Source organism: Plodia interpunctella, chromosome 3, assembly GCF_027563975.2.
Source record: "Plodia interpunctella isolate USDA-ARS_2022_Savannah chromosome 3, ilPloInte3.2, whole genome shotgun sequence".
NCBI lineage: Eukaryota > Metazoa > Arthropoda > Insecta > Lepidoptera > Pyralidae > Plodia > Plodia interpunctella.
Window position 1 is genome coordinate 5226837 of NC_071296.1, and position 121896 is coordinate 5348732.

The window sequence follows — 121896 nt, forward strand, 5'->3', positions numbered from 1 at the left end:
AATCAGCTGATCCATACATTTTCCACAACTTAAGTATTTAATTTTATATAGAACAGCTGATTTTTTTTTCGCGATTTAGGAGTTAAAGTCACCCACAAATTTGATTAAATAAGAATTTTCGTTTTACTAATTCGTTTAGTCATAAAATTGTGAAATACGTGGTAGCTTTGTTCTGTCACGTTTTGATAAATTAAGGCTATAAATAATTGGGCCACAATTAATATTCAGGACCAGGTCTCGTTTTGTGACGTTTTACCACAATTCAGTTTGTTGTTTCAGACAATTAATCGATAGCATATGTCATTGGGATGTTGCGCCCACCTAAGGTTTACCAAATCCAAATCGTGCAGAATGTATGTTACGTGTCTTAACGTCGCTGGGTATTTTATGAGCCAATTTCCTTTTATAGGTTCTTTAAATCAGATAAAACTAAGTCGCTTGAAGTAACTCTAGCCGGTCAACAGTAGCGCGCCCGGGTGGCCGGAGCTCTAAAACGTGAAAAATGTTGTCAATATCTGTCGCGGCGACTGAAGCACTCGATCGGGAATACAGTGCCGGCCATATAAATCCACCTTTATACCCGACCCCTCCACCTGGGAAATTTGTTTTTATTTAACAGGTATTTCCAGTGACCGAGGCGTAGAATTCATGTCCCCCATTCCAACATAATATCTGCAATTTATGATCTGGATCTCTTACATTACATTTCACCCTATTGCAAAATTCGTTTGACTTTATACAAACATCAAATTAAAAGATATAAGATAATAATATTTTATAACCTAATTTTTTCCTTCCATTGCTTGTAAAACGACGAAGGGAAATGTTACCGTTCTCAATTTACAAGCCGATATAAAATGTTGAAATATTAAATGTATACCCACATGAAAACGTAATTTATGAAATTATAAATCACAAGTCAGTTTATAGAAATAAAAGTACAAAAATTGGCATGGAAGATCTGGAACACCTTAAGAAGAATCATAATAGTCCAGCTAAACATATGCAATAGGAAATATATATTTTAGTATTTCGCTTTGTCTATACAGTTAAATTTCTCTAATAATTTTGACTGCGTACTTACCAATGCATAGTTATAATGGGAGTAACTATACTTATTTGTTTACTTTATGCAGCAATCCTTATTCAGTATTGACATCTATTAAACGAAGGCTCAAATATTTAAGGGTTTCCTTTTAAGGCTCTATTGACTAAGGGAATCCTGAAAATTCTCCGCACTAAAGATCTTAGCATAATGGACTTCCGTTTGTGTAAAGATTTCTAAATGTATGTGCTATTGCGCTCTGAATGTAAATTGCAGTAGCTTTATTATAAGTGCCAAGATGTACTTGGATTTAATGACTTGATGTGTTTTATAAAATTACACAATTAGTATTTATCTATACCTATATAACAAGTCTACAGACGTAGGTTAACAAATATATGTACCTATAGTATAATGTAAATATGTCTTTATTTATGTAACCTATGTTTGTGTCTAATTACATGTTAAATAATATGTAGGTATGTGATGTAATTAATCCAAATGAAGGTCTAATTAAGTACCCTATGTCAATTCCCTCATCAAGGTGCTTTTGCTACGAAAGCTAATAACATTACGTGTGTAGGTATGTATATGAAAAGAATTAATTAGTGAGCATGTGACGGCTGTCGATCGATCTTCCAACCGTCTTAAAGGAAGTATCCCGAATTAAAATTCTATAATGGATAGGTATTAGTACTCAAATGTGCTTAGGATGGATTACTTACACCAGTCTACTTTGACGTTAACTTATTTTGACCCACTGTTTATTTGTTATTTAAAAAATAATAATTTAATTATGTATAGTTCATTAAATATCAATAAGTATATAGGTATTCTGAGTGTCGTCATTAATTTTGACTGCTATGGTATTGTGCATCCATCCATCACCGCAAATATTAACTTTTTGAGATGATTGCGTGTTTGTTTGCTGTTGATTGACACATATAACATTTTATAATAACTAATAATATATATATATATATATATATATATATATATATATATATATATATATATATATATATATATATATATATATATATATATATATATATAATTATTAGTTATTACATTTAATTTTGTTAAAACTTGTTTAAAATTATAGAACTAAGTATTTACTACAATTAGCAAAACACTAAATTAGGAACTAGTGCTCAATTTGCAGGAAATTCAGAACTTCCACTCCCATCCACCATTGGTATTCTGAGGAACTTCTCATCGAGCTCCAGTCAAACCTTTGATCTTCGTTGAGATACACATAAAACACAGGTCACAGGCGAGGAAACTCTGCTCCAAGAAACTCAGACGAGGCCGCGTGCTGGTTTTTGCTTTTGTCTGCTTTGATCAAGCGTGTAACAAAAAGTATCAACAGCATTTCATATCATCCCACTGAATGCGATAATAAGGAAAAATTAGGGACAGGGACCGTGCGTGCGTATATATATATATATATATATATATATATATATATATATATATACTACTCAAACTATATATATATATATATATATATATATATATATATATATATATATATATATATATATATATATATACTACTCAAACTATATATATATATATATATATATATATATATATATATATATATATATATATATATATATATATATATATATATATATATATATATATATATATATATATATATATACTACTCAAACTATATATATATATATATATAGTTTGAGTAGTACCTTTAATTTCAGTAGTTTGCCCATGTAGCCCGTCAAGAGTGTCGATAACCTACTGAGCGGAATCCTCGTGTCTTGACAGGGACAACTGGGCGCCTCACTCACGCTCGACCGCATCAGGGTTCTTTATAAGAAACGCAGGTCCTGAAGCGTGAGATAAACGATGCTGCGATTGTTTTATGCCCTACCTACTTATTCGGCAAAGATCGTAGCGCATGGATAATGGCGAAAGGGAAAAATGAGGAATGCGCTTCCTCGTTTTTTTTTTCCTGTTCCTTGCATACAAAGCTTTTCTTTGAACAATTGCTGACACTTATTCATATCCGTAGTACCAGGGGCGTGGCTACAACCGTATCAGCCATATCAATCATACGGGGCCGCCGGGCTACAGGGGCACCTAAACCTAGCGGTATTACCTGTCAAACAAAAATTTGGAAAATGTTGTCTATAATGTCACATTACTTATACCTTACTTTACCTTACTTACTTTATAAGTCTCATAACCTCGTTCTTACCGTGTAAAAAGCATAAAAGAATATATTAAACGATTACAGTTTTCATTTTAGAAAAAAAAGTAAAGTAAATATAAAAAAGAAAAAATAATATAAGAAAATGATAATGTAATGTAAATGTAATATTTAAGAAAAAAAAAAGTAAATATTCAAATCTTGCAGCAGGACTGCAAGATTTCAGAAAGTGCACGATAGTGAATGGGAGGCTTTATAATTCCGACATTTTGTATCTTTACATTTGTTTTTCTGACATAAGTTTTATATGCTATAGTATAGCTATAGTTATATATAATCATAGATTTAGTAACGGATTGGTAACTGAGTTTAAAGGTAGGTAGGTGTGTTGCAGTTAGAAGTCTTAGAAGTGACGTTTGGTTTTCAATATTTTAAAAACGAAGAACAAAAGTTTAATAGAGAGTATTACATCACATTTATCCCGCCAGAGTACAGCACGGTATGTTAGGTACACAAAAGCTTTGCCGCCTTTTGCTATGTCGATTAAAATGTTTATTTTAGAGTACTTTATTAATCCTTTCATTATATAACCATTCGTTTGTGAAAATATATAACAATGTAGCAAATTCGGGTGCCGATATATTGGAAAAAATCGTTTTCCATAAGATAAAAAAACTTCGAAAACTATGGGATACGCCTCACGCTGTAAAATTTTCAAGCCAGTAAACGGTCGAAAAGAAGCTTCACACTTCACACGTGAAGACTTATTAAAATATGGACTTCAGTCAAAATAGAGTTTATATCAGTTTATGACCACAGTTGACCAAATAATGCAGAACATAACCTAAAATAGTGTTATTATTTTCAGGATAATCCACTAAATCCTTCTTTTTTCCATTAAACTAGCACCTCGATTGCGTAGAAGGTATTTTTGGTCGTAAATCTACAACAATATTGAAAATTGGCGCTTTTTGCCTGCATTGGCTATGTTTGTGTACCTTAGTTGTATTAGTAGCGCCATCTGCGCTGAGCTTTGCGTAATATGCCCTATTCTACCTCGTTGATAAGTTCTCAGGTGTATGAACACCAACCAGTTAGTCAGAAAATTATACGGCGTGCGGACGTAATCCCGTCCCGTTGAATCATTGCATTAAACACACTTTTATGAAAACTATCGTTAAATCGTACACGTAGTTAAATCCCACCAGTAGTTTTTGAGTTTATAGAGGAAGATACAAGGTGAAGTTCAATCTTTTTTTTCTATGCTAAATTTATGTATTAGAAGATAAGTTTTCTTGTCACATTATTGATCCTGGCAACATAGATTTAACAATTGACAGCGTATCGTAGCAATAAAGAAGCACATTTGACAGAAATGTTTGACTCGACGTGGGGACTTGATGCAGTAGAATACCAAATTGATTTTGTTCGTATGCCGGTTCAATATTGAAATATCGTAAATTATTTTTACAATTAACCTAGTGGTTACACCGTTACTAAATTATTGACACAAGTGTATTTGTTACCTATGAACAAATAGTGGTATTAGAGTGTGCTACCAGTGAATAAGCTTAAAATGACTTTAGTACTACTAAATGCCCTCTTTTATACTTTTTTACTCAAAAGTACTACGGGTTTGGGTGAAATAATTTATGCCATTAATGCAGGGGGTCCTGCTCATACAGATATATATGGAATTCATTACGAAAAAGATCCTTTACAAGGAAGAATCGGCACCGCATCAAATTATGGAAAACAATTGGTTATGATTGGACGTGTAAACCCTAAGGACGAAATACTCTACCAAACTGAAAGGTACCACCATAGTACTTTTGGTTACGACATTCCCGCAAATAATGACGGAGATTATGTTTTGGTATTAAAATTCAGTGAAGTGTATTTCAATGCACCTAACATGAAAGTATTTGATGTAGTATTAAATGGTGATCATACCATAGTAGCAGATTTAGATATTTATGACAAGGTTGGCCGTGGTGTGGCTCATGATGAATACATACCGTATTCAATCAAAAATGGTAAACTGTATTATAATGAAGAGGAGTCAGACATTAGAGGGGGTAAAATTAAAGTGGAATTTATAAAAGGTTACAGAGATAATCCAAAAATTAATGCTTTATATGTGATGAGAGGTACAATAGATGAAGTGCCTAAACTTCCACCATTGGTATGGCCTGATAATGATTCAGAGGAACAGAGAGAAGAGATAGAAGAACAAAGCACAAAGTCCCGGAGAGCAAGTGGGCCTAAACAGCCTGACCCATATTCCATGGATGACACATCTGTGCTCATCCCTGTGTTTATTACTATTGGTGCTTTCATACCTCTGCTGTTCTGTCTATGTAGACTATAAGATTAAAAGATGCTTTCCATGATTTATTTGTATATGTGTGTTTGTATGCTAAATAGTATATTCTTATTTATTGTGGGTATTGAATCTGAGAAATTTTATTGTACATTCAATAAAAAATCCTGAATAGAAATAATTCTATAATTCCTTATTGTTATAATATAGCATAGTACAAAATTTAAAAGTGAAATAATCTTGAGCCCGTCCCATATTGCACATTAACACATATTGTGTATTCATGCCCTTTCCTCAGGCAAATTTGTTGCTACAAATAAATAATTTAAGTTGATTAAACTTTTTTATTTAATTACAATATATATTTAAGTTTCAGTTATAAATATCAGAGCTAGGTTAAAAGTTGCAATGTGTAACTTTCAGAGTTTAAGTTCCTTAATGTTTCCCTAATGTTTATAATGCAATATTTTGAACTAGCCGCTTCTCCTGACTGGCTTAAGTAAAAACAAAAATTATACATGTTAACCTTCCTCGGGAATCACACTATGGTGAAAACCTCATGAAAATACATGCAGTAGTTTTTGAGTTTGTCACAAACAGACATATGTGACAGAGGACTTTGTTATAATATGTAAGGATACCTATAGATTTCAAAGAGTAAGTTGTTATTAGTCATGAAAATGTAGTTTAATGATCTTTTTGTAGGTAACTGACGATATGCAATTTTATGCAATATCAAAGTGTTGCCTAAGCTATCTTTTTGTTGTTTTGGATTCACTAACACTGCAGTTTTGCAGTTGATGTAATTTGCTCTATTTGTCCTGTGATTTAAAATCTAATATTGATTTAGTAAAAATAAGCCTTTATCTACATAAATAAAAGGATTCTATTTTTTTTTTATAATATATTTAGGTGGTCAAAAATAAATGTCAAACTAAAATCAGTTTGATTTGGCAAAAAAAAATTAAGCAACCCTAAAAAGAGAATATTATATGATTCTTTACTTATTATAAAACAAAGTCCTCTGTCGCATTTGACTGTTTTCGATAAACTCAAAAAGTACTGGACGGATTTTAATGCGTATTGCGGAATTATGCGACTTTTAGTCCCAGGACGGGTCGCTAGTACTAAATGATTATTTTATTTAAGTACTTATATAGTATACTAGCTTTTGCCCGCGGCAGCGCATGCGTGAATTTCATTTCTTAAAAGGAATCTAAGTAAAATTTCAGTTCTTTTTTCGGGTATTCTAAGACTGGTAAAATTTATTTATGAGTCAAATTCGTATTTCTTGTCATCTTTAGTTCAATTTTTCGTTTCCCGCTACGTGTCTCGTTCCGAAAGTTGTATTGTCCCGTTTCCTGCATATTGTCTCATGTCGTTTACCGCAAGGTCCCCATCCCATTTCCCGCTACGTGTGCCACTCCCGCTTCCCGTGAAGAGAGATCTCTTCAAAAACAATAAAATTTCGTATAAATTTCCACCCCTACATCCTTCCCCTAGAGATGCAATTCTCAAATTTTAATTAATGCATTATTATTTTTTATCAACTACAAATTTAAATAAAAAAATTCATGTGTCTCACTTCAAAAATGACAAAGTTTCGTACAAACTTGCAACCCCTACTTCACCCCCTTAGGGATGGAATTTCGAAATATCCTTAACGCATGTCTCCTAGTCACAATCTACCTTCCTGCCAAATTTCCTCTTCATGGGCTCAGTAGTTTCGAGTTTTCGTGATACGTGAGTAAGTGTTTTTCGCTTTTATATATATAGATAGATGGATAATTGTCGCTCAAATAAATAACTGGGCGCAGTTTAATGTGTATGTAGTAGGTCCGTTTTTCCTGGTTGGGCGGGCACGCTAGCGCAAGCACAAGCCGGGTTATTGGTCCCTCACACTGGGACCATTTCACCGATGTAGTAATCTTGATATAAAATAACATGCAGCTCCCATACAACGTAGGTGGTAGCACATAGACTTACTAAATCGATCATTATAATCTAAATATAAAGAAAACTATTGGCTCTTAGTACTTTAAAAATCGTTTATTACATTGCAGTCTTAAATCTTATGAATACAATGTTGACGGTAAGTAATGAAAATATCATCATTCTAGCATTCATATTCAGCCTAAGCTTGAGTTTTATACACTTTAATCGTACGCTCAACTGCTTGCTAATAGCTAATTCGAAATTATCATTTGCTGGTAGGTACGTTCGTTCACCTTATCGACGCGTGTTATCAAAATGGGTCCTGGCGGTTTCTATATCTTTTTAGGTTTCAATTTTTGGGAGAGTTGTACTATTTTCAGCAATCTGGAACTAAATTAAATTTGATTAGTACCTACCTAGCGAGTTTATTTGAGACTTTTTTTCATTTAATTTTCCATACAGTCGGGATAGAGAGCGACTCTTGACCTGAAGCTTACGAGTCAGCAATCAATTTAAGGAAAACATCGAGAAGAAACCGGCTATAATTGACTGTTTAGTACAGAGAGTACTTTTGGTATTGTAAATAGGCGCTTCCTATTAGATAGGTTGAATATCTTAAACATACAAATTATATCCACTAGCTTTTGTACGCGGCTTCGTCCCGTGTTTTTTTTTTTTTCACGGGAACGGTAGTAGGTATTTCCGGACGTGGCTTATTTCCTTCTTCATACACCTATTAGCACAGTCACAAACTACTCAGCATAGTTTAATGAGACTCATAATACAGTTGTTCGACGGCCTTTCAAAAAGTGAGACAGCGTTTACAATGTAGTCAGGGTCCATAATATAAACAACCTGATACTGTATCTGTAATAATTAATAATTTATTCCAAAAGATAATGTTAGCTCCCAGCGTTATATATGACGCGTTCTGCTTGCTCTCCCCGCACTTCTCAGCCAAAAAGTAGTCTAGATTGTGTCACTCTCACCGACGAATAAATAAACATGTTTACTTATTCGTATCCGTTTTGACGTGAAAGACAAGCAAATACAATTTTACATTTGTAATATTAGTATGTAGTAGGATTATATTTCGACGTATTTTTATATCCCTTATAGATACGCAAAAAACTTGAAGACTATACTCACGAGTTGGACATGGTTTCTATCTTCACCTCGCAGCCTCCTCTTTGGTTTAGAATAAATCCTTTCTTGCATTTAGTGTAATTTGATCCAATAGTATTTGTAATTTTTGGCGTATGCTCTATTTCAGTTTTATTTAGGGAAATATTGCTCAAACGAGGATTAGGTTCTCGCGTTACAAGGTCCGATGTGTTCGTGTGTCTTGTTATTGTCTCCATGCTCCCCTTGGCGGCTGCCATATTTATACTCATCGCAGTTACACCCTCATGCTCTCGAGGCTGCGGCTCCAGCAGCCTTGATTGTGTATTCGATGTTGTTGAAGTATAGGGATTGAACCACATAGAAAAAAAGTTCAAGAAACCGTCATCTTCTGTATTATTTTTGAATGTTTCAAGAGAACTATCGGTTGTCGATACTATGTATTCCGTAGAAGTGCTACTAGTAATATTTAAATTCACCGACGTTTTTAAAGTGCTCATCTGCGATTTGGTCGTCACTTCTGTAACGTTGTCCGTCGAGGTGTCAGAAAATACACTTGATGGTTTTTGTGTCGAGTTCATCGCCGATTTGTCGAGTTCATCGTTGATAAACATTTCTGTTACTTTGACTGATGGTGTATCAGTAGTGACATCCAATAGTGCCTGTGATGTACTTATCGGTTTGATAGTCATTTCTGTTATGTGTTCCGTGGAAGTGCCAGTAGTGCCGTTCAGTGGCGTTGGCGATGTGCTTATCTCCGGTTTGATTATCATTTCAGTTACGTTCGCTAAGCTACCGGTAGTATTCATTGGTTTTTTTGATGTATTCATCTGCGGTTTGATCGTCATTTCGGAGTAATCGTAGGCGTAATCGATGTCCTGCAATATCATAAAATTATGTCCATCGTTAAAAGTTTTTTTTATATTCGAAATTTACATAAAAATATTGATGACCGGTACGGGGGTAAAAAGGCGTAGGTAAGTACTTTGCGTTGTTCTGTGCAAGTTAAAGTTAACGTCAACGTTAACTGGTGCATCCCACCAGTGATGTGCACCAGTGCAGTGATGGATTTATTGACATTTATAGCTTATCTACAGGGGAAAAATCTTCTCTGCAATTCACAAAAGGAATCACAGACGACACAGATTTTTATAGAAATTCACGTACCGCACTTTGAATTCATTTTCTATATCTAAGTACATCACTTTTAAGGGAGAGTTCGATGTATATGAACTATTATATTTAGTTATTGCACATAATCTACCCAAAATTCTGAAATTCGAATCGAATACGTAGCGGATAGTAGGAGCCTAATAGTATATTAAGTAATTAAGAATAAAAACAAAAACTTACCTAAGTTTCGGGTTAAATCGTTCACAGATAAACTATCAAGGGAAGGAAATATACCTAAGTAGGTACTTACTAATTCAATTATTTAAATACACACCTCATAATATTCTTCATGTTGACCTTTTAATAGCGCGAAAATTTGAAGATCTTTCAAATCCACTTGTACATTTAATTGTCCGTTTTGAGACTGGTCATACACGTTAGGAGCCGCGTCAACTAATAAAAATGAAAATAAAAGAAATACTTTTGAATACATTATTAATATGTAAGTATGTGTGAAAACAGCAGAACAGTTTGGAGTTCCAGAGAGTTGATCTGATGCGTCTGCGCAACTGAACTACGGGCTTCTCAACGCGCTTCTTACCATTAAGTTATTTCCAACAACTTAACAGTTATTCCAAGTAACCGCGGCCAGGTCGATAGCCCCAGGCACCCAGTCAGTGCAGTGCGTCCTCACATTACGTAAGGACCGCGGACAATTTGCCTGATCAACCGTTAAATTCATGATTGCTTGTAATCGCGCCCAATAAATTAAGAACTTTACATTTCCTTAAATATGCCTTATGGTACCTATTTCATGGGTAGCTTCTACCACTTCTAGGTTCATAATTACTTCCTGCCGTTTGCTTTGATCTCAAAAACTACTTGCTAAACGGATTTCCATGTGATTTTTGCCAATGTACAGGGTGGTGAAATCAATACATATAAAGGTATATTATTAGACAATAGATTCTTTCAGTTCCCGTACGAGACACCTTTTTAGATGCTTGAACACAAATTAGGATCTACTTTTCGATTCGAGTTTTTGATAAATCATATACCTACTTACTACTTTCCAAAAAATCTATGGTAAAAACTTTCCGGGGAAAAGCTACTTTGGGCGAAAACATGGCCAAATGCAAGTCGGAGTATGTTATGATAACAATGATACAATACATAATAACAATGGTATAATACATTATGAAAAAGTGTTGCAAATTTTAATGTAACGGCCGAAAACTAATCCTCGATCTTATTTAAAAGTGTTTAGGTAAACTTAAGTGCTTAGACAATATCCATTATGTTTTTATTTTTTATACACTGTACTCTTCGATATACGTTTAAGACAGCATAAGTAATTAAATAGGTACTTCTTTAACATTACAATTTCCGCATAGAAATTCTCATTAAAAGTTTTATTTTTCACCGCTAAAAGTGTTTAATATAAATTTCAACTTGATCTAAGTTAAAGCTCTCTTCGCTTCCAGCGTTCCTGAGACAAGGGATCCTACAAGACAGACGACGACGGACAGCGACCTGACAGAGAGGCAAAGAGATCGTCTAAGGGTTCCGTTTTTACCCTTAGTAGTAGTTAGTACAGACCCTAAGAATGGTTACAGAAACCTCAAAATTTGATAAAAATAATAGTTTCAATTCCATGTACGGAAAGAAAGATTATTTGATTCATTTACAAAAAACCAAGATGTTTGGCATCGGAACACTAGTTCATTTACCTACCTATTCGAAAACAATTAGGTACATTCCTCGCGGCTTCATCAGTAATCATGATTTTCCAGCTTACATACCTTGCTAGTAAACCAGTTAGCTAAGTATAGCGAACTAGTTTAGTACCTTAGATTGCAGGATCGGTAACCTTAGATTACACTCATACAAATCTGTAAATACTCATACACTTCTTATATAACTAGAGGTAGATTGTGTTGTGTTATGTTTACCCTTTTGTTGTTTTCATAGCAAATAATGGAGATAGCATAGCAATAATTTGTCGAAGCTGTAAACAAAAAATGAATCGTAGTCACAGCCACCTATTTAATAATTATTATAATAAAGGTATTGTGTTTTACAATGGACTTGAATCATTTAGCAAATACGTCATGTATTTAACACTTTGTGTTCTGAAGCCTATTCAATAATCCACTAAATCCTTCTTTTAAACTCGCACCACGATTGTGAAGAAAGTAATTTAGTCGTAATCTTCAATGACATTGAAAATTGGCGCTTTTGGCCTCCATTGGCAATGTTTGTTAACCCTAGTTATACCAGAAGCGCCTGAGCTTTGCGTTATATGCCCTTTATAACTTGTTTTTTTTTTTACCCAGTAAAGTTTTTCTTTCTTTCTCATTTGGTTCCCCTCGCTCGTCCGTCCGTCGCGTCGTGTATAGTTTTCTTGGTCTTTGCCCGAAACGAACCAAAAATAACATGCTTGTCAAAATATATCAATGTGACATATGTCAACAAGTTGATATATTTGGACGGGCGGACGTACATTTAACTCTATCAAGTTGAAAGCTGAGTGTACAAAAATAATTGTTTTTGTTATTATTGTTTACATTCATGGCTGCAAATCTCACATATGTGGAATACACGTAGCTTACCATCGACGTTATCAGAAATTCTTTTGATTTCGGGTCGTCAATCAATTACAGGAAAATGATAAAGTTTTGGAAAAGCGCAGGTGAAATTATTAAACTTGTATCATCGCGAACTTGTATTGTTCGTGTTTGATTGTAAAACTACTTAGGCATTAGTAGGTAGGACACACAATAATATTGAGTTTTTATTGTTACAGCAAAAGGTAAAACTGGTTGCCCAGTCCGTCCACCGGAAGTTTGCACAAGTTCTTTGAACAACGATAATTTCAAGCCTCCATTAGACACGCTATTAGAAGAGGAAAATGAAGGTAATTTTATATCCATACACAATTTTTTTATGATTCTCTGATAATGTCTTAATAAATCTTTGCTTTCAGATTACAGGAACATATTTGAGAAAAAAACTAAATTATCATTTAGTTTACATGATATTCTTATGGAGAAACATGCAATGAAACATTTTATACAATTCATGGAAAATATAGGCAAACATACATTAATCAAGTGTTGGCTGGAATTGGATAATTTTAAGCAACTGGTCTCTAACTCAATTAATTTTAATAATCCAGATAATCACTCAAAAATTGGCAGGACTAAAAGTTTTGATTACCAGTGCAATTGTGAACTCCATGAAAAAGCAGACATTGAGTTGCCGAGACACAGCTGGAAAGAAAAGAAAGTCAATTTAAGTGGTAATAGTGGTTCAAGAAAATCAAATGAAAAGAATTCAACAAGTTCATGCTTAAACTTATCTGAGTATGCAAACTCAATTAGAAACTGCCAAGAATGTGAACATATAAAAAGTACCACTAATATAACAGAAGTGGCAATAGACTTATTTAAGAAATATGTGGCTTTAGAAGCTCCATATCACTTAGACCTACCAGATAATTTAAGGAAATCAGTTATTTCCAATATTTGCAATCCGGATGGCATGATAAAAGAAGATTGCTTTTCTCCAGTACAAGATATTCTCTTCAATCAAATTGACAATAATTATTTTCAAGATTTTACAAACAGTCCTTACTATATGAAAGCTCAAATTGATATATTAACAAGTGGCTCTCTAAACCTCCAAGACATTCTGTATAATGATACTATTTTATTCTATTTTACTGAATATTTGGAACAAGAGTCCTGTAGGATATTATTGGAGTTTTTAATGGCAATCTCACATTTTAGAGACAATTTGCTAAATTGTGAAAATCTAAATGCAGAACAAGCACAAGCAGATGCTATTGTTTTGTATGATAAATATTTTTCACTTCAAGCTACAAGTCCAGTTGGATTTGCCACTGATGTTAGATTACTCATTGAAAGTGAAATATGTAGAGAAGGAGGACCACTAGCAACTTGCTTTGATCTACCTTATAAAATTGTATTTAAAACACTATCAAAATATGTAAAAACATTTTTAGATTCTGAATTGTATTATAAATATCTTTCAGAAATGATTCACTCAGTTGATCAAATGTGGTCCTCCAATAACAGATCTCTGTCAGATTGTAGCAGCGAGTTTAGTATCAGCACTCAAAACACATTGCTAGCTATGGGAGATCCTGTTTTTCGGAAAAAGAAACGAAATCACTCTGTACCTGATATGACAATAGATTCAAACCAACTGTATAATGCGGATGCATTGTGGCAAAGAAAAAGACAAGATGGTCTAAGCCTTGGAAGAGTGAACAGTTTAGGTCGATTTGAATCAAAATTTGAACCTGATCCTGATAAAAAGGACAAGTCAGTTCTAAAAAAAATGGTTACTAGATTTGTGTCATCTACCACATCGAAAGTTGAAGAAGAAATGGCATGGCAAATTGCACACATGATTGTAAAAGATGTTACAGATTTAACTATGGCCCCACCAGAAAATGATCAGAATGGAGTATAAGCATGTGATAGTTATGTTTAAAATTTAATATATATTTTGTAAATGATCTATAACTGTATAAAATAATAAATCAATGTAACATGATAATATACCTGTTTTATTATACTGTCATACATTCATATAAGTACAGGGCTGAGGTCAATATATGTCTGTGGTACAGGGTTATTTTTGAAACATCAGCAACCTGGTAGGACTAGATAGACATAATAAACAATTATTATGTTTATTATGGAGTTTTGATAATTTGTTAAATTTTCTTTCATATAAAAATAAACATTTGTTTAATTATTCATTCCAAGTGCAATTGGTCTCAATTGGCTACATCTATCTAGGTGTATAATTTACTGATATTTATATACATGTATTTAAAAAATGTGGCTGGTTTTTCATTCGTGATTTCTGTTAGCTACCTGCAGCTGTAGCCAATTATATAACTGCATGAAATTATATTGTGTATTGTATATAATGTGTTATAAATAAATACAACCAATTAAAACAAAAACTATATTTATTGAAAAAGTTACAAAAATAATATTTTCTTGTTTTCCTTACAATATTTGGCATTTTACACGTCACATTTGAGCAACATACACACGCACACGTGCTAAAATCACTTATTCATAATAATAATGTTTAAAAATAAAAATATCACAAGGTAGCATAATTATTGATGCTAGGTGGTATTGCGGATAGTTGGAGACGTGGGGGTTCGGAACCTAACAATGGCGACTGTTCGTCATAAAAATTTAATTCCTTGAGAGTTCCCTTCGCAGTTGTCTGAGAATAGGTTCGGTTGCTTGAATTCCATTTTCTATAAACTAGAGCATTAAGCAAAGCTTGCATTGGATTCAATAGAGCCTGTGGAATAAAAATAACTATAATGTAAATTAAATGTATAAATACACCCAGTAGGGGGAACGTACAATCTGATATCCAAGTGGATAATAAGTCCCGTTAATCACCTCTAACTCTCCTTTAGTAACCAATGACGGACGAGAATTTTTTACGCTGAAATTTTCAGGATACACAATATACTCTTATACGGAACTAATGGTGTTCATTTTAATTTAATAAAATTATTGTTAGGTAAAAATCCCCGCTGAATCTACCTGTATCTTTGTAGAACCTTAAAACTAGCTTTTACCCGCAGCGTCGCCCGCATGAGTTTCCTACCTATAATGGGGGGTCCATTATAGTCATTTGGGGTATGAATTTTGAAAGAAAAAGTACCCTATGTTTGAACAGGAACCTTCAACTATTATTATATATTATTATTATTAGACTTATTATTTAAATATTTATTAAGTATGTAATTTAATTAACTTATTATAACGTATTTTTTATCTTTTTATTATAATATTATTATAACATGACATAAATTATTAATAATAGAAATTGCATCCATATAAGTAACTATCGAAATTTAAATTTTATAATAAATCCGCCTCCTGTTCCATATTCTTGTTTATAAACACCCGACAGCAGTTCATATTGTACCTATTATGTAAACAGTGTTAGCTAGCATCAGCTTGTACTGATGTACAATATGAATGGCAATAAACGAATTTAATTGAATTGAACTATAAGCATAACAAATTTCATCAAAATCAGACCAGCGATATAGCCGTGAAAACGAAACAGACAGATATACAGACATATAATATTACTATAGATTTATTCTTTCTCATATTTGCGAGTAGTTTCACATTAAATATGACGTAACTCAAGATTACTTATCTAGAAATGCTCACCATTATATACCATATGGTGATTATTGCTTTCACTGGTATATTAAACCACATTGTCCAGATCAATATACCATTTATAAGATTTGGCATCCAGCAAACATAAAAAACTACATTAATAAGCAAAAATTTTAGTCTCAAAGTGTCAACCACTCTTCTTTCTCGACTTGTGAACTGAAACGATAAAAATATAACTTATTATAAAACAGTCACCCATGTTGCATATGCCTGTCTGTATGAAACTCAAAAACTACTAAAGGGATTTGAATGTTTGCATCAATAGATAGTGTGATTCCTAAGCAAGGTTTAGGTGGATAATTTATAATGGTTTCACCCAGTGAGGCCGGGACAGGACTCTAAATATGGATAGGATGATAAACAAAACAAATTTAAAATTATTTCCTCAGTTTAAACGCAAGAAGTGCTGTCAACTGTAATATAATGCATTCAAAGTGTATTAATTATAAATGAATTTACCACTTTACCTGAGCTAGGGGAAAAGCAACAGCCATCTCTACATCTTTGCTTGCTAATACATAAATGATAGGATTGACTACCATCACAATTGCTATTGGCACATAGGTGGCACAGTAGTTGGGTAAAATCCTGTATAGAGCACTTGATACAGATGACAAATTGTGGCAGCTGAAATATTTGAATGGATTTGTTATACATGTCACAGATGCTTTTTAACTTATTTTTGAAAATAATAATTAATATATAATAATAATAAATTGAGTGGGAATTGACCTGAAATATTAACATTATCAATTTCTTTCTTCCACTTAGCACAGTCTTCAGCATCCTTAGTGGGCAGGCACACATACCATCTTTGACCACATGATGTCAGCACTACTTGGGTTTAGGCTCACTATACATATATAGCAGTAGCAACTTCAGATAAGTAAAAATACAACTTACGTGGCATTTGGGATGTATAAGATTGATAATCCAAAGGTAGTAGTTGCTGCAGGCAACCCCCAAGCAAAGGAATGATAAAGTAGAAGGTGTGAATCACGCCCACGAATAGTGTCCCATGTGTCTATGGCATAAAATAGTGTCCAAAACCAAGTTGCAGTATAAAAGTATTGTGTCCAAGCCTGAAATAATATTATCTTCATAATTTTTTCTGATCTGACAATGTTTAAGAATGATATAAATAGGGCAGTTTGGAAAAGAATAAGAATAAGAATATTTAAATTATATTACATGGAATGCAAAAAATTTATTTATGACATTATTTAAACTGATTACACAGAAAGATTTTTTACTTATACTTAATCAAATCTAGCAGTACTTAACTCTCCCAATTAATTTTAACTTAACTCTCTCAATAAATTAAAAAAATATATTCTCTTAATCTAGTGGTTCCAGAATTAATATGAGATAAATTTCTAATATAAATAAGTAATTTAAACAAAGTACTTACTGATATAATACTGCAGAATAATACACTGACATCATCATCTGGCATTGGCATTATGTTTTTATATTTTAACCAAAGGGAAGAACGAACTAACACACCTAGAACCAAACATATCAAACAAAACATAAGTAGAAATTTTCTTTAATCTTCATTTACATTTTAAATTATAATATGCTAGTATCCTAAAATGTTCAAATGTGTAAAGTCATGGGCCGAGGCTGTGACTTTACATATGTGTATTTTAGGATACTAGGTAACCTTATGAAAATTTTCAAATTCACGTAGTAAGTAGTTTTAGTGCAATAAATGTTATTTTTTTAAATATATTTCTATATATATACAGATTTTTTTAAAATACTATTACTTATTAAAAAAATATAGAGCAATGATTAAACCAAGCTGCTCTACTGCTAAATGTTTCCGATTTATCTAAGACATTATTATTCGCTATAAGTGTGAAATAAATGGTCAGAGAAATATTCTACTATCTATTACCAAAAGAAGCGAATAAATCCGCAACAGCCAGCCAGAATATTATGCATCGACCACGAATTGAAGCTGAAGTATTCCATCTGAGTGGTTCTTTGGCTTGGCGTGGATATATCTGAATCATAAACATAACGTTATTATCGTCATCTATAGATGGTGTCATACAAAAAACAACAAACAAATACCTGATAAAAAGATCCAAATATTCCAATAATAGACGAAACAAGACAGACTGTGTTGTATGAATCCGTATTAAACTCGTTCATAATTCTCATAGCTACATCTTCCGCATTGCCTGTATGATGGCAGCAAAATGTTTGAATAGTTGGATCAGACATTTTAATTTGATTCACAATGGATTCACATAAAACTTTTCATATTTTGAAAAATAAATATTTGTATTTAGTAAGATTGGTACCAACAATGTGGGGACGAACGTCAATGTCATGTCAAATCAAAGTCAAATGTTGTTTTTTTTTTTCTTTGTGTTGGCGATATGATGTTATTGCATTCGCTATCCTGCATACCACTTAGCAATCCGCCGCATCATCATATGCCACGCCACCCCGTGCTGATTTGCGAAACAGCAGTAATGGTCACGTCATATAACTCAGAACTCTATAGACTTCGTCTTCATTTCGCTCATGCAAGAAAAGAAACTTGATGAAAACGGGTCAGAGCGTTAATATTATATATTTTGTCCTTCAAGGTGTAGCCTGGATTTATGTCTTTGAAACTAACCCTGATAATAAAGTTACAGGACACTTTAAGCTAAAGTATGTTTTGTCTTGTTCTTGTTAATGTTAAATATTATAAAGTGCGAAAATAATTTAGCTGAGAGATACTTTAACTTTATTTATGAACTAGCCCGCGACTTCGTTCGCGCGGCCGAACAATTTTTGGTAAGGAGTCAAAATTATTAAAGAAATTTAATTGTACAGACAAAGCGTAGAGATACCTATACATACAGAAGGTGCCTTTCAGACTGAAAAACTACATTTCCTATAGTTTAGCTCGACCATTGTGACTCTTCTTCAAGTATTCCAGATCTTCGATTTTTATACATCAACAGGAAATGCTCATCAGGCTGAACCACTTTTGTTAAGGCGTCATTTCTATATTTCCTATAGTTCAGCTGTAACATCATGGGCCTGCATTAAGTGTTCCAGATTTTCGATTTTTATATCTCAACAGAAAATGCTCATCAGACTGAACAACTTTTGTTAGGGCGTCATTTCTATATTTCCTATAGTTCAGCAGTACCATCATAGGTTTACATCAGATGTTCCAGATCTTCGATATTTATATCTCAACAGAAAATGCTCATCAGGCTGAACAACTTCTGTTAAAGCGTAATTTCTTTATTTCCTATAGTTTATCTGTACCATCATTGTTCTCCATCAGGTGTTCCAGTTTTCAAAATAATTTATACCCTATATATTGCCCAGGCTTAATAGCTAGATAACAAAAAAAAACATTCAAATCCGTCCAGTAGTTCCGAAGATTAGTGTACAAACAGACATACAGATATACAGACATACAGTCAGATTTATACTATGATTTTTGTTTTTATGTAAATTTATGTACAGTTTTCTGTAATTTTTTCTAGTGTTTTATTATATGTATTGATTGATTGATCAAAGCATCATGGAATCAGTAGGTACTGTTGTACTAAGTACTTAATAAATCCATGCATAACACAGACATAATAATAAGCTTATGATGTGTTACATATAGAAATAGATGCTCTCTCTCGCCAATAGATAGTCCTTTCTATAAATAGTAAACAATTATTAAATCTAGTAAACAATTATTTATTTACGTATTAAATCTAAGAAATAAATAAATAAAACTCACGTTTGGTGGGATGATTGCATTTATTTAAAATAAATGTTTGGTTATACATTTTAAAACAATTATGTTAAATACCTTTAAGGTCTTCAAAACAGCATTTGCAAAATAACTATACTTAGATAGGTACCTAATTATTATTGATTGAGTAGATAGTTATTTTTATAAATTGCACTAATATAATAATTGTCACGTTTATAGTATTATTTATAATATTAGTTGAATTCGTGCGATTTATGTAATACTTATAGGTACCTTAATAATTATAGATTATTCTATAATATATTAAATCTAGTACCAAATTCTTGTTACTTAGTAGAAGACTTGTAAATTACATTAATGGGAATTACCTAACATTGCTTGTGTCGGTTTATAAAATCCAGTCTATTATAAATCAAACTGTTGTGTTTTTAGACAAAGATAATAATTTAGTTACAAAGATAACTAGGTCATGATTATTTTTCACCATCGTTAGGTTTACGTGTCGTTGGTAATGGAATAACTGTTAAATCAGTTGTCACAGCAAAACATGGATTAATAGGATCTCGAACACTTCCAGGTTCGGAGGTACAATTGAAGGCAGACGAAATTGTACTCATATCAGGTCCATTATTAGAGAAACTTTGAACTAGTGGTTGATTGGCATTTGGGATATTTCCATCAGAGTTTTGTGTACCTTCCATAATTTCTGTTCCATTATTAGTTAAAGGCGGCTCGGTAACATTGTTTTCAGCCGCCGTATTCAGGAGAGTTGCACAAGGAATTGTGGTCATATACTCCTTACCAGTTTTGGTTAAAACTGTCACAGTACATTTGGTGTTGTCTGATTTACCATCACCCGTACTGACGTCTTTTACGTTAGCATCCGGTGAGAACGATGAAGCTATTGCACAAGGTATTGCCAACACTTCTGTCGCATTATCATTTGAGATTGTCAGACTACAATTGACTAAATCCTTTAAAAATGAATCCTCTACAGGTTCCGTATCATTTGCAGGTGCCACAGCTACTGGTTGTCCTCTATTATCATAAATAACTGTATGGTGGTGTTGTCCAGTTGAACGTGCCAGATTCCATAATGCTAGTCCAGTCAGTAATGTGCCCACACCAGCGCCTGCAATTCCAACACCTTTTAAGGCGCTACTCGTACGACTGACTCCCCCAAATCCATTATGACCATAGTTTCCAAAATATCCAGGGGTTTGCGGTCCGGGATTATAAAATCCATGGCCTCCATAGCCGCCATAATTGGATCCATAATTTGAATAAGCTGGAGGTGGAGGTGGATGATGATAATTATTGCCATAATTTTGTGAAGGATAGCTGCCACCGTTATAAGGTCTATTATTGCCAGGATAGGGTGGAGGTGCTACACCTCCACTAGAATACGCAGTTCCTTGTGCACCATGTGAATATCCTGGGCCAGCAGCTGATGGATTACCATTCCCTGTTCCTGATGTACCACTGCCATGGGGATATCCAGTACCTGAACTGGCCGGCCGTGATGCTGCAGATCCTGATAACCCACTTCCCTGTGGATATCCTGCTCCTGAATGACCACTACCAGATAAGCCATTTGACGATGGATATGAATGTGCAGCTTGGTTACTGCTTTGCGATTGCGAAGCATGACTTCTTTGAATACTTTCCTGATTTGGTGCCGACGGTTTAGCCTTACTTCCAGATAACCCTGTTTGACTTGAAGGGTACGAATGGCTCTGTCCAGTTTGCGTCTTCGCTTGCCATGTGGACACGCTTTTTTGGGCGGATTTTTCTTGCCATCCAGACAAAGAGGGCTTTTGAGCTGGTTGTGGATAACTGAATGAAGTTGGCGCTGGTTGAGGATTGCTGCTGGTTTTCCTACTTGAGCCACGGCCAGAACTTGATGAGCGACTCCTCGATGTTTTTCTACCTTCTACGTAAAATAGAGCGTAGGCCACAAATAATGTCAATAATATTTTTTTATTCATATTCACAGTTTTTTTATTTCACATGTAATGCAACGTACCTACTCACTGTAATAACTGACACTATACCTACAATGAATTTTATGACTGAATTGGTTTGCTTATGTGCCGTAAGCCGTATTAGTCTGGAACCGTCGGCTTCTCGAATGTCGAGCGAGTGGTTATGATGAGGTCGATTGTGTTGTGGTCGCCCACCCTACAATGCGCACAAACGTCGTAAGTACTGGCTACAACTACATAGAATTCTGACCTCGACTGTTACTGTACCAACTAAAACGAAGCATTTTCGTGCGATCAATACTTAGGTACTAGTTGCTACAGGTAACCTTACGCATGTAAACGCGTATGGTTACCTGTAGCAACTAGCACATGACATGACCCTGATACTTTTCTAAACATCATTAGTCAAGTCAGCACATATTTGGGTAGGTAGGTACCTATGTCTTTATGTAAATAAAAGCAGAACATCTGAGAGTCCAGTAGCTATATTACTAGCAAAGAGCGCAGCTTTACTACTAATGCCAAGAGACATTTTTTAGCCCTTTTTGGTAATAATAACTACTAATAGCGACTAATAAATCTATATTCATTCATCGTTACATTATATGTACCTAAGTATATGGTTTCTGAACCCTAAGGTCAAAATTCTATGACACTACGCCTCTACAGATACTCGTATGAACTCTACGTGAGTAGATACCTACAACATATACATTGTAGTAGGGTCAGCTTTCAATTGAATAATCGTCTATTCCACGTACCGTGGTGATTGATGACAAATAGCATCTACTTAGATAGGTATTTAGCAGACTCGTACTCTATCTTGTCAGTTGTCTTGTCAGTTGTCTTGTTAGTTGTCACTCCGGAAATATCTATGTCGAAATTTCTTCGTAGGTACAAGTATAATATAAGTATAATATAATAAAGATGTGTGGATCGAAACAAAAGATATTGATTGTATTTATATCGGATACTTCCGTCATAGTTGTCAATGATACCAGTGTCTATTTATCTGTATAGATAGGTAGGCACTGATACACTATACTACTTATGATATCCATCCATACTAATATAAGAAATGTGTTATTTTATCTTTGCTTGTCCTTCTTTCGCGTCAAAATCGGATCATGTGGATGAACCAATTTTGACATAGGTATACCTAATTGAGGAAATTTTTGGTGTGAACTAAGTTGGAATGACATAGGCTACTTTTTGTCGCGGACGAAGTAGCGGGCAATAGCTAAGTAGTCTATCTATCCCACATACCGTATAATAAATTAAACATACTTAGTATTTATTTGAATATTGAATACTAGCTGACGCCCGCGACTTGTAAGCGTGACTGAACAATTTTTGATAAGGAGTCAAATTTATTAGAAAGATTAAAATATTTCTCTATATACTTATTTACTATATTGGGGTTCTCTCCTTCGGGCGCCATTATGGAAAGACCTAAAGAGTTGTTCACCCTGGAGAAAGCCACATAGAGTCGCAATAAGTGATATACGCGGGATAAATACAGTTTCACCGGCACCACTCCCAGGGAGAATTTCGGCTTCCATTAAATTAATATACAGGAAATGCTCATCAGCCTGAACAACTTTTGTTAAGGCGTCATTTCTTTATTTTATATAGTTTAGCTGGACCATCATGGGTCTGCATCAGGTGTTCCAGATCCTCGATTTTTATGCCTCAACAGAAAATGCTCATCAGACTGAACAATTTTTGTTATGTTGTCATTTCTATATTTCCATATTTCCTATTGTTTAGCTGGACCATCGCGAGTCTACATCAGGTGTTCTAGATCTTCGATTTTTATACCTCAGCGGAAAATGCTCATCAGACTGAACAATTTTTGTTAAGTCGTCATTTCTGTATTTCCATATTTCCTATTATTTAGCTAGACCATCACGAGTCTACATCATGTGTTCCAGATCCTCGATTTTTATACATCAACAGAAAATGCTCATCAGACTGAACAACTTTTGTTAACGCGTCCATTTTTATATTTCCTTCATAGTTCCATCATTGTTCTCCATCTGGTGTTCCAGTTTTCAAAACATCCTATAGTATGTTGCACAAGCTTAATACCTATATTAAAAAAAAGTTTCATTCGAATCCGTCCAGTACTTTCGAAGATTAGCGTGATCATACATACAGACAGACAAACAGACAGACAAGAAATTCGAAAAAAATATTTTTTGTTTTTTTTTCATTTCAGTCAAAAATACTAAATGTACACAGACAAAATATTAGTACTGTTTTATTATTTGTATATATAACAAATATTGCTGTCTATTAATAGCCCCAATTATGATAAAAACTATATACAGTCTATCGAGAAACCGAAATTTGCTAGTAGCCGCCGAACACGAATATGCTATATATACATATGTAGGTTAATTGTGAGCAGATATAACATAAAATAGAAACGAAAGCACTCAAAACATTTTATATAAAAAAAAATATGTTCAACATATCTAAAAAATACCCAGGTAAGTTTAAATAATCGCACCTTTGTGTAGTAAATTTGGTAAATAACATTGCAATTGCCCAGTTTACCTTGATAAAAGACATCAAATAATATCAATTACGTTGGTAGCTATGTATAATTAAGTATTTCTAATCAATTAAAACTATATAGGTACATTTAAGTATCTTTATTAATTTATCAGTGATAATTTGAAGAAATTGCTCATTCAGTCGCAATCTATCCGTGGTGAAATAGACTCATATATTACTAGCAGCGAAGAGACTTGCAAAATGATTTTAATGTTATCAGTATCTGCTTTACTGGTATGTTCTAGTGCTTTACCAAGAGGCATTGGACCAGAAACGTTGGTCGACACTATAACGGCTGGCACGGCTGCAATCAGGTTCGTTTCTTTTATAATAAACTTTGTTAAGTGTTCATTCGTTGGGAAGACAATAAATTAAGTAGTTACCTAAGTAGTTATTATATGTATACTTAAACGGTGGCGTTTCACGGGTGATTGACGTTTCACGAAATGGTTACTTCCACTTAATAGAAACATAGTAATTTCAAATCTATGATAGAGAACCTAACACAATAAATGTACCTAAGAATTTATTTAATTTTTGAAACAGGGAAAATAGCGCAGATACTCAGAACGTTGTAGTTGTACCACCAAACTGCCCCGTTGGCCAAACACTGGTTAATGGAGTTTGCCGTGAAATCTGGAGAATGTAAGTAATCTAATAATCTTGAAGAGATATAGATAAAAGTTCAACTGAGGTAGACTTTGAAACTCCTATAATAATTTCTTATATTATACCACTACTCTTTATTATTAATTTTTCGAAACTAATATAACTACCTAACTATATATATATATATAATATAATACAGGAAAATCGATGGCGCTGACACACAGAATGTTGTTATTGTACCACCAAACTGCCCCCCTGGCCAAACACTAGTCAACGGAGTCTGTCGTGATATTTGGAAAACGTAAGTAGACAATTTTTTGTAGGTAATATTTTTATGAACGAGTTTCTTTAAAACCTACTTATTTAACGTTATCGTTATTTTCAGACCAATCGTGAAACTAGAATGTCCAATAGGATATACGCTTGTTGGCGGAGAATGTATTGACTGGTTCAGAAACGTAGTAACTGTCCCCAACAATTGTCCGGAAGGCCAAGTTTGGGTTAATGGGGCATGTCGTGAAGTATGGCCAACTCAAGTGTAAGTAGTATTGTAGGTAGTAAGGATTTTTCCTTTAAAACTAAAAGCTTTTTGCGCATTTGTAAAATTATCAGTTTTTATATATTTTTTTTAGATTTCCAACAGTAGCATTTGAATGTCCATTTGGCTATAAACTTATCGCTGGTCAATGCATCGACTGGTTGAGGAACGTCGTAACTGTTCCTAGCAATTGCCCCGAGGCCCAAGTGTGGCTGAATGGAGCATGTCGAGACGTTTGGAGAGCACTTCATTTGGATGTGAAGTACGTCAATACCATATTTTTTACGCTTCTGTGCACCCAAAGAACTTTGTGTAATTTCTGATTATTAATATTAAACCTACTTTATTTTCCCAAGCGATATAAGTATTTATTTATGGTAAGTAATTATTCTAAAAAACTTTTGTACTTTGTGAAATATCTGCGATTTAAGAATGTATTCCACTCTTCGAATTTCTTTGTCGTATATTATTGTATCTTTCATCTTACTTAACATTGTGAAAGGGACATTAATATATTGGACAAAGAAATTCAATAAGTGGATAATCAGGTAGGTAGTTCCCTTATTAGCGTACCTGATGCACAAAGTATGTGGATTGTGATTGTAAGGTTGTTTTATCTTTACATACTTATTTGTATAAAATCCTGACGCTATTTTATGCAATTATATCTAGGTTCTCGACAATATATGATAAGATTTGACTGATAATAAAAATATAAACAAAATCTCTCTACCTATAGCTGGTGCTTACGTGCAACATAGGCACTTATTTTCCAATTTTTTTTTGTTTTCAGCGAGTGTAGGATAGACGCGTTGCACTAGATTTGATCGTTTATGAGATGTATATTTACCTAAAGTATGTTTACCTAAATTGTTGACTGAGACGTGATGGAAGCGGCTTCTTAACACGTTCATCGCCAAGCATAAATTCGGAAAATTTTCAAAATTGATTTTTGTTCATATCGTCCAAAATGGTGTAAAACGTATGGGTACATGTGTATTTATTTATTTTATTTTATTTTTTAATGGGTTCATGATGTTTTTCTAGCGCCGGTCATTTTGACCCGGCGCGGCCTAAACGTAATAATTATTACAAACAGGCCGCGCCGGTCATAACGCCGGTCACGTTTTCACGCGGTTATGAGCGTGTTCTGTTGACATACGTCCGGTACGCGTGAGTGCGTCACTCGCAATGCTAGCGGTCGGGGGCGCAAGCGCTCCCTGTTAGCCTCCCCGCTGGGATCCTTCACCCCCTCGTATTGACCAATCATTGTCGATGTACACTCTTTCGTTTCTGGTGTCAAGTTGCAGTTTTTGTTTTTTAGTTGTGTTTGTTACGTGTTTGATTGCAAAGTACAGCGCTAGAATTTTAGTGATTTATTAGATAATGGAAGTTTTTGAGGACTTTGAACTTACCCAAGAGCAAATACTTCACTTACAAAGTTTAGAAACACTGCATCAAAGCGAAAATGCTACGTTCGACGAGCCAGAAGAAGTTTTTCAAATTCCGCAATCAAGAAAACGTCGTCGAATTTTATCGGATGAAGAAGAAGATGAGCCTGTATCACCCTCTTTATCAGGACATACGCCACCGTCTGCAAAATGGTTCAGACCAAGAGGTAAGCAGCCACGTATAATACCTTTCACGGAAATACCTGGGCTGAAACCATACGCACTGAGGCAAGAACTGTCCAGCGGCGAACCAGGGGATTTCTATTCTCTTTTAGTGAATGAGCAGATGTTTCAACATATTGCCGACCAAACCAATATTTTTGCACAGCAAACTATTGATAAAGCTAGCACAAAAGCAAAGTCAAGAGTAAAATTGTGGGTACCAACGGATAAGGAAGAAATAAAACGATTTTTCGGTTTGATTATTTGGATGGGCATTGTAAAATTACCTAAAGTAGTAGATTATTGGTCTGTTGACGAAATGTTGGGTCAAGATTTTGCAAAAAAAACTATGAGTCGCAACAGATTTGAGTTGCTTTTGAGAATGCTCCATTTTTCTGACAACACAGTGGCAGTCAAAAATGACCGCCTAAGTAAAATAAGGACCGTCGTAGATAATTTGAACCATACTTTTGCGTTCCATTTCACCCCCAACGAATATTTGTGTGTCGACGAAAGCATGATACCGTTTCGGGGTCGAATTATATTTCGACAATACAACAAATCAAAGAGACACAAATATGGTATCAAATTATTTAAGTTGTGTACTACACCCGGGTATACAACAAAGCTAGAGGTATATGCAGGGAAGACGGTAGATTCGGACTGCAACACACCAACAAATGTCGTGCTCAATCTAGCACACAACTTACTAGGAAAAGGTCACACGATGTTCGTAGACAATTGGTACACGAGTTTGGAATTAGCCGAGAAACTTATTCAGCAGGACACTCATCTGGTGGGTACACTAAGGAAGAATAGGAGGAATTTACCAAAAGACGTTATGAATGCCAATCTAAAACCTGGAGAATTTATTGCTAAAGAAAATGAAAGTGGCGTGACAGTTATGAAATGGAAGGATAAACGCGATGTCTATTTGCTATCAACCAAACATTCTATTGGATTTATCAAAAAAAATAATAAACGAGGAGAAGAAAAAATTAAACCGAAAATCGTAATCGATTACAATAAAGCAAAAGCGGCAGTAGACTTATCTGACCAGATGACTGCCTATTCAAGCCCACTTAGAAAAACTTTGAAATGGTATAAGAAACTGGGCATTGAATTATTGCTCAACACTGCTGTCGTAAATGCCAGAGTTCTTTTTCAGAGTACTACCAAAAAAAAGATGCCAGTCGTAGATTTTCGGAAATCCCTGTCAAAATACCTAATATGTAGTACTAAAGAAAATATCACACAATCTGCACCCAGACCAAAAAGACAAAAGCATGTGCTAAAGAAAAATGAAGGTTCGGCTGTCAAGACAAGAAAATTTTGTCGCGATTGTTACAAAAAAAATGTGGCATTGCATGGGAGAAAAGTCGCCAAGAATAAGACAAAAAAAGTGACTTGGTTCTGTCCTATTTGTCCTGACAATCCTTATTTATGTCGTGAATGTTTTGACCAATGCCACTAAATTTAAATTGTAAGGAATCCTTACATAATTATTGTATTTTTATAATTATAGTTAATTTCTTACTTGATAGAAATTTTTGTCATTGTTTTCCTGAATTGTTGATTATTTTTTTATAATTGTTTTTTACTTAAATAATAATTAAGGCTATGGCAATAATTATTTGATTCAATTAAACTAATACACAAACTTTTATAGACATTCTAATAAGAAATTAAAAATTTTGTATTGAACATTTTTGATTTTTTTTTCTAAGTCCCAAAAGTTTGACAAACTTTCATAAAATTCAAAAACCAAGGTGTTATAGATGTCCATTGGGGCCGCGCCGGTCATGTTAAATGGATAAATCCATTGTGTTTCGCGTTTGCGGCCTAAACGGGCGCAGTGAATTTGGGTATGTAGTGCCGGTCATTTTAACCCCCCATGGCCCGAATGGAAACTCTAGGTGCCGGTCATTTTGACCCACCATGGCGATGAACGTGTTAAAACATTTCTTTGTAATTCTTATTTATTATTCATTTGAGATAAATGTTTTGAAAATTGAAGATAAATTAAGAGGACGTTCGACGAAGAGGAAAGCATCCGATTATCCGATCACTGATTATGATCGTTGATGATTTGTTCGAGACTCAGCTGCGACGTAGCTGAAATTATTAGCACGATTAAGGGCTCTCCATTGTCGCAGGCAGTCTTTAATTTTATAATTATTGTTTGTTGCAGAGGAAAAACTATTGTGGAACCCGTAGATCATAAGAACACCGTCATAGTACCTGAAAACTGCAAGCCAAACCAACAGTTTATAAATGGACAATGTCGAGACATATGGCGCAATTAAGTACCTACCTACATTAACAACAACTTTTAAAATTAAATTTTGCTTGCCCGTAATATGTAAATTATTTTAATTAGGTTACCTATCTACAAATACTATATCTACGTACTTAGGTACAAAGCTATCTTAAAATGATTAAAAAACAAAATGTAGATTGGAATTGGTTTACGATGTAGGTACAGCATATTATCATACACAATATTATGACTCCTGAATAAAAAGTTATTACCTAAACTTGTCATAAATATAGTGCATTTTTTAAATTATTTAGATAAGTAATTTAAAGAATAGTAAACAAATAATATTATAATGATTTCAAGTTATGTATTGTAGGGCAATTTATTATTAAGGGCGATCTTTTCTGGATTCATGTTTAAAGCAAATTAGTAATAAGGTATTTTATTGAAAAAAAAAATACGCTAGTAAGTTTATTACAATCCAGTGCATGTACTTATTAGGTATCTTAACAATAGGTATCTTAATTATGTAACATATCTTTTCATATAATAAATATTTTGCATATTTAATCATAAATACGGAAATGCTTCTACGCACTGAATATAATATGCTTTTCAAAATATATAAAGTAACTAAGTACCTAGTCATTTTAATTTTATTACTTCCTTTCCTAACTAGCATTCAAAATCCAACAGCTGCGCCCAGTGGCTTTTCGTTTTTTGATACCCAATATTTGTTATATATAAAACTAGCTGATGCCTGCGACTTAGTACGCGTGGCCGAACAATTTTTGGTAAGGATGACTCCTTACCAAAAATTGTTAGTTTCTCTAATAGTTTTAACAAACTTATATATCTACCTCTACCTCTACCGAAAATGCTCATCAGACTGAACAATTTTTGTTAAGTCGTCATTTCTATATTCCCTATAGTTTAGCTGGCCCATCATTATTCTCCATCAGGTGTTCCAGTTTTCAAAATATATGTTTCCCAGGCTTAATAGCTATATAACAAAAAAAGTTTCATTCAAATCCATCTAGTAGTTCCGAAGATTAGCGTGTACAAACAGACAAACAGACAGATATACAGACAAAAAGACAGAGTTTATTTTTTTAAATTCTTACTCTGTTGCTGTAACTCTATCGCCTAATTTAGTTTTTATGTAAATATATTCAATGTACAGGATTTTTTTTCTACTGTTTTATTATATGTATTGATTTATATAGGTAATTACCCTACTTTAATTCAGGTCCTTTAACTAGACACATCAAATTCCGTTATTCTATAAGAAAGAAAAGTAAATAGGATAGGACAGTGAATAAAACAAGAGTGTAGGTACCTACGCGTTCTTTATTGTCAGTGAGTCAGGATAACCCCCGGAGCGCGAGTCTCTATACAGACTTATTTTAGAAAAAAAAACCCTTGAAAAATAAAAGAAAAGGTATAGACAGAGAAAGCTATAGACTCCATGAAATCGTTCGTTTCTCCATGGAATTAGTACGAAGTACTTACTAAATCCATGCGTTTCTCTCTTAGAGAATTGAGACAGAGTGCGAGAAACGAGATATTTCTTCCCTCATCATGTGTCCATGTTTCCGGCCCAATCTGCAACTTTGTAACTTTAACTTACTTTGTACTTTCTACTAGCTGCGCCCAGGGGGCTTCGCTACTGTGGGAATATCGGCATGTGTTGTTTTAGGTTATAAGTATTCTGTGTACCAAATTTTATAACAATCCGTCCAGTAGTTATTGCCTGAAAGGTAGCAAACATACACACATACAACATTATACATATATCCTCACTCCTCACGAACTATTGCATTTATAATATTAGTATAGGAATGTACTTTATTTCGTTGCCTTCGTTTGTCGACGTTATAGGTTTTTTGGTCGTTTTCTATTTATCTACCTAACGTCCACTGTTGGTAGACGTCATGATATGACAAACAGGATTGCCGTGAATAGGTTCTGTTAAAGGTTAAAGTGTCCCATTCACTATCCTACAAGCTACTATATATTTAAATGTTGCCTCTTACTTCAATAGAGTGATTGCTGGCAACATTGATCCCAGATGCCAACTAAATTTAACCAAGAAAAAGATCCGTGAAAACTTTTTTGAAGTGAAATCAATTTCATCTCCAAATGGGTTCATAACTAATGACTAAATATAATCAAACTGTTACCTTTTTCAGTTTATATAAACCAAATATAAATATGGGTACATGAAACGTTTATTTTACAAGTTTAATATGACTCATACTTCGTACATCTTCGTTATGATGATTGTTTCCTAACTTATCGTGCCCCAAAGTTAATATTCACCAAAATGTCTGAGAGAAAAGGTACTAAAGCTCTAGAGCTATGGTGTAAACGACTTGTGAAAGATTGTCCTAATGTTCACATTGATAACATGACGACTTCTTGGCGAGATGGCATAGCGTTTTGTGCCTTGGTCCACCATTTCAGACCTGACCTAATGTAAGTATATCTTGTACGCTTAATTTCCTATTTCATCATACATTTTATAAGTATACTAATTAACACAACTGAAATAAAAAAGGAAATAACTGGGAAACTATGTTGGGAAATAAGTTACTTATGTGCACACCCAAATAAAACTTATTTTCAAACACATTTTCTATAATATAATATACCTAATTGTATTTTTTATTCATATTACTACTATTTATATTAATAACACAAAGTATCCTTTATTTTAGTGACATGTCATCATTGAAACCTGAGAATATTTATGAGAACAACCAACTGGCATACAGTATTGCTGAAAAACATTTGGGGATTCCCTCACTGCTGGATCCTGAGGACATGGTAGATAATGAAATTCCAGACAGACTATCCATTTTAACTTATTTGTCTCAGTTTTACCAAAGACTTGCACATACAGGTGATTATTTTTCCTTCATCACTAATAGACTCCAAAATTTTGGTTCCAATATCATACTTGTGTAGACATTTTTTTTATTTGAAATTTATAGTAATGATTAGATATAGCAATCCAAAATTTTTATAATTCTGAGTAGTTACATTGGATTTTTAAGTTGACTTCAATTAATGCAATAAAATATTGATTGAAGTATCTAATAAACTTTTTTTCAGTTAACACAAAGCCTTCAGACAGTGAGAGTAAATTGTCCACACCTTCATCAAGCCAGCAAGTTGCTGCTGTATGTATTAATATGAAGTTGTTTATTTATAACTGGATTGTTCCTATTGTGTTTGCATACTTGATCCTCTTTTCAGTATGTTGCCTTCTCTTTACTTTTCTTATGTACTTTGTAGGCACCAATAAAATTTGGCAAGACGGGACTTGATAAATGTGCTGCATGTGGTCTACCTGTCTACCTCGCACAACGCCTTCTCGTTTCTCACAAACTTTACCACAGAAGATGTTTCCGTTGTTCTAATTGCTCAGGACATATAAACCCTAAGAATTATGAGTTGACTGAAGGATCTGAATTTGCCTGTGATAGTTGTAAAAATGAAAAGATTTTATCTAAATTCTTAAACAATAATGATCATGATCAAATGGGTATGCTAGCATTTAGCGATAATAATGTTGAAAAAGATGAAGTTCAGAAAGAGGATCCAATTAGACCCATAACACGGCCACGGCCGCAGTCAATATTAGGTGAGTTGTTATATTTAAATAGATTTTTTTAGAGAGAATGACTTTAATCCTACTAGCTTGTGTTTAATAATTTCCTAACACTTTTGCTTTTGTTGTGATGTATATTTTGCAGAATAATTGTTAAGCAGCTATTTAGACATAGGTTTTAACAATAGTTTATAATATATGCAATGAGTTAGGTTTAAAGTCACTAGACTGATGTTTTTTGCCTTAAATAATATATTTTTACACATCACTAATAGTTTTTGATACTTAGTGAGGCTTGTCTAGTTGAATGTATGTACAGGCTAGATTTTTTTTTGTTTTTGCTATAAATACTTCGGTGGCGCATTGGTACAGTGCTTGCCTCTGAACCGAGAGGTCCCGGGTTAGATCCCCGGTCGGGTCATGATGGAAAATGATCTTTTTTTGATTGGCCCGGGTCTTGGATGTTTATATGTTATAAAATATAGTATCTTTGATTAAGTATCCCACATTCTAGACACAAGTCTAGAAATTACTTTGGGGCTAGCTCAATCTGCGTGATTTGTCCAAATATATTTATTTATTTTGCTGTAAATAATATATTTTTTAGATATCAACAATAGTTTATAATATGTATAATTGGAAAGGCTTGTTGTTGATCTAGTAGAATGCTCTTAGCTTATTTTTTTGCTGTAAATAATATTATTTTTTACACAAAAAATACTTTTTGCTCTACACTAGTGAAAGATTTTTGTGTAAAAAGTGGTAAGTCCTGTTTAGATGTATTTGAGGTCTATGAAAGACAAAGTATTTTAAACCTCTTTATTTTACATTTCAGAGAAAATAAGTATGTTTGAAAAGAATTCTGAAAAAGATTCACCTGTTGAAGATAAGTTATCAAACCTGTCTATGAAAGACAACATAACTAGCAAAGTAAATGATATAAATACATCTATCTTAAACAATACAAACACAGCAACTCGCATAGACACTAAAACATATTCTGTTACTGATGCAGCATCTGTCTTCTCCGATCATAATAGCACCAATATGGAAAAGAAAGAAAAGAAACAAGACAATTATTGTGATAAAAACTTGCCAGAAAAAACTTATAAGAGCAACCTTCAAAAGTTCAATTTTCTGCAAACTCAATTGTCAGGTGATCTTTCAAATGAAGATAATAGTTTATTAGGATGTACTCAATCAAACATTGAAGACTGTAGTAATGATAAATCTGAGTTTGCTATTGATAAAAATGTTAAAGGAAATACTGACTGCATACTCAAAGAAGAAAGTAATATCACAGATGATAACAGAATAGCACAAAGTAACATTTTAACAAACATAGAACAGATTGCCTCATCAGGATCTGAATCAAATAGACAAAAAGATGGAGGTATATCTGTTCCACCTAGAAGAAAAAAGCAAGTCACTCCTGAAAAGCTTAAACAAAATACTGATAATGAAGATACTAAAACAAATAAGCCTAAAGATAAAAATTATCCCAAACATTTAAACCCGTTTTCTGATGATGAAGATGAGGTAACATTTTATATTTCAAATTTAGTCCAATATTTTTAAATTTGTTCCACTATTTTTATTTACCAACCATACCACTTACCGCCAAAGTTTAATAACAATCTTGTGTAGAGAAGAGAATATTATACTAATATTTTAAATAATTAGAAAGACTTATATTAGTTATTGACCACTTTGATTTGAGAACGCCAACAGCGTCTAAACGTTCAATAGAAATGTCTAAATGCTGGCGGATACATTCCAAAATAAAATTCCTGAATATATGATTATGAATTAGGTATATATATAGGTAGATGTATATATAGGTGTGTGATGGTACCGAGACTAAATGTGTATACTATTTAGGAGGAGCCAACTAAGGAACCCCCTAAAGAACCACCCATAAAAGTGAGCACAAACCCTTTTGGAAGTTCCGACGAAGAGGAGGACGATGTACCTCCAATTACCGCACCGTCGAAAATCCAACAAGAACCTACACCTATGTAAGTGCTTCGCTATTTATTTATTCATAGATAAGATAACGAAGCTGTAATTATTATGAGTAGGGGGCAATATCCTACTTGCAAAATGCTTCTATTGTATTATTCATGTTTAAATAAAAGTTTGTCTGATTAAATATTTAGATTTTAACAATAGAATGTTTAGCTTCATATGTTTTATTTTTACTTCTCCTCTTGAAGCATGTGTCTATTTAAATATCCAAAAAAAAATTCTATTTACGTTTACCATCCACTGTCCGTTTATACCTTACCTTATATACCTTAAAACATTATTTTTTTACAAGAAAATAAAACTAGGTTTATAGAAAAACCAGCGTCTCGTCCCGGCTTCGCTCTGGTAGAACCATAATAAAAAAAGTATACTTAGTTACTCCTGAAGGTCTCGTCTGTCTCTGTGCCAAATTGCATCAAAACCGGCTTAATAGTTATTAAGTTTATTCATTACAAACATAAAATTCTTTTTTCTTTATGATATTAGTATGGATATGTAACTTTTTAATCCAATTTACGTACCAGATAATAATGTATGTAATTTTTATTTTAAAATCGTAAAAATGGAATCTTTCCCTTAACAATCAATTTTATTATCAGCACCGGCCGCCTGCCTGACGTCAACACTCTTCAAGAATGCTATTTATCCCTATCAGTATCAGCTTCTTTTCGTACGACAGCACTAATAACTCCATAATTGTATACCTAGTTATAAACTTTTGTCTTCATCGTATGATTGAATATATCTCGCTCGCTATACTACACAATACAATCCATTTATATAAAACATCTGCTTACAGGAAACGCCTTATAGCAGTTAATCCATTCTGGTCTGATGGCGAAGAGCCTTCATCGGATGAAGAAGACATCCACAATAAAAGGTAAGAACAAAATTACTTTATCTAAATTATTTTTGTGTTTCGTCTAAACCTAAGGCCTCTTGTCCATGAGCCGTGAAAAACTACGGTTTAAGGTTTTCTTGAGTTGACGGTGTCGTATGGGAGCTTCAATTACTTACGGCTGTGTGTCTACTTCAATTACTTACGGCGAGTAAACCATTCTACGGTTCGTGGACAAGTTTCCTTAGATGAAGTTCAGATTGAAGATATGCTCCCTTGTTTAAAAATCTAGTATCTATTTATTTTATTAAATTAAAAATTGTTTACAAGGTTCGACTTAGTAGTATTGACGATAAGCAAGAATATGTCTATGATATTAAAAACCAAAATTTATATGGAGTTTGTTAGAGCAGTGACGTGCTGTGACGTCGCGGTTTGGAGTTAAAAAGTCAATCGAGTAATTAATGAAAGTGATCAATTAAAGTGACATTTAATTAATGTTTGGTTATTTAAATACCTATATGCATTTTGTTTTTTATCAGTCAAGTAACTATAATATTTTTGACCAGATACCTAATATTATTGATATTTTTGGTCAGCAGTAGCAAGATGTACAAGTCGTCCATGGCGACCAGCACGCCGAACCTGCCGGGCAGCGCGGCGCGGCGCCGGAAGCCGCGCGCGCCGCCCCCACCCGTCGTACTTCACCCCGCCACCTCGGCCGACGACGTCGCCAGCGTCTCCTCTCTCAGCTCCTACAACTCCACCGTCCATTCTGATCAGGTTTGTCGCTAATCTAACGTGGACAGACCAAAACACCACCATCACATTTTTATCAACCTTTAAACCCTCAGCGAAATATAGTTTACTAAACCGAAAGTGGTGTCATCAACTGTGACTACATTATGTATTGCAATACTATAATACTTTCTAATAAAATCCTTTATAACAAGGTATAATTTCTCTAGACCATTTTTTATTTTTCGCTAAAAATCAAAATAAATTAATAGAAAAGTATTGGTAGCGTTATAAACTCTTAGTAATCCATACTGTTTTGTTCTTCGTTGTCGTATACTAAGTGTCCCCAAAATCCATTTGCCTCACAAACTGACGCACTTATAACCTACGAAGTGGGTACATTTAACATAAGCACCATTCGTTTCAACCCATTTACGTAATTATTTTATTTAGTAGTTAGTGATTTTGTTGTTTAATTGTATAATTGTTACAGAAATCATTCGATAAATCCACGCCGTTGCTAAAGAAAAAGAGGCTAGCCCCAACTCCCGCAGACAGCGTCTCTACTGGCTCAGGCTACGGCGACTCTATGGAGAAGGGCGTCGACACCACAGGCTCCAAGAATGTTACTTCAGAAAGTAAGTTATCACTTTTTGAATCACACACCTGCACCATCTCAGGAGTTACGGGGAACTGGGTGAAATGGTCCCAGGAGGGAGGACTTTTTTTTAATACTTTTCACATCCATCTGGTGCTAGCACAGGCTTCCCCCTGTGAATACAATACACGAATAAACATATCAACTGAATTACTCAGGTGCTCGCAAAATGAAGGGCCCGGCTCCCGGATTACCGCTCCCGGAACGACGTGAGGTGAAGCTCCAGATGTCGCCGGAGGACCTTCAGGTCCAACTGGACATGCTGGAGACCCAACAGCTAGGTCTGGAGCGCCAGGGTGTCCTCATCGAGCAGATGATACGGGACAAGTGTGAGGGTAAACATACTCACCTGCACTTTTATATATATATTTCCATCACATTTTTTATTTAGTTCTTGTGTCTTTAAGTTCTTAACTGTCACATTATGGTTTTAATTTTTGACAGTATTTGGCTATGATTCTATAAACAACAATTTTACTTACATCATGCAATATAAAGCACGCTAACTAAATCTATGGCGCACTTGTCTAAATTAGCACTTTGGAATGATGAATCTGTTTTTAGAAGATTTTGGTGAAGGAGTAGCTCGCAAAATTAGTTTTTTTATGCGATTTTAAGTTATCATATTCTGCTATATTGTTGTTACAATTTCATAATAAATAAACATATTAAAAAGAAGTATGTACAAAAGCAAAGAAATAAAAATACCAATCAATATTAGCAGATTGCAATACAAGTAGAGGAGAACAGTATAAACTCGTACAGAAGCAAACGACGCAAATAAATTGCACGAGTATCATACATACATAGTAAAAAAAAGTCGCTTCCCACCGTCTGTCCCTATGTATGCTTAAATTAATTCTACACAACTTCTTTCATTCTTAATTAAAACTACACAACGGATTTTGATGCGGGTTTTTTTATATAGTTTGTTTTAATATATAAGTAGTGTGATTCCTGAGGAAGGTTTATGTGTATAATTTATTATGGTTTTACCCGAGCGAAAGCGGTACGGGCCGATAGTAGAGTATAAACAAATTTCGGTAAATCTTGAAGAAATTACTTTGTATCTTAAAAACACATTATATAGTGTCTATTTATAGTAATTGGCGACTCATAAGTCCACTAGTTCACCTTGTAACCAATAACGGTTATAAATCTTTATTGATGTAACGTGTTACGTCAATTGGTGATGAATAAATTTGTTTACAACAGGCGACGACTCTGTGTCGGTGCCGCAAGAGGAAGTGGAAGATTTAGTGATCCAGCTGTGCGAACTGGTCAACGAGAAGAATGACCTCTTCAGAAAACAGACCGAACTTATGTATATGTGAGTAATGTACTGTAACCCACTTAAATAAAAGTAGTGGGGTTTAGGTAGGTTTAAACATTTAATTTTCCTATTTAGATCCAACTGCATTGTTACAATCTATGAATTATCATAATGATACTAAATATATCTATTTTATCTAGTTTATATATATTTTTTACCCTATACTACTACCCTATTTTCAGACGGCGGCAACAAAGATTAGAGCAAGAACAAGCGGATATCGAGCACGAAATCAGAGTGATTCAGTCTCGACCGACAGTTAATCGCATCGATGCCGATAAGGTATCGTGTTTAACTAATATTGATCACATCCGATTCTGTGAATAACTCACGTAATCTCTAGGGAATTTTATCTAAAGACTTGATTGCTAAGTTTTGGTTTATCGTCGAAAACAAAAGTTAATTACAGTTGATTTCTCATATTGATAATACTAATTGATGGCTGATGAAACTGATGGCGTTTTCGAGGAAATTAGAGGTGGTTGAGATTGTTTATCACATCTTAATCCTTATATTAGTTATCGCTTCTGATAGCTAAATAAGGCCAAAGTGCTTGTTGCATGGAAATGAAGATGTGAAAGCTTTTGTTTTCCTGTTTAAACATTGATTTTCAAATCAAATCAATCATTTATCCAGAACTCATTTCTGAATGATTGATTTGACCTTCACAGGAACTTTTTCCCGTCAAATATTAGGTATATTAAATAGTAATTTCTCAAAAAGTTAAAACTACTGGTATTTCGGTCACTGCGTTGGTTCCTATTATTCCAGAAGGGCTTACCATTATTGTTTCTTAATATAATGGATATATTTTTTCTCTCTAATATGTACATAGAGTACATGGTCAAAAAGTATACAAAAGACATGATTGTGATAAAAAAATATAGTTGTAAAATACGACGAACAAAACAAAATATATGAAAATAGAGCGGAGTTCACGAGTTGACGCATGAGTCAGCCATCGCCAATCTTAACCACAATAGAGGGAACCGTACAACGCCACCGCCAGTTTAACCATTTGAGCCAATTGACAGTTTCACTTCTATATCCCATCTGTCAAAGTTCGCCGCTAGTGTGAAGGAGCCTTTATTAATTAGAATTAGTTTTTAGCAAGCCATTAGATGGCGCTGTTCTTAATATTACCGACACGTACATAGTTATGGTGATAATGAGCTGCTTTACCGACACGAATGTATTCCGCATAGAAAATAAATTGTGTTATTTTATACGCGAAAATTATTATTTTTTCCACTCGCAAGTCTAACTCAATAATGATCCTGTTGTGTCCAGGCTCGGGAAGAGCAGCTGGTGTCCCGGCTGGTGGACATCGTGCGGCTGCGCGACGAGCTGGTGCAGCAGCTGGACGCCGAGCGGCGCCGCGAGCGCCAGGAGGACCGCGCCATCGCCGCCTCCATCGCCAGCAAACGAGGTTTGAACTTTTTTTCTTCTAGCCTTCTTCCACTGTCAAAATGGCGTAGGGGCAGGGGAAGGCGGCGAATGAGATAGTGGGATGACATGGATGACAGGACAGCATACTGCACTTTTTGTACTTCATATAAACCTTTTTTATATTACTAAGCAGACAAATAAGTATCACCTGATGGGAAGTGGTCACCTAAGCCTGATGCCTACAAAGCCAAGAAGGTTACACGCGCGTTACCGGCCCTGAATGAATCTTTTCACACCGTTTAATAAATATAAGAAATATACATTTACAACAGCCGACATATTCTATGTAAAGATCTCATACAGACAACCGGCGATAGTTGGAAATAACATTTATACAATAGCAGGTTAGTCAAAAGTGTAAGAATGTACAAATCGGAGAAAAAATAAAAGAGCCTTGTGTGAGAGCCAGTAAAATAATACTAGTGTTGGCAAAATAACTGTATTTACTTCAGTTAATACACTAAAATAAAACATAATAAAAAACACCAAGAGACGCGTACATGCGCCGATGACTTGATGACGTTTCATGTTTGACACGCCGCGCCTAATATTAGAAGTAATAGACGACCTAATTTTCTTTTAAATTAATTTAAGGAATGTTACGTTCGATATGACCTCACATAGATAAAACTATATTTTTATTACAGCTCAAAGGAATAGTGAATCCAATAGCTCCTCGATGAAATCCGCTGAAGCTGTTGTTTCACCGAAAAAGAATAAAGTGAAAGACAAGGTAAAGAAACAGTTGAAGAAGGCCAAGCACACGTTGATTTCAAAGAAAAAGGAAGACACTGACCGCAAAGAAGACAAAGAAAAAGAAATCAAATCAAAGTGACGTAACTGTGAAAGTACCTATCCGAGATCACTGATCTCTTTGATGTTCAATGTCATGAAACTATTTACGTTACATTCAACAGTTGGTTTTCAGTTCATAAATTAACTAAATCCATGTGTTGAAATAGACTATGTAATATTTTTATATATTTAAGGTCAGTGAGGACTGGTGAAATTTATTTTAATATTTAATTGGCCAATCCATTCATGGTTTGGCCAAGACAACGTATAACGTAAGTTATAGGATTTGAAAGTCTCTCTCTGTATTTTCCCGTTTATAAAAAGTATAAATTAAGTAAAACGGCTGCGAATTGTAGTACTCAAAGTACTTAACGAAGACTGAAACATTCCACTAATAAATATTATTTCTTTTTTCATATAGATGTATTGTCATGTCACATGTTGATATTATGTTACTTAATTGCCTTTTAAAAAGGTATCTTACTTAAAAGTATAACGCACTATCGCTGATTGTAAGAAATTAAAAATGTGCCAGAAAATTGTAATGACATTGTGTACAGGTCTACCACTTTTATAAGTTACATCGATGTACCTGCGCAGAAGTCTAATTTTTGTACGGCGCGAAAATATTTTAGCTAATCAGAGCGCGCCATGTTTACCCGCGAACAGAGCTGTCCGCTATTGACTAACGCCTACGCGCCATGTCTGGAGTCCGCGCCGTTGCGTCGTACGCACGAATCATTGAATTTTAAGACTTATGTCCTAGTAATATGGTCGTTATTTTATTGAGTTTGTATTCTGTTTCCTTCAGCGGTAGGACGCGCTATTCTGCGCCGTCGAATATTGCCGATGTAACTTATAAACGTGGTAGTACTGTAAAATGCTCGAATTGTGTGCCACATGAATCTCATACATGCTGTGTTTCTTAACTGTTAGTAATTATTGTTAGACACATATAATTAGATGCTCAACAATTTTAGCGTCTGTTTCACCATCGACCAGTAAAGTTGCAAGTAAATTACAGATCGGTAATTTTTAGACACACAGTCAATCATTAAAGGTAAACATTTTTTATGTTTTAAATTATTTTGTAAACTTATCTATATGGCGAACTTGTCAATTTAAAAAGACTTCATAAAGAAAACTAAAAGTTTGTTATACATTTATGCACATAAAGTAAGACTCCCAGGTACTAAAGTAGGACCAATTTAATAAGTCACATTTGACATCTGTCAGCCTATAGCTAGAATTGTCAAAAAATGTCTTCTTTTGTTAGTATTATTAATTTCAAAGATTTTGGATAAACCCCTTAATAAAGATAATCTTTGATTTTTTGTAGTTCTGATTATATGCCCTCCGTTACAAGGTTACATTTATGAATTTATGAATGACGACCTCGGTGGCGCAGTGGTAAAGTTCTTGCCACTGGACCGAGAGGTCCCGGGTTCGATCCCCGGTCGGGTCATAATGGAAAATGATCTTTTTCTGATTGGCCCGGGTCTTGGATGTTTATCTATATATGTATTTGTTATAAAATATATAGTATCGTTGAGTTAGTATCCCATACCACAAGTCTCGAACTTACTTTGGGGCTAGCTCAATCTGTGTGATTTGTCCTAATATATTTATTTATTTATTTTATTTATTTATTTATTTAATTTGGATGAAGTGTCAAACGTGACCTGTTAAATTGATCCTTCTTTAGTAATATTATAATTTTTTATTACTATACTTATTATATAGAATTAGATATAATATAAACACAAGAGAAATAGCTATACTTAAGTGTGATATTATTCTTTCTTGTGTAAAAAAGCACAAATTTATATAACGCTTAAAAAACATCGTTTTATATTTTATTGAAAAAGTTATGGTTTTTTTTCGATTACATTAAGTGTGGCGTTATTTTATACAGTTACATTTTATATTAAAAATATATACCTACATAGATATTATTAAATTGGGTTAAAATATTGTAATAAATTAAAAATTTTAAGTACTATTGAAGAATATTTGTGGCGTGGGTGACAATAGTGCAAGGCCCTGAGTCTGACGTCCTAATAAACACTTGCTGAGTAGGGCTAAAGCCGATAGATCAAAGGCGCAACATAGGCGTGCGTAGCAAACAATGCGCGCATATTGTATGGCATTATAATGGCAGTGTCTAACACTATTAATCTTACCATGTCTTTTAATGACTTTCTTCTTCTTGTAGTGCTTCTCCATTACTAGAGGTAATTTATGACTTTACACCAATATATATCAAACTTGGAAATTTATTTCATGGACGTACGCGTATGCTACCGGTAGGCGTTACACATTCGGTCTGCACAGCAAGGAATTGAAAACGCGTGGAAACGCGCATAAGAAAACATAATACAAGAATAGATCATATTTAACACACTTCTTTGCAATGCGACTTTTAGCATTATTCATCTATCCTTTGATGTGTTGTGAAGAATTTCTCGCCCACGCCACATTTTAGCTGCCACACCACCACATCTTTATTTGCTTTGTTTTTGCCTCGTAAACCAAAATATGTGAACTGATTTGAATGAAAAAAAAATGTGTTACTTGTGTCACATACCGATATTACAAAAAAAAAACTGAAATGTAAATGTACTTGTTTGGCCCAATAGCGACATCATCACATTTTCATCGGTTAGGTACTTTTTATAGCGAAAACTAATAATATACCATTGGTTAATATACTAGGTACACTAAGTTTTCCAACATACAAAATGTGATTACAATTTACGACAATGATTTTTGTGGCCAGGCAACCATTTTCTTTTTAATACATTATCCAATAGAAAAGTATAATACTGTCTAATAAAATCAAGTAGGTATTTGTAGTACCACTTTTTTTGTTTTCGGTATCAAATAAGAGAAATTGATAAAACTGTGATGATGGCGCTAGTGTGCGGGTTGGCCCCATTTTAATATATAGGGAGGTTGTGTAGATTTTTTTCTTAAAATTAAATTAAAAAAAAAGCGAAGATCAACGAACCGACACAATAAAGCAACTCTCATAGTGGAGAACCACACACCATAGCCGGCCGTCGATTTTTTTATTATTTATTATGCTATCGATCAAATTATAATGAGTACGAAAATAATTTTATTAGAATACAGAAACATGGCGATTTTAGGTAAATGCTGGATGTTTTATCAGTCATTTACTAATCATTGTTTTATCAAACTTTTCAATTGAAAATCAATAACTAGAGATATATATTAACACCCAGACCTAATTTTTACACATTTTATTTAACTAAATTCATAGCTATATAACTAGTATCCAATAGAGCGTTTGTAGATTTGCCTTCGACGCGCAAAAATCTATAAGTATCATTATTTTATTTGGCTTATTTTACATGGTTGTCACCCATACAACGCTAAGTATTAAATATCGATTTTATTAAGTTTTAGGAAAAATAATACTCCAGTCTTCCGAATTACTGAAATTTTTATTTACACTTTTCCCCTACTTTATTTATATCTTGTTTTTTTTTTATATTTTAATTGCATCATTAATTCATTCATAAACCAACCAGTTATCATCAAGTTAATATATCAATGTATAAAAATAATAATATGGTTTCTTAATATACTTATTTAAGTGCACTTAACACAAACCAATACAAATCCATTTTAAATACACAAATCTACTAATTTCCAGTGTTTTATTTCAAACCTGTGTTGGGCGATAAACAATAATATAGTTATCAGACTATCACTAGTCACTAATTATCTGCTGTCTGTTATGTACGCTTAAATATTTAAAACTAAAGGTTTTTTTTTTAAATAGTGTGATTCCTAATGTTTAGATGTAAAATTTATTACGTAACTTGAGCGAAGCTGGGACGTGCCGCTAGTTGAGATTATTGAAATGAATAATTATTTAAAAAAAAACTTCTACCATACATTGTTTTTTTACACTTATTTATTAAAATATAACTTATGTAAAATTTACTAATATGTACTTTTACAGTAACAACCGTGGACTTATTGTAACAACAATTTAACTGAGAGTTCATAACATACTACTGCTTCACGACTTGATAAATAGGCTAGTTGCCATATATAAATCCTTGCTGCATAGTTTAATGGATGACAATGTTTTAAAAAAATCTGTATATATTTATTGACCCCGAACTCGATTGTTGATGTACCTAGTTAATTGTTGACAAAATCTGTGGATTTAAGAAGCGAAGTGCGATTTTTCATTTCACTTCTCACTATCGAGTTCGATTCAAAGTAAGTCGCAACGCACCATCCACATTGCGGTGTGGTTGTTATTGCGTCACTGGCGAACTGTGATTGGTCAGCTGCGGTCTCACTGCGCATCGACTAGATTGTTAGATTTAAATAGTAAAGTCACACTACGCACACTGTTGATACCAATTCTAAATTGTTGATACAATAAATGGTTGACCATACCTACTTACCACCGAAAACCAAGAACAATAAAAATCCCATTTAATTAATTTACAATACTTCATGATACTCAAGACTTTAATAAATTGGATATCTATTGATCTCCATTGATTGACAAAACACAAAAACGACGTCATTATGCGTGAAGTCAAAAAGTAAAAAAGGTTGTCTGTGAAAATAAAATATCTGATCACTTTAATGATTTTACTAAAAATATGTAGGCGCCGCTTCAGTAGACGTGTTCTCGAATGGAGACCACGCCTGGGTAAGCGAAGTGTGGGCCATCCACTAGCTAGATGGCGTGATGACCTGCTAAAGGTTGCATGGTACGACAGGATGCGAAAAGCTCAAAACCGACAGCAGTGGCGCACCTTGGGAGAGGTCTATGTCCAGCAGTGGACTGCTACAGACTGATAATGATGATGTAGGGATGAGCAATGGCTCATACCTACATATTTTAGGACCTATTCTTTGATGTAATGACATCAAAGAATAGGTCGAGCCATGAAATGATCATACAAAATGATTACTGGAATTATTAATTAATTTAGATCTAGTTTCTTCTATTATGTACTAGTTTCTAGTTTCTTCTATTATGTACTAGTTTCTAGTTTCTTCTATTATGTACTAACTATGTCTTAAGGATTTGGTAAAAGCAATGAATTATTTTCCTAAATAGAGACTATAAGAGTTGAGTAGCAAGATTCCACCCGAACAAACGTAGTTACCTTCATATGTACAGTCAAAAGCATATCAATCTACCCAAATTCATTACAAACACGCCGCTATTACCACACCATAAAGGTTCATGCAGGGTAACTTGATGTGCTGTTGACTGTACATACATTACAATTTAGATAAAACCTTATAATAACAAAAAAACTGACTACAATACCCACAGATACCTAATGGAACTTTGAAACATCATATAATCAAAAAAAACTGCAGTGGATATCCATTTTTTCAGATAAAGAAATAGTACATTGTTCATTGAACAACAAGGTTGTATGTTGAGATCCGAGACGCTAGTCGAGGGACGCAAACACACGAGTTTTAAATCGTACTTTCTTTCAAGTGATACATAGTGCTTTATACGACACCTGCCAATGAAGATAATAAAAATAATAGAAATACAATTTCTAATACAAATATATTTAGAACAACATCCATCAAATATTAACGTTACTTCGTATTTTTTAAAAATAGAATTATATTTTTGGCCAGTCTGCATTTATAAATACTTCTTTTAAAAAAAAACTAATTGCTGTTAGTATTGATGTTACACGGCGGAATCACCTGTTTAAACGTTGACGTTTGTATGCAGCGATGTTCATATTTATTTCGACCAGGTTATTAATAATTCCCAAGAGGAACAAAGAATTTTCATACAAGTTTTCAGGCCAGTTTTTGTTCAACTTCAATTACATACTTTCACTTATAAGTTCAAACATGATATTGTTTCAGATCAGGTGTCGTATAAACTTAATTTGTACTATAGTTACAGTCAACCCTTTTGGTACGCATTATAAGGCTCTTACATTTATAATAAATTTAACAATAGAATTTGATTTGATTACCAATTTTTCGAATCATAAAAAAATTATTATTTGCCAAAAAATGGAGAAAATTACTGTTAACTGTCATATGTATTGTCTATTTCAATTCTGAGGTTTGAGAGTTTTGATTTTTCAAGTCTGCCTCTTAAATCATTTGATATCTTTTGTTTTCTTGATTTTAAAATCTGTCTCAAATCACTCCCTGAGCTGCTATTATTCTGTTTAGTATCTAATCGTGACCACACACTTTCACTTTTTGTGTTGTTATTCACTTTTTGAACTCTGCTCATGATATTGTGATCAGTGCTCTCTGATGATGATCCATCACTGCACTCATCATTTTCAATAGGTATCTTTACTCCTAACCTAGATTGTACGCTCTCTTTTATACTTTGCCTTTTATCATCCATTTGATATCGAAATTTTTTCGATAGGATGGTTGAGTCTCGAGGCGCATAATTTGTATGAGAATTAATAACTTCTATTGATAGAGGAGCAAATGTCTCCTTGTCTTCAGAAGATTCTCTAGAAAACCATGCAGTTTGCTTCTTCTTTATCTTTGATTCCTCATCATCTGCGTGCATTCTCATTCTGGGTGTTTTAGATTTTCTCTTCCACTCTGATTCAGAATCACTACTTTCACTCTCTTCAACTCTGTGTGTCCGTTTTCCAAGTCGCATCGCCAGCTTTTTATTTTTTATTTGTACTGTCCCAATGTGTTCCTCTATGTCATCTTCAAAATCATGTTTTGGTAGTTTCCTTTGAAAAACTTCTTGATGATCATATACACCCCATGATTTACAGAGATCTCCCCAAGGATTCTTACTAACAGAATCCATGGATTGGTTATAATAAGAATCTGACTGTGTTATGTCTGATTTTTGTTTGGGCATTTTTTTATCACCATTTGTTGCAAATCGAATTAATATGAGATCTTGTTTTGGATGTGGCACACCTTCCCTCCAATGATGACGAGATTTCTTAGCAAGCATTTCTTTCAATTCTTCATTTTTTATTTCTCTTGAATGAACCAAGATTGCCAGTGCTGCTGTTATATGATCCGGACATACAACATTACCTGTAATATTAAAGTAAAATACAGTATACTCTTTATAATGTTGTTTCTTATAATGAAAATCTTACTTTTTCCATTGCACTAAATCGAGACACAATAGATAAACAATTGTTTGACCCTCGCATTTGCACAAATTGGTAAGGTAGACAGTATCAATTAGCTTGGTTTATTATAAAACACAGAAATAAATACATGTGCTCAATCAATATAGACAAAAGTTGGACTAAATCACTGAGTACCTACTATGGTAAGAAAGTACACACAATCTTATTAGTTGTCTCTTATTATCAATTGTTCAGTTCAAATCTGCTATAAACCTGAAACCTCAAAGTTTGTATATTACTGGTAATACACAGGTATTACCAGTAATATACAAACTTTGATTTAGTCTAAATAACCAGTAAAATATAAGCTTTTGTGCAAAACTGCAATGCCCACAAAAAAATTAAGGAAGATAAAATTCAAATTATAATACCTAATTGAATCGAGAGTAATTAAAGTATTAATAATTTTTGTTTTTCTCCTTCTTCCATATAATGAAAACTATTATAATGAAAGGAAATCCCTTGAGATTTGTTATAGTTTCCACTGTAGTTGAATATGAAGAATCTTAATTCCTCACATGTATACTAGTTTACTACAGAATGTTAACCTTAACTTACATGAAGATTCATCTAATTTCTCCAATGACACTGGCTTGTATTCTTCAAGATATTCAAATATATCCCTTGTAGATAGTCCATTCACTCCACTTAAGTGTAGGGTATCAAAACGAAAATGTCTTTCATTACCACTTTCGATTCCACAATTGGCATAAAGTTCGTCAATTTGCCTTTGAGTTACAACTCTATTACCAGTCAAATTGAGACCAAATCTTTTAGCCCTCTCTTCAATTTTTGAAGCATCTATCTTTTCCAATTTTTGTACTACCAAACCATCTTTTTCTGCCTTATATATCTGTAAATAAAATTCATAATCGTAATCATTATAGCAGCACTTGGGTTTATATTGGTTGATTTACAAAATGACCCTATAGCTAAATGCCAAAATAAATACCACGACACGACTTGACTGTATAGCATTGCAATCAATGAAATATTCCTAATACAATATAAATGGTTACACTGATGTAAAGCATTTCATATTTTTATCTAACTTTTTACTAACCACGGCACAATCAACATTTGCTTCAGACTGTTGTGTATCAACATTGTCTACAAACATTTCATTGTCATCGCTCATTTCACCTTCTTCTCGCTCCATTTTATTGTGTGTTTTTAATGTCCTAATAACTAACTCAGACTAATCAAATCAATAAATGAACAATGAATAATACAAACGTAAAATACAATGTAAAGTAAAATGAACGGAATGAAATGAATCACAGAAATGAACATAGCAAAGAGTTGGAACTGTTGGATAGGATCATTGGATTGGATGGAAGCATAGAGATACCTATATTAATTTGGATGGAAGGAAGGGACAACTTATCTCTGGAAATGATTTTTTTTTGTTTGGTATGGATATGGAAAGGCAAAGGGATCTAAGCCCAGCTACAGCCATCAATTACTAAATATGAAGAAAAGAACAATTACTAAATAAAAAAAGGACTTGAAATACCTACAAGAAAAACGTATACCTAAACTGCAAATCGTCGTATAAAACGGCTGCCACTGCTAGGGATGCGACTAGAAAGTTCCTCTTGGATAAAGGTAATTTAGAAGGATAGGTAAAATTTACCCACCTAGTTTTTAAATTGTTTACCCTATCTTATACTACTAAACGAACGATTGATATATTTGTATCCCATTTTTGAAAACTGCGCTAAGGATTTCGTTGAAATTTGAAATATAGGAGATTACGATAAAATGTCAATCTGGCTAGGTCCCATAACTAGTTTTCGCTAAGTACTATGTACCAAATTACACTGTCCTATTACTGCTCATGCCTGTACACCCGAAGTCTGTGGACTGATTATTGGAACTGGTTGGATCGATCAGTGCCCTTCAGGTTCAATATAATAACGCGTTTAGGGTACTGTTGAGGCTGCCACGATACGACATTGCAGTACTGTACAGTTACATCTGTATGTTTGCGGATGCAGATGGCTTTTACGCTGTGCTTTCAAACGTTTACACCGTGGCTTCAAACTTTGCTGTTTTTGTCTGATCAGGGTAATCTAACAGCAGATTACCCTGAACAGCCTATTTTAAGTAGAGTACAATAAATGTACTGAAAATGTGTTTCCTGAAATAAATAAACTACATTCACGCGGAAGATCCGCGGACAAAAACTAGTATTTACTATTATATAAAATTAAAGGCCTGTCCTGCTTGTTCTATTTATTACTTTATTTACGTAGATACTCCGTATTAGGTCCTACATATGAAATTCGCGTTTGGTATAGAAGGAACAAAAAGTCGAATATTTTTAAATATATTTATTTAATCAAAGTAAGAACTAAATTGTCTATGCTCTTTTGCCATCTCATACATAGTTCAATGATCCCTGTGCTAAAAAACCATTCAGATCGGAATCAATAAAATCTTTGAAGTTATCTAAATAATATAATAGTTATCTAAATTTCGAAAAAAATGGTAATCTGTTGGAGCAAGGTCCGGGGAGTACGGTGCATATCTGAGACATTCCAATTGAAGCTCCACTAATTTGGTAGCCGTCTGTTGTGCAGTGTAATGCATTGCACCATACATCATTATAGAAAACTAAGGCGAATTGCTCAAGATTTTTCGCGTAATTATGTCGCAAATATCAATTTTCTCTAAAGAAACAACCAGTTGACAGCTAAACTACCTCGAAACTCGTCGCATAAAATGGCGGACTATGACACGGCACGTACCTACACTTTTGACAGGGGTTACCATAATAAATAAGCAAAATATGTTTGTCCTTTTCGTCTAGTGCAAAAACACGGTAGAAAAAAAGAAAAAAAAGATTTAACGCTTTGCACCATAATTGCTTGATAAAATATGTATAAGTAAAATTCGTTGACAAGGGCCTCTCCATATGATCTATTCTCTCAGAAACAGAGTAGTGTACCGCTTGCTTCGTTTTGCGTTTTGATTAACTTTTATAGTTTGACAAAAAAATTGTATCAATATCAAGCTATCTGTACTCAATTTTGGTGGTATTGTACCAAATTGACTATCGATATTAATTTTAATGATAGTTCGTTAGTATCGATAGTGAATTTAGTTGTAATGCAGGTTTTGAGAGCTAAACGTCCTTGGGTGCACATTGACTATAATATACAACGCTCTGAGAACAAAACGTCCTCAATTTGAAATAGGTGTAATGGTAGGTATTGATAAAGAGCAATGCTATCGATACTATTGAACTGTGATGACGGTTAGAGTATGGATAGTATTGGTCAGCAATATTATTTGTACCTTTATTTCGTAAAATTATCGATAATATCGATAGTAATACTATTATATACATATCAATTGGTGGTATCCATAGTTCATGTTTAAAATCATTCACACACAGCTGTCACAGTCACAGTTATTGCTTACACAGTAAATACGATTTGGAAACGTATGTTTTTTTCATTGTGGTGCTACCATGGAATGTTGTACGTAGTACCTACTGATTCCATGGGTGCCACTAGACCTAGCAATCGCATTCAACCTATAATTTGAATCGATAGGCAAGCTATCAATCTCTTTCCGACCGATGCATGCATGTAATTCGCAAAATTCGCAAATGTATGCAAAAAAAATCATTCTACAATCAAGCAAGACAAGACTGTCTGAATCTGAACTACTAAACCATTGAACTGAAACACAGAACTGAACTAACTGAACTGACTGAATGGTGGTGATTTAAAAAAAAATATTATTGTTTTGAATCAATTATTGATTGATTGGCCAATATAATGATTAATCACAATCGAGCATTCGAAAAAAAAAAAAGATTTATTAAATAATTGATTTTTTACATCCCTACCCTACCAGTCAGTTCAGTTCAGTCAGTTCAATGGTTCAGTAGTTCAGATTTAGACAGTTTTGTTTTGCTTGATTGTCGTATTTTTGTGCATTCATTTACGAATTAAATGCATGCATCGGTCGGTACGGTAGGTAGGTACCCATCCGATTTGCCGAGAGTTTCAGTATTTTTGTTCAATCTAATTTTATTCTATACATTCATTTGATCTAGTCTTGAAATCAAAGTAATTACGGATTACATTTGTTCAAAAATGTCATCTTACGTTGACATGAGCTTGGAAGATATTATCCAGAAGAAGAAAAAGGAGAAGCCCAGGTACCTAATTGTTTATTTTTATAATTAGGCCATCGATTTAATTTCCATTTTTGCTTTCAACTTTAAAACCACATAACACAGATGTTGAATGTTATTCTATGTTCTACATGGTTTATGAAATGATTCGTCTATATACTATCTAGCTACTAGATGAAAACTGTAACTTCAAGTGTGCAGAGATAAGTAGGTACTTGGGTATATATGTTTACACTTTTCTGTCTATCAACAATCGTCGTTTTTTTCGTAAATCACCCACGTCAGGGATTAGGAGGTCTCTATTCACAAGAACTGTATTCTCTAAAACTACATATTATTGGATATGGATGGAACTAGATTTTTTTAGTTTTAACTATAAATAGTATTGTAGTGTGGCAATCAGTAAGAACAACAATATGTTGTACATAATGTTTAGAACAATAATGAGTTTCATATGAACAGTCATCAAATTCACACACCACAACTTATATTGGTTGATTGTTGATTTATTTCAGAATTAAAAAACCTATAAATAAGGGTTTATTAAATTCAAATCCTACAAACAGAAAAATGCAGAATCAAAAGTTTCCAATTACTGATGCTCGGTATAAAATAATATCTAAAAAAAGGACTCAAATTGTGGATGCCAGAGAAAAGCTTGAAGACTTGGCCAAACAGAGGGATGCCCGATTCAAATTGGAAGAATTGAGAAAAATGAGGGTTTGTATTTTATTAATATTATTATCATATACATGTGACGTCCTGGCACCAGGCAGTCAAACCTTGGGTTTTTAAAACTCACCTCATTGCCTTGCAACAGGCAACATTGAAAGATAATACAGTTCTTTTTCAGTGTTCCCATTTCAGGTGATGCAATGGGAACTCTGAAAAAGGACTGTATTATCTTTCTTGTTGCAAAGTGCCTGTAATGCTCTAGGTCCAAATATGCTGATTATAAGAGTGCTGGTCATTTGTATTTTAAAAATACTGCTACCACCAGGCATCATTCTCCCTCAACTTAAGTTTAACATATATAAATCATCATGTCAAAAGTTATGACTATCAAAGAATTACACTCTTAAGGGTGATGCAAAGATGCAAGTGACTATGTGAGTCTTTTATAGTTAATAATGGTTATAAAACTGGTTTTAATTGTTTTGTACTATATTCAGACAATAGGTGACAAATTATATTAGCACATTGTCTTCTCATTTTGGGAATTATTCAAGCTGCAGGGGATGAAACAATTTGTAATTTTTTTTTATTGCAGGGAATTACTCAAATTCCAAGTCGCAACATTAAAAAGCAAGGGAAATTTAACAATGAGGGAAAAATAAATCGGCCTGTTATAAGCCAAGATCGAAGAGTAGGCAGAGATCGTGGTAAGATATCATCTATATAAAATCATATTAACTATTAACACTATTTTGGGCGTAATGCATGTTTACCATCCTCTTGCTATAAAAATATCTAAAACCCAATTCTAACAGTACCACAACATAACATTTGTTACAAGGACTTTAATTGTTATAGTATATGATGATGTGTTAAGGCTGTATTTAGATTTAGGTTTAAAGATGTCTATTTCTCATAAAGAATTACATAATTCACTTGGTATGAGAACTACAACTAAGTATCCTGTATGTACAATTTTAGTTAAATAGTTGGTTGCTCATATGAAATAAAAAAAACTTTATTCACATTTATTAAAAATAAATTCACACAAAAATCAAATTACCTATTGGGGAACACACATTTAAGTTTAAACTATAATAGCTAAGCAAAGTTCTAGTTACTAAACATGAATTGCAATTTTCTCACATTGTGTTTAGAGACTATTGGCAGAAACTAAACAATGAAAAGAAAAGATAAGCATTTATTAAATGTTAATGTGTCTTTTCTAAAACTTCTATATGGCCACTACCAGTCTGCCATTGAACTCTATCCCTATGAAAAATTTAGCCTGACCTTCCTTAATATGTGTATTTACTTATTTGTCTGTCTAAATATTATTTTGTTGGTGTTAATGATATGAAAAAAAGCAATTAAATAAGAAAGAGATGCCCTTTCCAAGACATTGATTGTTATTTATTTTTTTAGTATTTGTGGACCCGTCAAGACAAGTTGTATCACAGCCACTAAACACTTCCAAATTTGGCATGAGAAGGCAACTGAACACAAAAAGATTTTTGGAAAACAGAGCCATTGGTTCAAAGCATCCTGGTAATTCAAAATCTGCAGTTTTGGTAAAGTCAAGTAATCAATGTAATCAAAAGACTATTAGATAAAATAGACACACCTCAATTCACAAGCATTGTAATACAGCAGGTGTTTTTTAAGTACTTACGTAATTACTTTATTATTATGATTTAGCACTGTAGAAGTCCTTGGTTTATATTTAAGATAGGTCCTGAAGGAATTGTTTTTTGTTGTTGTGTTGAATTAAACATTATGTTGTAATAAAATAAACATCTAATGCTATCTGCAAAATTAGTAGGTATGCTCTGTAATTTAAAAAAAATCAACAACAGGCACAGTTGCAAACATTTTCCTGTGGAGAAGACACACACCTCTAAACTCTCAATACACTTCCTAAGTCCATATACTATTTTTATTCAAATTTCAGATAGAATGCCTAGACCCAAACCAATACTTAGGACTGTGGAAAATGATATAGAGATCATTGATGATCCAATGGGTGAAGATTTTGAGCCAATTCACATCTCTTCTGATAGGAAAGCTAGCCTGCAACTTAAAATAATAGCCCATAACAGTGATGGCAGAGCAAGTCGGAGCTCCGTTATTCAGAGGTATATTTACAAGCTTATTTAGTTTCAGCTGTTCTAATATTGTTCTATGTTGCTTCAGTTTCCACGACAACACATTATTATGATAACAATGAACTGATGAAGCACCAAGATCGGCTCCCGACGAAGGAACTCCTTAATAGTTTACTTACGAGCATGATTTTTTCGTCACACTTTGCATAATTGCATATGCAATAAGTTCTCTCGAATAAAAGCTAGTGGCAAAAATGTCAACGTATGTGTAAAAAACAATCAAAAAACTTATCATCCAGATGAATTTTAAGTTTGAAAGTTATTTGTAACTAGCGTCCCGTCGCTTCGCTCGGGTAAAACCATAATAAATTATATACAACAACAACCTTCCTCAATAATTACGCAATCCACAAAAATCTCACTAAAATCGTTGCATAGTTTTAATGATCTAAGAATATGTAGGGACATACAGAGGAAAGCGACTTTGTTTTATACTATGTAGAGGTAGTGATGTAATCTCTCCTCATATAATTACTATTATATATAAGATGTTTTACTGGAAATTCCCGGTGATGGGAAGGGGAGCCCTACGGTAGGGTGCTCATAAAATTATATGTATTCACCTGTAAGAATTTGTTTCGGGTGGAGAAGAAAAAATATTCCTAACTAGCTTTATACCCGCGACTTCGTCAGCGTATAATAGTTACTGACAGCAAAATAGATTAAAGTGTTTACCCATGCCAGATTATTAATTTCTAAGACCAATATATCTGTGTGACAAGTCGTCGTCAATCGCATTTTCAACATGAGTTTCATTGACTGATTCATGATTTTTTCAAAGGTCTGCAATAATAACAGAAAAAGAGAAAAGTCCGCCACGACCTCCTTCTATCCTTAAAAAACGTCCGATGGCAGCATTGAGGAGCGAAAAGAGAGCAGAAAAGTCGGAAACACCTCCTTTGGAATATAGAATTATTGTCAGCAACTTAGGAAGCACAGTTACTGGTGGAGACATTGAGGTAAATGTTATTATTGTATCATTTGTGCGAGACAGTAATATTTTTTTGTAATCACAGCCATTGTCACAACAAGCCAAATAGCAAATTACACCCTTCTAATGGCAGTTCTATAAATTTTGTCATTGAGTTACAAAAGCTCATCCAAAACTTTTTAAAATTCTATTTGAATGAAGAATTGTCATTAATTTTACTTCACTTTCAGGAACTTTTTGGAGATGTTGGAGGTATGATAGAGTCTCGTTTAGTTCGCCCTGGTACTGCTGAGGTTATTTACAAGACCCAAGAGGACGCCCAGAAAGCTGTCGACCTATATCACAATCGACAACTAGATGGCCAGCCAATGAATTGTCTCCTTGTAACTCCACGTGCACCCACTGTGATACCCAGGTACCAACTGTACTTGTAACTGTACTGTTACATGTTTTTCTTAAACTTGTAACTGGCTTTGAGGTGCCTTTTCATAAAATAATTATCACAAAATATTGCTATTCATGATATTGTAGGATTTATGATTAGGTGTACAATATAATTAATGAGGAAGAAGTGTAAATACATGTGCACAACGTTTAATTTTTTCCATCCAAGCGCACACTAGCGACACAAGCGCACACTAGCGCTACCATCAGATTGTGTCGCTAATGTTGCGATAGACCCGTAGACCGAGGCCCCATTGCTCAGTCCTGCTCCGTTGCGACGACACAACACGTTGCGACTCCGTTATGCTGCTTTGTTTTCTATTTTATTAATATATGTTTATTTATTTATTTCATATATATATATATTTATTTATTTATTAATAAGCACCAATTATATTTCAGGAGTAGCAGTGGCAGTAAACCGGCGTTATACAGCACCAACTCTAATGTGGAACCTGACATTTCGACTTTTCATAAAGTACTATTTAGTAACTTGTAACATGACATCAATGACTTGTGAAATATTTCATACAAGAACTTTTCTTGGAATGTATAGTAATTAATATAAGTCCATGAATAAATAATGAAACATAAATGCAAATGGATGTGTTGATGGTGCATGTTTGTGAACATGTACAGTAAGCCTATTATATCACTTACTTTGATTTTAAGTTTCTTTTTCTACAATTTCAGTTGCACTGGCCCGCACGTATAAATAAACATATTTCGTATATGCAAACAAGTTATTGGGCTACTTTGGTATTTCTATTATAGTGCCACGTGCATGTGTACTACCTATTGTAATGGAGAACTTAAGAATACCACGAACATTGAACAATAACGGCTATGTAACAGGGGACGTAGCTAGTACGATTTTTTGTAAGTGACGCAGATTTCTATAGTATCGAAGCAACGCGCTGTTTTGATCACATAGAAATGTGCGTTACTTTGTCATTTACGATCAAAACCATGCAATAAGGCTTAACCATTACTTTCCTTTTCACTACATCACATCACCATTAATATTAATCGGTTTGAAATCCTTAGTCCATCCTGCACCATCATATTTCTATTTCTTTTTCTCTTCGCCGGAGTCTGAAAGAAATGTGATGGTGGCGCTATACAAGTGATGAGTAGCTTCGCGAAGCCATATGCATACGACGAATGTCGCGTGCCTTTTATCATATCAAGCGATAAAGAGTAAGTAATAATTTGTACTAGCATGAAGTCTTGTCAAAACTTCGCACTTCACGAATAACACGCATAATTTGGACTCAACTCGATTGCCGGAAATTCTTAAGTTCTGTCCATAGGTTCTATTGGACACCATTTTGTAGAATTACAGAAGGTATAATAAATAAGTTTAAAATGTAGGACGCCCATGTAGTCATCGTCTCCCGCGCCGAGTTTAACATAAATACATTGTAATACCTATGTATGTTTTTAATACAGACTTGAACAAATTAATGTGTATTTATTTCCATAACAGTAAAATGTATATAAAGTACTTTAGGGGATAAAATATAAACCTCTGGAAATAGGTTACAAATAACAGTAAAAACTGCATCCTAATCCGTTGCGTGGTTTTAAAAGAAGAGAACTTGCCTGTTCATAAAAATGTAAAGCGTACTTACTATAGTACTAGTTTACGAAATTTGGTATTGACAGAAAGGGACAAAACATTTTAGTTTTTAAGTAGGTACTCCGAAGTACTTATTATTTTTTTAAATCCATGGTTTTAGGCTTTTTATGATAATAACAGGGTATGGGTAGAAAGTGATTTATGCCGGCTCTACACTGTCGTCGAACAGTACCAAACTTAGCTGATACGGTAAAAAAAAAAAACAGAAAATTCTAAATTTTTTAATAATGTTGTTCCTTTCAGCAGAAAAATATTCAAGCCATGGAATTAGTAGGTACTGCAAGTACGTACTATATCTATGATTCTAGCACTGATTATTTTTCATATTCTCAACTAGTGCTTAATGATCACCGATATCAAACAATACATATAATAAGTAACAGTAGAAAAAAAAACCTGTACATTGAATATATTTACATCAAAACAAAATTAGGCAATAGAGTCATAGTAACAGAAAAGAATTTGAAAAAAAACTGTCTGTACGTCTGTCTGTTTGTATACGCTAATCTTAGGAACTACTGGACGGATTTGAATGAAACTTTTTTGTTATATATCTAATAAGCCTGGGCAACATATAGGGAATAAATGATTTTGAAAACTGGAACACCTGATGGAGAACAATGATGGTACAGTACTATAGGAAATACAGAAATTACGCCTTAACAAAAGTTGTTCAGCCTAATGAGCATTTTCTGTTCAAATATATATAAATCGAAGATCTGGAACACCTGATGTAGACCCAAGATGGTACGGCTAAACTATAGGAAATATGAAAATGACGCCCTAACAAAAGTTGTTCAGCTTAATGAGCATTTTCTGTTGAGGAAAAAAATCGAAGATCTGGAATATCTTATGCAGACCCAAGATGGCACAGCTACACTATAGGAAACATAGAAATGACGCCTAAACAAGAGCATTTCCTGATGATGTATAAAAATCGAAGATCTGGAACACCTGAAGAAGAGTCCTAATGATCGAGCTAAACTATAAGAAATATATATTTCAGTCGTATGAGCATCTTCTGTATATTACGATATTGTCACGCTTTGTCTGTACAGTTAAATATCTCTAATAATTTTGACTCCTTACCAAAAATTGATCGGCCACGCGAACGAAGTCGCGGGCATCAGCTACTATGTATATAAGAACGTAGGTACATAATGTACTTAATCTGAATCAGGTACTTTTTCTAATGTCAAAAACAAAATTTTATAATGGAATGGCATGGAATTAGTAGGTACTCCCACAGGGTACTCCGACGGAGTACCTACTATAGTTCTGTGGAATGGAGCTTGTATGACAATACACTAATGTATTGTGATGACAGTAGGTACTCCTAAGTAGGATGCAGAGATTGTAGTGGGTTAAAACCCAAAATAAAACTTCAAATCACCCGGGTGAAAATTGGTGTTTGGGTTATAACCCATTATCATCCAATTTGATGGGTATAAACTCTGCACTAAAAGTATGTACCATGGCTGATTTATTACGAGTAAAACTTTTAGATAATAATACTTTGATGTTTTCTACCTATGTTTACTTCAATTAAAACTATTTTATTTCCAAAAAAGTGAAATAAAATTATTATTTTGTCCATAAAAATGAACCGCAGTCTAACCACAAAAAATTGCGATTATACGAAATAACATTAAATAGTGCGGTTAGTTAGGCATTTTATAGTTACACTTGCTGATGCACGCGACTTCGTTCGCGTGGACTCTATGACTCCGGCGTATTATACATTTATAAGAGCCACTTCCATATAGAGGTCTCTTAGTGTAGCCTGAGAATAAAAACACTCCATATTTTTCTGTGAATGTTTATACCAAAGCGATTACGGGATAAATAACCTTCACAGTTGGTAGGCAAAAAGAAGGTTTTGTCAGATAGACGGCCAGTCATAAAACTACAGCTGAATAATACATTCTAGTTCTATATCTAAAATCTGTGGAGTAAGAGCTCATGGAATTACTTAGTAGGTACTCCGCAAAGTACCTACTAATTCCATGCATGAGCTTAACAAATTTTAGATATAGAGATATAGGCCTCCATTGGTTTAAGAAATAAGGTGAGGGCGCCACAGAAGAACAGCACGCAGGAGCCTCGCCGAAGTTTTGTAAGAAGTGTACAACATTTACCTACATATACCTAGGTAAATTGATTATTGATTGATTAAGTGGTTTATCGAGGAATCCGATTCGGATGGCGGGCATTCCGGAAGTTACGCCATATTTTCTCGTTAGAAATTTCACAATGCCGCAAGACATAAGTCTATGAATAATGTGAGTTATCAGTAATGACTTAAAGCTCTAAAACGTGATATGGGTGTATTGACGAAGCTCAAAGTCATCCAACGAGCTATGCTTCGTGTTAAAGGGGGGCGGTTATTTAATCAGACAATCGCGGATGTCTTCATATTCGTATTATAGCAGAAAAACTCCAGCCACATACGCTGTTATGGCCACATCTTCTTTAAGCCAACTAATTGCGAAAGGAATAAATATCTGACTATGCCACTTTTACTTGATATTTGCAGAAGGTGCAAACCCAATGTTAAGCTCAACTTACTTGACTAAGTAGTCAAGTAAGGATGATTATTTTGCGTGCCAATAGTCTAACGACTAAAGATGACGAAGGTCGTGCGAAGCGAAGAAGAAAAACTAATAAAGCGGATCTGGGGCTTCGACGCGCTACAGCTAAGGAAGTAACCCAGAATATTCTCCGATGATAAACAGAAAGATAATTATTTAGATATTTATCGTAATTCTCAATTTTGAATGTCGTATCGTCTTAAATAATGACTTCTCAAGTCATTTATATAATAAAATAACTATATTTTTTATAAAATCAAGTTATACTTTAGGTAAATATGTATAAACTGTTACATAAGAACATAAAATTAACAATTTGTGTACATGTTACTGTAAAAGCACGAACTACGGTAAATCCTTAGATATTCCAGTAAAACCTAAGATTTACCAACTCTTAATGGTAAAAGTCCGAACAATTTTGCGATTCTAACTTTTACCACCATTCACTTGGAAAATCTTAAGATTTACATCAAAGGCACGGTAAATGTTGAGAAAATAATTTTACTTTTGTTATTTTTTACTATTTAAGAAGTATAACGTTACCTTTAAAATATAAAAACATTTATAAATAAAAATACTTACCAAATGAAAATATAGGTAAGGATTTGACTAATTACTTAGTTAATTAATTACTCTCATAATTATGATACCTACATAAAAATATGTAAGGTTTTGACAGAAAAATAAATGATTAATAAGAATTACTTATGTATGTGTTTGGATTTTATGTGTTTGCTGAATAAATGATTTCTTTCTTTCATTGTTTTATTCCCAAAACCAACATTTACCAGCCGTCAGTAGCAAAACCTAGCATATACTAAATTCTGATGGCAAAAGCCCGAAAAAATCGTCAATTATTTATAAATCCTTACATTTACCATCCCATGCCGGTAAATCCTAAGATTTTCTGAAAAAACCTAAGATTTACCTGTATACGAGCTTTTACAGTAACATACATTCAGAATATAATATTGGTATTACTGATTTATCACCCTGTCAGTGGGTGGGTTGAAACGGGTAATAACTAGGTTTTAACACGGTATCTATATGCATTTCATTTTACACCGGATAGAGTAGGTTGGTAGTTCTGTTGCATTTAAGTTGGCAACATTAGCTCGGCTTTGATTTGACACTCCAACTTCCTCTTTCGTTTTCCGCCATTAAAATAGGTGATAGCGTTAGCGTGTGTTCGTGACGAACCCCAGATTTGGTAGTAAATCTTGTCAATAAATAATGGGCGATCGTAAGTTTGAATACCTATTCTGAATTTTTATTCTTTAGTTTCGTGAGTGTACTTACTAAACGTCATTTGTTTATTATAGCTTACGCCTCTGGCGATTATGCCAGCACCGGCTACTCCCAACCACAATATTCTATGCCACCTCCGCAGGTAGCGTCTGGTGACAATAATTATGGGTCTGCTCAAGGAAACTATGGCCAAAGCAATTATGCTGGTCAAAATAATACACAAGACTGGAATCAGCAGAGTTCAGGTTAGCTTTACAAATTTAACAAGCTGTTTTTATAGTATGGGTAGAATAGGGTTGACACTGACAGACTAGCCAACCTGGCCAGACATTTGGGTAAAAAGGCCGGGACACTACATTATTGAGGATTTTTAAAATGTTCCCAGCGATTGTTCGTTTAATATTGGTTTTTATAAACCCAGTATAAATTGGCCATTCAATTTTTTTACAATGCCATTGACTTGTCCATAAGGCTTTTTCCTGTCTATGTCCAGACTCCTACTCTTAATCTCACATGCAATCCATCCATCTTTTCGGTCTACCCCTTCCCCTATAACCATGAAGATTTCTCTCTTCATTACAAAAATGTTTTGACCTTTTAGGTTAAAAATCAATAACAGAAATTTAAAAACATAGTAGATGTAGTACTCATAATAGTTTCATCCAGATGAACAAAGTAGACAGATATTTCTTACCCAAGGGACAATTTGTAATAGGAAGTAAGTAAGTAGGAACTAGATAGACAATTATTATTTTGTGCTAAAACTTTTTCTTAAATTATAACTTCCGTTTTTTTTATGTTTCTTAAAAACTAATAAAACATACAAAAAATGTACAAGGTCAGGGCAGGCTTTCCAATGGTCAGGGAAAAGTCAGTGAATTTTTTTAACATTAGATGCAAGGCTTTGCTTATGTTGAGCTCTGGGCTACTAGGATTTTGTGTGGATACCCATTAATTGAGTGAACATCAGGGACTTAGAAATTTATCCTTATAATTTACAATAAAGTTAAAGTGGCTTTAAGCTAAAGTATGTTTTATCACTATCAAACTTTACAATAATTTATGTTAACAGAACAAGACAAATCATAGCCTAAGTATGCTTTAACTTTTTAATAAATAGAGGGTTATGATAAACAAAAGTATGCCACTTGTGTTTCCTAAAAGTTTATGCAAATGTATAGGGAACCATTAAATATTTAGGAACCAAATGTTTGCAATTAATATTTATGAACTTTTTACAGCAGGAAATGGTTCCTATGGGAGTTCTCAATCTTCAGGAAACAATTATGGTCAGAGCTATGGTTCCAATTATGGAAGTGGAGGAGGATATGACAGAAATGAGAGCAGTAACAATTACAATGTGAGTGGGGGGGAACGAGGAGGCAGCAACTATGGTGGAGGTAGCCGTGGGGGATCTGACTACGGAGGAGACCGGGGAGGCTCCAACTACGGAAATGATCGAGGAGGATCAAACTATGGCAGTGACCGCAGTGGCTCCAACTATGGTGGGGACCGTGGTGGCTCCTATGGGGGAGATCGAGCTGGCTACAATAGAGATGGGGGGAATAGAGATGGAGGATACAGGTGAGACTAATATAATTGTAATATATTGTATTCAGTGTATTATTTAGGATTACATTTCTGATGAACAAACTACTATGTAGCTATTTTCAATATTTATATATTATTTGGACATACATGAAAATATGAGACACATTTGATGTTACTCAAGAAGTTATTAATTATGTTGTATGTTTATACAAAATCAAAACTGTTTCTAGTGATTTAGTCTACTTTGCTTTTGCTGTTATTATGTAAAATACTCCCTATTTTTTCCAGTTTTGTTTAGGAATGTAACTTACATCTCTACATTGATAATGTGCCTTCAAGGTGCGTTTGCCATCTGCTATCCTATTGGAGAATCTTATCTTGAGTTGTAATTACATACCACCTGCTACTATTCTGCTGGTTAGGGCTTCCAATTTCGGAGGCTATATAAAATTTTCCGAGATACGATGTACTTGCAGTATCCTGTATATAGGAAAAAAAAATATGGCATTTATCTAGCCAATTTGATAGCGTTGATACATTGCTGTCATACAAACTATGCAATGTACGTTCATTCTCGTCCATACCATCAACCGTAGCGCCAATAGATACTGTATGTACACGTACATTTCATTGATCAGAGAAAACCGAAATAAAAATCGTAAATACAATAAGTAAATCTGTCAACCCGCACAACGCCACAAGCCGTGTTGGGCGTGCCTCCGCTCCTCCGTTTTCTTCTGTCAGTGTCGCACACCACGGCGCCTCTACCTGCCATTTTTCGATCACCAGTTATCGTGATTGGAAAATGATGCGGGATCCCGCGATACCGAGATCTCGTAATTCCAAGATTAGTGCTATTTTATTATTATTAGACTGAGCGTGCTAGATCATAGACAAATCTTTTCTCTTGTTCATTAAGCGATATAAAGTTAAACTTATTTTCGGCATGTACTTGTTTGGTTTACAGTAGTGTTGTAAGGTTTCCTTTGTATTCCAGTTAACACATTACATTGATCAATAACTAAATCATCATGTAATATGTATTTGCAAAAGTGTAAAAACCAGCTTGTGTATGATGTAAACAAAATCTGTAAAATGTTTGATATGATTCTATGTGATTAATGACGTCTTTTGGGAATGAAGATTATAAACCGAGTGTTACCAAAGGTTATTCTGAATTTAAGATTCTTCAAATTGGTACATTTCATTGGGTGGAATTAAATTTGTCAACTCTTTATCCAACCTAAATTACATAACTACTTGAGTGTAACAGGGCTAAAAATAAATGCGTCGTATACCTTGATTTCCGCTGGGGTTAAAATACGAGGCTTACCTATCTTTTACAACTTTTGAGACGAAAACCCTTTTTATTTTTATTTATTTTTTATTTCATAATAATTTATAAATTATTTTTAATAATATTATAATATCCGTAAAACTGAAATTGCATCGACGTGCATGTATACATTTTGTGTGAAAATGTGAAATAATAATGGTCACCAATATTGTTCTAAGATTTTCAAGGTATCAAGGTATAAACATATGGTAAAGAAAAGGATCTGCATTGGAATAAGGTCACTAATACAACTGGTACACAAAAGGTGTACCTAAGTGTGAAACGATCAACGAGCTGCATACTGTGTCGTGTCCCCAGCCTGCCCAGTGTACTAAACGCTGTTCTTATTGTTTTAGTGGCGGCGGCAGGGGGGGTGGTTTTAATAAAGGTAAAGCTCCTCGCAATAGCGAGTGGTGCTATCATATTTTTAATTTGTACTTACTTAGGGCTGCCAAAATCCGTTGGTGTTAGATTGTCACCCATTTTATCACTTCTTGGCTGTTGACAAAAGGTTACAACTTTTAGTTTTAAATATCCTGAATACAGAAGAAGATCCGGTCCATGGAAGATTCACATTATTTTCAATTGTGTTTATGAATCGTAAGGATAAGCTGGACATTTTAATTTACCACAAGAGGATTAAAATGAAGACAACAAGGAATGATAACACATTAATTTGGGAAAAAAGACATAGAAGATTAAATGTATGCATTACAATCCTGGTTATTATAGGCAATAAGATAGTGGTTAAAAAGGGTTTCACTATTTAGATTTAAGGTTTCTGGCGAGAAGTTTATGATTGACAATCATCAGCAGTCTCGTCAAGTGTTTATAGGTGCAGGATCGTCAGTCGGAAATCACAATTTACTTCAGAAGAAGTACTTGTATACAGAGTGACTGGTATTTAGCCTTCTCAGGTCCAGTGTACTCATGAAATCTTTATTAATAAGCCTCGATATTAGGAAAAAAATTGTAAGACGAAATTACAGAGGTGAAGACTTCCAAGTTAAGGTCCCATCGTCGTCGACTTAAGACGGCTGTCTTAATTCAATACTCACATAATAATAATCAGCGCATACCTAAACAAGTTTCCATTTCAAATAATGTTTATGTAAATTAAGTATTTCATGAGTATAGACCTCTTGATAAAATATACCAGAAACACTGTATATAGATTTGGCAGCCCTATGATTTTAAAAAATTGAAATTGTGTTTTGAAAATCGCAACGACGTCGTTTATATTCTAGTTAGGTAAACTGTAATATGCGATCATATTAATAATTGCGTATTTCGCCGCGATCAAAGGTTTATATAAATTATATCAAGAGTGTCGTCCCAATAATAAGGTATATAATTGCATATATACAGTAAAGGTACAAAATATAACTATGGTAATTAGTACAAGTTATTTGTTACATATGTGTAAATACGATGTAATTCACTGAAGTTGTAAGTTATTTCAATGATGACAAAAAGGGTGATTGATGGATACTTAAGTGTAAACAGGTATTCTTCGTAATATAAAATGATAAAAGTTTATCGGTTCTATCATCATGAGCATCGGTACATATTAGGTTTAGAAACATTATCTTCTGGACTCCTCTCTACAAAGTAAATGCGCAATTTAGATATATGGTTTTATCCAAACCGTAGTACGTACTTTAAAAAATGGGCAGATGTTCTAATTTTACGCGTGTTGAAATTTAAACTCTTAGATCTACATTCTGGCGGCTTTGAAGTAAGGAATACGTTTGAATATTTCCTTAAAAAGATTTGCTACATTCTACGGACAAAGTCGAGGTTTAAATTTGTATTATGATGGCTTTTGTTTCCCAAGCGTAATATTTTGTAACTACTATTTCATTCTCCTATGTTAATTTCAATCAGCAACTGCAAGAACATATTTAAAAAATTGAAACTATTAATATTAGCGTGCGATTCGAAATAGTAAAAATTCAACTGCATATGTTTTATTATTAGTTTCCCTCTTTTTTTTTACATTCATTAAACTAAATTAAATACTGTGTTTAGGTGGCGGTGGCGGGTTTGGAGGAGACCGTGGTGGGGGCGGGGGTGGGGGTGACATGGTAACACAAGAAGATACAATTTTTATTCAAGGCATGAACCCAAGTACCACAGAAGACGAATTGTGCCAACACTTTGGATCCATTGGAATTATTAAGGTAATAGTTAAAATTTTCTCTGGTAGAATACTCGTTACCTTGAATATGGGGGCGATGGGGTCGGACGCAAAATGTGCACTTCGCAAAACGTGCATTTCTCAAAATTTGCAATTCCCAAAATATCAATTTATCTTCTCATCTTCAAAAATGAGAATAGCATCTCCATACGAATGCATTCTGCAAAATGCAGTATTTTCGAAAATCAGTCAAGTAATTTATGAACTTATGAGGGTCATCTAGTTCACAATTTTCGCAATAAGGATGATACTGATATCAATTTACATTAAGGTCAATATAATAAGTCACCAATACGGAAATAATAGGTATACTTTATCTCATTGAGTACCTTTTTTAGGATTGATTTTAAAACGATAGTGGATAATATATTAAAATAAAATTTCTTATGGTGGCTCTCTTCACACTGTCAACTTAGAATACCGTAATAATAAAATAAAAAGATTACATTTTACGAAGTGCAACTATTTCTTTGCAGACTGACAAGAAGACGCAACGTCCAAAAGTCTGGATGTACAAAGACAAATCTACCGGCCTGCCCAAAGGTGAAGCTACTGTAACTTATGAAGATTCCAACGCCGCTAGCTCTGCTATACAGTGGTTCGACGGAAAGGATTTCAATGGGTCAACCATCAAAGTATCTCTCGCTCAACGGCAAAACACGTGGGGAGGTGGCAAAGGAGGCGGCGGCGGAGGTGAGGATAATATCTCAAATATTAATCAATCGCCAATACTAATCTATCGATTCATTAGACAATTGAGAACAGCCGTCATATTCAAAAATTCCCACGGGAGCGAAGCCCCGGGGCACAGCTAGTAAGGTTATAACTATTAAAAAACAATAGTTTATTATCGAATAAAATAGTGTAAGGATAGCTACTAATAATGATTACATTTATTAGGATTCCGCGGTGGTCGCGGCGGAGGTGGAGGCCGAGGGGGCGGCGGCGGCGGGCGCGGGGGTGGCGGTGGAGGGGGACCACCCTCCGGCAACCGCGAAGGCGATTGGCGCTGCCCTAACCCTAGCTGTGGGAACACCAACTTCTCGTGGAGGAAATCTTGCAACAGATGCAACGAAGAGAAGCCCGGTGGTGGCGGCGGTGGTAAGTGATATTAAACGTTAAACTTAGCTTGTCAAGTTACCCTGCATGGATCTCTTATGCTGCGGTAATAAGGGCGAGTTTTCAAAATCTTCGTTCAGCCCATAGGGAGAAGAGAACTATAACCAAGCGGAAATATGTGAACCTCGCCAAATACAAACGTCATTGGGATAGGTCTAAATTCCGTCAGGTTATGTTAAAATTCGTTGACAGCAAGCATAAAGACTTTTTAGGATCACTTTGTTGTCTGTCTCTCAAAACCTTTCTCAGGAACGCTTACAAAGGAAGAAACAACATAATATACATATAATAAAAAATAATTGCTTAGGTGGTGGTGGTCCGCCTGAGCGTGGTGGTCGCGGTGGCGGCGGCGGGCGTGGCGGAGGACGGGGCGGCGGCGGGCGCGGCGGCGGCAGCTGGGGCGGGCGCGGAGACCGCGGCGGAGATCGGGGCGGCGACCGCGGCGGTGAGCGACGTAGCTTCGGCGGCGGCGGCGACCGCAGTGGCGGCGGCGCTATGCGTGGCGATGGGTGAGTTCTTCACTTGCGTGGTGGTTTGGGTAAAGTTGGCGTCATTTTGAAATTTGTTCCCAGGTTAGGGAGAAATGCAGACGCACAAAGCTACTTTAATTTGTAGTTATCCTACTAGTCTCTATGAACGCGAGTCTCACCTCTGTCTCTATGAACGCGATGACTCAGAAACTACCGGTCAGATTGTAGGAACTGTTTTCACCAATAGATAGTGTGATTCCTGAGCGAAACCGGGACCGGCCGCTAGTAATGTAACAAATATCTAGGTACTCAACCAATCTTCTTTAAAAGTTACATATATTTTTTGGGAATTGCAAATTTTGAGAAATGCACGTTTTGCGAAGTGCACATTTTGCTTCAGACCCCATCGCCCCCATATTCAACAGTGAGTACAAATAGGACAGATACCATTCGTTCCAAAAAAGACTGATAAATAAGAATAATTGTTTCAACAATAATTATTTTTGTTTCAGAGGGCGAGATAGACAGAGACCTTATTGAATAAGTTACTTTTTAGCGTAATTATGTATGTACTGTGACTGACTTAGGGTTTACCAACGAGTCAGATTCCTTAGTATGGTACGAAAGTATCTGACCCCCTATAATGTACTAATATTGTCAATAAAATTGTCTAGTTCTTTAGCAAATCTTCATTATTGATCAGTACGAAACTATAAAGTTTTATTGTTCATTGTATGTAATTAAGCTAGGCATTTTAGGTTAAAGTGTCGTAAGTTAATAAATGTCTGAGTAAAATAAACTTTTTTAAATATTTCGTGTCACCCGTTTGACTTGGCCGCTCTTATTTCACCACAGAGCACGGAACGTAGCGGGCGAGCAAGAATGACGTTCCGTGCTCTATGGATTACACCAATGCTGTTGTCAGGCAATATTGCCCCAACTTGGATTTTTTTGGGGCGGCATTATTTATGTAGGTACATATGGATTGAGTAGCCTCTTCAGATTTTAAAAATAAACTTTCCCCCAACAACGTCATACGAGGTTACGTCAATGATGTCTCCTCTGTCTAAACATTAGTCTGAGGACCACCTTAGATCTCAGAAAATATTTGATGAATATTATTAAAAATGTACATTGTTTTTAAAGTAGCTCCTCAATCCAAACGCAACGGCAATTGGATCCACGATGAAAACAAATTGATATATTCATATTTAACTCCATTAACATTTAATGTAGGTACGTAGTGGGATAGAATTTGTAACATAGAACAAGGTACCTAATAAAACTTAAGTGGAATTTGGAAAATAAAAGCATTTTATATGGCTCCTCAATACATTCACACACATTCACCGCTGAATCTTTAAAATTTGGAGTTAGCTGTTAAAATTTTGAACCCTAAGCTTTGCGGCATCACAGACCCATATGGAACCGGGGAGAATGCGAAGATAAGACAGAGATCTATATAATAAACGTAAAATATAAATAATTTGAATGTCATACAAAAAAGATGTAGTACACAAGACCTACATACCTTGTTCGTGATTAGAAAGAGTAAAACGTGGCCACGAGAAAATTAATATAGGCATCTGTGAATCTTTAGTGTGACTACGAAAGATTGCTGAAGGAAATGCCCGTTGTGCCCCTGCCTGTAGTTCAACTTAAGTATCCCCTAGCATAAGTAGCGTATGCAGCAATAAAACAAGAAAATATCAAAATACTTTTAATTAAGACTGGAAACAATTATAGCGTTATTTATTCTTTTTTAAAGTTCTTTGGTCTATATTAACTACATTTGTTGTTTAAATTACATAATGTATTGGAATTTATACTATTTTCAACAACAATTATTTATGTACAATTGTGACGATAATGGTGGTGTCGTTTACCGTCTTTGGAAGCTGAATATTTTTATGAGAAGGAGTCCCATCATGGTTGCCGCGGCGACTCCGATGCCCGCTTTCCACCAGGACGAGTTCTCACCAGACAAACTCGCGAAGTGCTTCAGGTGTCTAAATAAAAAAAAGCAATATAACTTTAATATTACACATTCACAATTTTTGTAAGTGACCGATTTTTAACCATTTGCGCATAAGTTTTGTTCATAAGTTTTATTTACATAAATGTCATTTTTGACGGAAGCTTTTATTGTCGTCAAGAAAGATCTTGCGTCATTCACACGCATGACAAAAATATAATGTCCGTACAGTAAACCGTTGTGATTTTCTTCATTGGAAGCTGATCCTGGTTCACCATCAGGTCTTGGTCATCTAAAATTTCATGACCGTGCTATTACTGAACCGTTATTTTTGTCAGAAGCTATATAACTATCGGGTCCATCTACATGACATCCAAACTAAATGTACATATAACATTTCAACTCATCGGTTGAAGACAGCTGATTCAAAATTGAGTTTTAAGATTTCAACCGAACACAAACATAGAGTTACACTCATATTTTAATAGAGGTACATTGCAAGTTAAGAGCTTGTAATAAAAATGAAGTAGTGCCCACCGGTGGGTTCAAAATGTAAGTTTTTAAACAATTTAACGCGGGGCTTCGCTCGTAAGCTTAGCTAGCTTAGTTTTCCAGGTTTTGTTCTACACACTGATATGTCTCGAAATATATATGTAGGTTTATCCTGTTCCTAAATATTATCAAATTCCGCCCAAAAGACTACATTATTGAGTAACAAACTTACATTCAAATTTAGTTACACAGTGGAAAGATAGAAGACAATAAAAATGCGACAATATATAGTAACAAAAAACTGTTTCTTACAATAGTTTCTCACCTTTGCTTGCTGAATAAAATCCAAGCAGCTTGAAATTGACTGACAAAAACAATTAATATAACAATTTCGAAAGCAATTTAGTGCATAGTTAGCAAAAACATAAATGAAAAATATCTACTTTGAGTAACAGTATACGAAACCATCATGATTAATTGTGCAATCACTTGTTTATGAATGTCATGTGGCGCAATCGTTGAACAGTAAAGTAGATTAAAAGAAACTGTACACCGAGAAAAGCATAAAAGTTTCCAACCGGGGTGTATGTAAAGCCGCGACCGTGCGCTTTATCGCAAAATGTCCCGTGGTAACAAATTGACATTTCGTCAAGTGTAAATTTGGCCTTCAATATCATATATTTATATCTTCTATCAAGAGTAGTAAACATACTATTTGGTACTTAGAAAACAGAAAAATCCAAATTAATACATTCTGCGACGAACCGTCAATATGTTACCAGTGACAATTTGCGACAAAGCTCGTATGAGATTACGATTCACTTCGGTATAAGAAACGAATACATAAAATTAAATTTCCAATTCCAACGCTACAAGTTAACCTTTTACATAGGTACAGAATATATTTAAGAATGCACTGTAGGAGTTGTAGATACTTTGATACGGTATGTATTTGGCCTAAACTGGTTTATAAATTACAGAGGTATATCTTTTAATTTACTCTGGCATAAAACGTGTAGCGTCGTATTAAATAAAATATGTACTTTTATAATAAATATGTAATTTTTTAGCATAAAGTTATACTCACGGAAACGCTGCCATTGTGGCAAGCTTGACAAAAACGTCGTGTTTGTTCTCCCTAATGTTGAATATCTGGGGCGCTAGAAGTTGGTACTTGGCGCAGAAAACCTCGGGCTGCAACATGTATTCCTGTCGCGCGACAAGTGAGTCTCCCTTTGTGCCCACTATTAGCACTGGTATATGACTTTCGGCGAAGTATTTCTGGAAAACCATTTTTTTTTGCTCGACTTATGGGGGCACTGCCGTGCCCCCAGATAAAGTCTGTCAGAATATATACCTTCCCGTCATATTCTAAAGTCAAGAATATTTCTGAAAATAACAAACTGCTATTTCGGAACGATCACCGCAGAGAAGAAACGCCGTAACTCAATTTTGTGTATTTATGGCAAATCACGCTAGCTAATATAACATAGTTTGTAGTAGATAGTAAAAAATATATAATCATGTTGTTTGTGACACTCGGCTGATAAAAATGAGAGAGGAGGAGGAGATGGAGAAGTCCTCAAATTTCTTTATAATATTGAGATTCATATTTTGAAATAATTACAACATATTCAGTATCATCGGACTACCCTATTATGGAAAGACACTCACAATATAAACCCTGGCGATGTACTCGAAGGAGCGGCTGGCGCCGACGTCGTACACGAGGCAGGCGACGTCGCAGGTGACCTCGTGCGGCTGCAGCGAGTCCGACACGCGCGCCAGCGGGATCTCGCGCAGCACCAGGCTCTTCTCCTGCCCGTACACCGCCACGGTGTTGATGCAGCAGTTTTCCGGGTTGCTGTCGCCGCGCTCGTTCGCGTGCGGCTTTATTTTCTGACGAGTTTTAAGAATTAAATTATAATTTATAAATGCGAAAGCATGTTTGTTTTTTTGTTACCTTTTCCTGCTTTATATTCAACCGATCTTGAAATTTTCCATATGTTTAGTTTGAAGGGCAGAGCATACTTTTTATTTTGAAAGGATAGCTGCTTCGTGATAATACCGTGGATAACGTGGGCAAAAGCTGATGAAAACTAAAGAAACCTGACTTTTTTTAGTCGTGTTTCGATTATTATTTTTTACCTTATGAGCTATTCCAAGGAAACTCCTACAAATAGAGGTTTTGCCACACGACCTCGGGCCGATGACGTGGCACTGGTACACATTGCGGCTTGACTGCTTCTTGGCAATGTCCACTTTTTTCTCACGTGTTACTGCAACACACATACACAGAATAAAGATATATTCCATTTCAATTGGCTCCACATGGAACTTAAACACACCTTACAGAGTTTCACAATCCTTTTTTTATACATTCTTGTATGTATACAAACTGGTATCAGATTTTTAAAGCGAAACTACACACATATGCCAGTACCTGGCATGGTAATATACATTTGCTTAAACTCTAAACTTCATGCGATCCTTATTCTTATTGGCTGTTCAACCACCACCCTCCTCCACATTGCATGCCATGCATACTACTTGCATGACAGACAACCATGAGTTAGTTCACAAAAATGAGTTAGTTCTTAAGAGTGATGCTTTTAAGAGGCTACATTTTGTAGTATTACGGTGAGATAATAATACGAGAAACAAGTTTCAATAGAAAAAATGTAACTTACTATGTATTGCTACTTTTTGTGACTCATTTTCTAGAAAATTAAACCCTAGATATGCTAAATATGCGCTAGTGTTCTGCAAATCGATTAACGTCATCAAAGTCCACCGGCACATCCATCCTTGAAGAGTCAGGTAGCCCTGAAACACATTGAATCATATATCACTGATTAAAATAAACAAATGCAAAATAAATTAAATTGATACAAGTACACAATGTCTATAAAAATATCGCATCTTCAAATTACTGAATGGATTTTGTAGAATCATAGTCAAAGCACACAAATCTTGAAACTTAGGTTCATCCTCACCTAGGAGAATTTCTGTTGAAATCATTAAACCAACTAAAGTCAGGAATAGATTGAAGTATACACAGGTTTGTATGTTTTATTTAATGATATTTACCTTTTCATTAGTTGGAACCGTGTATCTTAAGTTATGCCAAGGTATCCTAGGGCAGCAAGAGAAAACATTTTTTAATTCTGTCGGGTTTAGCATCCCATCCTTATCTCTGTCATATTTTTCGAATAACTGCGTAAGAAATTGTTGTCCCTTGTATGACAGCTCAGAAGTACAACCAACTGGAACTTTTATACTAAAAACAAAAAATTTAAATAAGTAAATAAGACTTGATAGGCATAGGATTGATTAGTTCATGAGATAAGCCTGGTGACAGACAGACGGTTCTGAAGTCTTCAATGTTTTAAAATATACATTATACATATATTTGAACATACTTGGCATATAAATAGCTGTGGGTTAATTCTAAACTTTCATCATATCCAAACTTTCGAAGTACTGTCCATGTAGTTTCGTTTCTTCCTCTTTGAATGAACAAACAGTGTAAGAAAATGAAACCTTTGACTGTTATACAATCATTTTCAATACCCCCGGCGATGTTCTGAGCAATCACTGATTTTACTTCATCCAAAACCTGTTGAATAATAAATATACAAAAAATAAACTGACATAATAAAAATATATTATAAATTGTAAACTTTATATCATATAAATATGTTATCTTTCATTATTTTGATCAAGTTTGTATCTACAATATAAACTTTCTATATGTAGGTACAAACTTGATCAAAAGATCTTTCTATATATACAACACAAAAAAGACTGCAAAACTAAGTTTTTTTTTATTATTATCCCACCTGTAATTGCAGTGGTGTATCAAAACATTTCCTTTGAAATATTGTCACCTCATAATCATCCAGAAGTCCATCGCCATCTAAATCACATATTTTGAATATTCTTGTAAGTGCCCTCTTACATTTTTCAGTTAACTGTAACAAATTTGTTTTAAAATTAATGTATAATCTTAGATAAAAGTTGGCAAAGTTAATTTTCTATAACAAGAAGGTTCTTATAAAAATAAAAACACTAATTTGTACTTTGTACTACATTGCCACTTTTATCTGTCTGCTAGTATCATACTGTCAGAAAGATAAAAATTTTATCTTTCTGCATGTAAGTATTCAGACAAAATTAAAGTTGCACATTTAAGAATAACAAATTTATATTTCTAATAGTTTCAAAACTTAAGTAGAAAAAAATCATACACACTTTTAACAGAGCAATCTTTATCTGAAACACTTCTTGTTAGTAAATAGTATCAAACATGGCATAGGTCCAAGTTTTAATACATTATTTTTGAGTTGGTAGGTATTTAATTGTTATGAGTGGAATCTAGATGGAGTAAAACTTTAAAACATTCTTGGATAAGTTTAAGATCCAGCCCTAATCTTTACTAGGTATCTCAATTTAACAATTACCTCTTGCTCGTCAATAGAGTATATAGGGCAAATTGGGTGCAGTACAGCTTTTTGCGCATTGTAGAACATTTCAGATACATTTGTCAAAGTCTTTGCAGAACATTCAATACATCTGTCCACTTCTGGGTACTCCTCTGCTATGTCCCAAATATTCTGAAATTAATAACAATAACTGTGCATTAATTTAAAGCTCACACAAAAAAATCATGATTAACTGGTTACTAATAAAGTTAACAATAACCTGGGACACTAACTCAATTTCAATCTCAAACTAAATGGGGTTCATTAAAATTTTGAATGAGTAACTATGCTCAGTGAAATTAAGTATAGACAGTGCAATACTGTTTTCCATTTCATTTGGTACCTATCTTTAAGTATATATAAACTTACATATTATATTATACATATAATGAAAGGACTGATAAAAAGATTTGTAAATTAAGAATGAAAACCAATTTATCTACTTACATCAATTACAGAATAATCTATTAAGTCTATTTTGTTGCCAACAAGTATTACAGGCTTCCTTAAATGATCTGGACAGTTGTCACGGACAAAAGGCAGCCAATAAGAGGCTATTTTGCTGAGGGTTTCCTGTCTGTCCACCGAAAAGACAATGCATATAACATGAGCCTTTTCTATTTCTTCCCCTACTTGTTCCAAAGACTGTTCAGCAACTATAAATAAAAGGTAACGAAAGACACGTTAAACATGAAAGTACTAGATATATTACATACTTTAATTTAAGACTGGAGTACAGGCAAGCTCTACCTGTGTTCCCTAGGATACATTATAACACAAATGTCGAAATCTGGTTTAGAGCTATATAATGTAATAAATCAAAAAAGGATGTACATTCATATCAATGGTTTTCACAAAAACATGAAACCGGTAGTAACAAGACAAAAACACATACATTATGACATAATAATGTTGGGAAATGAAATCAGCGCAAAAACATACCGCAAACATCGACAATGTTCGTTGGTACTTGTTCAGGTGTGACATCAGCAGGAATCGTAATCTCTTCTGCTTTCGGTGGCACATGCTCTGTAAATTCTTCAGTCACCAAAGAAAGAATAAGCGAAGTTTTTCCAACCCCTGGTTCCCCTAGTAAAAGGATGCGAACGTTTCGGGGTAATGATTCGTAAACCATTTTGGCTTTTTATGCGTAAGATTCAATTAATCGTGTATTACGTAAACATTTTTTCGGTCTTATGACATTTGTACATAATTTTGGTTTATCACAACACAATTGATTGCAATTTACTGTACAATATTTTTTATAATTTCCATAAAAATTAAAAATACCTATCTCGTCCGTCACAAAATCACACACGATATTTTTTTTTTACTGCAGATGGTTAGTGTTGAGCAAACAAAGACTAAATCGATCGACTATCGTATAAGCATGGATGGCATGGACGTATAAAAAAGATTCTTATACGTCCATGCGTATAAGTTATTATTATTTTATAGTGGGATATCTGGGTGGGAATTTCGGGGCCAAAGTTCATTATAAACGGTCATGTAAATTTTGCGAGAAAGAGCATACATCCCCAGCCTCACAAACTTTCGGATTTAGTTTATAACATTAGTAGGTACGAATATTTTGTATTGTACACATATATAATATGAGTATCATCTTCTATTCAGAAATAGGTAAATTATACATTGATTCATACTAGTCTATGTCGGTATTGTAAATAAACAGAAGAATGAAATATGTGAGTGTACTGTACTACAGCCGATCGATTTAGAAAAAAAACCTAATTAATGAAATTACTAATGTCAATATCAATAACATCGTGAAAATAATAATTGAAAACATGGTTTAAATGTTTGATTGATGGAATTTATATTCCTACCTAGATATGGAGATTGCGGAAAGAAAAGGCCGAATTTCTTAAATTGAGTTGATAATAAAAATAAGAAATAGATAAATGCGGCGATAGTAAAAATGGGTGAGCTGAAGGAAAAGGCTCGTGACTGGGAGTCTACCAAAGGTTTACGAGAACCTATTAAAACTATAGAGGTTAGTTAAACAAAATAGATTATAAACATTTTGTACAAATTTATTTAATATGTAATAAGAATGTACTTATTCGCATTAGTGGGAGAAGAGCTGGACGAAAAAGAAGTATACGGTAATAAGTCATGATGTAGTTTTTATGTTCCTTATTTATTTTCTTCTTTTATTATTCAATTGTTCCGAAATGTATTTCCCGCATAAATAACATTTTTTTTTCAGGATAAATGGAAGTTGGTGCCATCCTTCTTACAAGTCAAAGGTCTCGTAAAACAACATATAGACTCATTTAACTACTTTATAAATGTGGAAATTAAGAAAATTGTCCAAGCTAATGAAAAAGTATTTTGTGATGCAGATCCTCTCTTTTATATAAAATATTTGAATGCTTATGTTGGTACCCCAGATCTTGAAGAAGGTTTTAATGTGACAAAACCAACCACCCCTCATGAATGTCGCCTGAGGGATATGACTTATTCCGCTCCAATTACTGTTGATATTGAATACATCAGAGGCAACCAGAGAGTCATTAAGAATAAGCAGTTGATTGGCAGGTAATCCATAATTTTTGTTACTACTCACTTATAATTTTATTTCACCATGGTCTGCTGTAATTCAGGGAAAAAAGTAAAGTTTACAAAAATATATTTATAAATATGTATAGATATAAACTAGTAAAGTGCATGTTGGACTTGTACACTGAGAGTTCTGTGAAAATCACATTTTTGTTTTTCACAGTCCAACAGACCATAGAGATTTGATATAAATTTTACTTGATGCCTTACCAAGAAATAGTATCTTCGACAGACATACAATAATGAATTTGATCCTATAAGTGTTCCGTTTTTACCTTAGGTACCTAGGTAAAATTATGCTGTACTAATTACATAATATTTCTTTGAGTATATGTACACTACATTATAAGTAATGTTTTCAGAATGCCTTTGATGCTAAGGTCATCAAATTGTGTTCTAACAAACAAATCAGATTTTGAGTTGGCTCAGCTGAATGAGTGTCCACATGATCCTGGTGGTTATTTTATAATACGAGGTAAGAATTGAATGATTTTTAAAACCATTGAAGGTAATTATCTATTTATTTTTCTAACCAATGCTAAATAATTCATATTTATGAATACTTGTTACTTATGATGATATTAATTTTATATAACAAATATTATAAATACAAAAGTAAGTTTGTTACCTCTTCACACATTATCTACTGGACCAATTATTATGAAATTTGGTACACCGAATATAATCTGAAAATAAAATAGAAAATAATCTGGAATAACATAATAAGTTGTTTTCACTGGTAAAAATATTTAATTTAGTTTATTTAGAGTAGTTTTATGTGGAATGTAACACACAACTTTCTTGGCACTATTGATGGAGTGGTTTGTCATTGCAAATTCAAATTCAAATCATTTATTCAGAAATTAGACCTTCACAGGCACTTTTTCTCGTCAATCTTTATATTTATAGTTATTTCTCACAAGCTACAAACTACTGGCATTTCGGAACGACCACTGCTGAGAAGAAATGCCGAAAGAAACTCATTTGAACAGTGTTGGTCCCTATCATGCCAGATCGGCTTACCATTATTGTTTCTTACAATGTTTTTTTTTTCTTTCTAATAATATATAAAAGTACATAATGTACATAGTCAAAAGGTATATCAAAACAGGTTATGATTGTGATCCAAGTGCTGATTATAATATATATATATATATCGATGTGAAACACAATTAACTTACATGAAAATATATGAGAAACAAGATGACCAGTTCCCTCTGGCAGCACCCGTTCACGAGTTGACGCATGGGACAGCCATCGCGTAGCTCAACCATAATAGAGGGAACCTCACGACCTGGCCCACGACACCACCACCAGATTGACCATTTGAGGGGCATGACACACTCGATTCCCATGACTTCATAATTACAATTCTTATTCGTCGAAATAGAAGTATAATTCAGACACTTTGAAGATCACAAATCACAATTGCCTTGTCCATTTCATACACAAGTTAGTAAATCAATCAGTCAATGTCAAATCAGGGTCTGGTTAATGAAAACTATAATACATGATTCAGATTGATATACAAACTTATGTGGCATGAGTAGGATTCGAACTTGGGATCTTTCAATCCACTACCACTTTTTTTTTTACAATTCATAAATCTACATAGTGTTGAAAATCCACTCATAACTCTTCTTTTTCTATTTTTTACAAGGGCAAGAAAAAGTGATTTTGATCCAAGAGCAATTGTCCAGGAACAGGATGATAGTAGACGAATTCAAGGGTGCAATCCAGTGCCAAGTCACAAGTTCTACACATGAGAAGAAAACCAGGACGAATGTTATTGTGAAGAATGGAAAATATGTTCTGAGACATAATGCATTATCTGATGTAAGTTAGGAGATCTTGAAATGATTTTTCAAATCATTTTCCACATCACCATGTGAAATGTTGAACAGTTATTTGTCCTTCCTTTAAGATTCATTGATGCATAATATGTTATCACTAGCTATATATCACTTCTCAGACTTTTCCCATGAAATTTCCTATGAGGAGGAAATTTGTGAGGAGAGAAAATTTCTCTGTGTCAAAGATTTTAATTATTAACAGAGGAATTGCTTAGCTTTTGACTGCGTCTTTACCTTACAAAAAGAGCCCTGCCCATTCAAATATCCATTTAAAATATAATTTAATTATGGTAAATTGTATGAATTATTTTGGATATTATTATTTTTTGCAGGATATTCCAATAGCTATAGCATTTAAAGCTATGGGTATTTGCAGTGATCAGGAAATAATGCAGCTAATTGGCACAGATGATACAACTGTAAAGAAAATGGCACCATGCATCATGGACTGCCACAATTTGAAAATATTTACCCAGAACCAAGCATTAACATACATTGGCAGTAAGCTAAAAGTGAAAAGGTAAATTCAGTACCATTTTACCTAAATACATATCTTCTACTACTGACTCAAAGCGCTATTCTTTTTTTTGTTTATAAATAGATATGATAAATAAAACAGTGTGAAAGAATATGCCACCTTTTTTTAAAAGCCTATTTTGTGTCCTATGGTGCTAGTAAAATAAAAATACTTTTACAGATTCCAAACAGCAAGTTCAAAATCCCGTACGCCAGTTGACGAGGCTCGTGATCTTTTAGCCACAACAATATTAGCTCATGTTGTGGTAGAAAATTTTAACTTCTATGTCAAAGCTATTTACTTGGCTATCATGGTAAAACGAGTCATAGAGGCAGAGACAAATAAGTCGGCTATAGATGACCCTGATTATTATGGAAACAAGAGATTGGAGCTGGCTGGATCACTATTAGCATTAATGTTTGAAGATTTATTCAAAAGATTCAATTGGGAGCTGAAGTCCATTGCAGACAAAATAATACCAAAGGTGAAAGCGGCACCGTTTGATGTTGTAAAGCATATGCGGCCTGATTTGATCGCTAATGGACTATTCACTGCTATTTCTTCTGTAAGTTATTATATTATTACATTTATAAAAGTTATTAAAAATATTTAAGCGTCTATATATTTAAATGTTTTTTTTTTGTTATACATGTCACACGTACTTTACATTTTTTTTAACTTGTGATGTGTGTGACAGTGAAGTTTGTTGAGTACTTACTACTCTCTAATGAAAATACTGTATGTGTGTTTAAGCGAGCATTGTCCCGGATGGACTTGGGCGTAGGTTCAAATCGCGCTCGATTCCAACTGTGTTTTTTTATTATATAATATTAATAATAATATTGGATTAACTTGATTTTTGGTGTGGAGATAGTAGAATCAGAGCTGGAGAGTCATATAGGCTACTTTTTGGCAGGATCGAAACCGCGTCTAGTTACCATATATTTGTAATATTTGTTACATTTCTTTTTTATTTTTATAGGGAAATTGGACCATTAAAAGATTTAAGATGGAAAGGCATGGGGTTACTCAGGTGCTCAGTCGTCTTAGTTACATATCTGCGTTGGGTATGATGACGCGAGTGAACTCGCAGTTTGAAAAAACTAGAAAAGTATCGGGACCAAGGTCTTTGCAGCCCTCACAATGGGGTATGCTGTGCCCTTCTGACACGCCCGAGGGTGAGGCTTGCGGTCTCGTCAAAAACTTGGCACTAATGACCCATATCACTACCGAATGTTCAGAGGAACCGATCGCGAGACTGGCTTGTAATGCTGGCGTTGAAGACGTCAGATTGTTGGGAGGAGAAGAAATAAATAATCCTTCTGTGTACATGGTGTTTTTAAACGGTTCGTAGTTTTCATTTACAAACTTTATTTTAGAATTATTTAATAAATGTTAAAAACATATTTTTAAATTTCAGGAAATATACTTGGAGTGTCACGACAGTATAAACGTCTCATCAGGGTGTTCAGGATGTTCCGACGGCGCGGTCTCATTTCTGCTTTTGTTTCCATCTATCCGAATCATAATCAGAGAACTGTGTACATATGCAGCGACGGCGGCAGATTGTGTCGCCCATATATAATTGTGGAGAATGGCTATCCTTTAGTGCAGCAAGGACATATAAATGAACTGAATAGGGGTATAAGGAAATTTCAGGACTTCTTGTCTGATGGCCTAATAGAGTATTTGGATGTAAACGAGGAGAATGACAGCCACATTGCAACAGTGGAAGCAGAGATTGACCCATATGTTACCACGCATCTGGAGATTGAGCCTTTCACAATTTTAGGCGTATGCGCCGGTCTAGTTCCATACCCACATCATAACCAAAGTCCTAGGAATACCTACCAATGTGCTATGGGTAAACAAGCAATGGGTGAGTAATCTTATAATCCATGACATATTCCTAATAACTATTGCCCCGGCTCCACCCGCTTATGTTTAAACCGAATTATTAACTATATCTACTCCAAATTTTATGAAACCAGCGGTTTAGCATGATAGACTTTCGATATCTATACATATAATAAAACTGTAAGTGGGTTATGTTTATACATAAATAGATAAATTATGAGCGGACGCACGAAATAAACGCGGGCGAAGTCACGGGCAACAGCTAGTTGTAAATATTAGTTTGGATGGGTATGTTCCTATTCAGTAAATAAATATAGTTATTTTTTTTATTTTCCAGGAACCATTGGTTATAACCAGAAGAATAGAATAGATACCCTCATGTATAACTTAGTATACCCACAATGTCCTATGGTGAAAACTAGAACAATAGAGTTAACAAATTTCGACAAGCTGCCAGCCGGGCAAAACGCCACAGTTGCTGTGATGAGTTACAGCGGTTACGACATTGAAGACGCGTTGATTCTCAACAGGGCGTCAATCGATAGGGGTTACGGTAGATGTCTCGTTTATAAAAGCGTGAAAACAACTATGAAAAGGTATAGTAATCAAACGTCGGATAGAATTTTAGGACCATCGAGAGACGCGAACACAGGAAAAGTTATTAGAGCACATGATATACTGGATACTGACGGCATCGCCGCGCCCGGGGAAATGGTCGAGAACAGACAAGTGCTGATAAACAAACAAATGCCCCCGGCTACCATCAACCCCGTGCCTCAAGGCCAGCCTCAACAAGTAGAGTACAAAGATGTACCAGTCACATATAAAGGACCTGTAGAATCGTATATAGAAAAAGTTATGGTGTCGTCGAATTCTGAAGACGCGTTTCTCATAAAAATATTGCTGAGGCAAACTAGAGTTCCAGAAATTGGGGACAAGTTCAGTTCCCGTCACGGCCAGAAAGGAGTGACGGGGCTCATTGTCCAGCAAGAAGACATGCCGTTCAACGACAGGGGCATCTGTCCCGACATGATCATGAACCCTCATGGATTCCCTTCTAGAATGACAGTGGGTAAAACCATTGAGTTGCTTGCTGGAAAAGCTGGTCTGATGGAAGGAAAGTTCCATTATGGTATGTTGATGACATGATAAATTTATTTTTTATATATCTATTCAGAATTTGAGTTCATTATTTTGTTATAGGTACTGCATTCGGTGGCTCGAAAGTAAGAGACGTTTGTAAAGAATTAGAAAAACATGGTTATAATTACCATGGGAAGGACATATTCTATTCTGGTTTGACCGGAGAACCCTTGGAAGCGTACATCTACTCTGGTCCCGTATGTATCTGTTTTGATATTATGTTATAAAAAATCAACTGAGAAAAATCGAAAAAAAACTTTTAAATATATGTATTTATGATACTTTCCAATTTTTAAACTTGCATAGTTAACATTTTTTACAGTATTACAAATATGAATAATTCTGTAATTAGAGAAAACGTTTTTCTATAAATGTTGGAAATTTTAAAATGTCAAAACACGCAATCAGTAAACGACATAAACGTTTTAAAAAAAAATAGTTTATGACCGACATGACAATAAAAGTTACGCGGCGCCGCGCCGTTGAAAGAAAAGTTGTATGCTCTTGTGTGGTTTCTCTATATCTTCTATTTCTCACAATTCTATGACACATTTAATTTTCGGTCCTTCCCGTACTTTACCCCCGGTTTTATCCCCGTCGGGGACGAATGGGATTTTTTTAGGATCGAACAAGTTATTGGGTTTTCGAAATAGACAAATTACAATGCTTTCTGCGGGAACACCGTTTAGACAGCATAAAATTGTGGAAAAAAAGTCTAGTTGCAGAGAGTAACACCGTTATCGAATAAATTTTTACCCTTGGTGCTCCCGTACATACTGTATCACGTCTATATTCTTTACGGGAGAGCCACGAGTTGCGAAACTAGAAAGGCATTTATACTGTATGACTTATTTAAATAGGCGATTCACTCACGTACGAGCAACGTACGTGTGCAAGGATATAGAACGGATAGTGTCGGTTGTCATAGAGTGAGGTTGTCGTAGGGCGACGCGAGGGAATCGGCGATAGGCTGCTATTGCTAGCCTATGTATGAGAAGAATCTCTTATAAAAAAAAAAACCAAGTATAATGTATTAATAAATTATACTTTTGTTTCTGTTCTAAGAGATTCTTCTCATACATGGCTAAGTAATAGGAATATTTAAAGTATACTTTCAATATTTCTATATCTACCTACTAGCCGTTAATTTGAACCACGCTGTACTAGTATAATTGATTTCTCCCCTGTCCCAGGTGTACTACCAGAAACTAAAGCACATGGTGCAAGACAAGATGCACGCGCGCGCCCGCGGCCCGCGCGCCGTGCTGACGCGGCAGCCCACGGAGGGCCGCTCGCGCGACGGAGGCCTGCGACTCGGCGAGATGGAGCGCGACTGTCTCATCGGATACGGCGCTAGGTATGTTGTGTACCATGTATTATAGAAATACATAACTTTGTGTACCGACTTATGTACCTAAACCTACCCATTATAGCAACAGTGTTTACTTCTTCTTCGTCGGTTTCAAATTATATATACGTCGACAGCATGTTGCTGATGGAGCGCCTGATGCTGGCGTCGGACGCGTTCAGCGCGAACATCTGCGGCGCGTGCGGCCGGTTGGCCAGCCGCGCCTGGTGCCACGCCTGCCGCTCGTCCGCCGCCGTCTCCAGTGTGCACATGCCCTACGCCTGCAAGCTGCTCTTCCAGGAGCTCGCCTCCATGAACATCGTGCCTAAGCTCACCCTTAAGAAGTACTCGTGATCTTCAATAAATTGTGTTTAAGTTTTCATTTTGTTTCATTCGTAGTTAAAATACAAACATGGACAACGTCAATCAAGTAGATTATGGTATATGCATAGATGTGGGCCCCGCGCGCGAAGTACTTATATGATATTGATATTTTTTTTTTCTTTTTATTTATTGTCTCCATGACTTACTTGTAAATATTTTTGGCTATCATTATCAATCTGTGTTTTTGTGTGTGCTGTGTTGTGTTTAGGGCTCACCAAGAGCAGAGCGTATAGTAGCCTTTTCTGAGACCACCAGAACCTAGACCAGAATACTGAAATATTGATTTTGACTGTCGGATCAGGGTAGGTGACAAAGTCAGAAGATTGTAAAAAATATGTATACTCTAGATAAAATTGGTAGGTAGATATAATTCCTCGGATAATTCATAGACTGTAACCAGAAGTCATACCTTTGGAAGGATTGTCATTATCACAGTTATTTTTTTACTGGTGTGTCCTATTGACAAATAGTATAAAGTTAAAAACATGGAATTAGTAGGTACTCCCGACTAATTCCATGGTTAAAAACTATGTGTATGCATGCATCACGCAAACTGTATTACTATCAATATACATAAATAATATTTTAATGTACTCAGAAAATCGTGTCAAGTTCAGACCTTTTCTCCTAAACCACAGTTACAGATATCGATGCGGCCTTAACTTTCGGAAAAGATTTTTGTTAAATGTTTTTATACCTTGTATAATTTCCCGTCCGAAGGATGGATAAATAAATAAAAACAAAAAAGGTATTCAAAAACATTATATTAAAATACAAAATATTAGTTACATTATTTTAATATCTTTAACATTTTTAAAGACACTTTCGTGAATACAAACATTACCCATAATAGGAACAATATAAACGTGTAAGTAAAACCACTGAATGACAAGAGCCTAAAGAGCAGGTAGCCGATGGCCGCCCACGCGACGAAGGCGTGCGAGCCGAGGCGCCGCAGCACCAGTCGCGGCGCCAGCTCTTCAACCACGATGTTCTGATGGTTCGTCAAGTCTCGCACGTACGTCTGGATTGTGCATGGCGGGTGTAACACTTCGCGGGCAACGTGACCCCAAAAATTGTTACTTTGCCACAGGGATATGAATTCTTCTCGATACTGAAAGATATAAGAGATATTTTAAATTGTGATATTATAGATTTAAGGTAAGAGATGCGCCGAACATTTGTTATTCGGTTTTCGGCGTATTCGACATCCTTTCCGACATTTCTATTCGGCCAAATTATTCGGTTCGAGTATGTCTATTTTCTTGGCTACTCTTGGTTCTTCGTTTTCTATCATCTCCATTTCGTCAAAAAAGTCACAATCACGTGGTATTTTACACCTACTCATATTGAAAACATAATAATGTTAATATTGTCAATATTTTTGATATAATAAGCACATATGCTTTTTTATTAGTAATGTGTTCGTGCGATATTTTAAGTGACAGCGCTGTGTGCGCGGGTAGGACTCGCTGGTCAAGTAGCAGCGACACCTACCGTATATGTTAAAACCTGTTTACGCGCATAACAATGAAATAGTTAACCGAATAATTCGGCCCAACATTCGGTTGAATTTTGAACACTGTCTACCCAGTACTTCTTTATCTTGCCTATAACATTAGGTTCGAAAAACGTTAAACTGAATAGTATAGATAGATAAAGAAGTACTGAGTAGACAGTGTTCAAATTTAAACTTACAATTTCATTTATCCTAGAAGCGATCTGGTACAACATTCGAACCAATATAGTACTTTCGTACGACGTTATTGGCATCAGATCTGGATCTCCCATGTACTTGACTTCGGTAGGTTTGCTACGGAGCTGAAATCAAATAAATTTCTACATTCATTCACTATTTTCATCCTAATAGTAGAATCGTTGAGTTAGTATCCCATAACACAAGTTTCGAAATTACTTTGGGACTAACTCAATCTATGTGATTTGTTCCTATACATAGGTATATACATCCTAATACAAAAACAAAAGTTTAATATTCCAATCAGAAATAATCTAATCTATGCAGAAAAACTTTGATTAAAATTTTGTTATTTTAGTGCTTGATAAATGAAAAAGATATAATAAATAAGTATTAATGTCACAGCTTTTTGTGCGGTATGCAAAAAAATATTAATATACCTTGTTTGTAATATAAAGTGGAAAACTGGAAGAATTGCCGAAAGAAGAATGTTCCAGGGCACTGTCTTCAACGATCGGCTCTGGTGCCATTAGGCTGGTTTCATTGATCTGTTAATAAGAATGAATTATAAGTATTATAATAATTTAATAATAATAACTTCTTTATTTCGGAATTTAAACAAATTACATGAATACCGTAGGTACCATATAGTTGTACAATAGTTATTGTGTCCTACTTATACCTTGTTGTTTATTTCATCATTTGCACGTAAGAACGAATTCAAAGTTATGGATACTTGCGAAAAGCAACATAAACTATTACTATACGCGTTTTTTGAAGAAAAAATAAATTAAAAAACGTTTTTTACTAATGATATCTATTGATTCGATCTGTATTATTGAAATTTGAATGTACTAATTGTGTCTCAATAAAACAAATAAGGGCTGGTGCATTCCTAACGCATGTGCAGCATGATTGCATGGACTTGTAACGCACGTTCGTTGTGCTCCGGCGTTTATTCTTATTTATACTAAAATTAAACTGTAAATATACTTACTAAAAATATAGTCGCAAAATGATGGACAGATGCATTTAAATAAACTGGTACTTTTTTGGTCTCCTCTAACACTAAATCTGTTTCAAATTGGTTGTCTATCATGAGCCAGTGTTTGATAGAGGCCCAAAACCCTGGAAAATGACATTTATTCATATATACAATGACATAAAACGTGTATGTGAGGCTAATCTGCCAATGAAAAAAATTAAAACTTATGTTAAGAAAAATTTTATGGATAGAGATAGGATAAATAGCGTGAATTGTGTATTACACAATTCACGCCTATTTGACTGATAAAACGCATGGATCCTCCCGACAACTTTGCCACTCCACACATGATCACCTAATTTTTATTTTACTTTTTATATATAATTTTTATTTTTATTATAATAATTCATATATTGTGACATTTGATTGTTATTTGTAAAACATGTACGTGATTTATGATCTTCAAGTGTCTATTTCGACGAATAAGATTTGTAATTATGAAGTCATGGGAATCGAGTGTGTCATGCTCACTCAAATTGTCAATCTGGTAGTGGCGTCGTGGGCCGGGTCGTGAGGTTCCCTCTATTACGGTTGAGCTACACGATGGCTGTCCCATGCGTCAACTCGTGAACGGGTGCTGCCAGTGAGAACTGGTCATCTCGTTTCTCATATATTTTTGTGTATCACATCGATATATTTATATATGATAATCAAAACTCGGATCACAATCATAACCTGTTTTGATATACCTTTTGACTATGTACATTATGTACTTTTATATATTATTAGAAAAAAACATTGTAAGAAACAATAATGGTAAGCCCTTCTGGTATAATAGGGACCAACACTTTTCAAATGAGTTTCTTTCGGCATTTCTTCTCAGCAGTGGTCGTTCCGAAATACCAGTAGTTTGTAGCTTGTGAGATATAACTATAAATATAAAAAAATACGAGAAAAAGTGCCTGTGAAGATCTAATTTCTGAATACTACTCACAATTATTGAACACATAAAATCTATTTATTTACTCACCTTGATGATTTTCGTTAATTTTCCTATTCATATCTTCCAAATTGCGGTCAGACGCAATTTTAGCTGCAAGTATCCTTTTAATGAAGTCCATAGCAGATTTTTTTTTATTATCGCTCCAGATGGGGTCATATTCAAAGTTCGCTGATAAATTTAGTTCGGATACCGCCTGTTTAGCTATGGCAACCCATTTGTGAAGAGGTATTCCATTATATATATAGCTAAAATTAAATATGTTACAGGATGAACGAAAATGGCAGATGTCAATGAAAGAAATATCGTTACTGTGTGATAACATAGTGCTATTATATAGGTACAGGCACGTATTAATTGTAGTGAATGCTTTTGTATACATGCCATTGCATCCATATGTACCGTGGAAAACCTAGTCAACACACAACCATTTGAGAATAATAGAATATAATGTGTCCTTGTATTTACCTTTGATCATGTATAGAATTATTGTAACTTGAGTCAGGGCTCTGCAAGAGACTAGAATTAAAATCTGTCATAGCTTGTTCCAAATTCCACAAAATCGGCACCAAATGTGGTTGTGAAAACACCTGTGGATAGTAAAAACAAATAATGTAACTCTGCTTCTGTTTAGTTACTTAAATAAAAGACGATTGGGCCAAAGAGACAGAGAGAAATAGCGGGTGCGATAAAATTATATGAAGATTGCTCACAGAATGTGCATGAAAAGTGTGAAATACATGAGAACAGGAATGTCTGTGTAATTAATTTAGATATAAAGCGAAATAATTTAGATACGTGTATCTATCTTCAAATTTAGAAAGTGTCATAGATACATTTATTTATTTTATTTTGCAGACAAATGTTCATTAAATTTACTTACCTTTCCCAATCTAAATAACATAACAGTATTTTTGTACGCAGTAAGATCTAATCTCAGGAATCTAGGAAGCACCAATTGGAAAATGCAGGTATATGAAGGGAAATTTTCCGCAATAAACTGAGTATAGCTGGCATCTAATATGTTACTGTTTCCTTCTTCTTGATTGTTATTTGTAGTTCGAAATCTGTAAAAGTAGATAATATAGATATATAAAAAAATCATAGACCATTAATTTGTTGTTCAATAAGATACAGAGAATGCGTCATTTACGTTAAGTGAACAAACTTGACGTAAATGGCGCTAGAGGAAGTTACTTGTTCTTATGTGAACCAATGGAGCATATAGCTTTTTGTTTGATTGGTGTAAATGTTGCTCGAACAAAGAAAGAATACTCTAACTTCGTATTATTTTAATAGATGGAAATCAAATATAAATACGTCACCTGTCACGATTGATCATGTTGTCCGTGTATCTCCAAGGCTGAATGAGACTCAACCAAAGCTCCATGACCAGCCTGAAGGAAGCATCCAAGGGCCAGCTGGTGACCAGATGCTGCACGTAGCGGTAGGCGCGTGCGCACATCAGCTGGCGCGCGTACTTGCGTAGCGCGCACGAGCGCGACGCTGGATCCGACAAATGTTTTGCTGAGAATGAATGTATGTGTTTCACTAAAACTCGCACTATTCTTACTCTTTCTGGACTGGACATTATAGGGTAACTTCTTTGGTACATCTGAAAAATTACAAATTACAAAATTAGCAGGACAAAGGTCCACTGCATTACCATCCAAACCTCACTATCCAGAGCAATCTCAGAGTTGTTCTCATTATAGTGTTTTTAGGGTTCCCTTGAAGCTGTGTAAAAATTAAACTTGCAAGTCAATGTGATACAAATATAGATGAGCCAATTTCTTGTTTTGGATTCAGACAAATCATAATGATCTTTAAAAGTTTCGAAAATATATATCAAAAATATGAAAGGATTTAGTACTACTACTTACATCAACTCCCCTCGAATTAAATTCCTCCACACTCATCCAAACATCTATGAAGACTTGTAAAACAGTCTCAGACCGCCAAACCTCGTTTCGTGACTGTGTCTGTGATACATGTTGACTGTGCTGATTGCTCATACCTGACAGGTCTTGAATTAGAAGTAGCGAAGGGGAGCTAAGTGGTCTAAAATTAATAGAATATAAAAATTAAGTCTTACACAAATTAGTAAATTCAAATGGTATTTTATATATTTATTTTAATCTTTAAGATGCAAAACAGACTTAAAAAAATTTGCTCCTTTCTATCCATTTAAATAGGAAGGTCCTAAATAAAATACAGACCTGTTTGCTGTTTGTAAAGGGGCCACCGTTGGAACTTTCCCAGTATAGTTTGGTATGTGAGGTAATACTGGCTCATTAGGATCTGTAGGCAGGAAGTGCATCAGATAATCACAAGCCAAAGCAAAATAAACACTGTTCCAATTTTCCCAGGAGCTTTTGTTTTGACTGTTGTTTATCAAGAATAGAGCAAAGCTAAAAATGTAATAATCAAAAGGATCTGGCACAAACAGGTATAAGGAAATTATCAAATATCTTACAATTGACTTTATACATATCTTAAGAGCTAATATTACCAATAACATGTGTAAAATAATTAAGTTTCTTATAATTAAGTTCCACCCATTAAAACATATAAGCTGCAATTATAAAATTAAGTGTTTGTCTATATTGTTTTACATTATTTTCACAAACAAATTGTATGTTTAGTATAGGTATTACATGAAAAGGATACTGAGTGCCAAAGCAACCACATTCATTGATTGTGCATCCATTGTTAGCATGTCTGAATAAAACTGAGAACACCTTCCTCGCTCAAGGCTCATCTGCAAGTTCAACTGAAATATACACACTTCTATTAGATTTTTCTGTTGTTTACTTCACCCACACCTATCAGAAATAATAGCACACTTCTATTATATCTTAAAAAGTTTGGTACATGTGATTCAAAAATATTTTAGCAAGTAAAGAAAAACAAGCTAGCCTTGCAGATGATGAAGACTGTACATCCATTTCTCATAGTTAATACTAGTTAACTTAAATATTAAACACATGAAGATTATATGAAATTTTTAAAACATCAATACTCACTGGTAAAGTATTGAGTGGCAAATTGTACTTCAACTGCGGATCTGATAATAATTTGTAACATAATCTAAACATTGGTCCCTGTGGCTCCAAAAAGGAAGTTAGAGCTTCAAATTCATATTTGTTAGCATCTAAAGTAATCATCCTCAAACCCCAACCATTTGTAAAAGAATTGGCAAATATACTATTAACTAATTGTGGGAAAAGAGCCTGTAACTCTTTATTAGGCCCAGAATGATCTATTATCCTTGTTAACTCTGCCAATTTCTCATGAAGTGGTAAATTCAAGCTTGTATAAAATTGACTCTGAAACACAATGAGAAGGATCACAATACGAACATGATTAGTTTGAATTATATTAGCTTGTAAGAACTCAAACATAACCGTAAAATAGGATCCTAAAAATTTGCAAACTTACCGTGATATCGTGGGCCATTATTCTCTTTTTTAATATAAATAATGTAACAAATTAGTTCGGCGATCTCAATATGTGCTAGAATTTGCTTGGTGAAATAAATAATTAGACATACAGTGTATGTAATAGAAACAATTTTGTTTCGGGATTGTTTGCTAGCCGTTCTGTCCTGTTTGCCGTTCAATCCGTTTGATTGACAAATGTATGGTATGACATTTACTTTTCTTACAATTGTCATTTTCCCATTGTCATTAATAAATCCATGCCTGTCACAGATTTAATGTAATGTTTTTATATCTGTGGTACCTGAGCCTACTCCGTACAACGACGTACCTACACTACCTTTAATACCAATTTCATTTGTGTTCCATGGTTTGTAGCTAAAAATTTAATGGACTATTCTATAATGAGCAGCAGCGACGGACATCCATGCTGTATGTACAAGTTGTATACCGACTGCTGTACATGTATACAACTACAAAACAAATAAGGTACATGTACCTAAAGTATAAGATGTAGTGTAGCCATGGAATTAGTAAATACTAGTAGGAAGTACTACTAAATCCATGAGTGTAGCTGTAATGTGTCATTGTCATTCCTGTCTTGCTGCCATGTCTTTACGTAAAAATATTTTGCCGAAATCGCAAAATCGCAGATGGAAGAAAGAAAAGATAGGTATGATATGCACTACCTAGCCTATTTATTTATTTTACTCCTTGAGATACCTAGGTTTATTTGTAAACTCACGTGTTAAATAGATACTTTTATTTTCAAGTTATATTGGATACATCTTGGTAATAATTATGGTGTTATAATGCTTTGATATCAATTAAGACTAGGTACATGAAAGAAAGTAAAAAATGATGTATGGACTTAATCTTATTCCAGGCCTGGAGGTGTAGTTATGTCGAGTAACTGGTACGAAGGCATAGGACGGCCTCGTTATGTCGTCGCACCAATGGTGGACGCTAGTGAACTGGCCTGGAGGATATTATGCCGTAGACACGGAGCACAGTTATGCTACACTCCCATGTTTCACAGTAACGTTTTCGTAAAAGATCCTAAATATCGAAGAGACAGCTTACAAACTTGTGACGAACTTGACCGTCCATTATTTGTACAGGTAGGTAATTGAATTATGTGTATGTATACTGGTGGGGATCCATTTTATGGGCTCTATTACTAGTAACAAAAACTCCACCTTGGTTAGATCAGACTGACCCAGAATAAGGTTAACTCCGTATTATAAATCCGGACTAATGAGTTCAAAATGAATTCATTTATATGTAATCTATTATTATTGTTAACACATCAGATAACTATAATCTGTATGTTCATATTTTCCAAACATTTTTGTTATTGACAGTTTTGTGGCAATAATCCTGAAGTAATGGCTGTAGCCGCTAAGTTGGTAGAAGGACACTGTGATGCTATCGATATTAATCTTGGATGTCCACAAGCAATAGCTAAACGAGGCAGATATGGATCTTTTCTTCAAGATGAATGGAAATTGCTGCAGAGCATAGGTAAAAAGATTATGACTATCATGGAATTAAGTCAGTAAATTACATATATAAAAATAAATATTGATTTATAGTTTCAGAAATGTCTAATGCAGTTTCAATACCAATAACATGCAAAGTGAGAATATTTGAAGATATAGAGAAGTCTGTCAAATATGCACTCATGTTGCAAGATGCAGGGTGCAAGTTGATCACAGTGCATGGCAGAACTCGTGAGCAGAAGGGGCCACTTACAGGGATTGCTAGTTGGAAACACATTAGGGCTGTCAGGTTAGTGTTTCTCTATAAAATCAAATCAATAAATTATTCATTCAATAGGTTGCCACATTTTGGTTGTAGCATTGTTATTCTTCCTTTTTATCCGTTTTACATATATGTATTACAGTCAAAAAGTTATTACCAATCTTAATTCTATTACAGAGAAGCTGTATCAATACCCATGTTAGCTAATGGGAATATTCAATGTTTAGAAGATGTACACAGATGTTTACATTATACAAAGGTAGATGGTGTAATGAGCGCTGAGGGTATCTTAACTAATCCAGCTTTATTTGAAGGCATCAATCCAGTGACATGGGATATAGCTTTGGAGTATTTAGAACTAGTGGAACAGTTCCCATGCCCTTCTTCATACATAAGAGGACATCTGTTCAAAATTTTTCACAAAATGTAAGTTATCTATTTTATTTTTAACCCCTAAAACAAACAGATAGCTGTTGTAAACAATTTAAAGACTTCACCACAATTCAATAAAGAGTATGTTACACAGATAATGTTGGTACGATTTTGATACTAGTTCAAACTTTAATGCTTATGTTTCATGAAAATCAGTTCAATAATTTAAGAGCTTTTAGAGTCCAATTTAGGAGCAGAGTTTCTAATATTGCTATGGATGGATTAAATATATGTATATTTACCTTTATAAAGTTGTTCTACTTTTCAACTTGCAACTAGGATCTAGCCGTATCATTATTGCACCTTATCTAAAATAATTTAATTACAGATTTACGTTTGAAGCTAATAATGACATCAGGCAAATATTGGCAACAGCTCAAAACCTGAATGATTTTAGGCGAGTATGTGTTGATATCCAAAAAAAATACTTGCCTCAACATGAAGGCCTTCAACAATGTGATGACAACATAACAAGAAATGGTTTTGATTTGATCTTGCCACCATGGATATGTCAACCATATGTAAGAATATCTCCTGAAGAACACACAAAAAAGATGGACATGCATAACAAAAATCAGGTGATTTAAATTTACCTTTTTAATTGACATACTATTTTTCAAATACACTAGACACTGTTCAATTACAATGTACCTACCTTAGTTTGTTTATTTTCCAGGATGATAGTCATAAAAGACTTCTTGGTGATTCAGATGGACATGTTATATCAAGGAAAAAAATGAAAAAGATGAGAAGAATCTTGAGGAGACCACCAAAGCCTGATAATCAAAATGGAAGAAGTGGTGATATTTGTGTACATGATGACTGCCCCAATCCACTAGTAAGTATCTCTAACTGAACATAGCAACTGTGCCAATCATAAAGCAAAAATAAAGAAAGATGCTATTGCCATTTCTCTAATAAAAGTTGAGTGACCATAATACATGAGAAATGCGGCACCTCCGCCCGCTCTACCCACATCTAGTCTTTCGCACAATCGATGCAAGAAAAATAAAATAAGCCTCCTTCCTTTCCTGACAAATAAGCAAAAGGTGATTGTCTCTGTGCAAAACTTCATACACAAGTCCTTCTTTGGTTCATGGTGCTAATGTAAAAAGAAAAAAGCCTGTGCCTCAGCACTAACCTAATGAATGGGTTCGAATAAAATTTGAAAAAGTAATTTTATTATAATTCAACTATAATTAAATGAATCCTATTATTAAAAACGAAAATATGATTGTTTTATCCATGCAGGTGCGGAGTAACTTGACTGTATATATATTTTTTTGTAAATTTCGCTTTTGGTGCAATAAAAAGTATTGTATGGTATTGTATATACCTACATAAAATTTAATCCCGTTATTTTGTTACAGGGTGGTAAATGTATATATCAATTCTGTAAAAAATGTTGTAAAAACAAATGTTTTGAGGAGAATTTGGACTGTTCAGGGCATAGGATACTTGTACGTACAAGACGAGAAATAGCTAAGAAGTTTTCCGTTGAAACAACAAAACATAATGACGACCTGACGACCTCGGTGACGAATTGACGACCTCGGTGGCGCAGTGGGTGCCCCTGAATCGAGGGGTCCCGGGTTTGATCCCCAGTCATGATGGAAAATAAGATTTTTCTGATAGGCCCGGGTCTTGGATGTTTAATTATATACATATGTATTTATTATTAAATATGGTATCGTTGAGTTAGTATCCCATAACACAAGTCTAGAACTTACTTTGGGGTTAGCTCAATTTGTGTGATTTGTCCTAATATTTATTTATAATGATTCAGCCTGTACATTTTTTTATGTAAATTTACATTGTTGTACCTATGACAATATAAAAACGTGACATCATTATTTTTCTTCTGACTCCTCCCTATAGGATGTCTACTGTATAGGCTTTCACGCCACGTAGTTGTTTAGAGCATAATTATTAAGTTCAGTCTACCTTATTTTCAAGTCACCATTAGCATCACTGACTGAAACTAACTTACATCGTTTCTATGGAAACTGCTATCACATCAAAACTTAACGTAGGTACCTAGGTTTGTTCCCTTTGTTGTTATTATAATAATAATTTAATGATAATATTTAAAAAAACTCATTTTCATCTTATATATGTAGCTATGATCATTGAAAAATAGGTGGACCCTTGAATGATGTCATTTCACCCATAGCCCTTGGTAGTTGTAGGTTAATGGATTTTCTATAGTGCGCGCGCAGAAATATCTACCGAGTTGTGACTAAAGGTCGCGTTGATACAAAGGAACAAAGTTTTGGAGAATATTACCAACAATAAATGCACAAATGCATAGATGTTGCACATCATCACAAGCTCGAAGATCTTATCGAAGAATAAATGGACTGGAACTACCTCTCAATTATCAGCAAGTGATCGGATGGATCGTTTTTATTGCAACTGGATTGGTCAATTTTTTTGTTCTTGTACAAATCCAATTTGATGAATTGAAAATAACATCGTTAATAGTGTATGTATTTTTATACGTCTCTCACATTGTAGCTCATATCACAGCCTCGTATATTGACCCGAGTGAGGATGAATTACGGAAGCTCCCAATCAACAACGTTCCAGAATTCGACCGGGGTCTCCACACCCATGTCATAGAAAATGGTCGATGTCATCTGTGCAACATATACACCAGCAGCAAAAACACCAAGCACTGCAGCCTTTGCAATAAATGCATTGATCACTTCGACCATCATTGTAAGTGGTTGAACAACTGCATTGGCCAGAGAAACTACACGTCTTTCGTCGCGAGTGTAACCACTGCCCTTCTGATTTCTGTTCTGACGTCATCTTTGTGTATTACTGATATTGTAATGTTTTTTGTATATCCTCAAAAATTAAGTAATTTTGCACAAAATTTTATAAAATGCCCATCAATGTCAATAACATCTACAGAATTTTGTAAGAATTCCGTAATATTTTTAGGGTTTTTGATATTTTTTTGCGTAAGTGCTTTTGCAATTGCATGTGCCTTATTACATTTATGTTGTTTTCACATTTACATTTCAATTTTGGGGGTTTCGACATATGAATACATCATGAAAAGTGGTACTCCAGAAGCTAGTTCTATATTTTCAAATAACTGTCGCATCTTAAAAATTCCCGGGAAAATGTACGTAAGTAAATCTACAGAGAGAAATAAAGTTGAAATGGGTACTTCTGAATGTGCAACTACTTCGAATGGAGTTGGAAAGCTGAACAGTTCTCCTGCAAGCAGCAATACAAATGTAGCCAATTTGATTGGCATTCTCATCAATAATGAGCTAGACAGGGCGAAGCGAATTTTTATCTACGACAAGAACAAGATACATCCTCAAAAAGAGCAAAGTGGAGATATTGAAAGCTAACTTGTATAATTATAGGTATTTAACAATAATAAAAGTGCCTTGTAACATTTCAACGTAGTGTTAAAATTTATATTCTATTTAGATTTAAGTAAAATTTAATAGTAAATATATTTAAATGTCAACATCGTTTATTTTAATTTTCCTACTGTGATAATGCATAATTTTAAATGAGAGAATATTAGTGATGGTTAAACAAATAAAATAAATTAGTTTAAAACAAAGAATTTAATTCATCAGTTCGTTACATAAATAAAACTTACAATTTCCCAAACTTAATGTAGTGAATAATATATTTTTACTTTTATCTCTGTCGAAATTGAGATTTTGTAGCTAAAATACCTTCTTGTATTTCTTCAGTAATAGCTATAAAATGTTTAATCACGTTTGCGGCGACGCTCTTGTTCTTCCTGGAATAAAGTCACAATTTGTGAATGTTATATGTGAGTTTACAAGGTCAAATAATATTATATATTTTCTATCTGTAAGTAAAATGAGGATGCTATGTACCCATATGAACAAACTATCTAGCATCTGAAAAAATAATACTGACATGATTTTTGTATGATACTTATACTTTTTATTCAACAGGTATATTTTTATGCATTATATGTATGCTTAATATACACAAATTTAGTTCAACTATAACAATATATAAAATTACCTTTTGAGTTAAAATAATGACTAGTCTCCTGAAAATTCCAATGAAGTCTATGAAGAGTTCAAGGGCATGCTGTACAAAGTCCTTACTACCCATGCGACGTTTTTCAATGATGAGTTGAGTGTCAAAGAGTACAAATCCACACATGAGCATAAGTCCAAGGTAAAGGTGAGCCTAAAAAAGTTTAAACAAATTATTTTGATAGTAGGTACTGATACCACTGATACACAGTATAAAAATAATATATTTCAGTCCACATATATTATCAATTACTAATTTCTAGAGTACTTAAATTATTTTTATTAGATATATGTATATGTCTTCATAAAACACATAACTTACTTGATAAAGGAAATGAGACTGCATAAACAGGTTTACTAAGGTCATCAAGGACATAGATGTCAACAATGTCATCAAAGTGCCTCCAAGGAAAAGCCAGCTTCCACGCTCGGCCAGCATGGCTGCTATGGAGAAGCAGACAAACACCAGGGTTGTTCCCATCAAAGCTGTTACAATTATGGATGGGTCAATAACACTGACATACTCCATCAAAGGACCCATGCTCATACCTGCAAACAAAATGACAAACAAAATGACAAATAGGTAGCTGTTATTTTTACCTTAAGAACTGGTGCAAATATGTCAGTCAGACAATACAAATCAATCAATTCAATTTATTATGTTTTGATTCTGCGCAATAGATGCCAGTTTGTAAGTGTACCTATTCAGGTGATTAAAGAACTAAAAAACAATGAAATGTATAGTAGTTCCTACATACCTGAAGTCAACCCAAATCCTAAAAGATAGCCAAGACGCAGACTTGTATTCTTTCCATTATCTGGTGTAGCAATAAGCATCAACATGAGTCCTGCTCCTATGATAGCAGAGAGGAATCCAGCCTGGAATCTTGTGAACATGTCTACATACACTCCAGCAGATGCAGCCCCACAAGTCATCATTAGTGTGCCATAAACATTTTTGAGATGCTGACGAACTGGGGGTTCCCTGTGATTTAGACATGATGTAAGTTAGAATAATTATTGTGATGTCATTAAAAAGCATTATATTAGTATATAGACACAGATGTGTGAAAATAAGTAGGTACCGAAATCATTATTAATACAAAGAAATTTAAAGAGACAGCTACAAATACTCTAATCATACCTAGTCTCAATGCACTATATATTTAGGTAGTAAGTAGGTACCTACATAAGTAGTGACTCACTTTCATCACACTCATTTCGTCATAATTACGTTGTCATAGACGTTTAACGTGTAATTAATTAAGTAAATAAACTATATCTAAATCAAACATTCTAGAATAGTAAATGGCCTCGTATTTGTATGTGCCTACGTAGGTAGGTACTCCATTACCTACATATTATACCTACTTTGTTCTATTTCTGGTTCTGTAATACATAAAATTGAAATACTTACAGGCGATTCTGAAAGCTGTTTATGAAGGTTTGAAGAGTTGGAGCCATGTTGAGCCAAAGTAATTGTTTTATCACACGAATTTTTGATGCAAGTCAGAAAATAATGCGTAGGTAAATGTAGTTTACGTAAAATGCACAGTTTTAGAATAGAGGGCGCTTTGTTTAGTGTAGACTATTGTATTTCAGTCACTGAAAATCAAGGCAAATAAATAAAATTTTATCAGATTCACTAAAGATAAACTTCTGTTTTATACTGTTTCACCCGCTGATGTTAGAATTTGTAAAATCAACACTCGCAACGAATATTTGGACTTGGTCTGTGGCTTGCAAACCTTGCAAAGCAAATATTTATTGATTACTTGACTTGACATTGACAGTACAGTAGTGTCGACGAAAAAAAGTACTAAAATGGCAACATTAAAGTTATTGATGATTGAACTTGTCTGAAAATGTACCTATCTAATTAACGTTATAGATAGCCAAGATGATCATCGCTATCGAAAAATAAAGGAAAATAGTATTACACAAAGGATTTGTATTAATTTAACAAAAAAGTTATACATAAATTCGATTTTTACAATGGCAATATTGTTGTATTAAAGATGACGCACACAACACGTGTTCGACGATTCAAACAAAATTGACCAATGAAAACTGAACACACATGGATTTAGTAAGTACGTACTTCGCACATTTCGTTCTTGTCTGAAGGACGATGATGTTTTCACTTGAAATAGGAAGTATTACTGCACATTTATCTCGCCAGAGTACAGCACTGATGTTAGGTACACAAAAGCTTTGCCGCCTTTTGTTATGTCGATTAAAATGTTTATTTTAGAGTACTTTACTAATCCTTTCATTATGTAAGCATTCGTTTATGAAAATATAAAACCATGTAAATGTAACATATTCGGGTGTTGAAATATTGGGACCTCGGCTGATTCATAAGTTAGTTAGTTGTTTTCTTTGAAAAGGCGATTGAAATAATTTCAATTCAAAAAACTAAGCAAAAACATAAATTTATTTATAAATGTTAATAATTGTTCATATATTTGTGTTCCATACATATTTTTATAATTTTAATGTCGTAATTTGTTTACATACTGAAATAGTGATGTGCTCAATAAATTTGTTGTGCTCTATTTAAAATTGGATCTGCTGTAAGATTACCCTGAACAGACAAAAATAGAAAAGTAATACTAATATGTCATGTACCGTTTGAAAGCACAGCGTAAAAGCCATCTGCATCCGCAAACATACAGATATACTGCAACGTCGTCGTATCGTGGCACAGACTTCGGGTGTACAGGCATGAGCAGTAATAAACAGTGTAATTTGTTACATAGTACTTAGCGAAAAGTAGTTATGGGACCTAGCCAGATTGACTTTTATCGTAATCACCTATATTTCAAATTTTAACGAAATCCTTAGCGCCGTTTTCGAAAACGCGATCACAAATATATAAATTTTTCGTTTAGTATTATAAGACAGGGTAAAATAATTTAAAAACTAGGTAGCCATTTTAGTCAACGATTTTGCAATCGTGAACAAGAAATCTGTATTTCCCACAGACCATTTAACCTTAAGACTCCGCTTAGATACATTTTAGTATGAAAACGCAATCGCTAACTTGTGGTGGGGTGCGGGGGAAGGTAGCTTAGCTCTCATTGGAGAATTCAAAAATACATCAAAATTGACAAGGTTTTGACAACTTACTAGTGTTGGCAACACAATGACTTCAATCGAGAATTTCTAAGGCCAGGCACACATGTCCCACATTAGTGAGAAAAAAAATTATCGTCGGGAGGTCTCGGGAAATATATATCTGTATGACTAACAATACAATATTGCAACAGAAAAATAATATAAAGAAAAGGCAATATATTATTTATTTGATCTTTTTACTATAGTTCATTATAGTAAATATTATTGAGATAAATTTTATGACAATTTGTTTTATTTAGACATTCTCAAAAAGGTTTGCCGTTAGGCGCCGGTCATAAAAAATAAGTAAAAAAGTAAAGTAAAAAAGTATTTATTTCGTCTCCATAGGCACAGAAAAATTACAAAAAACATAGAAAATATTGGTGGAGACTGGCGTCTGTTAAAGACTCAAGCCTGTGTAACAGTGCGCCATGCTCTTACAGCTTAGAATTAGAATTAGGTACATACATTTCATTAGTATTACAATTTTCTGAAGGATTACCGTTTTAAGGATGATTAGTATGAACTTACGAGCTAAATTATAAAGAGTGACGCATAACTTGTCATTCAGAATGAGGGTTAAAAATTAGTAAAAATTTAAAGATCTACAGTAATGTGTAATATGAAATAAGTCATGTAAACATAAGATACGTACCAACATAAATAAATAACGAATCAGATAAGAGGATGTAGAAGATTTTCCGTTTCGTCGTAATTAAGGGAAAACAAATAATTATGGATAGATTTTTTACAAGAGAAGGTAGAAAGTGTTACCAAAGCTAATTTTGAGTGAGCATTGTTGTATAAAAAGGGTCCGGTAAAACAAGGAAATCTATGTGCGAATTTCGTAGAGAAGAGAGAAGAGGTAGCTACAAGACGGTTACGTAGGTTCGGGTTATGACGAGTATTCCCGTGCTGTTGAGTAATGACCCGCAGGATGTATAGCTGTCGGACAGATAATACTTCACAATATTGGTATAGTTGGAATGTAGGATATAAAAATGGCTTGGAGGTACAGACCTTGAGAAGAGCTCGTTGAGCTCTTTCAAGTTTAATTAATATGGTCTTGCACGCTCCTCCCCAGGAGCTTATACAATATGTAAGTAACGTAGATAGAATCGAATCTTTAAAATTTAAGGGTTTATTATTCATAAAAAAGTATGGCCTACTTCGAGTTCAAATTATGTTAAGTGCTAGCACTTTACAATATTTGACATTGACAGAAAGAGACATATTTTAACTAAAAGTAGGCCGTAATTTTTGATGAATTATACTTTTTCATATTTAACCAAAGTTTCGTCTACATTTCACTATGACTCCGAGTAAATCATTTTACGTCCTTTTCGAATAACCGCACCGTCTCTAGGAAAAACCATGGCATCCCTGCGCATACTTTATAAAGCGTCATTGACTATCAGACTTTTTGACCAAATCCTACAAGTATCGCAAACTTTTCGGTATTAAAGATAAAAATACAAGGTATCAGCTACCTCAACAAAACCAAATTTCTTAAAAAAAATGCCCATCCGTTTGAACGTGAAGACGCAAATAAGTAACAAACGTAATCACAAGCAAACAAGTCTTTCTCAATAGGCTATTATGCAAGGTCAAGTAATTAAAAAAATATATAAACATGAGGCGTTACATACCCGCACACTAGCGCCATTATCATTGATTATCATCAGTTCATCGGTCGATTATGATATCTTATGTGTCGTCACTACCTTACACGTGCCAAGGCAGAGCGAGATAATTATATGTTTGTGCCATATTGATTTAAGTGCGAAAGAAAGACCTAGATATATTTATTATTATTGTTTCTAAAACAAATGGTTTGGAAAATTATCAAATTAAATAATAATAAAAAAATAATAACTTGTTGGTGAAAAGTGATTCCATCTTTTGTTAGACTGGACGTTGAGCTAAACTTTTCACACCATTTCACAGCACAATACGACATCATTGTTTTGATATTGTTTTTATTTACGAGCAAACTGGCACAGCCTTCACTTCAATGCTCGCCGGCGGTATAACCAAAGTAAAGGGGCGGGGCCCGATCTTATGTAGTATCACGACATAAGCTTGGCGAATGGATATGCTGGTGATTCGCGGTCTTAAGGTTAAATGGTCTGTGGTATTTCCAGTCCTTTTTTTTTTTAATTGGTCTACACCTTAAAACAGCCAAAATAACTTATGACATTGACATAAATTCTAACCTCAAAAATATACTGTTCCTTTCGTGTCGTATTCGTTTCAAAACACGTTGATTTGTTATGATAAATTACATTTAGAAACACTGGAAATATACAATGGGTAAAAAGACTAAAGTAGGAAAACAGCGGAAAGATAAATATTATCAGCTGGCAAAAGAAACTGGTGAGTTAAATTGTTTTACAACAATTTTGACAGATTATTTTTAGTTGCATATAAAATGCAACTAAAGAATTAGTAATTTTGTACGTATTTTTTAACCAAATGTCCCAATGTGTATATATTTTATTGAAATAAAGTACAAAGTACAATCTAATATTTATTTTATAGGTTATAGATCACGAGCTGCTTTTAAGTTAATACAGTTAAATAGAAAATTTGGGTTCCTTCAAAAGTCGCGAGTATGCATAGATTTATGCGCGGCTCCTGGTGGATGGATGCAGGTGGCTCATCAGAATATGCCTGTATCCAGTGTAGTGATTGGTGTAGATTTATTTCCTATTAAGACCGTGCCTGGATGTATTGGCCTCACTGAAGATATTACTACAGAAAAATGCAAAGCTGCAATCAAGAAGGAAATTAAAACATGGAAAGCTGATATCGTACTTCATGATGGTGCTCCAAATGTGGGTCTCAATTGGATTCACGATGCTTATCAACAAGCTTGTCTCACATTAAGTGCTATGAAATTAGCCACGAATTTCTTAAGGCAAGGAGGTTGGTTTGTTACTAAAGTATTCAGATCAAAGGATTACCATGCGCTATTATGGGTATTGAAACAATTTTTTAAAAAAGTTCATGCAACTAAACCACAGGCATCTCGTAATGAATCTTCAGAGATTTTTGTTGTGTGCCAAGGATATGTAGCTCCTGATAGTATTGATCCAAAATTCCTTGATCCAAAATATGTATTTGAAGATTTGGAGATTGTTAAAAAACAACATAACAATTTATTACACCCGGAAAAGCAAAAGAAGGCCAAAGCAGAAGGATATAGAGAAAATGATTACACTACACATCATAAAGTTCCATTATCAGAATTTATGAGTAAAGATGATCATATTGATTTGCTTCAAGAGTGTTCAGAGGTAAGGTTTTTATTTTATTTATTTTACCAAATTTAACCTACCATAACAGAAAGCATATTCTAAAATGACTATGTAGCAATGAATATTTGAATAATGATATATTTGAATTAAGTTAATATCAATTTAAAGAACTTTGTTTCACTTTCCATTTATGATTCTTTTGTTTAATTATTAATGAATTATTTCAGATTGTTCTGGATGACAAGACTATTTTGGAACATCCCAAGACTAGTGAAGAAATAAAGATCTGTTGCAAGGATATCAAAGTTCTTGGCAGAAAGGATCTGAAGGCCTTGCTCAGCTGGTTGAAGCAAATGAAGGAATGGAAATCTTCTCAGGTACTTTCTTTTAAGTATATGAGCTGTTAGAGTCCCGGCCCATCTCTCCATGTTATCCTTCTTTCTTTCTTTTTGAGTGTGTTAATTATTGATCAGATTTTATTCAAGTCATCTGAAGTCTGTCTGCTATGACTTTACGTTGCTGGAATGCTGGTATAACTTTCATTTATGTATATGGGAATAAATTGTTTGAATAATATTGAAAACTACATCAAAATCTATTGCATGATTTTGAGTGTTTAGAAACAACAACAACTTTAATATACAACTTTGTTTTATACTATGTGATCAAGGTAAACTGTGGCCTTGCAGATTTCATTTCATATGAGTAAGTGTTATTGAAATAATTTATGTATGTTAAATCTCTTGAATTATGAGATTTATACATAATGATGAAAATTACCAAATCGCAACTATGCTCTTACAGGAAGGAAAGCCAGAAAGTGATGGGGCTAAGATTGAGGTTGACGGTAGCGAAGAAGTTGAAGGCCAGGAAAAGGATGATGAAGATGATGTTGATGAGAAGATAGCTGAACTTCAGGTAAATGGTACTTGGCCATCTTAGTTACTAATATGCTGACTTGATTATTAATTGACATTAAGTACATCTATTAATGTTTGCATTGTTTTATGAACATTTTTTTCTGGAGTCGGACACAGTTTTATGCTGTAAAGGTTTAATTTTACTTCTTATTTTTTTGGTCCCAATTTCAATGTCTCATGGAATTTTCTTTCTTCAACTTTTCAGTCATGTTTGACATTGCCATTTAACTTCAGTGTGAATGATCACTTTTTTTCATAGGATGAGGACCGGCGGCTAACCAAGAGGAAGAGAAAACAACTGAATAAACAGCGACAAAAATTAGCAGAGAAAATGAACCTAAAGATGGTACTGAAAGGCGACGATGGTCCTATTTTGGAGAGCCATGATATGTTCAAGTTGTCCGATATCAAAAATGCTGAGGTAAATATTTTGCGTAAATTTATTATTGAAATTCAAAAGATTATTTAACTTCGGTGCTATACTCGAACTCAACTATGTTGTATTGATTTTTCATCATAAGTCTTACTACTACTACTACTTACTACTTATAATACTTGTTATTTACTGTGCTTAACTGCAACTGTGTCTACCATGATCGATATTTATGAGTGGAGTACCTATTGAGTATCCAAGAAAACGTGCCTCTAATATATAGCACACTATATGATATATTAAAACCTCGAAAAATATATATTTCTCCTAATGGAAAGAATGGTCTATAGTAGAAAATAATTAGCTATAATGAATAGCATTAAGTTGCCATTTATAATAAGGCACTTATACTGTCTTGAATGTAATGTATAAGTACTTTTTTATATTGCAACTCGATTTAATCAAGTTTTCGTATACAAGATTGTCTAATTTCCAGGAAATGTCACACATAGTCGACCAGCAACCAGATATTGTTGCCGACGCCAGTGATGATTCTGATGATGAATTAAAAGTGAAAAATAGATTTGTAAAGTATGATGTGGAAGCTTCAAAGTTAGATTCATCAGGTCTATTCTACAAAGACTCAGACAGTGAATTAGAGATGGACTCTGATTCAGAAGATGAAAAGGAAAAAGATTCACTTGGTATTTTTGTTTATTAATTTACGCGTCTGCTAATATAACAAGATAAAAATAAGTTATTTTAAAACAAATTATCAAAATCACATGAAAAATTAAATACTGTACGATTTCACTTTAACATAAGTACGTACTTTTATTCTTAAGTCGTCGATGTATGTTTAGCTGCAACATTTAAGCTAGCAAATAATGTCATTTGGCAATTATATTTATACAGGAATCCGTGACCCAAGATTTCTGTAGAAATATAATTACTATTTTAATTTTTCTAATTAAAAATAGTTCAAAAATAATATAATACTGTGTATTTTTACAGCATTTTCAGACTCGGAAAATGAAAGCAAGAAAATTGCAAAGCTGACAAAACTGAACACTTTAAGAAATAGCCAGAATATAAGGACTCCAATAATACCTAAAAATAATCCACTCTTGACGGATCTAGACAACACCGATCCTATATCTAAAAGATCAATGAAAGCCGAGCTTTGGTTCCAAAAAGATTCCTTCAAAGATATTGATGAAGAGGATGATGAGGGAGTGGACTTGGATAGATTGGCAGAAACATATAAGGATAAAGGTAAATATCCCATAGCCATAACCGGCCGTAACCGAGAAGAAAATTTACCTATTCTTGAATTTCAATAAATTTAAAATGTATGGTTTTTTATTTTGTTTTTTATTATTTATGTAATTTAATTGATTACAGGCAAAAAGGTCTCTGAGGATGTTGCCATAAAAGATGTAAACATTACAAATGTAAATAAAAGGAAACATAGTGATACAGACAGTTCAGACGATGATTCGTCAGATAGTGATTATGACGTGGAAGAGGCAGTTGCGCCCGCCAGTGGCAAACCTGGCGCCAAAGCTGGCAAAAAAGAAGAGTTCGAAGTTGTATCTCAAGATCCAGGTAGTTTTTTATGCTTTTGCCCTTAGCATTGCTCATTTGAAAATTGATTTCCTTTGAGATAAATATTGTTCTTGTAACCATTAATGTATTTTACTTAAATTAAACAATTTCTAATAGGTAGAATAATAGAGACATATATTTGTATGTTTACTATGATCCACATACTCTTTAGTTGATTTATTTTAGGCTTTTTTATTGTAACAGAGTTATCTTCATAATATTGCACTTTCAGAGTTAAGAAAGTTAAAGAAAGTGATGAAAATGGATGTGGAAGCTCTTGCACTGGGAACTATGATAGCGACATCAAAGAAATTCAAGAGAGATCTTATTGACGATGCCTGGAACAGATACGCATTCAATGACACCAACTTGCCAGATTGGTTTGTGGAGGATGAGAAGAAACACATGCATAAACCAGTAGTCATTCCTGAGGTTTGTTTTATTTACGATTTAATATTTTGTATGTAGCCGTGTGTCAAGTCTCAATCAAAAAATATCAAACTACTAAAAATATCGTTTTCTTTGCTCTAAATAAAAAGACTAATCGTTGAAAAGTCTGGCATTCTAATTTTTATTTAAATGTACCTATAGGACTGCCAAAAAGGATGTTATTTTTTCATGATGTTATATTTTTAGTGTGTGGCTGAAAGTTGTTGGTTATGATTACATTATGACGTTCTTATTACGTTTATTCCTTACTAGCTTTTACCCGCGGCTTCGCACGCTTTAATTTTCCGGGATGAAAGGGATCCCTATGTCCTTCTCCTTACTTTAAACTACATGTATGCAAAATTTCAAAGTCTACAAATCAATTTGGAGCAAAAATAAATTTTTTGTATGTATGTTTGTAACGCGATAATTTATGAAATATTCACAGTTTTGTAAAAAATTATTGTGTTTCCGAGGTCTACGTTCGCGGCGAACAACGGTTATAACGGAGAAAGGAAATATTGTGATGTTTTGTTGGGTTTTTATTACTTGTTGCCCTTATGTAACTCTCATGTTAATTTATAATTAAATACATGTTTCAGAAATACACAGAAGAATACAAGAATCGGCTTCAAGATATAAACGTGAGACCAATCAAGAAAGTTGTTGAAGCTAAAGCCAGAAAGAAGAAGCGTATGATAAAGCGAATGGAGCGTGCGAAGAAGAAGGTGGAAGCTGTGATGGAAAACGCAGATATGTCCGAAAGGGAGAAAGCTCAGCAAGTGAGACAGCTGTACAAAAAGGCTCAGTCGGACGGCAAGAAGAAGGTCACCTATGTGGTCGCTAAGAAACACAACACGGCTAAGCGGATGAAGCGCCCGAGTGGAGTCAAGGGTCAGTACAAGGTAGTCGACCCGAGGATGAAGAAAGATATGCGGGCGCAGAAGGCCAAGGAGAAGACCAAAGGTCGCGGCAAGAAGGCCAGGGCCACCAAGCCCAAGGTGACTAAAGCACCTAAAAGGAAAGGAAAGAAAGCTAAGTGATAAGTTTAATTGATGTATTTACTGAATATACTTCATTTGTAAATAATTTGTTTGGAAGATTTGACTTTTATTTAAGGCCTATGCACACTCAATCCGTGTGCAGAGCGTACTCGGCACGAATGTATGAATTTTTAACGAATGCGTGATGGGCGAGTGTAGTCGTATACGTACAATGTGTGTTAAAATTTAAAAAAAAAAGAAAAATCTACTTATTTGGTACTAGATGACCGTGACGGCTTCGGGTAAAACCATAATAAACAAACGTACCCTATGTTACTCCTGAAGGAGTTTGTCTCTGTACAAAATTTCAACAGTCCATTCGTTTTTGAGTTTATTAATTACAAACAAAAATAATCTTTTTACCATTATTGATTAGCGTACCTTTACCAGAATTATACAACAAGCATGTTTTATTTCGCCTATGAATAAAGTACCTCACAAGACGTCAAATAGCATATACATTAAAGGGATAGGGCCATATCAGAGTGTTATTTAATTAAATAACGACTGACTGTTGGTAATTGCAGCGGGCCCATTATTTGACATTTCAAAGATAATTTTTACAAGGAAGGTCAGGGTGATATTTGAGGCCTCGTGCGTCATTGGCGGCGAGCAGAGTTCACGGACAGACACGCCATACAAATGATATCACTCGGCTTTGTGACCTTGGTGTCTAATTCCGATTCGCTCTAACTACGCCGTCTGCCATCGAAGTGGTTTCGTTTATGTATTAGTCCCGAATTATAGGTATAGGGTATACAAAATATATTTAAACAGCACTGACTCAAAATGATCTTATAATAAGTGCAAAATCAAAATGATCTTACATTCATTGAATAACAATAATAAACAAATCACATCGCCGGTAACGATAGATCACCAAAAAAGAAAAAATATGGCTGTAACTAATGTTGAATAGTAGGTACATACATACCTACTTGTTTACATTTTAGGAATGCGAACTGTCGATTGCGAGGAGGTGCAACGGGAACAGGGGGGGTTTCTCAATAGGCTTTCTGGTGATCATTGTAAAAGCTAAGTCAGAGGTAGTTAGGCAGTTTAGTTCTGACGCTATATATAAGTTGAACCAATGTTATGAATAGCTCTTTTCTCTGTACGGAAAGGTTGACCTTTAGTCGGCTTCATTTTTATTGCTTCAACTTGAAGGGTTCATTTAAAAATACAGAGCCGTGGGATGTAATTCTGCCGAAAGAATAAACAGAATGTGGCGAAATATATTTGCTAAGTATATAATAATATAAGTATATAGTAATACATATATTTGATGTATATTAGTAATATTAGCTACTGCATTCACTCCTTAAACCACATCCTCATTTCAAGGGCTACCCATTCTAAAAGAGGTAGACTATTAATAATGAATAACTATTTCAATATCTATAATATAAACTTAATACGCTCTTAAATAAAGGTTTATAATAAAGGTTTCGGCCTCGCATTTTCTTAGTTAACTGGGCTAGTCAGCCATCTTAAGCGTGGCTCTTTGTCAGAAATATCCGGACAGTATCAGAAATTCAGAAGGTGGTTTGAGTAGGGAGACAAGGGTGTGTGGAGGTGTGGGGAGGCGGGGGCGGCGGCCGGGCTATATCGAGCGCGATCACGGCCAAGGGCACCAGCGCCGTCAACGCTCCAACTCGGCTTCCACTCGCAAACCTACCGGGTACCGCTCCAGAGGAATATTCAGCAACACTTAGCTATATAGTCTTATTTCATCACCTTGATCTTTCTATATATTCCCTAAAAATTTAAAATGAAATTGTGAAATTATCATATACAGTCAGGATAACAGCAAATGAACGAAGCAAAAATGTATAAAGTATGATATAATAGCATGTGTGTGGAACAATTCGAAGATAGCCTTTTGATACGAATATAATTTCCAAGAAATAATATTGTTGACAAGAACAAATAAAATTTATCATTGGCATAGGCGTAAATGTCCAGTACACGTGACTATTACCCACTTCGAACAAATTAAATTTAGTGAATTATTTTCCTTTTGTACCATTTGACCTTCTATTTAAAATTAAGGTCACCCTTTACATATACTGATGTTTATGTAGGCCTGAGGGTCCCGAGTGACGTCCGCGGAGGTGGCAGGTAGCTGACGAGGGAGGAGCTCCGCTGCGGGGGTGGCATGACCTCGCCCTAGCAAGGTCGTGGGTTTCATTCCACTCGGCTACGCCAAATGTTCCGCGCTTATCCCCTTACACTGTTCCATAAACGACCTCGATTCCTTACTAGAGGGCGAATAACTTATTTGGTACAAGGTCTCTTTTTGTGAACTAAAATATTTTGTCGTGTTTTATTTGCGTTACTTTGTGTTGTTTGGTATTACGGATTCCTGAAGAGGGGTCACATTAGCACCTACACGGTATATAGTCCGTAGTCTGAGATTACATAATTCTTACAGTCATAGTACCTATATAATGTTTCCACCTTCAACCTTTACCCGGAAGCTCGCCTACATTGAAGATCATATTGTTCTTCAAATAGATTTATCACATAAATTCAGGGAATCAAGTACGTATGTATGTACGTTACTTTGTATGCCATCATGTCAACTTTGTGGACGCAATAAAATATTTAATATATACAGGCATTGCAGAAACAATAAGTTAATAAATAAATAAAAAATAATAAGATAAATATGTAAGAAAAATTACGATTAACAACTGTATTCAAAATTAATCCCTGGTGCCACATGTTGCAGAGTGTCAACAGTAGTTTGTGATAATGTAATGGTTGCAATGTGATGTCGGCTACGCACTATCGCCGAACTCAGACAGATGCCGACTCGAATGAATGAACATTGCGTAGTTTGTGTGAGAGCTTTTATTGGATCGGGATCGGGTCGGGAGGTTCCCTCTAATGTGGTTGGCTTCGCGATGGCTGACTCACGCGTCAACTCGTGAACGGGTGCTGCCAGGGGGAAATGGTCAGCTCGATCTTTTATTAAAAGTTTTTTTTGTTTGGTTAATTATACATATATATATATAGGTATACGTATTTTCCTTTCATCAGCACTTGATCACAATCATAATATGTTTCAGTATCATAATATGTTTTTGACGTCAATAAGTGATGTATATCATCCTAAATTGAATAAAGAATTTTGAATTTGAATACCTTTTGACCATGTACTTTATTGTGTACTTACATTGTTATATTACAAAATAAAAAATTATACATAAATTTATATTTAAAAAATGGTAAGCCCTTCTGGCATAATAGGGACCAACACTGTTTGAATGAGTTTCTTTCGGCATTTCTTCTCAGCAGTGGTCGTTCCGAAATGCTAGTAGTTTGTAGCTTTGGTAAACATCATTTAATTTAGAATATGACTTGAAAAAGTGCCTGTGAAGGCCTAATTTCTGAATAAATTATTTGATTCTGATTTTGATATATATCGAAATCAAAAACCAGCAATATATACCGAAACAGCCAAAGTTTTTCAAACTGTATCTCGATAATGTATAGTCAGCATCATATATAGAGGTAGATAAATGGCGCAAAGATTAAAAACATCTAGTGCTGGCTGCCATCTTCTATATTTGTTGACCAGTAAAAATATGTCTGATAAATGATACATATCGAATATTAATTGTATGAGAGTTTGAGGCAAACAGGAAAACAATTCAATTTCCAAAAATAAAAACTCATCACATGTTTGGGTAGTATTATTTCTGCTAGTGTCGTTTCTGAATTAATAAAAAATAGGAACACAATATTCTTTCCCTCTGAAACAGTGTATGGACCTGATATTTATCTGCAGCGTTCTGTTAGCATAATGTTGCCCAGTTTCGGTTTTATGAGTTTATTTCAAGACAAGACTCGGTCTGGTGGTGTGAGGAGGTAGTCTATTAGGGTCGTCACCAGTTTAGCAGAATCTTCATAATAATTTACTGATGGTGATAGAGAGTTAATTTGTGCTATGTATTTTTATTCATTTGCCATATTTCTTTTTAAAATTTTCTGAAATCATAACTCATTCTGAAATCATTGTGTGTGACTTGTGAGGTGCTATGGTCACGCGTGTAAATGTTATATTGGTGACTTATGTGATCCTTTTTTCTTTGTCCTAGAGTTTTAAATGAGTAATCAATTATATACTGTCACAATCAATAATAATGTTACTTCATACCTTGAAGAATTTTAGGACCGCTATCTTTATTTCGATCGCGCGCGGTGCGCACGGAGCGCGACTCATCGTGTTTCGGATGGATTGCCATTTGGAGGACATATCGCAAATCTGCCGCCCCCGCTCCATAAGACCGCAAGTTTAGTGCTCGCAGGCCGGGTGAGCGACCACGTTCACGGCCACGGACCAACTCCGAACAAAGCCCAAGCCAGTTGCTTGCGTCGCAGGTGAACGACGATTAACCTCTCGCGAACGGTCGTTAGCCGAAATGGACTCTGAAAAAGGGTCGTCGAGAGACGCCACTTGTGTATCGAATACCTCCCAGACATTTTACGATGACGGGTCGACAGTAAAACCCTTGATGTACTGGGGATTTCGAATCCTTTATTGTATTCTCGTTTTTGTCTGATTCATCGTCTTTCTGAATTGCAGTCTTCTAATAATGAAGATTGGCATCATTGATTGCTATATTTGTAACCTTCGGTTGAGTATTACTATATAAACAGAATTGAACCTAATACTAATTTCTTGATAAAGAAAACACGTGCGAAACCATTCAGAATTTTCTATTAGGCATGTATATGTATGCCTGACGTCAATCAGAACCCAATAAGCAATGTTTTATTCAGCGGCGGATACTCAAACTGACATCTGGCACATAAATAGACAATATATACATTAAACAGTGCTATTTTGTTTGGACATAGGGTTTAATAATAAGTACTATCTTGTTTCTTCACATATAACTTATTAAGTACTAGCTTTTGCTCGCGAATTCGCCCGCATGCGTTTCTCTTACTTTCACCCCCTATTATAGTCATTTGGGGGTTTATTTTTATAGCCTATGTTTGAACAGGGTGTCCCTCAAAATCGGTTCAGCCATTTAGCCGTTAAAACGAATCAGACAGAAAGACAGACTTTTGAATTTATATTATTGGTATGCATTAATAGATTACGTATACCGGTAATGAACTGGTTGACGATTTGTTAATTGCTCTTTATATTCATTGTCATTTTAATTAAATATAAAAGACATATATTTAGAATTATAGCAATAAACATCGTAATTTGGTTTCTAGATAATTGATAAAAATGTAGGAAGCACCAATTATTAATTTAATTGAAAAGACATCAACGCGTGTACGATGCTCCAGTCATAATGTCCCGGAGGCATCCAGGCCAGGCCAGTACAAAAAAGTATATCGTCAGAATGAGTAATTTGCATATTTAATCGTATGGTTGTACATTATTAATTCGAAATTGGCAATTGGTGAAACACCGTATCCAGTAACCCTTCTAGTATTTTTGACAAATATAGTACCGGTTGCGCAAAATGAAATATATTCCAGCTCTATGGGTTGCGTAATAAAATTAATAAGGCATGATATAAGGGTGAATATTGGAAATGGTTCATTTCATATATTTTATGAAAAATATGTTTTGTAGAGCGCCTACTTGTAACAAATAAGAGTGGCGCGGCCTGGCAGTGTAGAGTTCGACGACCGACCATGGAACTCGCTTGGACGCATAGCGTTACATATTGACCGATTAGGCAGGTATTATGAACAGAACTGAATGAAACACTTACAACCCATGTTGCTTACCTACACGCGACTTGCATAAACAGTTTTTATTGTATTTTATGAAATGAGGACCTGCTCAAACCTGATTTATAACAAATCACAATGCTCGCTCACTTTAACTAAACAGTAGTAGAAAAGGTTAAATAAAATTTATTTGCGACAAATAAACATAATGTAGCTACATAATATAAAAGTAATAGAAAAAAAAGTAATTTGTTTTATTTTACTTTATGATTAATTTAGGCTATTATAATGAATACTCAATTTGCTTGAAGCCATGCGGCTTCAAGTAAATTTAGTCCGTCCATCAAATCTTACTTCGTTATTTCTGAGCGGTTTGGAAAACAAGTATTGGACAGCTTGATAGAAAGAGAATGTATTTATCACAACTTGCAGCAGGGAATTTATTTTAGTGCTGGATTGGACACATCTTTCATACCGAACTATGATTTGCTTACGCAAATAGCAAAGTGCCCTATGTACAGTTACAGTACACAGGAACCATATAGGAACGTCAGGGTCTTATATCTTCGCATAGTATCTATGGAACGTTCGTTGTTTCTGTTGGACAAAACGAAAAATTATTTAGGTTCAGAATATCTCATTACCTCTCCTTTATATTTTGGTTAATATATTAATAAAAGCTACTACCCATTGCTATAATTTTCAAGTATTTTCCCGTTTGTATATGTTTTCGAGAAAGAGGAAATTCCGTCCGTGATGTCATTGAGAGCACGGAACGGTAATGGCTCAGCTATGTTGCGTCGTGGCTGCAACGTGGACGATGGCGTGGGTATTTCTTATGAATATTACGTTATGAGAAACAAAAAATACTACTATAACTATAGATACATGAACGAACTTCGCAAGATTTATTGATTGGTGTGTGTATGACGACGTGACTTCTTTACATAAATTCCTATGTTTTTGCCAAATTATAATAATACAGGTACCTATACATATAGTATAGATGTATGCAGATGTCTGTAATGCACATATACTAAAATTATGTATTTATTTTTCTTACAATAAAGTTATTATTAAAATTTTTGAACATTCTTAACTAACATTTTTGAGCCGTATCGGTAATCCAGCCATTGCAAATCGCATAGATTCATTGCAACAATTAGGATCGGTCAACAACACGACAACCATCCACTTCGGAAGCCATTTCACGTTCAAAACATCGAAAATAGTGTTCTCACATTGTTGCGGTTATTTATAAGGTTGATAGTGAGCGAGTTACATGAATGCGGTTACTTGGGTACATTGTGAGCGGCCGTTGTGTTGTGCGGGCGCGCGGTCGTCGACCGGGCCCTTGACTTGCGCGGGTTCACCGACATCGGCTGACACCGCGCTCGTCGCCCGCGCTCCGTGCCCAACCTCGGCTCCGCACTGCCTCTTCCGACACTACTATCTATCGTACTAAATACTGAAATCACTACATATTTTAGGTTACAATTATAAATTTTGATTGATTGTTAATAAATATGAGGACTAAAATAAATACAGGTATCGGTACCTACCATCAGATTGAATTTGAAATATTAAAAAACTTAATATAGGTATTAAGTTTTTAAATATTTGAAATTCCTTTACAGAAAACATATTCTAATATTTTCATGTTCATTTCATTTAAGATTCAGATTATGTATATCTTAGATTAATAATTTAATATGAGATATAATCTGAATCTGGAACTTGAAAATCCTTACATGCTAATTATTATAGCTGCTAGGTACTATAGTTTAAAAAATAATCCATATTGGATTATTTTTAAGGGCTCGATATATTAGTTTTGTAAATGTAGTAGTACTAAGCTTTAGGTATATATGTTTACGGATTCATTTCTATGCTATGTATGAACGTATACCACATTTATTTAAAAAAATATATTATAAAAGGTATATACGAAAAAGGTAAAAAATCTTGACCCGTCTTCTTTTTTAAATATATAGTTAAAAACCATTGTCTTTTAATTTGTAATGTGCTAATATATTGATTTTTAAAGAGTATATTTCAATAAAATTACATCAAGATTGTTACCAACCAAGATATATTTCACGAAGCCTGTTACTTAAGGATTGAAAGGCATCCTTCTGTAAACATGTGGCAAAAGTGTGTTGATTTATATAAGAAATAAAAATATTGGTTGAATATTTTTTCTTTTTGTTGATACGAGGTCCTGCCCTATATGGTAGACACAAAAAATTATAATATTCGAAGCCATGACATAAACTGGTAAATATAGTTTCATTTACCAGTCTATGTCATTGGTTCGTAGGTATATTATTATTTTTTGTATTGTGATTTGGAAGGAAATTATAATGTCACAGACAGACACCGTTACATCAACCTTCCTGTATGTATTCTAAAATGAATAATTTCCTATTTCCATATCCAGTCAATTTGGTAATGACAATGATAAAATCGAAATAAGTGAAGCCCAGGGCACAAATTAGACAGACGATTTGCTTTTTAAAAATGGCTGCTGCTGAAGCTGCAAAAGGTATTAAGGTAAAGGTGAATTGTAGGTACTTCGTCGGAGTACCTACTAATTCCATGGCAAAAGCTTCATTTTGTTGAAATGTGATTTCATTTGTCAAAAATATGTCACTTTAATAAAACAGTAGACATTAATAAATTTACTTTTCTTAGAGAAGCATACCAGTATACCGACGAGTAGAATGGTAAAAAGCTACTGGATCTCTAGCGGTACGTGCACTTGATAGATAGTTGCGGCTTTCTATACAATGCAGGATGGAGAAAGTGAGAGAAAATCGAAAGTATGTACGTTAGTAAATACTGGATTACATTTCTCAGTACTTTTGTATATAATATATCCAACTTACTCGTATTTCTCACCTGCTGCTGTTTCGCTCCTGTGAGAGTTTTGTAAACAAAGTGAAATAATGTAAAGTAATTTTTTACTAACTATGTAATTTTTTACTCCTAAATGAAATGTGTGAATATTTGTTATAACGATTGTTGATGAAAAGAGATGGCGGGCAAGTGGTCATCGTTATATGAAAGTGAATTCATACATATAGAGTGCCTACATTTGTGCAGTATTGATATTGAACTTGCAGCGTGTGTTGATATTTGCTTGCAGTGTATTGCAGTTTGCAGTGACAGTTTGTAGGCACAGAATAATCCTGATATCACGACGGTGCGGCGCAAATACGCGGCAGCAGCATCGTAGCTGCGCCTGCGCACCAGAGCAGTGAAAGTGGGTTGAATGCGGCGCCATTACTTTCAGTTTCTCTTGCGCACGCCCGATCGCCGGCTCGTTACAATAAACATCGCATCCCGTCGATTTCTCGCTCCGCTAAATTTCACCTTTTCCACTCTACCTACTATCGCACCGTGCAGTTTGACCTGCCAACAGTGGACTTTCCGTAGAAAGCTTGGTCGCTTTTTGCAATAAATAAGGAATTAGGCTGTGGATATGGGCGTATTTATAAAATAATTGAACGTTAATTCTATTTGTGTCATAATGTCGATCTGTTTATATTATTATACTTATAGTCAATAACAATGTGTCTTTATTCATAAATATTGGACCAATTTTTTTACTTACATTATATATATAATATACATACAAAAATACCTTTGTCTGCTCTGCTCTGCATGAAGTTCATAAGTGCATAGCATAATCTGAATAAAATATTACATCCATGATTGGTTCCAGAGACTCATCCCAAATATGGCATGTGTACAGTAGAGTAGTGTCACATTACAATAAAACCTTTAGATTATAATAATAGATATTGATAATATAGATTCCTAAAATAAATCGAGTGAAAGTCGCAATTTACACTTATTATACAAACTTCAATAAAAAGATTTAACACTCCGAATTGTACGGAAAATACGCGTACAGAAAGTACAGAAAATTTCACCATTTTGTTCGAGCTGCTCGGTCCGATTAATGTTTTGTCCTCTTATTTTTTGTCTTGCAACATGTGCAGCATTAGAAAATTCCTGTATTATAAAAGTGCGTGATTAGCGTGACGGTAAAGAGTGGCCTAGAAAGTTCTTACTTTCGACGGCGCCGACTGCGCCCGCGTCTCGTTCACACTGGAACGCTCGTATACCCAAAAATCCGGTTCACTTTTTGTAGTGGACATAATGATTTAATAGATTTCACAACCACGTTTGGCATTTCAATAATAAATTACTGAACATGAAGTTTACTGATTATAGCTCTATTATAGGAACATAAGGTTTCAATTTATGTGAAATATTTTAAAGTATTATTTTTTCTTTTTGTCTATGATTTCATATAAGGATGAAATAATCATTAGTATATTTTAAGTGGCTTATATTTTGGAGATAAACTACTAATATAAAGATATAAGACGACTTAAAGACAAAACGGCGCTATATTTACCTACTTTCCTCAACTTTTTATAAATTTGTTTTTGTAAGAAATTTATCAATTGAAGATGTTTTATTTATTACTAGGAATTTCGGGATAAAAATCTGTTATTCCAGGTTATGTTCTAACCATATGTCAAATTTTGTAACAATTTCTCCAGTAGATTTCGCGTGAAAAAGTAAAAAACATTTATACATACACACATGCATCCTCACAAACTTTCGCATTTATAATCGTGTTTTACGTTTTCACATGGAACACGTATCTTTATTCGATTATTAAATTTAAAAAAAGCATTATCTATCAGTACTGGTAAGGAATAAATTTGAAAAAGCAAATATATGAAGAGCCGTTGATTGTTCACGGAATCCTCAGTACGGGTGCACAACTCGCACTTGGATAGTGTTATTATTAAATTATATTATTGAGTAGAACTGTAACAAGGAAATAAATTGGCGGTCGAATTGACTGAATACAAATTATAAAAACAAATATACACTTTCGAGTGAAATGAGATACGCGAAGTGGTTATACTCCTTAACACGATTTCATACTTAAATGATTATTTATGCAATCAAACCATACTTTTTCTGTTTTAAAAAAGCAAGTTCCACTTTATTAGTATGTAAAGAAAGGAGGTAATGGATACGTGCTAAGCAGCACGGCAAATGTTCAGCGCGGTGCATCCGAAAAGAAATGAACGAAAATGAAAGTGACCTAGTTGCCCCCCCCCCCCTCACGCCGCGCGCTTTCTCATGTTTTTTTTTTATCTAATCTGTTGGCCACAGTTTCTATGGATGTTACTTCCGGGAACATATGGATTTGAACCACAAGCCACTTTCGAGGTTTAGTTACGTCGATAATATGTCCGTCGATTTGAATTTAGACTGAAGATGAGATTCATTCTCTTTTTTTGTTTTTTTTTTGTTTAGTACTACAGTTGATGTAGGTATATTGAAAGTTAATCTTTAAGTAATAAAAATTCTTCTTCGTAGTCGTATTTCTCATGTTGTACTACTGATGTGTGGAACACGAACATCGACGTTCTTGGCAATAATAAATTTCTCTAATGGAGTGGTTTGCCATTGTCTTCTCTAATTCACACACAAGTTGATAAACAATCAGAGTGCAGGTTTCCTTACGATGTTTTCCTTCACCGGAAACAAGTGGTGGTCGTTGAAAATGAATCTGATGATAACATGAGTCAGATTTATATACAAACTCATGCGGCACGAAAAGGATTTTAACCTGGGACATTTCAGCTCACAGGCGGTGTCACCTTACATCACCACACCGCTTCACAAAATAAAAGTTAGCCAACGATAAAATGTTGTCATCAGGTCAAATTATAAGTATAGATTTTTATAATTAGTAATGACAATTGAAAAAAGAAATGGAACGACTTAACAAGTTGTTCAGCCTGATTAGCATTTCTCGTTGAATTATGAAAATCGAAAATATAACTAATCAAAAGAAAAGCCTAGAAAAAGGTAAAAGACAAAAGGCTTGAAATTTTTAATTTTTTTTATATTATTTTACCTTGTGACCTTAAATTCAAGATTTAAATACATTTTTAAACACATTTTTTTAGAAAAAATATTTTAGTAAAGGTTATATTCATTTTAGAAAACATTTATATTTGTTTCTATTCTTTATCATTCCCTTCCAGATTACGTTATTTTTTGTTATTAATTCAAATAATCCAAATAAACGAAATGTGTTAAAAGATAAAATTATATATATTTTTTTACTTGGAGTAAATGTTTCTTGGTGTTCCGCAAATGTTCCGTAATACCAGAGACACTAGCACGTGACCGAAAAACGCACAACGTCACGCGTCGTTTCCATAAAATTTGTTGACTTATTTATGAAATAAATTAATTCGTTAATCTTAAATGTTTTAAACTTGGTATTCATAATACTCGATGCTCTATAAACTAATATTATATATAATAGCAACATAAATATATATTGGTAATGTAGTGGTATTTAGGAGTTTGCACAGACATGTAAGCGGTATGCACTTTACGTGCACTTTGGGAGTAACAAAGGCTTTTTATTGCAAAAAAACGTCGTAATCGCGGGCGCTAGTCTCATGTAAAACTTTATCTAATTTCCCATGCCCTTCATAATTTTGTTAACAAGGAAGCAATCTCAGCAAATTTTTAATATTCCAAGTGCTTAACAACTTATTAATTTTGTTTACAAATGTACGGAGTGTTACAGATTACGATTAGTTCGCGTTTGAATTCAATAGAAAGCAGGCGAATGCGGCGAGCGACCATGAGAAAGTTAGGCTCTTTTATTTTCCAAATAGCATGATTAATGACCTGCTCCGGTAATGGCGCCAACTTTTCTTTACTACAAAAGAAACTCCGCGTTTAAAAATAGAACACTGTGATAATAGCGCGTCCGTGTTACAAATATTTTTGAGTTTTCAATTTGAGGACAGGTTATTGAGGAAAGATACCCAGCGTATATAAAATAAAATAAAAAGTAAATATGTCCAAGGTTTAAAAATTATCTATGTTTCCAAAATAAAAATGGGATAACTGTATATTTATGAGGGATAGCTTATATATG

At 34.3% G+C, this 121896-nt stretch overlaps 17 protein-coding genes across 25 annotated transcripts; 10 read left to right on the plus strand and 7 right to left on the minus strand.

Annotated features, from left to right (window-relative positions):
- The first annotated feature begins 4599 nt into the window (after positions 1–4599).
- LOC128683732 (uncharacterized protein) lies at positions 4600–5886 on the plus strand. Its single transcript, XM_053769644.2, has one exon. It carries the CDS (start codon positions 4801–4803, stop codon positions 5593–5595), a length of 795 nt encoding a protein of 264 aa, XP_053625619.1. The 5' UTR covers positions 4600–4800; the 3' UTR covers positions 5596–5886.
- A 1689-nt stretch (positions 5887–7575) lies between these two features.
- Positions 7576–10355, minus strand: LOC128683731 (mucin-2-like). Of its 2 annotated transcripts, none has more exons than XM_053769642.2 (3): positions 10052–10355; positions 8632–9482; positions 7576–7872 (listed from the first exon to the last, which is right to left on the minus strand). In XM_053769642.2, exons 1-3 carry the CDS (start codon positions 10208–10210, stop codon positions 7815–7817), a joined length of 1068 nt encoding a protein of 355 aa, XP_053625617.1. In that variant the 5' UTR covers positions 10211–10355; the 3' UTR covers positions 7576–7814. The 2 variants fall into 2 exon arrangements, with proteins under 2 accessions (XP_053625617.1, XP_053625618.1); XM_053769643.2 differs by having other exon boundaries at positions 9958–10072.
- A 1850-nt stretch (positions 10356–12205) lies between these two features.
- pkaap lies at positions 12206–14304 on the plus strand. Its single transcript, XM_053769570.2, has 3 exons — positions 12206–12409; positions 12524–12634; positions 12704–14304. The coding sequence occupies exons 1-3, from the start codon at positions 12385–12387 to the stop codon at positions 14215–14217; spliced, it is 1650 nt and encodes a 549-aa protein (XP_053625545.1). The 5' UTR covers positions 12206–12384; the 3' UTR covers positions 14218–14304.
- A 403-nt stretch (positions 14305–14707) lies between these two features.
- LOC128683683 (G-protein coupled receptor 143-like) lies at positions 14708–18323 on the minus strand. Its single transcript, XM_053769571.1, has 7 exons — positions 18063–18323; positions 17884–17992; positions 17392–17486; positions 16884–17062; positions 16448–16607; positions 15969–16136; positions 14708–15075 (listed from the first exon to the last, which is right to left on the minus strand). The coding sequence occupies exons 1-7, from the start codon at positions 18213–18215 to the stop codon at positions 14866–14868; spliced, it is 1074 nt and encodes a 357-aa protein (XP_053625546.1). The 5' UTR covers positions 18216–18323; the 3' UTR covers positions 14708–14865.
- A 1412-nt stretch (positions 18324–19735) lies between these two features.
- Positions 19736–21915, minus strand: LOC128683756 (hornerin-like). The gene has a single exon (XM_053769676.2). The coding sequence runs from the start codon at positions 21696–21698 to the stop codon at positions 20184–20186; it is 1515 nt and encodes a 504-aa protein (XP_053625651.1). The 5' UTR covers positions 21699–21915; the 3' UTR covers positions 19736–20183.
- A 2468-nt stretch (positions 21916–24383) lies between these two features.
- Positions 24384–29376, plus strand: LOC128683925 (uncharacterized). The gene is made up of 6 exons (XM_053770035.1): positions 24384–24571; positions 24804–24902; positions 25066–25167; positions 25252–25404; positions 25499–25666; positions 29209–29376. Exons 1-6 carry the CDS (start codon positions 24459–24461, stop codon positions 29321–29323), a joined length of 750 nt encoding a protein of 249 aa, XP_053626010.1. The 5' UTR covers positions 24384–24458; the 3' UTR covers positions 29324–29376.
- Positions 29377–31143: 1767 nt separating this feature from the next.
- Positions 31144–45341, plus strand: MICAL-like. Of its 3 annotated transcripts, none has more exons than XM_053770033.2 (14): positions 31144–31755; positions 31998–32182; positions 32395–32462; positions 32578–32926; positions 33729–34432; positions 34775–34911; positions 35721–35801; positions 36359–36542; positions 36991–37135; positions 37314–37484; positions 38371–38485; positions 38671–38770; positions 39779–39917; positions 40585–45341. In XM_053770033.2, exons 1-14 carry the CDS (start codon positions 31604–31606, stop codon positions 40770–40772), a joined length of 2718 nt encoding a protein of 905 aa, XP_053626008.1. In that variant the 5' UTR covers positions 31144–31603; the 3' UTR covers positions 40773–45341. The 3 variants fall into 3 exon arrangements, with proteins under 3 accessions (XP_053626008.1, XP_053626006.1, XP_053626007.1); XM_053770031.2 differs by having other exon boundaries at positions 31147–31755; positions 37314–37490; XM_053770032.2 differs by having other exon boundaries at positions 31147–31755; positions 36362–36542; positions 37314–37490.
- Positions 45342–46373: 1032 nt separating this feature from the next.
- On the minus strand, positions 46374–49272 carry LOC128683924 (nuclear cap-binding protein subunit 3-like). Its single transcript, XM_053770034.2, has 3 exons — positions 48971–49272; positions 48466–48760; positions 46374–47806 (listed from the first exon to the last, which is right to left on the minus strand). Exons 1-3 carry the CDS (start codon positions 49064–49066, stop codon positions 46806–46808), a joined length of 1392 nt encoding a protein of 463 aa, XP_053626009.1. The 5' UTR covers positions 49067–49272; the 3' UTR covers positions 46374–46805.
- Positions 49273–51772: 2500 nt separating this feature from the next.
- Positions 51773–57738, plus strand: LOC128683711 (polymerase delta-interacting protein 3-like). The gene is made up of 8 exons (XM_053769613.2): positions 51773–52084; positions 52576–52780; positions 53331–53442; positions 54161–54283; positions 54687–54870; positions 55682–55859; positions 56062–56246; positions 56678–57738. The coding sequence occupies exons 1-8, from the start codon at positions 52020–52022 to the stop codon at positions 56772–56774; spliced, it is 1149 nt and encodes a 382-aa protein (XP_053625588.1). The 5' UTR covers positions 51773–52019; the 3' UTR covers positions 56775–57738.
- A 3865-nt stretch (positions 57739–61603) lies between these two features.
- Positions 61604–69246, plus strand: LOC128683929 (RNA-binding protein cabeza-like). 2 transcript variants are annotated; one of them, XM_053770042.1, is made up of 9 exons: positions 61604–61751; positions 61831–62001; positions 62998–63340; positions 65000–65031; positions 66675–66826; positions 67320–67536; positions 67744–67944; positions 68270–68471; positions 68945–69246. In XM_053770042.1, the coding sequence occupies exons 1-9, from the start codon at positions 61742–61744 to the stop codon at positions 68970–68972; spliced, it is 1356 nt and encodes a 451-aa protein (XP_053626017.1). In that variant the 5' UTR covers positions 61604–61741; the 3' UTR covers positions 68973–69246. The 2 variants fall into 2 exon arrangements, with proteins under 2 accessions (XP_053626017.1, XP_053626018.1); XM_053770043.1 differs by having other exon boundaries at positions 63001–63340.
- Positions 69247–70139: 893 nt separating this feature from the next.
- Positions 70140–76722, minus strand: Miro (Mitochondrial Rho). Of its 2 annotated transcripts, XM_053770040.2 has the most exons (12): positions 76326–76722; positions 75831–76039; positions 75363–75515; positions 74742–74873; positions 74322–74518; positions 73990–74179; positions 73590–73725; positions 73048–73178; positions 72574–72798; positions 71987–72180; positions 71225–71263; positions 70140–70441 (listed from the first exon to the last, which is right to left on the minus strand). In XM_053770040.2, exons 1-12 carry the CDS (start codon positions 76516–76518, stop codon positions 70315–70317), a joined length of 1926 nt encoding a protein of 641 aa, XP_053626015.1. In that variant the 5' UTR covers positions 76519–76722; the 3' UTR covers positions 70140–70314. The 2 variants fall into 2 exon arrangements, with proteins under 2 accessions (XP_053626015.1, XP_053626016.1); XM_053770041.2 differs by lacking the exon at positions 71225–71263 and having other exon boundaries at positions 76326–76721.
- Positions 76723–76878: 156 nt separating this feature from the next.
- Positions 76879–85064, plus strand: Polr3B (RNA polymerase III subunit B). Of its 2 annotated transcripts, XM_053770038.1 has the most exons (13): positions 76879–76963; positions 77235–77397; positions 77614–77945; positions 78329–78441; positions 79627–79802; positions 80152–80339; positions 80517–80901; positions 81319–81682; positions 81757–82215; positions 82531–83325; positions 83397–83533; positions 84530–84693; positions 84822–85064. In XM_053770038.1, exons 2-13 carry the CDS (start codon positions 77323–77325, stop codon positions 85036–85038), a joined length of 3405 nt encoding a protein of 1134 aa, XP_053626013.1. In that variant the 5' UTR covers positions 76879–76963; positions 77235–77322; the 3' UTR covers positions 85039–85064. The 2 variants fall into 2 exon arrangements, with proteins under 2 accessions (XP_053626013.1, XP_053626012.1); XM_053770037.1 differs by lacking the exon at positions 76879–76963 and having other exon boundaries at positions 77059–77397.
- Positions 85065–85817: 753 nt separating this feature from the next.
- LOC128683927 (uncharacterized protein) lies at positions 85818–92624 on the minus strand. Its single transcript, XM_053770039.1, has 13 exons — positions 92191–92624; positions 91776–92078; positions 91420–91522; positions 90969–91185; positions 90633–90810; positions 90075–90364; positions 89633–89816; positions 89218–89339; positions 88780–88997; positions 87762–87892; positions 87205–87312; positions 86767–86889; positions 85818–86182 (listed from the first exon to the last, which is right to left on the minus strand). The coding sequence occupies exons 1-13, from the start codon at positions 92206–92208 to the stop codon at positions 85859–85861; spliced, it is 2319 nt and encodes a 772-aa protein (XP_053626014.1). The 5' UTR covers positions 92209–92624; the 3' UTR covers positions 85818–85858.
- Positions 92625–92742: 118 nt separating this feature from the next.
- Positions 92743–97878, plus strand: Dus1 (Dihydrouridine synthase 1). 3 transcript variants are annotated; one of them, XM_053767599.1, is made up of 8 exons: positions 92743–92862; positions 93076–93310; positions 93554–93713; positions 93785–93980; positions 94131–94379; positions 94714–94963; positions 95062–95223; positions 95756–97878. In XM_053767599.1, the coding sequence occupies exons 1-8, from the start codon at positions 92843–92845 to the stop codon at positions 95930–95932; spliced, it is 1449 nt and encodes a 482-aa protein (XP_053623574.1). In that variant the 5' UTR covers positions 92743–92842; the 3' UTR covers positions 95933–97878. The 3 variants fall into 3 exon arrangements, with proteins under 3 accessions (XP_053623574.1, XP_053623593.1, XP_053623585.1); XM_053767618.2 differs by having other exon boundaries at positions 94783–94963; positions 95756–96065; XM_053767610.2 differs by having other exon boundaries at positions 92839–92981.
- LOC135310051 (uncharacterized protein) lies at positions 96689–97878 on the plus strand. The gene has a single exon (XM_064437014.1). It carries the CDS (start codon positions 96689–96691, stop codon positions 97754–97756), a length of 1068 nt encoding a protein of 355 aa, XP_064293084.1. The 3' UTR covers positions 97757–97878.
- Positions 97879–97966: 88 nt separating this feature from the next.
- Positions 97967–100222, minus strand: BI-1 (Bax Inhibitor-1). The gene is made up of 5 exons (XM_053767630.2): positions 99852–100222; positions 99193–99419; positions 98757–98983; positions 98418–98588; positions 97967–98163 (listed from the first exon to the last, which is right to left on the minus strand). Exons 1-5 carry the CDS (start codon positions 99896–99898, stop codon positions 98131–98133), a joined length of 705 nt encoding a protein of 234 aa, XP_053623605.1. The 5' UTR covers positions 99899–100222; the 3' UTR covers positions 97967–98130.
- A 3532-nt stretch (positions 100223–103754) lies between these two features.
- On the plus strand, positions 103755–109244 carry LOC128682764 (uncharacterized protein). Its single transcript, XM_053767586.2, has 10 exons — positions 103755–103930; positions 104096–104853; positions 105042–105191; positions 105619–105732; positions 105994–106155; positions 106604–106811; positions 107122–107382; positions 107512–107715; positions 107948–108147; positions 108747–109244. The coding sequence occupies exons 1-10, from the start codon at positions 103864–103866 to the stop codon at positions 109185–109187; spliced, it is 2565 nt and encodes an 854-aa protein (XP_053623561.1). The 5' UTR covers positions 103755–103863; the 3' UTR covers positions 109188–109244.
- The last annotated feature ends 12652 nt before the right edge of the window (positions 109245–121896 follow it).

Bases quoted from the DNA above. Each gene is read 5' to 3' on its own strand.
- LOC128683732 (XM_053769644.2), top strand. From the start codon at position 4,801: ATGACTTTAGTACTACTAAATGCCCTCTTTTATACTTTTTTACTCAAA.
- LOC128683731 (XM_053769642.2), bottom strand. From the start codon at position 10,210: ATGTATTCAAAAGTATTTCTTTTATTTTCATTTTTATTAGTTGACGCG. The intron at 9,483-10,051 runs GTGTGTATTTAA...ATGATATTGCAG, and splicing joins AACATGAAGAATATTATGAG to GACATCGATTACGCCTACGA. The intron at 7,873-8,631 runs GTGAGTATAGTC...AATTTAATTTAG, and splicing joins ATAGAAACCATGTCCAACTC to TTCCAGATTGCTGAAAATAG.
- pkaap (XM_053769570.2), top strand. From the start codon at position 12,385: ATGATAAAGTTTTGGAAAAGCGCAG. The intron at 12,410-12,523 runs GTGAAATTATTA...TTATTGTTACAG, and splicing joins AAAGTTTTGGAAAAGCGCAG to CAAAAGGTAAAACTGGTTGC. The intron at 12,635-12,703 runs GTAATTTTATAT...CTTTGCTTTCAG, and splicing joins ATTAGAAGAGGAAAATGAAG to ATTACAGGAACATATTTGAG.
- LOC128683683 (XM_053769571.1), bottom strand. From the start codon at position 18,215: ATGTCTGATCCAACTATTCAAACATTTTGCTGCCATCATACAGGCAAT. The intron at 16,608-16,883 runs GTAAGTTGTATT...CAAATATTTCAG, and splicing joins TTATACATCCCAAATGCCAC to CTGCCACAATTTGTCATCTG. The intron at 15,076-15,968 runs GTGAGCATTTCT...TTTATTCCACAG, and splicing joins TCACCATATGGTATATAATG to GCTCTATTGAATCCAATGCA.
- LOC128683756 (XM_053769676.2), bottom strand. From the start codon at position 21,698: ATGAATAAAAAAATATTATTGACATTATTTGTGGCCTACGCTCTATTT.
- LOC128683925 (XM_053770035.1), top strand. From the start codon at position 24,459: ATGATTTTAATGTTATCAGTATCTGCTTTACTGGTATGTTCTAGTGCT. The intron at 24,572-24,803 runs GTTCGTTTCTTT...TTTTTGAAACAG, and splicing joins GCTGGCACGGCTGCAATCAG to GGAAAATAGCGCAGATACTC. The intron at 24,903-25,065 runs GTAAGTAATCTA...AATATAATACAG, and splicing joins TGCCGTGAAATCTGGAGAAT to GAAAATCGATGGCGCTGACA.
- MICAL-like (XM_053770031.2), top strand. From the start codon at position 31,604: ATGTCTGAGAGAAAAGGTACTAAAGCTCTAGAGCTATGGTGTAAACGA. The intron at 35,802-36,358 runs GTAAGAACAAAA...ATTTTTGGTCAG, and splicing joins GAAGACATCCACAATAAAAG to CAGTAGCAAGATGTACAAGT. The intron at 38,486-38,670 runs GTGAGTAATGTA...CCCTATTTTCAG, and splicing joins CAGACCGAACTTATGTATAT to ACGGCGGCAACAAAGATTAG.
- LOC128683924 (XM_053770034.2), bottom strand. From the start codon at position 49,066: ATGGAGCGAGAAGAAGGTGAAATGAGCGATGACAATGAAATGTTTGTA. The intron at 48,761-48,970 runs GTTAGTAAAAAG...TTTTATTTACAG, and splicing joins CAAATGTTGATTGTGCCGTG to ATATATAAGGCAGAAAAAGA. The intron at 47,807-48,465 runs GTAAGTTAAGGT...TTAATATTACAG, and splicing joins GAAATTAGATGAATCTTCAT to GTAATGTTGTATGTCCGGAT.
- LOC128683711 (XM_053769613.2), top strand. From the start codon at position 52,020: ATGTCATCTTACGTTGACATGAGCTTGGAAGATATTATCCAGAAGAAG. The intron at 54,284-54,686 runs GTAATTCAAAAT...TTCAAATTTCAG, and splicing joins CATTGGTTCAAAGCATCCTG to ATAGAATGCCTAGACCCAAA. The intron at 55,860-56,061 runs GTAAATGTTATT...CTTCACTTTCAG, and splicing joins TTACTGGTGGAGACATTGAG to GAACTTTTTGGAGATGTTGG.
- LOC128683929 (XM_053770042.1), top strand. The intron at 62,002-62,997 runs GTTAGCTTTACA...AACTTTTTACAG, and splicing joins CTGGAATCAGCAGAGTTCAG to CAGGAAATGGTTCCTATGGG. The intron at 67,537-67,743 runs GTGAGGATAATA...TACATTTATTAG, and splicing joins CAAAGGAGGCGGCGGCGGAG to GATTCCGCGGTGGTCGCGGC.
- Miro (XM_053770040.2), bottom strand. From the start codon at position 76,518: ATGGTTTACGAATCATTACCCCGAAACGTTCGCATCCTTTTACTAGGG. The intron at 72,799-73,047 runs GTAAAAAATAAT...AAAACTCGTCAG, and splicing joins TCCTTGGAATAGCTCATAAG to AAAATAAAGCCGCACGCGAA. The intron at 70,442-71,224 runs GTGAGAAACTAT...TTTTTTATTTAG, and splicing joins ATTTTATTCAGCAAGCAAAG to ACACCTGAAGCACTTCGCGA.
- Polr3B (XM_053770038.1), top strand. From the start codon at position 77,323: ATGGGTGAGCTGAAGGAAAAGGCTCGTGACTGGGAGTCTACCAAAGGT. The intron at 77,946-78,328 runs GTAATCCATAAT...TAATGTTTTCAG, and splicing joins AATAAGCAGTTGATTGGCAG to AATGCCTTTGATGCTAAGGT. The intron at 83,534-84,529 runs GTATGTATCTGT...CCCCTGTCCCAG, and splicing joins CGTACATCTACTCTGGTCCC to GTGTACTACCAGAAACTAAA.
- LOC128683927 (XM_053770039.1), bottom strand. The intron at 90,811-90,968 runs GTCTGTATTTTA...TATTAATTTTAG, and splicing joins CCTTTACAAACAGCAAACAG to ACCACTTAGCTCCCCTTCGC. The intron at 87,893-88,779 runs GTGAGTAAATAA...GTCATTTTCCAG, and splicing joins AATTAACGAAAATCATCAAG to GGTTTTGGGCCTCTATCAAA.
- Dus1 (XM_053767599.1), top strand. From the start codon at position 92,843: ATGGAAGAAAGAAAAGATAG. The intron at 94,964-95,061 runs GTGATTTAAATT...TTTATTTTCCAG, and splicing joins ACATGCATAACAAAAATCAG to GATGATAGTCATAAAAGACT. The intron at 95,224-95,755 runs GTAAGTATCTCT...ATTTTGTTACAG, and splicing joins ATGACTGCCCCAATCCACTA to GGTGGTAAATGTATATATCA.
- LOC135310051 (XM_064437014.1), top strand. From the start codon at position 96,689: ATGCATAGATGTTGCACATCATCACAAGCTCGAAGATCTTATCGAAGA.
- BI-1 (XM_053767630.2), bottom strand. From the start codon at position 99,898: ATGGCTCCAACTCTTCAAACCTTCATAAACAGCTTTCAGAATCGCCT. The intron at 98,589-98,756 runs GTAAGTTATGTG...AAACTTTTTTAG, and splicing joins AGTCTCATTTCCTTTATCAA to GCTCACCTTTACCTTGGACT. The intron at 98,164-98,417 runs GTAATTTTATAT...ACTTTATTCCAG, and splicing joins TCATTATTTTAACTCAAAAG to GAAGAACAAGAGCGTCGCCG.
- LOC128682764 (XM_053767586.2), top strand. From the start codon at position 103,864: ATGGGTAAAAAGACTAAAGTAGGAAAACAGCGGAAAGATAAATATTAT. The intron at 105,192-105,618 runs GTACTTTCTTTT...ATGCTCTTACAG, and splicing joins AGGAATGGAAATCTTCTCAG to GAAGGAAAGCCAGAAAGTGA. The intron at 107,716-107,947 runs GTAGTTTTTTAT...TTGCACTTTCAG, and splicing joins AGTTGTATCTCAAGATCCAG to AGTTAAGAAAGTTAAAGAAA.